Here is a 144,179-nt window from a genome sequence, read left to right as displayed (position 1 = left end):
AAGAGTGACAGAAATATTTTAAGCAGAGAGAGAGAGAGAGACAGACAGACAGACAGACAGACAGACAGAGATAGAGAAAGAGAGAGAGAGAGAAAGAGAGAGACATATAGTAAAATTTTAGAGAGACAGAGGAAGAGTGGGCGCGCCAAAAACTCATCAAATAAATGAAGAGAGCGTTCTGTGTGAGCTAGAGTGATGGGGGGAAAAGAAAACGAATAAAGATAAAAAGGGAAAGCAAATAAAGAAATAGAAGATAATATAAAGACAAGGAGAAAGAGTGAAATTGTGTAGGCAGAGAGAGAGAGAGAGAGAGAGAGAGAGAAATAGAGTGAGAGAAAGAAAGAAAGAAAGAGCATGAAAGAGAGGATACCATAGCGCATACGTTATAGAGACAAACAATTGTGTGTGTGTGTGTGTGTGAGAGAGAGAGGGAGAGAGAGAAAGAGAGAGAGGGGGAGAGAAGCACTGAAAGATAAAGGATAGGAGAAAAAGAGATATATAATGAAGAAGAGAGATCAGAAACCCATTCTATCGGAAAAGAACGAATAGCGATATAATCCGCTTCGTGTTTTGTTTGCAAAATATTTAATTTCATTTAATGAAAACAAAACGATTTCCTTTCATTTATTATCGAACTCATAAAAGGATTCCTGTTCAATTTCGCATGTTCCTACGTTGATGTGATTAAAATTATTCATTTATTTCAAAGAATAAAAAATTGTTTTCATTTCTCCAAAGATTTTCCCATTTTGTTTTACGTCTTAACTTTTATCCTTATCGTTTCGTTTAATTTTTGTATTATTATTATTATTATTATTATTATTATTATTATTATTATTATTATTATTATTACAAAAATAGATTTCTTTCTTTATAGCCAATTATTTATTACATTCATTTTTTTTTCTTTTTCTTTATTTTCACTGAAATGTTAATCAACTTCTCGGAATGTTACTAATTTGCCTCGTTCTCGTGCAAGCTCGTTTAATAAAGGGAGGGAACCGATATTCTCATAATATCTGCCATTAGTTTAATTAATAATTAACTTAAAATATTTCAGCTATGATTTATGCCTATAAAATGATTTTAAATAATTAGACTTACAAAAATCAATTATCATTCACTTACTCAGAAATAAATGTGTACATCATACAGTACGAGATAATGACAGCAGCACACGAGGTTTTGTTGGATCAGCCAGTTAAGCAAGATTAAGCCTTTCCTATATCGCATGGGTTACAATTTACGAAATATTACACACAGTATGTCATCTCTCCAGACCTGGACATACACACGGTTGAGAACAGCATGTGAATTTGTTATTCCTGGAAAATTATAAGATGTTAATAATTGGTTAATCCCGCCTAGTGTTAATATTGCATCAGACATTGTGGAGTATAACAATGCGATGTATATAGTTTAATTTGCTGCAGTAGGTTTACAGCAAATCTATATATCTATAAAAATTAAATTGTCTGTGTTTGTGTGAAGATTTCCCTACCGAACTACTCTGATAAAATAAATAAATAAATGAGTAGAAATCAGTGGAAACCCGCTTCAAACTTCAGGATCTTACTTTGCATTATTACTCGATGGGTTGTCAAATTGTTTAGTCGTGAAAAACAATCTTATTTATCGTCTATCAGTCTATGAGAATTCTGTGACCACAGCTGGCATATATATATATATATATATATATATATATATATATATATATATATATATATATGTGTGTGTGTGTGTGTGTGTGTGTGTAAATATATATATATATATATATATATATATATATATATATAGATAGATAGATAGATAGATAGATAGATAGATAGATAACCACTAGCTTATTGGATACGGTACTTGCTAATGAAGCCAGAGATAGCCTCTGTCGGCGGGTTCAAATCTATCGACTGGTGTCAATCATGACACTCTGCACTGAAGATTCCCGAAAGGATGAAACAATAGTGTCTTTATGGATTTGATAATTATTATAGTATATATATATATATATATATATATATATATATATATATATATATATATATATATATATATATATATATATATATATATATATATATATGCAATTCTCTTGAATCGCCGAATATATTTGCTAGATAGTTTTTATACTTCTTTTTAATGAGTCCAGTTGATAGAATGATAGAGATCTTCCTAAAATTCCAGTTTATTATCATGTCGTTAATAAAACCGAGGTATTTCATTATCTTTTTCCTCTCGGCTCTGTTTACCCATCATCATTGGCGAAACTAATTTCACTGAGATTGCTTTTTATCCGTCTTGTTCCATATAATTTTATGACGGTTTTAATAGCCATGTTTCCAATATCCATAACTGTAGGGGGTGTATAGTATTATTTCAATATTTATTTCTCGTATATGTTCCTAAGATTAGCTTCTGCATTTGATATTCAACTTTTTAAAACAAATCTTCAAGTGGATATATTTGCACACTCCACTGTGTCTCATTGTATAATAGCCGTTCCAAAGTAGAATCTTAGATCCGAAGGTTAAGTGGACCCCACTCTCTACTTCTATGTGACAGAACCTGCACTTGTTGTCATTGCTGAGATCACCTATCTTTTTAAAAGCATTGGTGGTCATGTTTTGATCCTGGGCAGTCATTAGAATCCTCTCCTGATCATAGTGGAGCGATCCTCTTTTACGCCAGCCTATAGACCATTCTTTATCGTTATAGTTCTGAGTGAATTAAACCAGAAAATACTTGACACGTGTTGACTCATTCTTTCTTTGTTTTTTTGTTTTTTCAATCAAAGATATTGGTGTAATTTTGGAGACTTTCTTGGGCTATTCTCGTAGTATACATTTTTCTCACTATATCCTATTTGGCAGAAAGCTTTGTCCAAAATATTTGGTCAGTTTCGTTATGGAGATTATTCCATTGGCTCTTGTTTCGTGATTTTGGGAGCTCTTGAGATATTGCCCACTTTTCTACAACAGTGGCACGGTGCTGATTGTCAATTACTGAGATACCAATATCCCCTGCTTTTATAGGGAGATATTGTTCAGGAAGACACTGATTTCTATATGTTATTCTGTAAAGTGTCAATATTTTCTGTGTTATAGTGTCATGTCTGTTTAAGTCTGTTGCAATATCCATCATCTTATCAGGTGTATTGACCAGACCTAATTGGATCTTTCCCTCCATCAGTATTTATATTCCATCGCCTTAAAAATATCTTCCAGTTGTAAGCCAGTGTCATTTGTCAATAAGTCTATGTAACGTCTTTACATATCTTCATACTTTAACGGTCAGTGTTTAGGATCGTATAGTACCACATGCCAGATTTCAATTAAGCAAAATTCCTTGAATTACGAAACAGTTTGCGTTTAAGATTGAACTTTAGAATCAAAATCACGTAAAAGGTTTTTATAAGCATTTTAGGATCTATATAAATCTTTACTCTCAGTAAAACTAAAAACAAAAAATGCTGTTTCAGGGATTTGATTTTACCTATTCTAGGACATGTATGTTTCTAGTATATAAAATTCTGGCATTCATACCTTAATGCATATCGTGCTTCTTGCATTTGTTCTTTCGATCCGATATCTTCTATTAAATTATAGTCGACTCAGTATTACTTTTATCTTCAGTAGTAATGTCCAGCATATCGTGTTCTTAGTACTGTAGAGGTCCTGCGAAACCGACCATGCAGAAAGCTAACGGCGTGCAATAAGTAATGACCCTGACCCACCTCCAGTTGCCTGATCTAGCTGAACTTTTACATGTGCAATGATTTATATTTCTACGGGTTATGTGGCAAATTACAGCTCTGAACTAATTGTGGTGTTTGTTTTACAGGTGTTTGAACTGAGTCAGGTGTAAAATGGAGCCTGTTGAATGTCGAGCAGTGATCCGGTTTTTGTATTTGAAAGGACACACACCACAGGAGACTTTTGATGAAATGAAAGACACTTATGGTGATAATGCCCAATCATATGACCTTGTAAAACGCTGGCATCGTGAATTCAAACATGGCCGGAAGTCTGTGGAAACAGCTCTCAGATCTGGTCGCCCCCCTTCTGCCATTGATGAGGCTTCTGTCCGTTAAGTTTAGGCTGCCATTTTGGGAGATCGGCGCATTATTATTCGCCAAATAGTCCAAGATGTCAAGATTAGTACAGGGTCTGTGGAAACTATCATTCATGACTATTTGCATATGCATAAGTTGTCTGCCAGATGGATTTTCATGTTGCTCACACGATTCCAGAAGCGAGAACGCGTCGAGTGCTCGAGGATGAATTTGGAGATGTGCCAAAAAGATAAGTCAAAGGGTTTTAAAAGACTGATTACATAGGATGAAACGTGGGTCCATCACTATGATGCAGATATGCAGATACCAAAGCCCAGTCAATGCAGTGGAAGCACTTGGACTCACCACCTCACAAGAAGGCAAGGATGCAGCCCTCCGCTGGCAAGGTCATGCTCACATTCTACTGGGACCAGGATGGAGTAGTGATGACATATCTCCTCTCAAAGTGTACCATAATTACAGGAGCCTATTATGCTTCACTTTTGAAGAAATTAAGGGAAGCTATCAAAATCAAGAGATGGGGCAAGATCAACAAAGCTACCCTCCTCCTGCAGTACAACGCTCCGGTCCACAACTCGCATGTCGTCAGATCAGACGCACGAGTGTATGGTTATGAAATCCTCCCCTATCCTCTCTACTCTCCTGGCCTTGCAACCTTTGACTTTCACCTCTTCCCAGCCATGAAGTAGATTTTGAAAAGAAAGCGTTTCCTAGATATATGCCGCCTTGATTTCTGAAGTCCCTTCGTGGTTGGGGGACCAACCTGAGGTGTTCTAGAGCGGCATCAAACGATGGGAGAATGCATATTTATGTAGAGAAAGACTAATAGCTCTGCCAAGTTTCGTCGCTCTACTACTATGGGGAGTGGGTCAGGGGCATTACTTATTGCACACATCTCGTACTTTCAATTTTTTTTACAGAAAGCCCATATTGGTGAGCAATAACGCAGCACCGTCTCCAATACGGCTCTGAAAAGGTTTTCTTGGTGTGTTTCGAGAGAGCAGATTTCCAGACAGCTTTCAGCCGATGAAGTGCACTCCAAGTCACTGCTATTGTAACATTGACGTCTTGTCCGGTGAATTCGGAATGGCTGTCGAGATATTTGAAGTCCTCTACTTGAGCTATGTCTAGTGTTTCAATTGGGCCGGTTTGGTGGAATAACATATATTATATTTTACCTGCATTTATATGCACTCCAATCATGGCACCTGACTTTTCCAGGATATTAATAATTATTGTATATTAGCATTGCCGTTAGCAAAGAAAATAGGGACATCAACGTAATCGACATCGGTATTGTCTTTGCTGGATGTTGTCGGCTTTGTTTTTCATGAAGGTCACCACTTATCAAGTCCTGGAAGCCACTCAAGTATAAGGGTTATTGCGTGTACAGTCATAGATGAGGTAGTATCGTAGTAATCGTTAGTATTGGAGATTTGAAGACAATGTAAGTTATATTTCCTATATTGATCAACAGATTGTTTCAGAACGTAGTCGAGAGAGATTACAAACCAAAATGGAGCCAGGCTCTTAGCCAGTAGTGCCCCAGTGGTAATCATACATATTCCTAATTAGTTAATCTCAGTGGTCTTTCTTTTTCTTTTCTTTTTTCATTTTTTTTTTTTTGTAAGTTATTTTACAGATTTTCCTTACACGGCATATATATTCAATGTTTTATTTTTCTCGCCTTGCATGTTCTCTTCTATGCCCCGGTCGTTTATTATCCCTGCGGTTCTATACGTCATTGATATTTTACTAAAATCCGCGTGTTTTCCATGATGAACTTCCTCTCAATTTTGATAGAGCACCTGGAACATTTGTCCGAACAGAACTTCATTAAAAATAAAAGAATTAATGTACGATATACACGAGTTGACTTAAGTCAGTATCTGCTATGGCATACAGCTTAAGGTCATACGTGAAAAAGAAGTAGTTGACAATTTTGTACGAATCTTGTTGGCGGCTCATTATGAATCATAACAGGAGTAATATTATGAATCATAATAAGAGTGTTTATTAAATAAATTTATGTCTGTAGATGTTACAATATGAATTGAAAACGACAATAAACGGATAATGGAGAATCTCCCCTTGAAGGTTTATTCGGTATAAACGTATTTATAGGCATATGGTTGATAGTTTTATGTTAGGGCTGTTATGGTGAAAATAGAAAGAAGCTAACTCGTATAAACGTATTTATAGACATATTGGTGACAGATTTGTGTTGTGACTGTTCTGGGGTAAATAGAAAGACGTTCACTCATATAAACATATTTATATGCATATTGTTGACAGTTTTGTGTTGTGACTGTTCTGGGGTTAACAAAAGAGCAGCTCACTCGTATAAACGTATTCAAAGGAATATTGTTGACAGTTTTATGTTGTGACTGTTCTGGGGTAAATAGAAAGAAGATCACTCGCACAAACGTATTTACAATCATATTGTTCAAAGTTTTGTGTTGTGACTGTTCTGGGGTAAATCAAAAGACGCTCATTCGTATAAATGTATTCATAGGCATATTGGTGACAGTTTTGTGTTGTGACTGTTCTGGGGTAAATATAAAGAAGCTCACTCGTATAAATGTATTTATAGGCATTTTGTTGACAGTTTTGTGCTGTGACTGTTCTGGGGTAAATAGAAAGAAGCTCACTCGTATAAACGTATCGATAGGAATATTGTTGACAGCTTGTGTTGTGACTTTTCTAGGCAAAATAGAAAGAAGCTAACTCGTATAAACGTATTTATATGCATATTGTTGACAGTTTTGTGTTGTGATTGTTGTGGTGGTGAAAGAGGCTAACTCGTATAAACGTATTTATAGGCATATTATTGACAGTTTGTGTTGTGGTTGTTGTGGGGTAAATAGAAAGAACCTCACACGTGTAAACGTACTCATAGGCATATTGTTGACAGTTTTGTTGTCACTATTTTGAGGTAAATAGAAAGAAGCTCACTCGTATACATTAATTTATAGGCATATTGTTGACACATCTGTGTTGTGACTGTGCTGGGGTAAATTAAAAGAAGTGTACTCGTATAAACGTATTTATAGTCATATTATAGACAGATTTGTGTTGGGACTCTTCTAGGAGAAATAGAAAGAAGCTCATTCGTATAAATGTATTTATAGAAATCTTGTTGACAATTTTCTGTTGTCACTGTTCGGGGGAGAATAAAAAGAAGCACATTCGTATAAACGTATTTATAGGCATATTGTTGACAGTTTTGTGTTGTGACTATTCTCAGGAAAATAGAAAGAAACCTCACTCGTATGAACGTATCAATAGGCATATTGTAAACAGTTTTGTGTTGTGGCTCTTCTGAGGAAAAAAGAAAGAAACTCACTCGTATAAACGTATAAATAAGCACATCGTTTACAGTTTTGTGTTGTGATTGTTGTGGGGTTAATAAAAAGAATCTCACTAGTATAAACGTATTTATAGGCATATTGTTGACAGTATTGTGTTGTGGCTGTTCCAGGGTAAATAGAAAGAAGCTCAGTCGTATTAAAGTATTTATTAGAATATTGCTGATAGTTTTATACTGTGACTTATCTGAGGAAAGAGAAAGCAGCTCACTTGTATAAACGTATTCATAGGTATATTGTTGACAGTTTTGTGTTGTGAATTTTCTGAAGAAAAAAGAAAGAAGCTCACTCGTGTAAACGTATTCATAGGCGTATTTTTGACAGTTTTGTGTGTAGCTGTTCTGGGGTAAAAAGAAAGAAGCTCACTCGTATGAACGTATTTATAGGCATTGGTTTGTGTGGTGACTGTTTTGAGGAAAATAGAAAGAAGCTCACTCGTATACAATTATTTATAGGCATATTTTTGACAGATTTGTGTTGTGACTGTTCTGGGGTAAATAGAAAGAAGCTCACTCGTATAAATCTATTTATAGAACTATTGTTACAGTCTTGTGTTGTGACTGTCCTGTGGTAAATTGAACGAAGCTAACTCGTATAAAACTATTTATAGGATTATTGTTGACAGATTTGTGCTGTGACTGAACTGGGGTAAATCCACAGAAGCTCACTCGTATAAACGTATGTGTATGCATGTTGTTGACAGTTGTGTGTTGTGACTTTTCTGGGCTAAATAAAATGAAGTTCACTCGTATGAACGTATTTATACGTATATTGTTGACGGTTTTGTGTTGTGACTGTTCTGGGGTAAATAGAATGAAGCTAACTCGTATAAACGTACTTATAGATCTGTTGTTGACAGTTTTGTATTGTGACTGTTCTGTGGTTAATAGAAAGAAGCTAACTCGTATAAACTGATTTATGTGATTATTGCTGACAATTTTGTGTTGTGGCTCTTCTGGGATAAATCAAAAGAATCTCACTCGTATGAACGTATTCATGGGCATATTTTTGATAGTTTTGTGTTGTGACAGTTCTTGGGTAAATAGAAAGGAGTTCACTCGTATACACATATGTATAGGTATATTGTTGACAGTTTGTGTTTTGATTGTTTTGTAGTAAAACAACGGCCACTCGTATAAAGTCCTTATAAGCATATTGTTGACAGTTTTTGTTTTGTGAAAGTTATGGGGTAAATAGAAAGAAGCTCACTCGTATACACGTATTAATAGGTATATTGTTGACAGTTTTATGTTGTGACTGGTCTGGGGTAAAAAGAAAGGCGCTCACTTGTATAAAAATATTTATAGGCATATTGTTACAGTTTTGTGTTGTTACTGTTGTGGGGTAAATAGAAAGAAGCTTACTATTATAAAGGTATGTATAGGCATATTGTTGACAGTTTTGTGTTGTGACTCGTCTGGGGTAAATAGAAAGAAGCTCACTCGTGTAAACGTATTTATAGGCATATTTTTAGCAGTTTTGTGCTGTGACTGTTCTTGGGTAAATAGAAAGAAGTTCACTCGTATAAACGTATCGATAGGAATATTGTTGACAGCTTGTGTTGTGACTTTTCTAGGCAAAATAGAAAGAAGCTAACTCGTATAAACGTATTTATAGGCATATTGTTGACAGTTTTGGGTTGTGACTGTTCTGAAAAAAATAGAAAGAAGCTCACTCGTTTAAACATATTAATAGGCCTATTGTTGACAGTTTTGTTTTATGACTGTTCAGGGGTAAATAGAAAGCAGTTCTCTCGTATGAACGTATTTATAGGTATATTGTTGACAGTTTTGCGTTGTAACTTTTCCGTGGTAAAAAGAAAGAAGCTCATTCGTATAAACGTACTTATATGCATATAGTTGACAGATTTGTATTGTGACTCTTCTGGGGTAAATAGAAAGAAGCTCAGTCGTACAAACGTATTTATAAGCATATTTTAGAAATTTTTCTGTTGTGACTTTTCTGGGGTAAATAGAAAGAAGCTCACTCGTATAAACGTATTTAAAGGAATGTTGTTGACAGTTTTGTGTTTTGACTTTTCGGAGGAAAAAAGCAAGAAGGTCACTCTTATAAATGTATTCATAGGCGTATTTTTGACAGTTTTTTGTGTAACTGCTCTGGGGTAAAAAGAATGAAGCTCACTGGTATGAACGTATTTATAGGCATATTGTTGATAGTTTGTGTTGTGACTGTTCTGTGATAAATAGAATGGAGCTCATTATTATAAACGTATTCATAGGAATATTGTGGACCGTTTTGTTTTGTGACTATTCTGGCGTAAATAGAAAGAATTTCACTCGTATAAACGTATTTATAGGCATATTGTTTTCAGTTTTGTGTTGTGACTGTCCTGTAGTAAAGATAAAGAAGCTCACTTGAAGAAACCTATTCATAGGCATATTTTTTACAGTTTTATGGGGTAAATATAAAGAAGCTCACTCGTATAAAGTATTCATAAGTATATTGTTGAGAGTTTTGTGATGTGATTTTTCTGTGGAAAATAGAAAGAAGCTCACTCGTGTAAACGTTTTCATAGGCATATTGTTGACAGTTTTATGTTGTGCCTGTTCTGGGGTAAATAAAAAGAAGCTCACTCGTATACAATTATTTATAGGCATATTGTTGACATTTTTTGTTGTGACTGTTGACAGTTTAGCGTTTTGACTTTTCTGAGGTAAATAAAAAGAAGATACCTCATATAAACGTATCTATAAGCATATTGTTGGTATATTCGTTTTGTGACTGTTCTGTGGAAAATAGAAGGAAGCCGACTCGTATAGACATATTATTACGCATATTAGTGACTGTTTTATGTTGTTACTATGCTTGGGTAAATAGAACGGAGATCACTCGTATAAACGTATTTGTAGGAATATTGTGGACCGGTTGGTTTGTGACTGGTCTGGCGTAAATAGAAAGAAGTTCACTCGTATAAACGTATTCATAGGCATATTGTTGACAGTTTTTAGCTATGACTGTTCTGGGGTAAATAGAAAGAAGCTCACTCCTATAAACGTATTTATAGGCATATTGATGACATTTTTGCGTTGTGACTTTTATGGGGTAAATAGAATTAAACTAACTCGTATAAAGCTATTATGTACAGTTTTGTGTTGTGACTGTTCGGGGGTAAAAAGAAAGAAGCTCACTTGTATAAACGTATTTATAGTCATATTGTTACAGTTTGGTGTTGTGACTGTTCAGGGGTAAACAGAGAGAAGCTCGATCGTATGAACGTATTCATAGGCGTATTGTTGACAGTTTTGTGTTGTTAATGTTCTGTGGTAAATAGAAAGACGATTGCCCATATAAACGTATTTATAGGCACTCGTGTTTATAGGCATATTTTTTGCAGTTTTGTGTTGTGACTTTTATGTGGTAAATAGAAAGGATCTCACTCGCACAAACGTATTTATAGTCATATTGTTGACAGATTTCTGTTGTTACTGTTCTGGAGTAAAAAGAAAGAAACTTACTTGTATAAATGTATTTATAGGCATATTGTTTACAGTGTTGTGTTGTGACTGTGCTGGGGTTAATAGAAAGTCGCTCACTCGTATAAACATATTTATACGCATATTGTTTACACATTCGTTTTGATACTCATCTGTGGTAAATAGAATGAGGTTTACTTGTATAAACGCATTTATAGGCAAAAGGTTGACAGTTTTGTGCTGTGTCTGTTCTGGGGTAAATAGAAAAAAGATCACTCGCATAAACGTATTTATAGGCGTATTGTTGATAGTTTTTGGTTGTGACCGTTTTGGGGTAAATAGAAAGAAGCTCAATCATATACTAATGCATAGGCATATTATTTACAGTTTTGTGGTGTGACTGTCCTGTGGTAAATAGAAAGGAACCTAGTCGTATACACGTATTTGTAGGCACATTTTTGACAGTTTTGTGTTGTGACTGTTCTGGCGTAAAAAAAGAAGCTCACTTGTACAAACGTAGTTATAGGCATATTGTTACAGTTTTGTGTAGTGACTGTTCTGGGATAAATAGAAGCTCACCCGTATAAACGTATTTATAAGCAAAATGAACTTTATCATTTACAGCCTTTGATGTGTTGCCGTAGATGGTCGTGTCATCAGCAAAGATGTCAACGAATGATTTAAGTATGTGTTTAGGGAGGTCATTGATGTAGATCAGGAAGAGAGTTGGGCCAGGATTGACCCCTGAGGGATTCCAGCATTTATATTGCAGGCCTCCGATTTTTGTCCATCTACCACTACTCTTATGAGCCTATCGGAGAGAAATGATTTAATGATTGAGAAAACATTTCCAGTTATACCGTAGCTGGAAATCTTGTGAAGTAGACCCTTATGCCATACCTTGTCGAAGGCCTTTGATATGTCAAGAGCAATTGCCCTAGAAAAGACAGCCTTTGTCAAGAGATTCACTAATCCTGTGGGATATAACCGTCAGCACATCTGCGGTAGATCTTGCAGAGCGGAAACCATATTGTGTGTCACTAAGAAGGTTATTTCTGCCGAGGTGGTTTACTATTTCTCTATTTAATATGGATTCCAGCAACTTACTCATAACACACAGGAGACTTATTCGTCTGTACTGAGAGGGAGACGACTTATCACCTGAATTCTTAAATACAGAGCAAACTGATGAGGTCTTCCGGGGAGTCGGAAAGCACTTCTCCTTAAGGCAGCGCTTAAACAGTTTCGTAAGTATGGGAGCAAGTTCTGGTTGAAGCTTTTTTAACACTATAATTGGGATGCTTTACTGGAATCTAGGTTTTTTTATTAGCTTGGCGACCTCATGCACGGATATTTGTATGTTACCTAGCTTGTTCTGTGTTATAGGAGGAAATATGGGGAGTTGATGGTTTTCGTCGCATAGGGTAGAATTAGCTGCAAAGTTCTTTGCAAATAGTTTGGCCTTTTCTGACGCTGACGAGATGACCTCTGGTCCATTGATAATGGTTGGGATAGAACGCACACTTCTGTTCAGGATCCTATTTGTTATTTGCCAAAACTGGTGCGATCCAAGCCGCTGATCAGCTACCTTGGATTTAACAGACTGGGCATATAGCTCTCTTGCATTTTTTATTACTCCTTTACAGTGGTTGCTGGCAGTCCTGAAAGCAGCTTTAGTCTCAGTGCATCTATTACGTTGGTAGCTATGGAAAAAGTGATTTCTGTGCGCGATAGCAGCAGCACATTCTGAGGAGAACCATGGCTGGCTGTTAGGTTTTCGTTGGAATTTTTTAGATGGTATGAATTGGTCTATGCCTACAATTAACCATTCGGTCAGATCTGATACTATACAGGACACTTCCTTTTTAAACATGGAGTGTAGAGGTAAATCAGATATGAATCTACGGAAGCTATCCCAGTCAGCCATAGAGTATCGGTATACAGTACGGTGGAGGGGTACGTCTGGGGGCTTCTTACATTTCGTTTTTTATCTTAACTGATACGACGGAGTGGTCGGAGGATCCTAGAGGAGAATGAACGGAATATCAACATAGCTCAGGGGAAGTTGAGAGAAAAATAAATAAAATAAATAAAGCCAAAACAAACAGGGTTTCTACCACTATTATTACAGTCAAGATGTGTTGCGCGGGTCATCTTGTCTGGCTTGATCACTATTGACTCCCACAACAATTATTTTATGATCAGCTCCTTCTTAGCAAATGGCCACAAACCCAAAAAACGTTTTCATATCAAGGAGAGTCTGGTGAGCTTCCATGTTCTTGTTGACAGTTAGGAGTCCTTATCATATGATCGAAAGCAGTGAAGGGCACTGATATACAGACGCGCCGAACATTTTGAAGCAGCCATAATAGACCAGGCGAAGCTCAAGGGAGCATGCAGGAAACGCAAAACCTTGCCGCTCAACCATGGAGATCTTGTTAATCACATAAACGTGCACGATACGTTCCATTACTGTTAGTTTCACCCAAACCAATGATCCTTTTCAGTGTCATCTCTGCTTAAGGGTGTATAAGTCGCTGGGAGGACTGAACAATCACTTTCGGACACAGACTTTACGTGAGCGAGGGAGTAACACTCGTCTGATAAAACGTTGCAATCATATATATATATATATATATATATAATATATATATATATATGTGTGTGTGTATGTATACATAAGCACATACATAAACATGTATATATATATAAGTGAACGTGTGTGTGTCTTTGTGTGTGTGTGTCTGTGTACATTTCCCTACGCAATAACTCTGTCATTTTTTAGTCTACAGACTCGGAATTTGATATAAAAGGTACAGAGATTTGAGAAAATCGATGTGTACGGGGTTCTGCTCGAAATTACGCTGTTAAGGGGAGAACGTTCAACGATTTTACCTTTAAGAACTCTACCAAACTCCTCCGACACTTTGGGGTCTAAACACTTGATATTTTAGATATTGGTTCTTTGGACATGGATCTAACTTAATAACTTGATTTGAGCCCTAAAAAAATAAATATTAAGGGGGTATAATAGGGGTCAAATTCTTTTAAAAATTACCGTTTTTTTTTGTTTTGTTTTTTTGCTCAGCATACACCTCCAAATACCCGAGCAACGCCGGGCACCCATTGCTAGTTTTATATATATATATATATATATATATATATATATATATATATATATATATATATATCGTGTTCACGTGTGTGTGTGTACGTGTTTGTGAAGAGATAGGGGGAGGGATTGGGAAGGGAAATAGAAATACGTTGACTAATAAAAAGACATATGTGAAGTAAAGCTTTACTTCCCGAAACATCTTGTTTAACAATCAAGTGCGATAATAACGTATTTTTATATTCTAAAAGCACATGTAATATTGAAATAAAAAAAAAGCAGAAAAACAATTAATGCCACTCCGCATTCTGTAGTTCTCATCAGTTAGGTCCGGTGAGAGTTATAACAAAAACACACAGACATGAATGCATGCACACACATACACACACACACACACACACACACACATATACATATATATATATATATATATATATATATATATATATACAGAGAGAAAGAGAGAGAGAAAGAGAGAAATCGGCACCAGTAAACTAAAGCAAAACCGTAATTATAATAATGGTTGCTATGTTAATTGTATCTGAAGTAAACTTTCTTCGTTCCACATAGGAACAGTTGTTTTGTTTCATCTTTTTTTTCTTTTTTGCTATTTTAACGCACATCAAACACATTTCGTTATGTTTGTGGAAGCCACTTTCCTGCTGAGCAGACTGATGTATTTTCAATGTTTTCGTAACAGCCATTTCTGAAAGTACAATTAAATATTAACAGTTAATTGCCCGACATTTCTATCCTGCTTACGCACAATAAAACCCTCTCACACACAGATACACACACATGCACACACAAATGCGCGCACACACACACACATTTATGTATGTATATATATATATATATAATTCACAGAGGAATCATTTCGCTTTATCGCAGCTCCTGAATTCTGTGAAAAAGCAGAGGCCTCAACCTGGATCGAAACTGACCGCTTCTAATCCCCACGCTATCGCGAGTGACTTGCTAAATGTAAGCGAAACTTCAATGTAAACAGTATATAAATTGTCAATTGCCAGACAGCTCGAATTGTTTTTACTATAATGAGCAATGCTTTAATATCTAATAACAACTCTACTGAAGATCAAGCGTTACTAGACTCGAGTAATTACTACATTACCAGGCATGCGCATTCAATTTTAAAATGCAGATAAGGCCCGCTTTAAACTTTTTATAGTATTTACTTCAACAGTACTCAATACATAGATAGGTCCAGGTAATAAATTTCATAAATTACTACTATATACATGTATATATATATATATATATATATATATATATATATATATATGTATATATAACTACTTCATTTATTCGCATAAATTTAATATATGAAAGTATAGATTTATGCGTAAACTTTAAGTATTTACTTCAAAAGTGATCAATACGTAGGTAGAGCTAGTTAGTAATTTATAAAATATATATGGCGATTAAGCTACACTGAATATTCTGCGTTTCATCCAACTATAGGATTCGACGAATCCTATAGTTGGATGAAACGCAGAATATTCAGGATACTAGCAAAAGTACCCGTCGTTGACTGGGTTCAAAGACAGCCTGCGGAAAATGGACTCTGATTTATGAAAGTATGATAGGTTATAGAAAGGAAGGGTTGTAAAGAGATAGCTTCGAATTCGGGGGTATCAAAACCAAAGCAAAATATGATGAAAGTAAAAATAAAATAGATAAACCCATAATTTATTATATCATGCCTGTTCACACTGATACACTTATCACAACATTCTGTGGATCTATATTTTAAAAAAAAACCTTGTTAAACTTTGTGACATATTTCCATTCTCTGGAGGTCAGGCACGAACGAACACCACATAATTTTATTATATCCTATTTCTTCAAACTGAAACATAATTGTCAAAGTATACTCACGCAGATAGATATGAAAAGTCTTTATAAAAGTGTATGCCTATTTCCATTCTATTGAGGCCAGGCGCGAACGCAGATCCTACAATTTTATTATACCATACCTATTTAAGTGAAAACATACTTATCAAAGGATGCTTGTGTACATCTATATCAAAACATTGGTAAACGTTTTCTTTTTAGATTTTAATGTTTTTATTTCTATACTTTTTGGACCAGGCGCGAATGCAGACCCCACAATTTTAATGAACCACCGTTCTGCAGGATCAAACATACTCTTTCCTGTGTCTCGATACATCTTCTATCATTATATACAATCAGTTTTTTTTTTAAATAGTGAACCATGTAGGAGCCTAATCGTGAGCTGACACACACACATTCAGCTTTATATTATAGATACTTTTTACACATGCATCACCACATTATTAAAGCCGAGAGGAGACAATAGAAGCAGCAAAACTAAAGCTGGCCTGATAGGATACTATATATATATATATATATATATATATATATATATATATATAAATATATATATATAGTTCCTTTATATATATATACATGTATATACATATATATGTATATATATATACAAATATATATATATATATATATATATATATACATGTAAATGAAGGGAAATTTGGGCGCATATTATTGGTTTGTAAATATAGGTTCTTATTTTAAAAATTCTCATAAAATTTTACAATAGAATAGAATTATAATCTTTAAAAAACTGCAAATTTTCATGTACTTTCTTTCCATAGAAACAAAAATATAAGCATTTTAACATTTAATTTGGCTTAGAGTTTTTTTTTCTTTTTTATATTACATTTTCACCCCAAACAAGGCGCAGTGCCACTTTGATGTAGGGGTTTACTATCAGGGACATAAGCTACAGGCGTACTATGTAGAGAGTTGGGCAGCAAGATGTCGGTTCACGTTACACTTGAACTTATGGTTGATAGTACAGTTTGGAAAGCAGAGACCCGGAAGGGAATTCCAAAGTCTAACGGTTCTGGGGAAGAAACTATGGGAGTAGAAAACTCTCTTACATCTAGGGATCACTACTGCGAAATGGGGGGATTTATCTGCTTGCCGGTTTGTCAGGGTTATCTATGTCGAGCGGGTACAAGTGCTTGCAGTTCGTCGGAGTAGTCACCGTTAAAATACTCGTAGAACAGGCATTTCGTCGATTGGACAGAGGCTGCAGCTTAGATGACGGTTCAGAATCTATCAGGTTGGCGAATTTCTTTTGAACATTGTCTATGAACGAGACTAGTGGCAGATGCCCAAATATGACAACAATACTCCATACATGTGCGAAAGCTGGCATTATAGAGATACAGGATACTTTCGGGCGTTAGTAGAGTGATTCTTCCTTCTTCGCAGCAGTCCTGGCAACGTTCTCAATGTAATTGTTCCAACTCATGTTTCCTGTGAAACTTAAGGCCGAGTTTAAATAAGTACTTTCAGATAAATGGTATTTGGCCATTGGTATTGGTTGTAGTGAAGGTTTCTTGTAATTATTGAAGGAAACATGTTTAGTCGTGGTAGCATTAAATGTGACCATCCATCTTTGTCCCCATTCCACTACAGATTGGAGGGCATCCTCTAGTATTTCTGCCATTTCCTTAGATAGGTGTTCATTTGTTTTCCTGTCGTGTCCGTTATAGAGCGTGGTGCCATTAGCATATGTACCCATCGCAGAGACAATTTTGTCAGGGTGGTGATTTATGAATATTAGGAATAATAATAGTTCCAAGGATAGACCCTGAGGCACTCCTGCATTTATATCACATTGTTGAGATGTTCGACCGTCGAGTACAATCTGGGTTTTTCTCTTATCTAAGAAGGATTTAATTATGTTAAGTATTCGTCCAGTGATACCGCAGGATCTGATTCTCCTGAGAAGACCTTCATGACATACTCTGTCAAAAGCCTTAGATATATCCAGAGCTGCCGCTCTAGCATCTCCTACTTTGTCCAGTGAAGTGTATATACGTTCAGAAATTATAGTTAGGATGTATGCTGTGGAACCGGCTTGCCTAAATCCATATATTGGCTCGATCAGTAAGGTAATAGACTAGAGATTGGTAAATTATGGACTCAAATATTCTGGCGAAAAGTAGGAGGATGCTTATGGGGTGAAAATTTAATGGGTAAGTTCTTTCGCCAGAATTCTTGAAAACTGGTACGGAACACGTTTTTAATAGCACAGCCAGGATGAGATCAGGTCCACATGTTTTGCAGTGTCAAGATAGCATGCACCATAGAAGGAGTGATTTCAGATCGTCTAGTGTGATGTCTCTCCGCAAAGGAAAGTCAGGGAAGGAGTGGTTAGCAGGGTCCAGTGTGGAGTTGGAGGTAAACCAACTGGTAAGCTTGTCAGCCTTCTCGGTTGCTGAGCAAACAACCTAATGATTGTTGGACAGTGGGGAAATTGTTGATTGCCCATTATTTACTACACTATTAGAGTATATATATATATATATATATATATATATATATATAACTACTTCATTAACTCACATAAAATTAATATACGAAAGTATAGATTTATGCGTAAACTTTAAGTATTTACTTCAAAAGTGTTCAATACGTAGGTAGAGCTAGTTAGTAATTTATAAACTATATATGGCGATTAAGCTATACTGAATATTCGGCGTTTCATCCACTCTAGGATTCGTCAGGCTTATGCGCGAATTCTGTGGTTGTTTCTCGTTTTTATATGGTCCTCTTCTGTTAAGGATTTTAGTTAGCCAATCAGCTTTCTAGTATCCATCGCGCCCCTTCCTATCAGCCAATAGGCATGCATTTTATCGAACAAAGGATCTGTTTTAAAACTAGGTTAGTGGTTTAAGGCAGACCTTTTTCTTTTTTTATATATACAAATATACATATGTGTACATACAAATATGCACATATATATATATATATATATATATATACATACATACATACATATATGTGAGATCGTTTATGTATATACATGTTTATTTAATTTATTTATTTGTTTATTTTCTGTTGTTTTTGTTAGTTTTAAAGCTATTTTGTATCGGTATCCTAGAGTAAGTTTTATTTTGTGAACACAGTAATTTGCTATTTCTCTTCTACAGTTTAATAGATTTTGGGGTTCTTTAAAGTACAGGACAGCAAATTTTTCATGAAGGCATAATTTACATGATTCGTCTAAATGCCTAAACGTGATAGCTTGTCTTATTATTTTCAATTTGACTACCGGCGAATGTCCGTTTTCTTTGAGTTCCCATTATTTATTCGCTAGTGTTGTTTTTATACGGTGTTTTTTTATTGTTGAATGTAATTTTATGGTCATAGTATCGGGTTTTGAAATCTAAGGAAGTCATGCCTACGTAATATTTCTTATTATTCGGGTTTTCTTTCGCAAATATTGTTGCCTGATAAACTACGCTTTTTGTTAGACATTTATTTTGAAGTGGGCAAAGTGTGCGGTGTCTACAGTTGCATTTATCTTGTTCGTTATTAGTATTTTTATTTATGGTATGATTGTTCTTGTCCGGGGTTAGTTTGTTGTTATTATTATTATTATTATTATTATTATTATTATTATTATTATTATTATTATTAATATTATTATTATTATTATTATTATTATTATTTCTGCTAGTGTTGGTTTTATTTTTGTCATGGTGTCTACTTTTTTATTGTTTATTTTGTTGTTGTTTACATTGTTTTTATTTAGTATTTTGTTATTATGTGATTTAATTATCAAATTTGATAATTAAAGCACATAATTACAAAATACTAAATAAAAACAATCTACCATCAATAACTATACGGATAAGCGAAACACTGGACCGTTTGCAGTTCAGGTTAAAATACAAAATGTACAGTTGTATGACGGGTGCTTATATTTGCTAAATTTATGTATGCGGTTAAGTTTCTAGTCTTCCGGTTAACAGGAAATTATCAATAAACTATCCTATAACTTACTCTGTCACATAACATTAACAAATATGCACTTGCATACGCAATTTCGCACTGTGGATGGTTACCGCACTACAAAAGCACACACACGCATATATATATATATATATATATATATATATATATATATATATATATATATATATATATATATATATATATAAATATAATCGAGGTAAGAGACTGATTAGAAATCAGATGAAACATCCTGATAGATATTACGTGAAGTAATACTTTCAGGGCGATCCTAGCCAAGAACGAGAACCGCAATATTTAAGAATAGAGCAATATATAAGTTTATATTTAAATTCTGAAAAAAAAAAACAATAACATATGGACACATATATTCGAATTAAGAATTTATTGTTTGACAAAAGGAATACATAGAAGGGGTTATGTTGATTTCCTTAATCCATGGATTTTCAATAATGGCTCATATCATCAGAGGAAATGAAATGCGGTTAGCAAAGTGTTTAGCTGTGCATAGACACTTATTTTGCTTTTCAGCACAAATATTGAAAATATTTTTTTGAATGGTGAATGATAATTATATGGAGATAATTATAGGAAAAGGGAATTTGATACAACCTGGGCAGTCCATTATCGGAAGGATTACGCAGAATATTGGTACAGTATATATATATATATATATATATATATATATATATATGACAAAAACCTATATAACAACTTTTATGATGTTGACCATCTTATAATTTATCCCTTTAAATCAGTTGACATTTACAATTATTGACAGTATCTGTTTCGTAGCGAAAAATTAATCACTTAAGTATTATATCAATCAATAAATCTATTATGCCTTTGACTCATCTGAAGAAATAGCAACAATCAAAGGACATAAAGTGACATGATTAAAATCCAACATTCGACGAGACGATACAAATTCCTTAATAATGTTTCCATTACGCCATTTTAATTTCAATGGTCAACATAATACATTTTGGAATATAGTTTTTTTTTCATTTATTCTCTATATTTCTGTGGAGTTACATTAATCTTCTAAATTTGTGCCCCCTCGACGTAAATACCCCCGACAAACCCGACAAGCAGCAAGATCCCACCCCTTCACAGTAGAGATCCCCAGATCTCAAGAGAGCCTTCTACGCCAGTAGTTTCTTTCCCATAACCGCTAGAGTTTGGGATTCCCTTCCAGGTTCCTGCTTCCCCAACTGTAATGACATGCAGAAGTTCAAGTGTAACGTGAACCGACATCTTTCCGCCCAACTCCCCACATAGTACACCTGTAGCTTATGTCCCTGATAGTAGCCCCCTACATCAAAGTAGCAAGGTGTCGTGTTTGGAGTTAAAATGTAATTAAAAAATAAATAAAAAATAAGGATTGGCATGTATTTTAAGAAAATATGTTTCTACAGAATATATATATATATATATATATATATATATATATATATATATATATATATATATATATATTTGTAAAGAAGTGAACGATGGCGGAAATTCAGTCGACTAAAATAAGATGGAAAACGGGGTGAGGAAAAGGGGGAAAAATGGAGGAAGTTACATGTAACAAATGTACAATTCAGTAAAATAAATAAGTCGATTAAAAACAAGATCGTTAAAATACACCCGAAGCGCTTTTCGTTCAGACTAACTTTTCAAGTGTATTAGTCTTAAAATTATTATTATTTTTTTTAATTTTATTTTTTTTTAGAATATTTGGTAATGGAATGGAGTAAGAGCAATTACTTATAACGTCACCAACTAACCTTCGGAAGAAACCCCCCCCCCATCCGATTTTGTTTTATATCATAAGTTGCTTAAAACGTGATTAGTTAAAGTTCAGAATAAAATCACGCTTTCTCTTAACGGTTAATTTAAAAAAAAAATCTTCTGAACGCTATTAAAAGTTAAATTCTTCACTAGTTTGGAGACGGAATGCGTTGTTGTGATAAGTGATTTTCTCTATTAATTCGCACTTTTTATTTTAAGATTCAAATATTAATAACTACATTTTATTTCAGTATTTAATTTATGTATTTCTGTTGTATTAAATGCTAGCTTTAATTTTTTTTTTTTTTTTTTTTTTCTCGTCCATAAATGTTTATCTACCAAGTTGATCTTAAATATTGTATAATCAATCCATTATATTATCATTTTCAGTCCCCCACCCCTAATTTCTGGCTCCCATCTTATCTCGCAATTACTTATAACGTCACCAACTAACCTTCGGAAGAAACCCCCCCCCCCATCCGATTTTGTTTTATATCATAAGTTGCTTAAAACGTGATTAGTTAAAGTTCAGAATAAAATCACGCTTTCTCTTAACGGTTAATTTAAAAAAAAAATCTTCTGAACGCTATTAAAAGTTAAATTCTTCACTAGTTTGGAGACGGAATGCGTTGTTGTGATAAGTGATTTTCTCTATTAATTCGCACTTTTTATTTTAAGATTCAAATATTAATAACTACATTTTATTTCAGTATTTAATTTATGTATTTCTGTTGTATTAAATGCTAGCTTTAATTTTTTTTTTTTTTTTTTTTTCTCGTCCATAAATGTTTATTTATCTACCGAGTTGATTGCAAAAATAGATTACCTAATTGTACTCATTTTTAGTTCGTGGGAGGGGAATCTATCACCATACTTTCCCTTAAACAGGTCCGTTGGACTTTTATTAAGTACAATACTTAATACTTATTTTTTATTTTTTATTTATTTATTTTTTTTTTTTTAATGGAGAGTAGAAAACGCATTGTGGATGCGTTATCGGCAGCTCCTGTTACTCTCGCTTCTTCTTATTTGTCCCTCAGTCCTCATTTTTAAATGAGTGATTTTTCTGACAAAGGGAGAAGAAAAAGCTGTTTTCTAGGTTGGCAGTATTTTTGCGCGAACAGTTGGCAGAGTTGGTGGAAATTTTCTGTTTCTATGTCTATCCTTGTAGCCATGTCACTAGTAAGGGTGCTGGAGGTAAACGTTTTGTCTGGGCTGACGTTATCCGCCTGATAGTCAGGGACCCGAACCTTGGATTAACCACTAAGGAGGCTGTCCTATCAGCAGGTGCAAAGTACTGGGGCTGCTGTATTGCCATTTGGTGAATGGAATCTGGACCATGCAGTAGCTTCTGGTGGGGCCTCTCGATGCCATACTAGTGGGTAATTGTTACGGCTTTACCTTATCATGTGGTACAAAAAAAAAAAAAAATTCTTCGTTTCTTTTTCTCTCTTAGTTTCCCCTCTCTGTCCTGCTCTAAGTAAATCTGTCGACCTAGTCCACAAATTCCAAAATTTCATCATGACAAGTTTCAAGAAAAAATACACGATTAAACCCGGTTCTCCAACTTCCAACGTAGACCCCTACTACCATGTCTCCTTCTCCAACATCAGGGGTCTACGTTCTAACCTTCCAGAGGTTGAAACCCAATTACAGGAGACTAAACCAGACCTTTTATTTTTAAGTGAAACTGGCATTGGACAGGCTATTTCCCTTGATGAGTTTGCAATTACAGGATACTCTAACTTAACTTCTAAATCTGACCCCCAAGATCGCCATGGGCATGGAATATGTGCCTATATTAAAGATAGCTTTCCATGTGGGAGGGACATCTCCAGGGAAGATCCTAACTTACCTTATATGTGCTTCCGGGTTGCTTTAGCTCACACTACTGCATTTATATTTACTCTCTATCGCCCCCACAACAGCGGAGTTACTATCTTTCAAAGCATATCTGAGAAAATTGACCAAGTCCTTTCTACTTATCCTTCAGCTAACATTCACGTATGTGGAGACTTCAATGTTCACAACGTCGAATGGTTGACCCACTCAAACAAGACCGATGATGAGGGGAGGTTCTGTCATGATTTCTCCATTGCCTATGACCTCACTCAGATTGTTCAGGAACCTACCCGTGTGCCCGATAATGACGGCCAGTATGCGAGCCTACTAGACCTTTTTCTCACAACTTGCCCTGAACTATGTTCAGTTTCTGTTCTGTCGCCTCTTGGATCTTCCGACCACTCTGTTGTATCAATTAAGATAAAAATGAAATGTAATAAGTCCCCAGACGTACCTCTTCATCGTACAGTATATCGATACACTAAGGCTGACTGGGATAGCTTCCGTACATTTATATCTGATCTACCTCTGCATTCCATGTTTAAAAAGGATGTGTCCTCTATAGTATTAGACCTAACTGAATGGTTAATTGTAGGTATTGACCATTTCATACCCTCTAAAAAATTTCAGCAAAAACCTAACAGCCAGCCATGGTTCTCTCCAGAATGTGCTGCTGCCATTGCGCACAGAAATCACTTTTTCCACTGCTTCAAACGTAATAGATGTATGGAAACTAAAGCCGTTTTCAGGACTGCCAGCAACCATTGTAAGAAAGTAATAAGGAACGCAAGAGAGTTGTATGCTCAATCTGTTAAGTCCAAAGTAGCTGAGCAGCGGCTTGGTTCCCACCAGTTTTGGCAAATAGCAAACAGAATCCTTAACAGAAGCGTGTGCTCCATCCCAACTATTATCAATGGATCTGAGGTAATCTCGTCAGCATCAGACAAAGCCAAACTCTTTGTCAAGAACTTTGCAGCTAATTCTACCCTTTGCGACCAAGACCGCCAACCCCCAATATTTCCTCTTGTATCAGAAAACACGCTATGTGATATACGTATATCTGTACGTGATGTTGCCAAGCTAATCAAAAACCTTGATTCCAGTAAAGCAACTGGCCCTGATGGTATTCCAATTATAGTACTCAAAAAACTTCAACCTGAACTAGCGCCCATACTTACAAAACTGTTTAAACGTTGTCTTAAGGAGAATAGTTTCCCATCTCCCTGGAAAATCTCATCAGTATGCCCTGTATTTAAGAATTCAGGTGATCGCTCATCCCCCTCTCAGTACAGGCCAATAAGTCTCCTGTGCGTCATGAGTAAGTTGCTAGAATCTGTATTAAATACAGAAGTAATCAAACATCTCAACAAAAATAACCTTCTTAGTGACACTCAATATGGTTTCCGTTCTGCTAGATCTACAGCAGATGTCCTTACAGTTATATCGCATAGGATTAGCAAATCTCTCGACGGTGGCAATCTTTCTAGGGCAATTGCTCTTGACATATCTAAAGCCTTTGATAGGGTATGGCATAAAGGTTTACTTCATAAGATCGCTAGCTATGGTATAGCTGGAAAAGTCTTCTCAATTATTAAATCATTTCTTTCTGATAGATTCATAAGAGTAGTAGTTGAGGGGCAAAAATCAGAAGCTCACAATATTAATGCCGGTGTCCCTCAGGGATCCATCCTGGGCCCAACTCTTTTCCTGATCTACATTAATGATCTTCCAAATCATATCCTTACATCATTTGTAGACATTTATGCTGACGACACTACCATTTATGGTACCACATCTAAAACAGTAAACGAGCAAGTTCTCTCCAATTCTCTCTCCTCTGATCTTGAGCACGTAGTACAATGGGGAAAGGAGTGGCTGGTTACTTTTAATGCATCTAAAACCAAGCTTCTCTCTTTACATCATCAACATTCTAATCCACATTTGTCATCAATTGAAATGAATGGCTCTCGTCTTCAGGAGGCCTCAAGTTTTGACAAGCTTCTGGGCTTGACCATTACTCCTGATCTTAAATGGAACACGTATATCAAATCTGTTGCCAAGGCCGCTGGAAAAATGGTGGGATCTTTCTATCGATCCAGTAGATATCTCACTGCTGATGCTATTCTCTATCTATATAAGAGCCAGGTACGTCCAAGGATGGAATACTGTTGCCACATCTGGGCAGGAGCTGCTAGAAAGAACTTGTCCTGCCTTGATAGAGTTCAAAATAGACTTCGTAGCCTCGTAGGAGATGTCCTTTTCTCCTCCTTGCAACCTCTATCTCACAGAAGAGATGTTGCGAGTTTGTCTCTGATGTATCGTTATTTTCATGGAAAGTGTTCAACTGAGCTTCAATCTATGGTCCCCCCTCGCCAAACTTTCACAAGAAACACTCGTCTAGCTGTAAACACTATCAATAATTTCCCCCACTCTTTATCTGTGCCTAAACCTAAACGTAGATTCCATGAACAAAGCTTCTTTCTTAGAACTGCACGCCTGTGGAATTGTCTTCCGTTTTCCTGCTTTCCGACTGACTACAATATGGTTTTGTTCAAGTCTAAAGTAAATAAGTTCTTGATGAGCCGTTCCATATAAGTTATTAAATTTACCAAATTTTCATTACTAATGATTACTATATTGACCAACTTCTACTGTACACTCTTTAACCCTTATCCTTGAGTGGCCTCTGGGCCTTGATAATGTGGTGATGCCTTTGTAAAAAAAAAAAAAAAAAAAAAGGTAATCCATTCCACTACCAAATATTGTAAAAAATTTTTTTTTTAATTTTAATTTTCGGACTTATACCCTATTTTATATTTATTTTATTTACATTTACTTCTTACATATTTATTTTACTGAATTGTACATTTGTTACATGTAACTTCCCCCATTTTTTTTTTATTTTTCCTCATCCCGTTTTCCATCTTATTTTAGTTGTCTGAATTTCCGCTATGGTTCACTTCTTTAAAAAAAAAAAAAATATATATATATATATATATATATATATATATATATATTCTGTAGACAATTATTCTAAAATTTTGCCAATCGAATAAAGATATATATATATATATATATATATATATATATATATATATATATATGTATATATACATATATTGTGTATATTTAGGCAACATCTTCTCATTCAAACAAATATTATTGAAGAGCACGGAATTATTCTTTTATATTATCTTCCTTTTCATCTTCTCCAATCTCCGAATAGTTTTGTTTGTGCTTTTTTTTAATTGTATAAATCGGTTCACTATCGACCGCCTTAGACAGAGATCTATCTTACATCCTCAAGCATGTAGAAATTATGTTTTTTTTTTCCTTTTCCATTATTATATATACATATTTTTATAATGGACACGTGGTGGCTTATTATGAATTAGCTGGGAGGATTTGTTTTTAATAATTATATATAGGGTATATTAATTTATTTTATATTTACAAATGCACATATTTAATATTTAAAATCTGCTATTCTATCGCAACGTTTGGGAAAACATGGCTGCCATCATTCGGAATTCTGTAAAATCATGGTAGAAAACACTAAGGTTTTGCAAGGCGGGAAAAATGTTAATAGACTAAAAATACTCGAAGCATTGTATATTAAAACAACAAAAACAAACGCAGATCAATAATATCAATTACGAATATAGTCGAAATATTTTGAAATGCTTAGGATAGCAGATTTTAAATTTTGAATATGCACATTTGTAAATATAGAATAAATAAATATACTCTATAATTAAAAAGATGATCATCCGCCCAGCTAATCCAAAATAAGTTAACACGTAAGCGTGATAAAGATATGTATTTATATTACAAGGAAAAAGGAAAAACATAATTATAAAATTTTGAAAAAAACACAAAGAAAACTATTCGGAGGTTGGCGAAGATGAACACGAAGATAATAAAACAAAATAATTCCGTGCTCCTCAATAACATTTGTTTTAATATAAATATATATATATATATATATATATATACATATATATATATGCGTGTGTGTGTGTGTGTATTAGACTAAGTAGTTAATAAAACATGAGAAAAACACTTTGAAAAAGAGTTAAAAACGTATTTAATTTTAAAAAGGAAGAATAAAATAAGTGAATAGTCCTTAATCCGCGGAGTTTCCTTCTCATTCCCCCTTTCTCTCTCTCCCCCTCCCTCTCTCTCTCTCTCTCTCTGTATATATATATATATATATATATATATATATAAATATATATATATATATATATATATTATGTACTCTGAATAAAACTATGTAAAAATTCCCACTTACAGTGCGTATATATACAAATTTTATTTACTTTTTAAATTATTAAGATATTCTATTATTGCTTTGTAAACTATTAAGTGTTATTGCAGTTTTTATTGCCTACTATTTGGCTTATTTATTATCGTTTACTTTCGTGAGGGGCAGCTGCGAAGATGGATTGTGTCGACTTAACTATCATTAATGACTGAATGCTCTTTCAGATAATATATCTATATTATTCAACATGCAATAGAATAACTACTAACAGTTCTTGCTTTCTATTCCGATTAATTCAAAGCGTGTAAAGCACTAAAAGTCGGGTAAACAGAACTCAGCATTAAATAGGGGAAAACCTACGCACCATAAGTGTTTTTATTAAACTGAAAACAGAAAAATCCGCCACAAAAGAGCCGCTTATGTAAATAACGTACAATCCCATATACAGGAGCCGCTTATGTAAATAATAATTACGCAGAGCAAAGACAAACGAGGCTAAAAAAGAAAACATGGCTAAGCACATATTTAAATCGCATTTAGTAAAGTCAAAACAGACAACTGGCAACGAGCAGGTCATTAGGTGCGAACGAAAGAAATAATTGTTCATTCTTATTTTGTCAAAGATTTGTTAATTTTTTTCCTGTGCGTAACAGACGGTATATCATTCTATGCGATACATCAAACAAGTAAATGTTTAGCTTGTCATGGCACAAATAAGTTACATTCAAGTCTAATTCGTCAGTTGTAAGCGTGGCTTTGAGATTTAAGATGACTTCAATGGCTTCTTTTTCGCCACTCATGGTTTTTGTAAGATGCCGGGAATGGTTTCCCGCCATGACAATTTATCAATTCGACAGACAGTTAACATGTTTACACCTGTGAATTTCGTTATGTTGTTATTCTTTCTTGTTTTTTTTTGTTGTTCTTTCTTGTTTTTTTCTTTTTTGTAAAAAGGAAAATATCTCAATAAAGAGCTACTTCAAATTATTTTTAGGCAAACTACGTTATTGTTTGGATTGAAAACGAGTAAAAGAAAAAAGGAAGAAGGAAAGTACACAAAAATATGAAACTTAATATATAGAATACTATTTATGATAGGTTATCTCCTATATAACAATTTTACTACAGAAATTCCCCTCTTTCTACATTTTTCAGCTACAGTCTGATTACTAGAGCTATGACACCAGCATATTATTTTCATTGTGTTTTCTCTCGAGTGTGTACCCGTTGATATCGTATATGCTATTGTATAGATTGGTGCGGTTCTCGGTTGATTAACTATGTCTAACTGTGTCAGATATATACTCGAGAGTCAATACAATGAAAAGAATGAGCTGTTGGCATAGCCCTCGTGATTACATACTCCGTACATTGCTAAGACAGAGATAGATAACATATTTTTTCCGATTTCCGAATACTAAATAATAATGCCCTTACAATGTTCCACTCTTTCTAATTGGCTGACACTCGCAAAATGTAATCAAGCAATAGTTTGGCAATGTAAACAGGTACAAAGTATCGACACGGCACTAACACCCCTCCCCAACTTGCCCTGAAACAAAAAATGCTTTCCAGGTTTTAAATATGTACGACTAAAAATTATCTATGATCAATGTACGACTCATTGCTACTGACGATGATTAAAGCAAGTTCGACACATATAATCGACTGGTTCCATCAATGTAAAATATCGTAAAACAGAACTCTTAAACGTATTTACTCAGAAGTTTCGAGAGGTTGTTTTTGGCAACTCTAATAATTTAGTCACAGGAATTGGTTGTAATAGTCTTTTTAGACGGAGAGGTGATGAATCAGCTTTGCTTGAGTCTATGAGAACGTCAAACAATGGAATGCTATTGTTGAACTTAATACATGTGAGGCTTATACAGAGTTTGTTTGAAAATGGTCCTTTAGTTTCTCTATTTCGTTATTATTCTCAGCATGAATAAAACATATCGTCTACGTACCTAAGGTAAATAGATAGGCTTTTAATAATATTAAATATTTTATTCTCCAGGTTATTCATATAGAAGTTGCATAAGGTGGGTCCCAATATGAACCCCGTTGCTACCGCATCGATTTGTGTGTAAATGTGGCCTTTATAATCATAAAAGGGGACCTCGGTTTTACGTATTAGTGATATATATATATATATATATATATATATATATATATATATATATATATTTGGGGGGTATTGTAGGATTAATTTTCATTGGAGGGAGAGATGGATTATTGCATATGTTGTCCATGATGATGTCAATAATTCCGTGTACTGAGACGTTGGTAGAGAGGCTTTCTACGTCTAAAGAGCCGGTGACCTTGTTATTAACTTTTGTTGTTTAAGAATTTGTATAAGTCCTTCGGTAGATTTTACGCTGTATTTTCTTTGTGGTAAGAGGTTATGAGATCATTGATTGTTTTGGTTAATTTATAAATAGGAGGTTTTACTTGTGAAATAATGGGGCAGAGTGGAGAGGTGGGTTTATGGATCGTGACCATTAGGCTTTAGTAGGGCGTGCTGAAGTTGTTCCTTTGAATCGGAAATCATAAAGATCGATCAGTCATCTCATATGATATATAAAAATAACATATTGAATTTTCAAGAATCTACGACGGATTTAAATGCATGTACAAAATGTCTGGAATATATTGAAGACATACAGTGTATATATATATATATATATATATATATATATATATATATATATATATATATATAAAGCTGAATTTCTGTGTGTGGGTGGGTGTCTGGTCACGAATAGACTCCTATATGGTTGACTATTTTAAAAAACTAATCGCATGTAATGATAGAAGATGTATTGAGACACAGGAATTGGTATGTTTGATTTGGCCGAACGGTGGTTCATTAAAATTGTGGGGTCTGCATTCTCGCCTGGTCCACAAGGTATGGAAATAAAAAAATTAAAAATTCCAAAAAAAAAAAAAACGTTTACAAGTGTTTTGATATAGATGTACATAATAATACTTTGGTAAGTAGGTTTTAACTTTAATAGGCATGGTATAATAAAATTGTGGGGCCTGCCTTAGCGCCTGGCCTCCACAGAATTGAAATAGGCACACACTTTAATAAAGACTTTTCAGATCTATCTGCGTAAGTATACTTTGATGCTTAAGTATACTTTGGTAATAATGTTTCAGTTTGAAGAAATATGGTATAATAAAATTATGGGGGGTTCGTTTGTGCCTGACCTCCATAGAATGGAAATATATCACAAAGTTTAACAAGGTTTCTTAATATAGATCCACAGAATATTGTGATAAGTGTTTCAGTGTGAACAGGTATGGTAGAATAAATTATGGGTTTTATCTATTTTATTTTTACTTTCATCATATTTTGCTTTGGTTTTGATACACCCAAATTCGAAGCTATCTCTTTACAACCCTTCCTTTTCATAACCTATCATACTTTCATAAATCAGAGTCCATTTTCCGCAGGCTGTCTTTGAACCCAGACAACGACGGGTACTTTTTCTAGTATATATATATATATATATATATATATATATATATATATATATATATATATATATATATATATATAAGGTCGTGCAATAGCAATATCGTTTTCTCACATATTATATATCATTTAGAAGCGCGTTTTTCGCGCTATCAAATCTTGTCATCCGTTACCGTTCTCAATCTCTTCATTCATTTTTACAGGTTTTTTGGCAACATGGACAAAATTCAAATCACAGTAATGTTCATGTTCTAGTTCAAACTAGGCCGAAACGCTGCGTATACAACTCGTGATGTTTTAATCATGCGCTTGAACCAGGAACACCTAACGAACGTGTGGCAAAACTGTGGTTAAGAAATTTCGAAATGGAAGAGGAAGATGGCCGCGGCCGGCAGACTGGGTTGATAATGAACATTTGAAAGTCTTAATTGAAGTTGATCCTCGCAAAACCACACGAACAGTTGATGTGGAACTCGAGGTCGTAATTCAATTGCCATTAGTAATGTAAAGCAAAGTTGGATGAATGGGTGCCTCAGAAATTGGACGATAATAAAAAAAACGTCGTTTTTTATATGTCTTCTACGCTCCTTCTGCGCACCAAAACGACCAATTTCTCGAGTGGATTTGGAGGCGTGATAAAATGTTGATTCTCTACAACTACCGACGACGGTCGGCACAGTGCTTTGATGCTGGAAATTCTCCACAACACTTTACAAGCCGAAATTGCACTAAATTAAGTTCATAGTGGCCGTTTGGTGGTCTGCAGCCATCACAGCTTCTTGAATCCGGGCGAAACGATTACAGCGGAGAAGCACTGCTGACAAATAAACAATATGCGCCAGAATCTCCAACGTATCTGACCAAGATTGGTCAATATGAGGGGACCAATTCTCCTCCGTAACAACGCTTCCCAGCATGTTGCTCAGTTGATCCTGCTGAACCTGAAGGAATCGGGCTACGAAAATCTGCAGCAGCCGCTATATTCACTGAACTTCTCGCCCACCGATTATTAATTTTCAAGTATTTCGACAATTTACTGCGTGCAGAATGCTTCAAAGCCGAGAGGATGTCAATCGGGCTTTAATGACTTCATCGCTTGGAATAAAAAAAACTTATTCCTCGTTGGCAAAAATGTGCCGGTTCTAATTGTTCATATTTCGATGAATAAAGTGTAATATGAAAGGATTTATGATCTTTGAAAGTTAAACGTCGAAAAACATAATTTGTCCACCGACCTTATATATATATATATATATATATATATATATATATATATATATATATATATATATATATATATATATATATATATATACTCGTTTTTTTATATTCAAAAGTAATGGACTAATGAGTTCAACGAGGTTGTTAGATAGTGCTCAATAAAAAGAGCTGATAATACTTGTTTATTGTTATATAAACATGCTCACATTCCGCTGCTACAAATAGCCACTTGTTTCAATCAAACAACAGATATCATCAGGCAGCGACTTGACTATTCAAACGTTCAATGAATAATGGATTTTTATTTCAGGTAGGAACTCTTTAAAAGTTGGAGTTAAAAAACTTAAAACACAGAACTTTAATTATAATATTTAAAGAGGGAGGGGCAATTTAAATAAAGTTAAAAGATTATAATGGAGAGAGAGTGATTAAAAAAGAAATAGAGAAAGAAAATAAATAGAGAAAGAAAATAGAGAGAAAAATATATATATAATATGGAGAGGAAAAAAAAGATATAAATGGTTATTATGAAGAGAATAAGGACTAGAAGAGAAAAGAAAGAATGATGAGATATAGTTAAAGAGAGAAAGAGAGAAAGTAAGAATTTGACAGTATATAGAAAAAGAAAAAGATCTGCGTGTCAACCAATTTATAAACAATTATACAATTCAGTAATGAGACGTTATTACAAATACAAACAGAAAATACAATCTAAGCGTTAGAAATGAACATGTCAAAAAAGACAGCGAATGTATCAAACCAACATATTTATAATCTCACATACGTCCACGAGTAATATCAACGCAGTTCAAACATACGTCTACAATTAATTAAGCCCTTTTTACTAAATGATATAAGTTTAAAGTTTTCGCGTTTTTATTAAATAAATATATAAATAAAAGAAAAAATAATAATGATAAAACAATATTAAAATTATTATTAATAATAATAGTAATAATAGAAATAATAGTAGTAATAATAATAATAATAATAATAAAACAAAAAAAAGAATAAAATTAATATTTATTATCTTTTTAATATAACCTGGTTAGCCATAAACGGGGATTAAATAAATTAAATAGGACTAATTATTATAAATAATAATCTACTTATATTTATGTATATAAAAAGAATACAATACATATATATACACATACATATACACATACATACACATACACACATATATATACATATATATGCACATATACATACATATACATACACACACACATATGCACATGCATATAAGTAAAGGTGTAACTCTAAACTATTAAATTGAAAGTTTAAGCTAGTTAAGTATAAATATAAAGTCATATTAAATCACAAATTAATACATTCAAGACAGTATTACTAAGAACATAGAAACAAGTACACTTACATATAAATATATAAATATATTCAGGCAAAAGAAGTAATTAATTCAACAAAATACTCAAAAGTAGCGACATACAGGTAGATAGTAACAAAATTAAAAATAATGAAATATATATGTATATACCCACAGAGAACCAATAGACATACAAATAAACATATATATATATATATATAAACATACATACAAAAAATACACAAATAAATGCACACAGTCATATACTAATATACAACAACGCACACACACATATATATATATACGCACACATAAATATGTATAATTCACATAAACTATATATATAGAAATACATATGAATACAAATTATTTGGTAAGAGTACAGATCGATGCATACACACATAAAAGCATACAAATGGATTGAATAAATATGGGAGGGTATTCAAAATAATATAGAAACATATAAATCTAAGTACACGCGGTCATAAAATAAACACATAGACACATACATATACACATAGACACGCAAGTATATAAGATAGGGGAAGTAAAGAATGAAATCAGGCGAGGAGAAAGTATATTAATAGTATTTTAATAAATTATAGAAATCAGTGACAATTTTAAATTTATTTAAATTTTATATCTAAACTAAATTACTTAAAAGATGGTTTTTATAATGTTTGCAATTAATTGAATTTTCGTGCTTCTTATTTAATAATTTATCTCTTTCTCTAAAAGTAATATTTTTTTTCATTAGGATTTTCCTTAGTAGAAAAGAATATTACATAGGAATGACAAATAAAAATTTTAAAGAAAGATTTACCGGTCACAAGTGCTCTTTTTAAAATAGTGAGTACAAAAATAGAACTTCCTTGTCTAAATATTACAATGAACTAGTAGAGAAAGGTTACTCCCCAATAGTAAATTGGAAAATTTTAAAGAAAGCTAAAACCTGTTCATCTTTAAACTCACCTTGCTACCTATGTCTTTATGAGAAATTATTTATGCTTACTTTTATACATGTGTGTGTTTGTATGTGTATGTAGGTGTCGGTAGCAATTTTTTTTTTATCAAAGGCCTATTTCATTTAATATTTATATTATGAAATATATGTGTGCATGTGTTAGTATGTGTGTGCGCGCTGGTGTGCACCTATGTGTGTATGTGTGTATGTGAGTATATATTTATGCGTGTGTGTACTTGTGTAGGTGTGTGCGCGCGTGTACCCATATAGGGGATATATCTGTCCGTGGCATTGCCTAAGCCACACTGTGTACGTTATATTTTAATATCTTAATACATTCATATATTAAAATAGAGACAGGCCCCCGTCACACTGAGGGGGTTTACCCAAGATCAGAATATAATTCTGTTCGTACTCAGGAAAACATCCTCCCAGGTATTAGCTCCTCCTTCTACAGTTGGATTGGCAGATACCACCGCATCAAATATATCTTCCTTTTTTAAGGGGAGGTTTTTTTTTTCGATATAATGTGACGTTATCTCTAACTGTGTTACAGCGGGCGGCAAACATGTTAGAAGATTGACGGATAAATATACATTTAATAAAAGAGTGGATAAATTAAGACGGGAAGTGGAGGGGGATATATAAGCGATACAGAAAAGTAGTCGATAGAGGAACAGACCAATGGGAACAACGTAATAAGTAACACTTATCGAATCAGCTAGTCCGTGAGCTCGCACGTATATTATATGTTTGTGTGTACATGAAAACAGGTAGAAATCAATATAAAAACGTGTCTAGGTATAAAGTAAGAGATATTGTAAAAAATACAGGTAGATAGTTACGTAGATAGATAGATAGATGGAGAGACATAAACAAAGAGGGGATAGATACGAGCAAACAGATAGACTTCACCTACCGTGTACACAAAGAAAGGGAGAGGGAGATAGAAAGCGAGATGGAGGAAGAATGGTACAAGCTCTAATTATCGATATCATTTATGCGACTTTATATATATACTAGCAGAGGTGCCCGGCGTTGCTCGGGTGCTTGGAGGTGTATGCTGTGCAAAAAAAGCAAAAAAACAAAAAAAATGGTTAATTTTTTAAAACTTTGACCCCTATTATGACCCCATAAAATTTATACTTTCGGGCTCAAATCACTTTCTTAAGTTAGATCCAGGTTCAAGGAATCTATATCTAAAATTTCAAGTGTCTAGACCCAAAATTGTCGGAGGAGTTTGGTAGAGTTCTTAAAGGTCAAATCGTTGAAATTTGACCCCTTAACAGCCAAATTGCTGACTGACACCCGTCACATCGATTTTCCCAAATCTCAGTACCCGGTATTTCAAATTTCGAGTCTATAGACTAAAAATTGACAGAGTTATTGCGTAGGGAAATGTACACAGACAGACAGACACACAGACAGACAGACATCCACGTTCACTTTTATAATAGAATATATATATATATATATATATATATATATATATATATGTAAAAGATATCCAGAAAGATTTGAAAAAGGTCGTGTTCAATGAGACGTCCTTGAATACACACACACACACACACACACACACACACACACACACACATATATATATATATATATATATATATATATATATATATATATATATATATATATATTACTACTTCATTTAATCGCATAAATTAATATACTCAGAGATAATATTATGCGTACGTTTACGGTATTTACTTCAACAGTTCACAATACATAGGTAGAGCTAGGTAGTAAGTTATGAATATGTATATGGCAATTACGACACACAGACTAACGCTGAATATTCGGTATACCTTAACTGCCATACATATTTTGATAACTTTATTATAGTAAACGGAAATTTATATATATATATATATATATATATATATATATAAGACATGTATATATACACATATATATATATATATATATATATATATATATATATATATATATATATATGACAACGGGAGAGAGAGAGAGAGAGACTAAAGTATATTGGGATTGATAGTTACGTACGTACAAAGAAGGAAAGAAAACGGATGATAATGAAACTGTGCAGGCACGTTACAGAGGAAGAAAGAAAGAGAGAGAGAGAGAGAGAGAGAGTAAGATAGAGAGACATAGACTGCGTCAATTACACCCAATCATTCACCAGAAAGACACATCCCATCCCTCTGTTTTCATACCGAGACGGTCATACATAAAAGATAAATAGGACTGCAAGTCGGTGTCGTTATCAAACGAAACTAGAGAATGCATTATTGATTTCAATGACGATTGTCTCCCTTTGGCCAGCGCGGATATGATCTTACAAATCAAGTTTTTGTCGTGGTTTTGTTTTTCGGCGCGACTAATAGCAGAGTTGCATTACAAAAAGCGTAAAGTAATTGCTATCCCTTTTGTAATAAAACGTGTTATTTATATCAATCATGTTCCACAGATTATATTAATTCCCAAATTGCAGAGATAACTCCTTTGAATTAGATAAGCTATTGAGCTAAAAATACAATTTAATATAACATCAAGTTGTTTCGGTGCTTATCCATACTAATTTCTCGTAAATATATATATATATATATATATATATATATATATATATATATATATATATATATATATATATATATATACATTTAAATAAGGCAGTAGTCACCAACAATGTGTATTTTTTAACATTATTTTATTTTTCCGTGTCTTGGTTTTTCATTGAGAAGTATGTTATGATCATTGTAATAATGTTTTTAAGTCATTGAAATCGTTTTTACGCGCGTTTCAGACGTCTGTGAAGCGTCCTCATCAGAAATTATGTTAAAATGTGTTGGAGATGTAAAAATGGTAATTTTCGTATTTCATTTGCAGTGTTTCCAAGGGGTGGAGGCTTGTAAGTGTTTATTATTCATTGGCATGTTCAATTTGTATTACTCTTTTATTGGGCTTGTCGAGGCCGCTGACCTGGCTGTAGTCACTCTCTCTTTCTGCTAGTATTTTTTCTTTTCCTTTAGGGTGGGGTAGGGTGTGTGTGTGTGTGTATGTGGGTGTGTTTGTGTGTATGTGCGCGTGTGTGTGCGTGTGTGTGTTTGCTTTTATTGGTTTGAGAATGTGTATACTGTTTTATAGTATTATGAGGTTATTTGCTTCCTTGGGAAGGTGACTGTGATCCGAGGTCGTTACTAATGTGTATGTGTGAGGAGGGGGGGCAGCTCTTCTGAAGTAAGGGTAGGGGTGCTTTCATTCTATTTTGATATTTATTTTTTGGATTCTTGGATTTTAGTATTGTGATTTTTCGTTTTAGTCTTTTCGGGTATTCCTTATATTATGTTTGTTTAGAAAGAGGGGTGTATTTAAAATATGTATAGTGGATTTTTTAATGTTTCTATTTATTTGTCTCCCCATGAGTGTGTGTGTAATGAATGAATGAATGACAGAAGTCTATATTCCAAAGTTCATTATATAGGCCATCTTACAACTTATTACTTTAATTTTTTTGACGTTTACAATTCTTGACAGTATCTGTTTCGTAGCACAGAATCAAAGACTAAATTATATCAATTGGTTAATCTATTTTGCCCTTATGTCATCAGAAGAAATAGCAACAACCAATCCATCAAAAGGAGATAAATCATATATATATATATATACCTATATGTATTTATCTACCTCTCCTTCTCTTTCTCTCTCCCTCACTCTTTCTCTCTATATCTCTCTCTCTGTATATATATATATGTGTGTGTATATATATATGTATATATATATATACATGTATATATATATATATCGCGAGAGAGAGAGAGAAAGAGAGAGAAATACAGAAATCTTCTGGTATTATGTTATATATATAATGCCTTTTTTCTTTTGTTTTTTATATCAAATAAAAAATCTCCATAAAGTACGAACACTTTTGATTTTACTTTAAAAAAAAAGGATACTTGATGAGGCTGGATGTCTAGAGGAGGTTCAAGTGAATCATCTGGGCACATATGTCGCCAATCATATGTATTATTTGAATAACAGTAGATTCATCGTGCTCTGCAATTAATAGCGCACTTCGAATAAAAGCAAGGGATTCCCTGGACTTACATCTAGAAACTAAAACGATACAAAGATAATATATATATATATATATATATATATATATGTAGTCATCGACATACGTCCTGTTTCATACATACTCATCGACATACGTCCTGTTTCATGACATACTCATCAGTGCCGCTAGACCAGGACTTCTCTCAAACCGAGGATTGAACCTGGAACCATCGCGTTGACAGTCAGCAGTTCTACCGATAGATCCACAATAATCTCGGTAAATCCACTACTTATACAATGCTCTAACCGCTTTGTTTATAAACAAGGGGCGAGCGTCGCATTTTTTCAACCAATTAAGTAGCGGGTGAGATTACTTACGGCAGTGCTCTAGAGGGGGGCTTAAAATATTGTAGTTGTCGACATACAGTCCTGTTTCGTTGTATTACAACTCATCAGTGCTGCTATATATATATATATATATATATATATATATATATATATATATATATATATATATATATATATATATACTTTGTATTTTACGCTACATATTCATGACAATGTTTCGGTCAGCAAATTAACGGTAACAAGATCTCTTCAGGTCGGACATTTATACGAGAGCTAGGTTTGTAATGGAAGTAGTCTTCAGCGTCATAGTAAATTATAATCAGAAGATTCATCCACATGTTGTTAAAAATAGCAATAAACAAATAACGTCAAAGTGTATGCAAATAAGGCAAATCAGAGGTGTGGCCATGGTCTGTATTGAAACATAGGAATCATAATAGAAAAGATAGGGGGTTAAGAAATCAGAGATGAAGTTAATAAAAGACTCTCACTGAGTATATATGTATGTGTGGTAGCTGTAAACCTTGTAATCGCCTTAAGCATTAATATTCTACTGCGTATTATATCAATTAACCGAGGTTTGTTCAGTTAACAGTTTTTGAATATAAATTTAATCGCAATTAGTCCGTTACAAACATGCATTTTAATTAACTGGAATGTGTTCTTGTCAGAAAGCTAGCAACTTACGTTGCCTTGTACACGTTCCCGTTACTCCAATTTCATTACTGCATACATTTATATAGAGATTAAAAGATATTGAAAGAAAGATAAACGGAAAGAAAAAAGAAAAAATTATCATTAGAAATTATTAGGGCTATGAAAACAGCATATTATTTTCATTGTTCTGACTCTCGAGTATATATCCGACAGAGTTAGGCACAATTAATCAACTGATAACCGCATCACTCTACATAAAAACGTATAAGATATCAAGGGATATATACCTGAGAATCAAAAATAGAAAAAAAAATATGCTCTTGCCATGATCCTAACAATTATATTGATTGTGATTATAAAACATTATTTTTCCTCTCCTTTTCTCTCCCTCACGCCACTCTACTCGACATTGTTCTTTACTCATTTGTATGTAAAACTTTGAAAGTTTAATAATAATAATGATTGTAATAACCTCAAAATGTATTTAATTCATTAAAATAATCAATGCTTAGATCTAATTATTAATTGTAATAGTGATAAAAACAAGGAATAATTAAAGATAAAGAGGAATAAAAAATAAAGTAAAAAGATTAGTATCTGCGACATTAATAATAATTGATAATAATAATTATATAGATTACTAGTGTAGAAATAGCAATAATAACAAAGTTTATAATGGTAATAATAAGGAAGATAAAATGACAAAAATAAGACTGCAAAATGTAAAAATATTAAAAAAATTAAATATAAAAGATAAAATGTTAGAAGTCAATAAATAAAAATAAATTAATATTTTACTAATAATAATTAATTTGAATATATATATACGTCAGAATAGTTTTTATTTAATAATCAGTTGTTATGGAAACGTGAGATTGCAAGGTTTACAAAATATTACTGGCAGTAATATTCTATAAGTTATCCTATCTAAACAAGAATTGCTCGATATGCAAGATAGAGCAAATAAATTAAATTGTGATTCAATGAATTTAAAAAAACTCTCCTTGAAATAAAATGAAGTTGTTGAGGTTCATATCAAAGAATTATTCTAAGCAAGACAAAGAATACTTTAGAAAATTAGTCTTCTTAACCTATAGGGTTTCGATGTTTACCATCTCACCAGAGGAGAGAAAATATTAGCAAAAACTTATAAAGATATGCACCCTATTTGCTAAAAGTCAGTGAGACATGCAGAAAAAGGGCATGAAAGGTTTTTAGATCCGGCTTGCTTGGTAAAATCCATGTTATAGGTTCTTTATATCCGTTTGGTAATAAGGTCCAAGTTATATATTGGGTAATCCGCATAGCTGTGTACATATGCGAATCGGGCAAGTGCTTGTATAAATTTGTTTGCGGGTCCAGCGATATATATATATATATATATATATATATATATATATATATATATATATATAGACCAAACGATAAATATATATATATATATATATATATATATATATATATATATGCCAAACAAGAAATACTTTCAAAGCAAATATTTACACGTCAGTAAAGTTCTCTCATGAATCTAAACTATAATTACAATACATCATAGGCTTCGTATTACAGGGAATTGGCAAGAAAATTTTACACCAATTTTTAATTGGAAAACGTTAAAAATTATCGAGCACTAACTTCCTCTTGTGTTATTTGCATGAATAAAAACTTCTTTACATACTCCAAATAGTTTGTTTCCCTCATTAAAAACACTTTAAATATTAGTACTTTGCATATTCATATATATTATATCTCCTATTGCTCTTGTAGAATTTTTTAAGGATGTTTACTTTTCTAACGATGTTAACTTTTAATATAACTATTCTACAACAGTCAGCTTATATGTATGTGTGATGTTTTTCATTCTTTTAACTAAATAGAAATTTTATCACACTAATTATGACTTAACCCAAACAAAATAATTGAAGTTAAAAGTGATCCTAAACTTTATCTTGTATTTCTAACTTTTCTTTTTAGTGCAATTAATAGATATTTCTTTTATATGAAAGCGCTTTAACCATGGCTTTCAAATTCAAACCTTTAATCTTTGATTAGTTTAAACATCTTAAAATTAAAATGAGAAATTATATGCAACATCATATAAAAAAATTGACTGGGTTCAAAAAGAGCCTATAGAAAATGGACTGTGATTAATGAAAGTATGGCAGGTTATGAAAAGGAGGGGATTGTAAAGAGATAGGTTTTGATACTCAAAAATTTTACCCTAAGCAAAAAAGGATGAAAGTAAAGATAATTTTCGAGAAAAGAAGTTTTTTATAATAACTTGGTTTCCATTCATAGCCACGAGTGACCAACAGAATGGTGTTTCCTTACAAAGAGAAAATGTTATATATATAATAATATAAATCTACAAGAAATAAATATTATCATAGTCAATAAAAGTTACTGTTATGGTAGAAAAGTTCATTGGTTTGTATTTTTAAGCAGTTTGTATCTTTTTTTTAATTCACGAACCGGTTTAAAAAATCAAAATGGCAGCGACTTTGAAATGGAGAGCCCCGTTTTCAATTTGAAGGAGAGGCACCTGAGCATTCTGTGTTAACAATTTTAGAGAGTTCCGTCAATGTAAGGAATATTTATAAACATATTTTAATGTTTTCCGTTATTTTGTGTTTGAGGAATCTCCGATTATGGCATGTGTAGTTTATATAAAACTTTATTTAAGTAGTTATCGCCTCAAATTTCGTTTCACTATCGGTTCGCTGAAATTATTTCAAGTAAAGCGCACTAAAAACTATTTCAAAACAAAAACAAACATGAACAGAACTTTTATTTTCTATGGTAACATTACTTTATTGCATATTATTTTTCGGGTAGTCGTTTGTTGGCTTTTCTGCTAAACACGCTTACTGAAGAATATCGACGTAATATCGAAAAACAAAGAAACAAAAACAGTTTTGAAAAATAACGAAGCTTTACTTACTTTAGTAAAATAACCCGAAACAACAAAACGTGATATTAAAAAAGTAAGCACGTAATTACTTTAGTTTTTAAAGCAAAGAATCGATATAAATATGAATAAAAAGAAAATGGCACCCTTTTCAAGTAGAACAGCTTCGTTTCAGTTTTACTTTATTGAACAGTGTAGTATTGCACCGTCGGATTAAGAGATGTACTGTTGTAATGTATAGAGCACGCAGAAAGGGTTGTAATCAACTGAATTCCTTCTAGTACACTGACAAAAAGCTTAAGCAGATATATAAATAAAAATAAAAAGGTTATGTAAATGTTTTTAAAAAGACACGTAATCATGTGAGCAAAATTGTTTCCACCTTTTGACACGATAACAAGTAACGTTCTTATTTTGTATTATTTATCTATTCATCTATTCTCGAAAGAGTGCCACGTGCATGTGGAGAAAGAAAAAAACTTAATTATGGAAAATTTGTGTCGAGAATTGTCTAATGTTCCGACTATTTTTTGAGCTTTCACTTTAATAAAACGTGAAATTATGAGGTGAATTTATTCGACACAATATGATTCAACTCTAAAAAATAAATAAAAGCTAACGGGAATTAAGATTAAAGTTAAGCTATTATTGTGGACCCTCACTCCTTTAAAAAAACCTTGTTAAACTTTGTGACATATTTACATTCTATGGAGGTCAAGCTCGAACGAACACCCAATACTTTTATTATGCCATATTTCTTCAAACTGAAAAATAATTATCAAAGTATACTACCGCAAATAGATATGAAAAGTCTTTGTTTAAGTTTGTGCCATATTTTCATGGAGTACATGCGCGAACGCAGGCCCCACAATTTTATTATACCATCCCTATTTAAGTTGAAACATACTCATCAAAGTATTATTATGTACATCTATATTAAAACCCCTTGTAAATGTTTTTTATCATTGTTTATTTCCATACTTTGGGGGCCAGGCGCGAACGCAGACCCCACAATTTTTATGAATCGCCGTTCTGCCAGATCAAACATACCCATTCCTGATCCTCGATACATCTTCTATCATTTTATGTATTCTTTTTTTTTAAATAGTCAACCACATAGGAGCCCATTCGTGACCACACACACACACACACACACACACACACACAAACACACACACATACGTTCAGCTTTATATCATATATATATATATATATATATATATATATATATATATATATATTATACACCTTCAAATCAATTATCGTTGGTATCATTTCAATTTATTTTATTTTATTGACATTCAATAATTTATATTTCATTATTTAATGTTTTTTGCTTTTTTACATTTTCAAATGTCATTTTAGTCATTTCTATCTCGCTATCATTAGCATTATAAACGTTTTGGTTTGTATTGCTATTTCTATACAACTAAGCAACAGTATTATTATTGGCTGACATGGAGCTTTCACACAAGTCAAAAAACGATCCGATTGGAAACCTGTGGTATTCTCTGGAAGCTGAGTAACAACAAGTCTCCCCAGACGCCCAGACCTCTCCATCTCCTTCGATAGCATTAGCAAATGAATTTGCATCATCGCAACAGCCGCTTACCATTGATTTCTCGCTGGTAGTGGCCATTGGTTTGTGGTGGAATTTGAGTGGCACTCAGCCTCCCCAAGGTCCCAGTTCTCTTTGCGCTTGTCCAGCCGAGATCTGGTTGGCGCTCGCTCCTCGGTCTTTCAGTCCTTATTGACCCTTCTCGGCCCTTTGGTATCATTTTTTTTTGGGGGGGGTGATGAAACAATGGGGGGAGTGCATGATGGGGGGTATAGAACTTGTAAATATGCAGTTTCGGTGTTCTTCATTCCCTGTAACGCTTATTCGTTATATTGTCTTGTATTATTCTCCGCATTCAAGGGTTTTCCTTAATATTTCAGTCGTTTTCATTATCGTTAGTCGTTGTACTTTTGCAGTTATTCCTCTGATTCCAATTTCTGACATTATTATTATTATTATTATTATTATTATTATTATTATTATTATTATTATTATTATTATTATTATTGTTATTATTATTATTATTTATTATTAGTTATTATTGTTATTATTATTTATTATTATTATTATTATTTATTATTATTTATTATTATTTATTATTATTTTTATAATAGTTGTTATTATTATTATTATTATTATTATTTATTATTATTATTTATTATTATTTATTATTGTTATTTTTATTTATTATTAATATTATTTATTATTATTATTATAATAGTTGTTATTATTATTATTATTTATTATTATTATTTATTATTGTTATTATTATTTATTATTATTATTATTATTTATTATTATTTATTATTATTTTTATAATAGTTGTTATTATTATTATTATTTATTATTATTTATTATTGTTATTATTATTTATTATTATTATTTATTATTATTTATTATTATTTTTATAATAGTTGTTATTATTATTATTTATTATTATTTATTATTGTTATTATTATTTATTATTATTATTATTATTTATTATTATTTATTATTATTTTTATAATAGTTGTTATTATTATGATTATTTATTATTATTTATTATTATATTTATAATAGTTGTTATTATTATTATTATTTATTATTATTTATTATTATTTTTATAATAGTTTTTATTATTATTATTATTTATTATTATTATTTATTGTTATTTATTATTATTTATTATTATTTATTATTGTTATTATTATTTATTATTATTATTATTTATTATTATTTTTATAATAGTTATTATTATTATTATTATTATTATTATTTATTATTATTTATTATTGTTATTATTATTTATTATAATTATTATTTATTATTATTTATTATTATTTTTATAATAGTTGTTATTATTATTATTATTTATTATTATTATTTATTATTGTTATTATTATTTATTATTATTATTTATTATTATTTATTATTATTTTTATAATAGTTGTTATTATTATTATTATTTATTGTTATTATTTATTATTATTATTTATTATTATTTATTATAGTTATTATTATTTATTATTATTATTATTTATTATTATCTATTATTATTTTTATAATAGTTGTTATTATTATTATTATTTATTATTATTTATTATTATTTTATAATAGTTCTTCTTCTTCTTCTTATTATTATTTATTATTATTATTTTTATAATTGTTTTTATTATTATTATTATTATTATTATTATTTATTATCAGTATCGCATTTACTAACATTTTAATTCATTTTCTTATACTCATTACCTTTCTTATTCATTATTTTTATCACTATTAGAATTAATCATTAGAGCTAAGCATTGATGATTTCAATTAATTAAATCTGTTTTGAGGTTATTATTATTATTATTATTATACAACTTTTAAGGTTTCACATATAAATGAGTAACGAAAGAAAGTAGAGAGGGTGGGAGTAGTGAAAGAATTGTTGAGGACAAGTAAGATTGTTTTATCATCATAGATGGTTATATTGAAGGTGTTTACGATGTTAGCGGTTAACACACATCAATACATATATCTTCATTGCCAGACTTTTATTATCTTAATCTCTCGTTTCTCACCCACCAAATCTTTCCCGTTTTTTTTTATTACAATACAGACCCATAATTCATACCCCTATTTTTTTTCTTTACATGCACTTTAATTTGTTCTTATTTTAGGAATAATTAACTACATGTGACTGAACTTCGAGATTATAATTTCCTATAACGCTGAAGGCCTCAGATATTTTCATGACAAACCTAGCTCTCGTATAAGCTGTATCGCCTGAGGAGGTCCTGGGTTACCGGTGACTAGTTGACCGAAAAATGCTCAGTGATGTGTATCGATATATTTATTATTCATGTAAAAACAAATAAAAGATATTTCTTGTCCTACTTCGGTATGAAGCACACTTGTATTACCTCCTTAAACCTTCTTGATAACTTTCCCCCAGGAAAATATTAACCTTGTGTGTGTGTATATATATATATATATATATACATATATACATATATATATATATATATATATATATATATAGCCACACTGATGAGCTGTGAAACAGCGAAACTGTACTGTATGTGGATGACTAGAATTTATCACGGTGCTCACTCTGACAGTGACCAGTCATCGTATGTTGCAAAGTCAACCTACGAAGAAAAACAAGTCTTCCGCATAAAACAAGCTGGAAAACTAAAGATCAAACCAAGACCAAACGTCAAGACAGGGTCAGACAGTTTGAGGCCAATTTCGTAGCTAATTATATCCATTCAGGCGGTTCGTTTACAGAAATGGTTAAAAAAAACTGAAGAAGGTCGAATACTCTGCTCCAGTCGTAGCTTATTGGGGTGAAAGGATGGACAAACCATATACTGGTACGATGCGTCCTCTGAGAAACTAGATTCTCTCATTGTCCTAGGGGAGGGATCTCTAGAATTAAAAGGTTAACAAAGGTAAAGTCTATATTAGCTCTTGGAACATCTCACAACTGTACGTGACTGTGTAAATGAGTACTGGAACAGACTAAATACTGGAAACAGCAAGGCAATGTATGACGGCATTAAGAAAGCAACCGCATCAAGCGCTGTAAAATTGCTCACTTGAATTTCAAAACAGGATAAATTCTTACAAATAAATCAAAACAACATGACAGACGGGTCAAACACAACTCTAAGCTCTATTCAACACAAAACAAATTAAGCCAGACAGCCCTTAATAACATCCGACACTTTGCACAATTACCTGAGATGGATATCCGAGAGACGATTGAGAAATTTTAATGTTTATTTATGGTGAAAACTCCCAAAATAGACATAACAATATCCCAGTCGTTTTTAGTCTCATTTTTTACTCGCGTAAAACGTAATAAACATAAATGAAAACGAAGTATTTCCGTCTTCTTGCATAAAATGTTTGCAATCCCCAAATAACCACCTATCAGGAAAGTACCTGATACCGTATTAGCAATGTTGGACGATACCAGATAACCTGCTAACCTAGGATTAATTAGTTGTTGGAAATTAAATTCTAGTTGAAACAAATATTTATATACATATATAAATTTGTTTCAATATATATATATATATATATATATATATATATATTTGTTTCAATATATATAAATATATATATATATATATTTGTTTCAACTTGTTACCTGTCTAGCCGCATATATGAGGTATGAAACAGCGAAACAGTACTGTATGAGGATGAATATAATGTTCCTTATCTTGAGTTGAGCATATTGAGAAATGATACACGATTTACCATTAGCGTATAAACCGACGCTCTTTGTGTAAACAAAGTGAGCTTAGGTATTTCGGACAATATTATAACATCGTTAATTCACGACTCGCACAGCAGCCGCCGATTAGCCTAATGGTTAGGAGGCTTGATTATCGTACAGGCGGTCATGTTTCTATCCTGGCTTAAGGTAGTTACCTGATGAGCTGAGAAACAGCGAAACAATACTGTATGTGGATGACTCTCTCTCTCTCTATATATATATATATATATATATATGTATATATATATATATATGTAAATTTAAAATGTCCGTGTGTATGTCTGTCTGTGCACAATTCTCTACCAAATAACTCTGTCGATGTTTGGTCTACAAACTCGATATTTGGCATAATACATACTGAGATTTGGAAAAATCTTTTTAATTGGTTTTCGGCAAGAAATTTGGCTGTTAATGAGTCAAAGTTCAACGATTTGACCTTTGAGAACTCTACCAAACCCCTCAGCCAATTTTGGGTCTAAACACTTGAAATTTTAAATGTACATTAATTGCACATGGATCAAACTTTTGCATTGAATTTGCGCCCAAAAAAATAAATGCTGAGGGATCAAAATTCGGGTCACAGTTAAAAAAAGATGACATTTTCGGTCTCTTCCAAATTAGTCAGCCACTTTCAATACATTTACGTAAAATGTATTCAGAGATACAACAAGCTTATTAATCGGGTTGGGTCGAAAATTTGAACTGTCAAAAGGGTCAAAGTTCAAACGATTTGAGCTTTGCTGTTTCTTGCCAACTATTCAGCCAATTTGGGTCTAAACATTTGAAATTTATACAATTTATACATAACATGTATTCAGACATATGGTCCTTTGTAAATACTACCAAATTCTCCCACTTATTTTTGGTCTAAAGACTTGAAATTTTAGATGTAGGTAACTAACACGTGGATAAAACTTTATTTGAGACCAAAATAATAAACGTTAAGGTGTCAAAATTGGGGTCAATTTTATAAAAATTGACTTCTACAGTTTCTATGAAATTACTCGGACAAATTTTGGCCTAAACATTTGAAATCTTACATAAAGTATATTCACACGTAAGTTAAGTTATGGACGGTACATAGTATCCGAGCACAGCTGGGCTAAACATCTAGTATATATATATATATATATATATATATATATATATATATATATATATATATATATATATATAAGCTAGAAATATAATGCTTAGAGACATACTTAAACAAAATGGGTTTTAGAACGATAAATTTATAACCATAATTTAAAAAATAGGTCTGACCTCGAACAGCCTGGCGTAGTCTGACAGAGATGTTACATAAGGTTTTATGGATCGTAACGTTTGTACATGGAGATTGAGTTGGTTAGAGAAATTGGGTTTTTGAAGCTGAATCATTGGAAGTTAGGTTTCTCCAAACGACCGGAAGTTGGGTCGGATCCAACAGACTGGAAATGTGAACTAGAAACGTGCTTGCAAATTCGAGAAGAATATATTATTTTTTTTGATAATTTCTGTGTCGGTCGTTTCCTTAGTAGAAGATGAAGATCTTTATTCGAGGACCGATGGTCTAAATAGGTGAACCAAGCACCGGCTGAATGTATCCTATTGGACGAGAATGTATTGTTCCTTTAAATGGTTTCGTTATGTTTTGTGATTAGTTTCTTAAATGGTATACACACGCTGACATAACCACTAGCCGATTGATATATAAATATATATATATGTATACATACCCAAATCCTAATATACCTCCCGCCTCTATATAATACCGGCTCAACGTTGCTTAACTTGTGTAACCTATCAGGAACAGGTATGTCAACCTGATTATGTTGTACAAATATGTGTCGATTACATAGCGGGTTCTTTTCAAATAAGCTAGCGCTCATTTAACAAATAAGAATCTATTATCGGCGTCTGCTTTAAAAAGTCATTGAACAAAATAAAGATCGGTTAGAAGTTAATTAATGACGTCATCTTTTCGGGAAGGGTAGAGGAGACAAAGGTCAAATCATTGATATTTGAAACGCGGTCAGGTTGATTTTACTTGATTCATCTTGTTTTGAAAATGCCAATGATGATGATCTAGTTGAACTCATGCGAATCGAACCGAATAAATCGGTGATGGATTAGAAGTGACCCACACACCCTTCCTCTTCCGACAGATGGCAACTGATTTCTTGGCGTCCTTATTCTTTTCACTATTTGGAGGGTCACCCAATTAACATCTTGTTTTCTTTTCTTATTTTTACTGTTTGTTATACTATGCACAGCAAATGAGTGAGTTTTTTTATAGTAACTAGGAAGCAACTCGGCTTAGCCCGGTCGTAAAATACGCGTAAATACGATATTTTAATTTATACAAATTTTGTATTTATTATTAAAAAGCAAATTCTCTATGGATTATTATATTGTACCCGATTTAAATAGTAGTGATTTTAAAAACTGAAAAAATGTCTTCGGTATCATCAGCTAGAATTGAAACCAAAATAATCTGCGTGCAGCCATAGTCGTTATTCAGCGCTTAGGCTCGTATCGCTAGATGAATAAACAAACGTTAAAAATTAAACGATTTAAAAGTACAATATATGTGCAGGCATGCGCTTTATTTAGTCGATTTGCTGATGCTAAAGTGAACTTTATTTTTCAATTTTGAGCAGTTTACCAGCAAGTCTTACAGGATAAAAACAAAATCGAAACTGTTCCCGAGGTCCTCACACGCTGTACATCAAGTTTCAGATCTGTTGACCAAAAATTTTTGAAGAAGTTTATAGAGACGCTGTAATCACACACACAGACAATGACAATGTCACACACACACACACACGCACACACACACACACACACACACATATATATATATATATATATATATATATATATATATATATATATATATATATATATATATTGAAAAAAGAAAAAACCGAATGAATTTATGAAATAATTAACGTTTGCCCCTATTTCAGAAAACATCTTCAGGATATTAAAAGGAAAAATGCAAAAAAAAAAAAAAAGAAAAACACCATAGGCCATATGAAAATGAAAAGAAAATAGTGTTAGAATCCTACCAAATCGGGAAACATATGTGTGTGTGTATTTCCTTCCCAATCTGGTTAGGATTCTAACACTAGTTTCTTTTCATTTTCATATGGTCTATGATCCTTTTCTTTTTTTTGCATTTTTCCTTTTAATATCCTGAAGATGTCCTCTGCAATAAAGACGAAACGTTGATTAGTTCATAAATTCATTCGGGTTTTTCTTTTTTCCAAACAACATAACGACAACCATCGCTGGTATGTTATTTTAGTTTTATACACACATACATATATATATATATATATATATATATATATATATATATATATATATATATATATAGAGAGAGAGAGAGAGAGAGAGAGAGAGAGAGAGAGAGAGAGAGAGAGAGACACGTCTGAGTGAACACGACAGAGTTATTCCTTTTCCGATCTTTCTGGATATATTTACTATTTAATGATTTAAAAAAGTTTTTAAAACAAGAGAAAGACTCCTGCACCACCACCTAGAATCGAAACCAAAATATTAAGCTTATGATGGATTTTTTCCTTTGGAGTTAATGCCTGATCTATGAAGACATACTTGCTGCAAGGCTACGAATTAAAACATGAACAAATAGCTATTACGTTAGGCATGCATATTCGTAATGCCGTTATTCGACTTTCAAAATTCAATTTGTTGAATTTTCACACTTTTGCAGGGATATTTCTTACAGAGGAGTTTAGTAGGCAAATATTTAAACATACGCTTACATAAATAGATATAGAAAAAGTTTGTGTTTAATGTGACCACTTTACGCAAATATTACGCAGGTATGAATCATGTAGAAAATCTACATGAATATAATGACACTAAAGATGATCATAACGAAACGGAAAAAAACTAATAGGGAATTAATTAAAATTAATGCTTAAAAGAATATGCAAATTAGCTAGATTTTTGTAGATGAATGCAATTCCACGATCCATATATAACAAAGAGGTGTATATATATATATATATATATATATATATACGTCAGCCCATAATGAGACAAGGGCAAAACGTACGTTTATTGACTTATCAATAATCCACTGGAAACCTATTAATAATGATGTACGTGCTCGAGGGTAAAAACGAAACGTTCTCTAATTTATATGCGGCTTTTTTGGCTTATTTTATCGGAAGCAATTATAAATCCTTCTTTATTACTCTCGTTCGGATCTTATTGTCGGACTTAGACGTTATCGGCATTTTTATTTAAACAAAAAAAATAATAAAGCAAAAAAATTATCAACAATGACTAAATAAGGTAGGTAAATTAAGACTGTTTATATCTACTTTAGAAACTGAACTGTATTTGCTTGCAGATTCTTCCGCAACATGATTAGGTGAATTATGCGAGGATTAATGGGCTTGAATACATGTTGATGTCGATACGCAGGAATCGTTACGAGACTAGTTATTTCGAAAAATCTATATATTTATATCGCTGCACTATGTCATATTCTAACAGTAACTAATCAGCTTATCCAAAAGGGGACTACTTCTCAAGCATACAGCTGTATGTTCTCATTATATTGATGAGGATGCGTCTCCTTGCTGCTGGGTTGCTTGTAGATTGGATAGAAAATACCAGTCAAGAATCCGTTCTTGACAATCAGCGCGAAAGGTGCGGGTCCATGTACAGGCCCAGTACCTCTAGGACTGAACTACACCGCCTATGTATTACATACAGAATTGCACGCCTGTGGAACTCTGTTCCGTCTGCCTGCTTCCCACCGGACTACAACTTGGATGTATTCAAGTCCAACGTTAACAAATTCCTAATGAACCGCCCTCTTAAGTATACACTTCATCAAATCTCCACACTAACGTAATGTACTTGCAATAACCCTTATCCCTGAGTGGCTTCCGAGCCTTGATAAGTGGTGATCACTGTGTAAAAAAAAAAAAAAATAAATAAAGAGGTACACCCTCCCAGGCTTTGTCACCCGGCTTTCGAGCGAGGCAAGATGAATGTTTGTTGCCTGAGGCGTTCCCGCCGTGGAATTTTCAATGGGGATACCCAGACAATTATTAAAAGCATTAGTAAAACAATTTTATAAATTGTACATATTTTTCAGTACGCTGCACTGGTCTTATACAGGTGACCCAAAAAAATCGGCCGCAACTCTAATCAGGCCCCATCTCGTAGTGTTTTGTCCGAATTAAATGAAACTTTGGTCATTACTTGTTTAACATATTCAAAACATCACATTAAAACACTAGGGTCTTTGGCCTTTTTTTTTCTGCTTTGACTGTAAAATGCTCAGAAAAATAATTGAATGCCCTCTGTTTTTTTTTTGTATGTCACTCCGTCCTAAATGGAAAACACGCGACAATGATTCATTCAGCACTCGAGAGAAAAGGATAGACAGCGGCAGTGTCATAGCCTGGTATTTTAGATCGTGGTACGTACAGCGCCTCGCCTTCGAAAATGGTCACCCACTTGGTACTGGCCAGGCTCAACGTTGTTTAACTTCGGTGATTTGGCGAGAATCGGTGTGTTAACGTGATTTTGCCGTACAATGTATAAAAACACAAATATTACCTGAAATACAGCTTAACAGTTTAGCAAATCGATTAGCTACTCGGAAGAGCGAGTCATTCATATAATAGATTATAATGACATCAGTGATGGTAAACATACTTGCGTCACTGTAACGTGGTAGTTACATGTTCAAACGGGCCCACACGTTGTATACGAATGTATCGCAAAAAATAAAAAGAAAGAAAAATTTCCACCTCGGATGGTTTTGGTCGAAATAAATGGCATTTATTCACGGTACTTTCTAAACTACGCATGCATTTTGGTTTTCTCTTTGTTTCACCGCCAGGCGAGTTTTTCAATTCTCTCTCGCTGCCATACGCTTCGACTCGATGTTTCCATCCGCTTGGTTCCCTTTTACTCGTTTTACTTGCCATTCTTTCCTCCGCTGTAAAGTCACAACACGTACAGGCTTGGTGATTTACATACGCGTCATTTTGCAGCTAAGCATACGTGTCAGCGGTTTTGTTCATCACCCGTTAAAGTATGGGCAATAAATGATAAAATATACACATCATCACCTCTAATAATTTAGTTAAAGTCTTACATGCTCTACTCACGGCTGTTTTGTTTTCCTTTCTCCGTTCTTATTTTGTTTTGTTCTAATCAGGTTATATTCATGAAGTTTTGGTCAATGTAATCTCTCACTTACTACAAGTGAATATTTTCAAATGGCTAATAGTAAGATTATTTTTAATAGAATATATATATATATTTTAATAGAATATATATATATGTGTGTGTGTGTGTTCATGTGTGTGTGTGTGCGTGTGTATATGTGTGAATGTGCGTATAATACAATGTTCACGTTATTCATTGCGTTTCAAGTAAACGTTCCAACCATTCCTAATGATAGAGTTAGGCGTTTTCCAGCGAATGAATACCAATACAAACTATTAAAATTTCAAAGATTACGAAGGTTTCTAAATATTCGCGAATAGGTCCCACCCCCTTTTTCCGCCTTTGCAGGTTCTAAGATATGTAATGCTCGGTTAGTTTAGGAGTTAATGCCGTGCCTTGAAATGTATAGGCAGAAACGCATAATTTAATTTATATAAGTGCATTCTCTAAAAGTTGCAATCCAATGTTTTCCCATAACTATATATTACAATGCTGATAATGATATTCTAATTATCTCAGTGGTTCGTTTTCCCCTTTTCTAATTAAAACAATATATATATATATATATATATATATATATATATATATATATATATATATATATATATTGGTATGTATAAGCACGTATCTACGTATATATATATATATATGCATATATTTATACACATATATGCATATATATATGTATATGCATATAGATATATACAATACAATTTATAAATTATGATGTCTGCAAAAAAGTGAATAATAGTCTAATAGTCCCCTATTGCCTGTTGCGTGTACTAGGATATACATTTTCAAATTTTCAATGATTGGTTCATTAGTTTAGGATTTTAATTTGCATGAATATATATATATATATATATATATATATATATATATATATATATACATCCAATGAACCGCGCTTGATTATGTAAGAGTGCTCGTTGCAGGACAGAGTTGTTATACAGACTGTTTATTTTACGAATATTATGGGTTACGTATGCAAATATGCAATCAATTATATATATATATATATATATATATATATATATATATATATATATATATATATATTCAGACATGTTTGATTGAACACGATAGAATTATTCTTTTTGCGATCTTAGTGGATAATTTTCAATTTGACGGGCGGTCTTTTCAATTTCAGTAGGTAACATATACAGAATGACGCCCAAAGGTTGATGTTCGGACAGATACTTTACGGTGCATTCGGTAATCATCAGGAGCGGTTGTTGTTGTTGTTGTTGTTGTTGTTGTTGTTGTTGTTTTGGTTTTCGTTTTCTATGAGGATTGGTTTTATTATATTTTTTCTGTCATTCTGTATAAGTTACCTACTGAAATAATAAAAAAAAAAACGCCTGGAAAATTGCAAAATTATCGATTAAGATCGGAAAAAGAATAACTACAACGTTTTCAATCCAACGTGCCTGGATAATAATCTGCTGCCAAAATATAAAAATAGTCATATATATATATATATATATATATATATATATATATATATATATATATATATATATATATATTATGCATCTATACAGATACAGCTATATATATATACATATATATACAAACATCTATATATGTACATCTATATGTGTATATATATATCTATATCTATATCTATATATACATATATATACACACACGTCTATATATATATATATATATATATATATATATATATATATATATATATAAGATTTAGCCACTCTGATGAGTCGTAGACGACGAAACCCGTGTCAATGGATAATTATATTTTAAAGGCAATATATATATATATATATATATATATATATATATATATATATATATATATATATATATATACGCTACCCATGTAGGTGTACCAATTGGTTAAAGGGGAAATTACTCCCAACTCGCATTTAGGTAAAAATGCACTTTTGTAAATGATTGTGTTCATTCAAACCTATCGCAATATCAAAAACAAATAACATATATGTGTGTGTGTGCGCGCGTGTGTGTGTGTTTGTGTGAGTGTATGTATGCATTAAAACGCTTTTATACGAATGTAGTCTTATAGATTCCATTTTTAGTCAGCACGTCTCCTGGACATTATTTTCTAAAATTTATAATGATCTCTACCGAAAGTTACTCTGTATAGTTAACAAAATTTAATATACTAGAGTAGAGAAATGACGTTAGCGGAATTGAATGAGAATCAACACAGGTTTCAATCCATACTTCTATAGTCATCGAAGCCTGTGAAAAATGCCCATTTTTTCAATCAAGTTGATTGATTACCTACTCTATTTGGAGATCCACTGCTTTGCACCAAGAGAGAGCTTTATATACTGTCCCGCAGTTACTCAGTCCACAGAACATTTTAGTCTATATTGCCCTTAGAGAACTTAGTGTTGTATTTTTTAAAATTTTATGCATTATGATTTGAATTATGGTTTGTAATTCTAAAGTCAAGTATCATGGTTTAAATCTACTCTCAGCAGAAACATTTATTTCAAACCGTCGCCGCTTTTTAACAAATAAACTAATGTTGATTTTATAAAAAAAGGTTTTTATATAATCGCTTGAATTAAAATTTAAAATGCAAAAGTCAAGTATGAATTGTGTTCAAATTCTGGTTCATTACACATGCAACCCTGTCTTTTAAAGGAACCCCATGCTGATTTTATACAAAGGTGTTTCTGCTTGTGCGGTGATAATACTTCTCAAATCCCCTTGTTATGTTTATCTTTATAATGGGTTACTCCTGTTCCAAACAAAACTGTTTTTTCTTTAATAAAGTTTTTCGATTAACGATTTTAGAAAAGTAATTAGAAGGGTTCTGTTACGAAACTTCTCTAAGAACACTCCCAGACCAATCCAGTATATTGTGTAAAATTTCATAGGTGTTTCTGCTTGTGCGGTGATAATACTTCTCAAATCCCCTTGTTATGTTTATCTTTATAATGGGTTACTCCTGTTCCAAACAAAACTGTTTTTTCTTTAATAAAGTTTTTCGATTAACGATTTTAGAAAAGTAATTAGAAGGGTTCTGTTACGAAACTTCTCTAAGAACACTCCCAGACCAATCCAGTATATTGTGTAAAATTTCATAAAATTCGGCTAAGGCTTTTCGGAGTCTATGGAGAACGAACTCGCCCCTGCACACACGCACACACAGATTGCCTTTCATATATAAGTACATGGTGAACCGATTAAGTTGTAGTTCTAAAAACAACGCCGCGGATTTATATTAAAACGTTTTTTGAAAATGTCAATTCAGATAACTTGATTATGAAGTAAAGCTGTCACCTATTCAATGTAGCCGCATTCAGCCTCAATCACCACCTTAATATGTGTCTGGAACTGAGAGTATACCTTTTCCACAAACGCCGACGGGAGCACTGCGAATACTCGGCCGGATGGCGGCGATCATGCTGGCTTTAGTGTTGTGGGAGATCATGTTGATGATGGTCTCAACATATGACCAAAAGAAGTAGTCCAGCGGGTTCAAGGCGGAGGAATAGCTGAGCAGTGAGAAAAGGATACAAAGTCGTAGCACTCCTTCTGAAGCCAAGACTGGGTTTCTTTAGACGTGGCCACCTGATTGCACTAGGGGATCACCACACTCTTCTGCACATCCAGGTACACTTAGGTAGTGACTTTCCAGCCGACTTCGAAGATGTGACTTGACATGATGTGGCCCTCACTTGAAACCAAATCAAAGACCATAGCCGTGGCCAGAAACTTTGTTTTCATCACCCTGGACGCGTCCCTATTATTCCTGGCAATCCATCGATGCATTTTGAGAGTAGTGACAATGGTCATGTTGTCATAAATTGAGTCGTTAGACAGTGGCATATCTCCGATTCCACTCGTTGAACTTTCAGGCATGATAGAAGGCTCTTATCGTTCTTTGGGTGTTTATAAAACAGGCCAACTAGTGGATGGTCTGAGACAAAAAAAGAAAACCCGTTTTCATCAAACGGAAATGAAATCATGTCTTTTCTAAGGAGACAATTTTATTATTTCAAGCTGCATATACATATATATATAAATATATACAAACCCCTATCGAATATAATTTTGTTGTTGTGTAAAACTTTATAATGTATATATATATATATATATATATATATATATATATATATATATATATATATATACTACGATCGCGTGTGTCTAATTTAGTTATTTTATCTCGCTTATATCTGAGTTATTTAATTCTTATAGATTTCCTTCTCTTGTAATAAATAATTAAACAAGAATTCTTCATAAGTTTTGGTTTCGGTTTCGATTATAGCTGAAGGAACTCAAGTTATATATATATATATATATATATATATATATCTTCTCTTCTCTATTTTCTATCTATCTTCTATATATTCTTCTTTCTATTCTATCTTCTATCTTCTTCTCTTCTTCTTCTTCTATATAAATAAAATGAACTCATTTTTCCCGTCTGATTTTGGCATTAATAGGATTAAAAATCAAGATATTTCATGCAAATATAATATGCACAAACGGCAGAACAATATCTGAGGTGTGTTATAGGCTTATTATTTCTCAAATTCCTCGATAATCTTAGATTTCTATACTTTTTCTGCTGAGAAGTCACGGCCAAAATCGGTTAAGATCAATGGAAGTGGTAAAATATTTTCTCTCTAATAAATTCCTCCTCCCCCTGCCACCACTTAACACCGTTTGGGTATCGTTCACAAGGAACAGTTGAGAAGAGAACACCGGTTTGGCTTCGTAGTTCTTTCATGTGAAGTTATTTAAAATCACTAAACTAAGCTACAGTGCTCTGTGGCGTAGTGGTTAGCGTGCTGGACAATTCGCATTATATTTTCACGTTCGCGCCGACCTACCGTAGTCGTTTTTTTTTTGTTTTTTTTTTCCTAAACAACTGGAATGGACTTTTCTTGGTGGCCGAACTGTTAACGTTGCAGATGTTTTTTTTTTTTTCACACTTTATTTTCCTACTTTTACTCATGACTCCGGGTTTGATCCTTCCTACTTACCTACCATAACATTTTTTAAAACTCCCCCCCGTCCCGGAAACAAACACTCGGGCAACGCCGGGTACCCCCGCTAGTATATATATATTTCTGATAAGTTTTGGTTTCGGTGTTGATTCAAGCTGATACACCTATGTAATATAGATATTTTTTTCATGTTTGAAATCCCAACTTTATAATATATAAAAATCGTTAGAACATTAACTCTATAATAATATATACGAAATCTTAAAGAAGTAAAATGTCATATTTAAGCGTATTTAACGGGCGGCCTTTGTAAGTTTAGACAAATACTTTTGCAGTTTTAACAAAAGAGCTACAATAATATCAGAACGTCTCCGTTGACGCTGAAAATCCACAGAATGCCAACATCAATATATTACATATGGAGGAGTCCCCTGTGAAATTTTCACAGGTCCCGAAAGTTTGGTATTAATTACATTCTAATGTTAAACAGGTAAAAATTTCATTGTTTATCGTGCATTACCTTTTTTTTTAAGTAATACGCATATTTGGTTTTATTTGTTCCACTTCTAATGTTATGGCCGTTGCTGTATATTAAAACTGATATTTTTAGTAACAAAACAATGTATGGTATATCTTTTGTTATTAGGCGATTTGTCAGATACGACTATTATAAAATGGTAGTGATATTCGCTTTCGTTCTTCACTTTAATAGATTGAAGGCTCATTCCGCAAATCTCTCTTTATAATCACTGCACCCTAATAGGCACATACGGAGCAGAAGAATCGAGTAACGGTTTTGCAATCAAATCTCCAGCACAGATCAGTGTCGTCTACTAATTGGAGGGAAACGTTTCTCATTCGAAATGGACTGACTGGTTCGCTCTGGTCTTGTCTGATTTTGCTCTGCGGGAAAATTTAATTGGGTGGGTCCAATTAAAATTATTGATAAAACTCAGAGGCTGGCAAAACACACGACCGCCGGGACGAGATAAAACGAATTCGATACATAAATTGAGAGACACTTTGCACACACGATATTATTATGTGTGTGTCTCTGTGCGTCTGTACCGTTCTATATCCCTCCCCCTCTCTCGATCTCTCTCTCTCCCACTCTCTTTATATATATATATATATATATATATATATATATATATATATATATATATATATATATATATGAAGGTGGATGTGTGGGCGGGTGGGGGCTATAGTTGCTTCTGTGCTATTCTATTTTATGTATATATAGATTATATTTATGTCTCTGTGAATGTTTATAAGTGCCTATGATTTATTTAGCCTTTTAGTAACAGCTCGGTGTGATATATATATATATATATATATATATATATATATATATATATATATATATATACACACACATGAATACATATGATTATTGCAACGTCTTGTCAGACGAGTGCCACTCCCTCAGACACTTGAAGTCCATGAGCCCAAAAATTACTTCTTTTTTTTTTAGTCCTACCGGTGAATTCACACACTCAAGCAGGCATGACACTGAAGACGGTCATTGAGATCAATTATTACATGCTTCCAGCATTTCAAGCCTCCCCGCATCACAACTTTTCCATCGCCATATTACAGACAGATGCTTGAGGGAGTATCTATACAAAGATGATGTTACAGAGTATTGGCTTTGTACGACAGCTAAGTCTCTCTCTCGGTTCAAAATGTGTAGATCCAGTAAAAAGCAGGAGCAAGATAGCCAGCAAAAAGTTAAACTGCAGACCAGCTAAATGCGGGTACTAGTCTCCCGCTTTATGTTTTTTTTTTAAATCAGAGATTTGCTTCTTCTAGAAAGGTTGCCTTCCCCACGGCTTACGGGAGCCCTCCCAACCCCAACACACACATACATACATACATACATGCATACATACATACATACATGCATACATACACACATCACACATGGTGCTAGTTGGCCGTTGACCCCGAAGATGTGTATTAACTACAACTCTTATATTTATTAAAGAGTGCTTGGTGAATAAACAGAGCGAGTTTATAATATAATTTATCAGAGATCCCATGTCTTCAGACAAACAGAGGAAATATAATTAAGAATGGTATTTCCTCTGTTAGTCAGAAGACGTCAGATGTCTCATACAGAAACATGTAGGCATATATGTAGGTAATACTGTGTGTACAAATAAACATATTAATGTATATATATATATATATATATATATATATATATATATAGAGAGAGAGAGAGAGAGAGAGAGAGAGGGGGGGGGAAGAGAGGGAGGAAGCCTTGCCGGGTGTTGGCGCGCATTCACTATTTCTGTCGGTAATCTGTATATATTGATTTAGAGAGACAGAGATGTATATAGGCAGCTAGAATGATGTAGATATTTGTGTGTGTCTTTGTGTACCTGTTATTTGTAATGCAGTGATCTGTTACAATTTGATTCGTGATATATATATATATATATATATATATATATATATATATATATACATACATATACACATATATATATATACTAATACAGATACACGTTTAAAGGATGGCTGTCTTCGTGCTTCTCATATATAATCGCACTGCTTTCTTTGACTATGTATGTATATGTGCGCATTCGCATTGCGTGTCTTCTCTATAATAGGGAACATTTAAAATTAATTACTTGAATTAATGATGTGCGCCAGTGGGCGAATAGGTATATATCTTTCATCAACAAAACACTACACGTATGGATGTACATGAGCTGCACACACACACACACACACACACACACACACACACACACACATATGAATATATATACATTAACATTGTATATATTTATACGTATATATAAGACAATAGAATTACAAAGAAATAAAATCTTCCGCGTTTAAATATATACTTATATATTCACATTAGTGCCTACATAAAGTTTTTAATAGTGTGTTTAATATGTGTTTAAGTTTCGGTATATTTTAATTAGACTTATATGCAATTGCGGTCATACATATTTACATTACTTTGATTTGATCAGGCACACGGGCATAGGTGCACATCATTATACATATATATGTCGTTTCTGAATTTTTGAGATGAGGATTGGTTATTCGTATTATTTGGATATATTTGACTACTATTACTATATACGGTGCAATCTTCTCAAGATATATCTTGTGAAACTCGGGAATGTTTCTGTCGAACTCGGGAATTTGGCTGAAATTTCGAGCGGAACCTTTTATTTACTTCACGAGTGTAACATGCGCTTATTCCGTCGGCAATGACAAGATAGCGATCCTAAGTAGTTCGCAATTATATTTTTGGGTCACCCACACTGACGATTGAACCTTCAATCTTTTAATATCACTTTTTACAATTGATTTTTCCAAGTAAACTACTGCGGCATGGGACCTTGCGCACTATCATGGCTGACGGAACAAGAGCATACTATCTGCGTTAAGTAAATAAAGCGGTCCGTCCAAATTCCCGAGTTCGATAGAAACATTCCCGAGTTCGACCATAACCACCTGAAAAAAGTCGGTTACATCGACCGACACGTTATGAAAATCACAGTCAAGATGAGAACAGTAGTCCGATGAATCCAAATAATACACATACACACACAGATATATATATATATATATATATATATATATATATATATATATATATATATATATATATATATATATATATACATTCAAGAAAATATTATTAAATACAACGGAGACATTTTGTCTTATAATTCTTTTTTTTTAATTTTTTTTAATTTTTCAATTTTTCGTAAATATACCAACATATATATACATATATACATATATATATATATATATATATATATATATATATATATATATATATATATAAGTGAACGTGTCTGTCGGTGTGTGTATGTGTGTGTGTGTCTGTGTACATTTCCCTACGCAATAACTTAGTCAATTTTTAATCTATAGACACGAAATTTGATATACAGGGTACTGAGATTTGGGAAAATCGATGTGATCGGTTTTGGGCCAGAAATTTGGCAATTAAGGAGTCAAAGTGAAATGATTTAACGTTTGAGAACTCTACGGAACTCCTCCAACAATTTTGGGTCTACGTACATAAAATTTTAGATAGAGGTTCCTTGGACATGGATCTAACTTAATAACTTGATTTGAGCCCAAAACAATACATTTTAAGGGGTCAAAGTTTTAAAAAATTGACCTCTGCGGTCTCTTCCAAATTACTCAGACAATTTCTGGTGTAAATATTTGAAATTTTACATGAAGCGTAATCAGAGATACGGCAAGCTTTTTCATCAGTTTTGGTCGAAATTTTTTAGTTACCAATATATAAATGTATGTATGTATGTATGTTTGCATGTCTGCTTTAAACTTAAAATAGAGGCGACGGATTTTACCAAGATTAGTATCGTTTTTAAGCTCGACCTTTCATACGACAAATATCAAAAAATTGGCTAAAAACATTAATATCTTCCCCTTCAACTAGGCACTTTTCTACGGGGGGGGCACTTCTTTCGCCGATATTTTTTAAAGTTATCCTCTCCTTTAGATTGTCTAGCCTTAATTTAAAAAAAAATGTCGCTTCCGGTTTGGCGGTGGTCGTAACAGCATAAACGTTAGGTTTTACCCTGTTTTTTCTCCTTTGCGATATGGGTTCGAGTCTGCCTTTCTACTATCACTTTTTTTTTTTTGCTCAAAATACACGCCGGGCTGAAATGCTATTGTATATATATATATATATATATATATATATATATATATATATATATATATATATATATGCAACAAGCTAGGTAACATACAAATATCCGTGCATGAGGTCGCCAAGCTAATAAAGAACCTAGATTCCAGTAAAGCAACTGGCCCTGATGGCATACCAATTATAGTGTTAAAAAAGCTTCAACCAGAACTTTCTCCCATACTTACGACACTATTTAAGCGCTGCCTTTAGGAGAAGTGCTTTCCGACTCCCTGGAAGACTTCATCAGTTTGCTCTGTATTTAAGAATTCAGGTTATAAGTCATCTCCCTCTCAGTACAGACCAATAAGTCTCCTGTGTGTTATGAATAAGTTGCTGGAATCCATATTAAATAGAGAAATAGTCAACCACCTCAGCAGGAATAACCTTCTTAGTGACACACAATATGGTTTCCGCCCTGCAAGATCTACCGCAGATGTGCTGACGGTTATATCCCACAGGATTAGTGAATCTCTTGACAAAGGCTTCCTTTCTAGGGCAATTGCTCTTGACATATCAAAGGCCTTCGACAAGGTATGGCATAAGGGTCTACTTCACAAGATTTCCAGCTACGGTATAACTGGAAATGTTTTCTCAATCATTAAATCATTTCTCTCCGATAGGCTCATAAGAGTTATGGTAGGTGGATAAAAATCGGAGGCCTGCAATATAAATGCTGGAATCCCTCAAGGGTCAATCCTGGGCCCAACTCTCTTCCTGATCTACATCAATGACCTCCCTAAACACATACTTAAATCATTCGTTGACATCTATGCTGATGACACGATCATCTACGGCAACACATCAAAGGCTGTAAATGAAAAGTTCTCTCTGATTCTCTCTCCTCTGATCTCGAGCGCGTGGTTCAGTAGGGGAAGATGTGGCTGATTACCTTTAATGCATCCAAAACCAAACTCCTATCCTTACATCATCAACGCTCTGATCCCCAGCTGGCATCAATTGTGATGGATGGCTCTCGTCTGGGTGAGGCCCCGTGTTTTGACAAGCTTCTGGGTTCGACCTTTACTCCTGATCTGAAATGGAACACGTACATCAAGTCTGTTGCCAAGATCGCTGGAAAAATGGTGGGATCCTTCTAACGCTCCAGAAGATATCTCACTACTGATGCAATTCTCTATCTATATAAAAGCCAAGTACGTCCAAGGAATGAATACTGTTGCCATATCTGGGCAGGAGCTGCTAAAAACAGCCTATCTTGCCTTTACAGAGTACAAAATAGACTTCGTGGCTTAGTGGGGGATACCCTTTTCTCTACCCTGCAACCTCTCTCCCACAGAAGAGACGTTGCGAGCCTATCCTTGTTTTATCGTTGTTTCCATGGCAGGTGATCGTCTGAACTCCAATCTCTGGTCCCCCCTCGCCAATCTTTCACGAAAAACACCCGTCTAGCTGAATCCACTGTGAAAAATGCCCCCCACTCTATATCTGTGCCTAAATCAAAACGCGGATTCCATGAACAAAGCTTCTTTTTTAGAACTGCACACCTGTGGAACTCTGTTCCGTCTGCCTGCTTCCCTCCGGACTACAACTTGGATGTCTTCAAGTCCAATGTTAACAAATTCCTAATGAACCGCCCCCTTAATTAAACACTTCATCAAATCTCCACACATACGTAATGTACTTGCAATAACCCTTATCCCTGAGTGGCTTCCGGGCCTTGATAAGTGGTGATCACTGTGTAAAAAAAAATATCCTGAGAACGTTAAGCCGAGGAATTTGCACGAAGTACTTTCAGATAATGTATCATAAGCCATAGCTATTAGTGTTTGAAAAGTCTCTTGTAATTATTATTAAAGGAAACGAGCTCAGTCCAGGCAGCAGTGAACATTCCCATTCATTTTTTTCATCATTCAAGTACAGACTGGAGGTTTTTCTCTAGGATTTCCGCCATTCCGCTTTGATATGTGTGTGTGTTTTTTTTTGTTTTTTTTTATTACATTTTCACCCCAAACAAGGCAAATTGCCACTTTGGTGTAGGGGCCTACTATCAGGGGCAACACTACTGGGGTACTATGTAGGGATTTGGGCAGCAAGGTGTCGGTTCACGTTACACTTGAACTTCTGCACGTCAGTATTGTTGGGGAAGCAGGGACCTGGAATGGAATTCCAGAGTCTAGCGGTTCTGGGGAAGAAACTATTGGAGTAAAAAGATCTTTTACATCTAGGGATCTCTACAGTGTGGGGGTGGGATTTAGCAGCCTGTCGGGTTTGTCGAGGGTGCTCACGTCGTGGGGGCACAAGTGATTGCAGTTCGTCAGAGCATTCACCACTAAAATACTTGTAGAAAAGGCAGAGGGATGCAACATTTCGTCGATGGGACAGAGGCTGAAGCTTAGATGCCAGTTCAGGGCCTATCAGGTTTGCGACTCTCTTTTGAACCTTGTCAAGGAGCGAGAGACTAGTAGCAGATGCACCAGCCAAGATGTGGCAGCAATACTCCATACATGGCCTTGTAGAGGTACAGGATACTTTCGGGTGTTAGTAGTTTTCTAGCACAGTAGAGAGAGCCCACCTTTCTTGCAGCGGCCCTGTCAATGCCTTCAATGTAATTGTTCCAACTCATGGTTCCTGTGAACGTTAGGCCAGGGAGTTTGAAAGATGGACTCCCAGATAAAGAGTTGTTGGTCATTGCTATGGGTGGTAGAGAGGGTTTCTTGTAATTATTGAATGAAACTAGTTTAGTCTTGGCAGCATTGAACGCGACCAACCACTTTTGTCCCCATTCCACTTCAGATTGGTGGTATTCCTCTAGTGTTTCTGCCATTTCTTTAGAAATGTGTTCATTCGTCTTCCTGTCGTGCCTGCCATAGAGTGTAGTGTCATCAGCATATATACCCATCTCAGAGGCAATGTTGTCGGGGAGGTCATTTATGAATATCAGGAACAATAGAGGTCCAAGGATAGAACCCTGGGCCACCCCCGCATTTATATCATATTGTTTAGATGTACGACCGTCGAGGACAACCTTGATTTTTCTCTTATCTAAGAAGGATTTAATTATGTTAAGTATTCTACCAGTGATACCGTATGATCTGATTTTACTGAGGATACCCTCATGCCATACCCTGTCAAAAGCCTTAGATATATCCAGAGCTACCGCTCTGCCCTCCCCCGCTTTGTCCAGTGAATGGTATATACGTTCAGAGATCACAGTGTTCATTTGTTTTCCCTTCGTACCTGTTATAGAGCGTTGTGTTGTTAGCAAACATGCCAATCTCAGAGACAATTTTATCAATCAGGTCATTTATGAATATCAGGATCGATCCCTGAAGGCCACCCGCACTTATATCATATTGTTTTGCGTACAACCATCGAGGACAACCTGGGTTATTCTCTCATTTAAAGAGGATTTAATTATGTATAGTATTTGACAAAAAATATCAGATGATCTGATTTTCATGGAATGAACATCATGGCATAGCCTGTCAAAAGCTTAAGGTATCTCTAGGGTTACTGCTTTCCTCTCCCCTACTTTATTCAGTGCTTGGTTTATACATTAAGAAATTACAGTTAGAATATATGCAGTAGAACAGGCTTGATTAAATCTATATTGTAATTCAGAGATAAGTTTAGTAAATGTAAGTTGGTGGTCTAGAGCTTGATTAATTATGGACTAAAATATTTTGGCGAAAAGAGGGAGGACACTAATGGGCCGATAATTTAATGCGTCAGTTCTTTCGCCAGAATTCTTAGTAAACTGGTACCACAGAAACTTTGTATTTAGGAGTCATGAAAAGTAAGATTCGTTAAGGCATTTGCTGTAAAGTTTGGAGAGAGCCAAAGAAACCTCAGTGGAACATTTTTATTAATAGTACAGCAGGGATGAGATTATTTTCACATAGTTTTGAGGTGTCTAGATTTTTTATGATATTATGTACTTGAGAAGGGATAATTTGCGGATCATTTAGTTTAGTTTCTGTCCACAAAGGAAAATCGGGGGGGGGAGTGGTTTGCTGGGTTCAAAGTAGAATGTGAGGCAAACCGACGCGCAATTATGTTAGCTTTTTGGGTTGCGGTGCAATTAATCTCATGATTGTTTAATAGTGGAAGAAATGTTGATTGCCCATAATTTACTACACTGTTGTAGTTTTCTCAGAAATCATGAGTTCCTAATTCCCGCGCTTCTATTCGTTTACTGATGGTTTCCGTATATTCTCTCTTAGCTGTCGCTATTTCTTTCTTACAATTACTTCTAGCTCCTATAAACTTTTGTCTGTTTATTATTTAATGGACGTATGTCAGATAACCCTCCCGTATATATGTTGACTTTGTTTAATAGCAATTTCGCAAGTAGAAGTAAAACAGTGGGAAGAGTGAGGTTTGCTATAGAACTAACGTGTGGGGACACGTGTTCAATTGCCGCTTTGAACCATTCAGTGGTCTCATTTGCGCACTTCCACAGGAAGAGAAAGGATATTTCCCCATGGGTCATCTCTGGCGTGATCTCTAATGACGTTTGAGTCAGCCTTATTGTAGTACCTTGTCGTTTTGAGCAATTGCTCTTCAACGTGGGCTCAGGAGTTTAGAATGGTGTCTATCATTATGACAGCATTATCAGCATTCCCGAGTCGGCAATGGGAATTTGTTACAAATTCCTCATGAACTGTTGTCAGAAATAGGTACAGAAGTGAAGCTTGCTAGTTCTGACGGTCTGGAATATGAGTCGGGAACGTTATTGTCTGTTATGGGATGCAGAAAAGTAAAGGATAATGCTACCAACTGTGTATGTGTAGTTAGAGAAGCCAGCCTAATTACTGTACTTGATATTAAAGTCACAAAATACATGTATTTGGTCGTTAATATCAAAGGAGATTGCTACATCTATGCTATAAGAGGCATGAATTATTAGAGTACAGTCCTGCGTCGAGGGAGAGTCATAAAGAAATTATAATTAGCTAACGCTTTGCTGTAAAGTTGGTCGTCTTATTCTAGATTAGATTCCCTAGTCATGGAGAGGATGTTATGAATATAGCCTCCAAGTTGGTGCACGTGTCTGTCAGAGTTCTTAAATAATCGGGAAGATAACCAGACATGTTACTAATTTGCATACGTGCTTTAACGTCTGGTGTTACTAATATATTCACTAGTTAGCCAGCCCTTGGCTGTCTATAATACTCTTACACGAGCGAATACGCGATTTGTTCCAGTTACATTGTTTTAATGCGTATAGAAAATATTTTTTCACTTGATGTTCTGTTGGATAACAATACAATTAGAGAATTTAGAATTTATAAATAGAAAAGGTCGTATAGGTTATTGAAAAGAGGCTCGCTAAGTACTTTATGACACTGTACTTAAAAATAACAATGTGCCAATCAGCTGGGAAGCAGTTCCCTCGTACTATGTTCTAACTGATGGTCGGTTATTGAAAGGAAACTTTATTTATCGAAGATATATTTGGCGTTTTTTTTGTTATATATATATTTATATATATATATATATATATATATATATATATATATATATATATATATATATATAGTGGTAGAAAGGAAGTTCTTTGTAGCGGTGGTGGCTTTACGAGTTCTAGTTGAATGTTTTATGGAAAAACTAAAAATTAAAATTTAATTTAGCACTTACAATAGCGCTTATAACAAAATAGTAGAGGACAATTAGTAACCGCTTCTATGTGCATGGGTCTGTAAAAAAGAAGAAGGATTAATCTTCAGTAACCGTTTTTTTCGTCCCTCGAAAAAAGGAGGGTAAACCTACAAATTCACTCTCGTCCGTTCGACCGTTCGTCTATGCGCATTTTTCTCAATAACTATGCCTTGGAATTTTATAAAAATTGCACAAATATTATTCATGATATGAGTAAAAAGGTAACAGAACCGATTTTCCGGGAAAACTCCGATTACCTCCCTGGAAGGGGGTCCCTTTCGTGTTAAAATGGCTAAAATTGACACTTTTGTGTTTATAAAAAAAAATGATGCCTTGGATTTTCATAAAACTGACTGAAAAGTTGTAACTAACTGATTTCTATATAATTCTGTTTGTCTGTACTTCACGATAATTCTTGGGTGTGCCCCAGGGGCTCTTTTAGGGTAATATAAACACTCCATTTTTGGAACTATTTTGCTATATTTGTCCAAAATTTTCTCTGTAAGTCTATTTAGCAGTTTTGCAAATTTAAATATGTTAAGACCTTGGGGACTTTTGAGGTTAAATGGGGGGGAGGGGCAGATGATGGACGAGGCTAAATGGGGGGAGGGGCAGATGATGGACTTAAGCATTTCTTTTTTGCATGGTGCAGAACTCAGATTTACACATGTTAAGGCCTAAAACTGCACCGTTTGTTCATTTTAACCAGGATTTGAAGTTCTCTGTGACTTTTGGGGCTAAATAGAGAGGAGGAAAATGCTGAACTTAGTCATTTTTATTCCTCGTTCAGTGTGCACTCACGGGGGATCATGCATGCTTCACTTGTATTTTTTCATTCGCTAAGAAAAAGTGGGCAAGGTGGTGCAATCGAAAATGTAGCAAGGACTCTAGATATTAGGTCGTATCCGACTCTTATACATGTAAAGAATCGCGTCAATAATTGGATACTTTCTGTAGTGTAAAAATGCTTAAACCATTTGTCTAGTGACCTTGGAAAACAATTTCTCATAAAAGTTCTATAAAAGATTCAGTATGAAAGTTAATACTCGCAGGTAATCAAAGCATGAAGTTACATAAATCAGAAAATTCATCTATTTTTTAAAAAATGGTAAAAAAGAATCTTGATGCTGACTGAGAGAGGAGAGAAGATTGTTTATACGTGCTGATAGAAACCATTTCGCCATTATACCCGGACGGAGATTATGTTTTAATGATACTGATATTCGAAAGTACTCATTATTTATGCCGAAAAGTAAAATTTGTTACCAATGTATATATGTAGGATATGGCTGGAACACTTTTAATGTTAGATATATAATCAACGAGCAAGGAAACCTGACGCTGCATCGTATTGAAAGGGGGTCAACGAAGTTAAACATTTTCAATACTTTTCCTTTTAGATCGGTGAAATCGCCGGTGTTTCAATCAAATTGATTAATGGCCTGCTCTAGCGTGGAACCAACCGCGGTGCGCATGGAAAAAAGCTTCACATATCTTCCTGCAGTGGCTTTGTTCACAATACATTGCAGTTCACATTGCAGTTCACATTGCAGTTCACATGGCACTGTAAAAATGTAATATTGATTTTATAAAATAATTTTATAGTTCAAAATAGACATCGTAGCTTAGTGGGGGAAGATTTTTCTCTTCCCTGCAACCTCTTTCCAACAAAAGAGACGTTGCAAGCTTTTCTCTGCGTCATCGTTATTTTCATTGCAATTGCTCAGCTGAGCTTCAATCTATGGTCCCCCTTCGCCAAACTTTCACAAAAAACACTACTCTAACCTAAACCACTATGAATAATTTCCTACACTCTTTGTCTGTGTCTAACCCTAAATGTGGAGTTCATAAACAATGCTTCTTTGTTAGAACAGCACGCATGAGGAACTCTCTTCTGATGGCCTTCTTTCCAGCTGACTACAATCTGATTTTTTCAAGTCCAATGTAAACAAGTTCTTGATAAAGCGTTCCCCTTAAGTGAGCCAATTTACACAATTTCCACTACTTATGTTTACTATGCTATAATCACATTGACTAATGTATATCAATTAAACCTTATCCTTGAGTGGCCTCCGGGCCTTCATAAGTGGTGATCCTGTGTAAGAAAAAAATATAAAGTTTTGAATTCAAATTTAAAATGAAAAAAGGCTTCAGTTCTGTTCTATACAGAAGCATTGATTTCGAACGTGCCTCTATTTTATCAAAGAACCTACTGTTTATTTCATACACTGGACGCTTTAGGATTGTGCCTTGAAAAAAAAATCTAAAATGTACTTATTATGTTAAGGTATGAAAGGGTGTTAAATTTGGTCAAATCAGACTGTTTTTATAATCATATTTGTTCGATTATCGATTTTCGATACTTATCAGAGGCATTCTCATACAACACTAATCTAAGAATAGTTATAAACACATGGAGTACATTTGTATGAATATTCACAAAAATTGCCCCAGCCGTTTTGAAGTCCATAGGCAACGAACTCATAAACACACGGAACACACGTACACATGCGCACTCAGATACAGGCAAAACGCACTTTTATTTAAAAAAAAAAAATAGAGACAATCCATAGAGTTTACCCCTGGTTTCTTTCTATTTTATAAGTCGAAAACATTAGCTGTGTATTCTGTGTGTGTGTGTGTGTGTGTGTTTTAAACATAAGGTCCATATCAAATTTTTCTCTGATTTTAATCAGAGCGTGAGAGTCATTATCTAAGCGACACGTGCTGCAACTGGCAATTCCATTACTATTGATGCGGGTATGGAGTGCAGCAAATACTGCGCTACCACAAAGCCCCGTCAGCCTCTTTAAGGGTTAATCTGAATTGAAGTCGTGTCACAAATTGTTTTCAAATAATTGGCTCCAACGTCCACGGTCAGTTTTGAAGCAGCCAATTAAAAGACATGCTGACACAGTTTGAAACCTCTCCACATCATGCTGTCTATTTGAAATACACTCGATCGGCGCAGGCTTTCATAACGCACTGAAACAACGCCAGCAATTAAAACATAATTTTACATTTCTGAGTGAAATATTGTCCCTTTGTCCTTATTATATAATGGAGTTAAGTACGATACAAAAGGAGACAGATTTTATTGAAATATTGTGCTGAGACACGCAAGATTATATCGGCATTTTAGGTTCTATCTATACACACAGGAGGAACCAGTTTATCTCTACCTTTATAATTGTATACGTCATAATCACGTTGACACCTGTTCCCGCTGGATCACCGAAGTTAAGCAACATTGAACCTGGTTAGTATTAAGTGGGTGATAATTTGGGACTTTCGGATGCTATATGTGCTCTCAGATTATCTCGGCATTGTTTCCAGTCATCTTAAACTACTTGCCACTGGACTCAAATAGTGCCGATTCAGGAGAGGCGTGACTGTAGATTACGCCACCCTTGAAACACAATCACATGTGCAGCTGCCCCTAAAGGGAGTATTGTTTATAAAATAATACTCCCTGTAGGATACATAAATGAATACATATAAAAGGATACTTTCGGGACGGAACGGAGGCAACCTAGTATTATAAAGTAGTATCTGTGTGTGTGTTTGTGTGTGTGTGTGTGGATACGTGTGTGAGTTTCTTCTCTATCGTCTTAACAACGGATGGGCCGACTGTTTTGAAATTTCCCACGACAGTACGTGATGAGTCTGACCTGGTTCTGAAATAGGTTTTGTATCGGAATGCGTCCGTTAAGTATCGAAAACTTGAATCGAAAGAAATCAATTAAAAAAAGAAGGCCGACTTTATGTCACAGTAAACAGTTTTATACAATCTAACATAAAAGCTGCATTTTAAACGTTTCATTGCCGCAAAAACATCATGACCCAGCTTTTAAAATCATAGATTTTTATTATAAGACAGGGATGCGTTTAAAATTAATGTTTCTATTTAGAGCACAATTGAACCATGATACTTCACTTTTGTACGTTTAACTTTGATTCAAGGCATTACGTATTTAATAAAACCAACAGTGGATGTCTTCATGAGACAGGTGCGTGATGGACATAAATGTTTCTGTTTAGAAAACAACTGACTCGACTCTTGCAGTTTAAATGTCAAGTGAAGCCATTATTTACAGAGAATTTCATAAAATCGATAGTAGATTCTCTACAGTTCAATGTGAATTACAATGTATTGTGGACTAAGTCACTGCAGGGAGGCATGTGGAGTTTCCTACGGTACACTTCGGGGGGGGGCATAACTAAGGTAGGCAATCAATCGATTTGACATGAAAATGAGTAATTTCATCCAATTTGATGACAATAAAGTATGAAAGGTTAAACAGTAGTTGGTCTTAATTTAATCCTGGACAACAGCGGATCTTCCTGCGAGGTTTAAGTAAAACTGAAGCATACATCGAAATATCTATCATGAAGGATATAAATACATTAGCAATACTTTTTTTTCATATAAAATAGATTTCTCAGATTTTTCCACAACGGTATGAATGTTATACGTAATGAGAGAGCAGAGGAGAGAGAGAGAGCGAGAGAGAGAGACAGAGAGAGGAAGAATACGTATAGAGCTTGAATTTATTATCCCTTCAGTCGTATAGATTATTTGTGCAGTTGGTTAGCTACCTGACCATTGGTTGTATATCGATTATATTGTTCTTTTGCGTTTTTATTTTAGTTTAACAGTTTAACAGAAATAAATATTAAGATAAAAGCGTAATAGCAGGGATACTTGACGTTGTCCGCGATTTAATGAAGGTAAACGAATGTTTCACACTCTCATATTTTATTGTGATCGAAATCGGTGAGATTGACTATTTTTCAATCAAATCGATTGAGTGCCTATTCTAGTCGGGTATCCATCGAAGCACACTAGCATGAAGCTTTACATGCAGTGAGTTGTCACAATACAGTGTAGTCTATATTGCACTGTAGAGAATCTACTGTTTATTTTATAATATTATTTTTATATAGCATGGCTTGAATGGCTTAAAGTTTAAAACGTAATTGTCAAGAATCATGCTCAATTGTGCTCTAAACAGAAACATTAATTTCGAACGCGCCCCTGTTTTATCCAAAATCCGGGTGCTGATTTTGTATGCATGACCTTACTGTTTTTTGCGGTGATAATGGCTTGAATTTAAGTTTAAAATGAAAAAGTCAAACATGATATTCCAACTGTGCTTTAAAAAGAAAGATTCATTTCAAACACACCCCTGTCATAGCAAAGGGCCTACTGTTGATTTTATACTATAAGTCGGGGTGCTCGGCTTGTGTTATAATAACATTTCTCAAATATTAAGCTGTATAAGGTGTTAAGTTTGTTCAAAATCGTCTTGTTTTTTTCTTTCATCTGATTATTTCGATGATCGTTTATCGATACTTATCGAAGGCATTCCGATAAAAAAAAAACATCTAAGTGCTTTACATGTCACATGAAGTACATTCGTGTAAAATTTCATCAAAAGCGGTCCAGTTGTTTTCGAGTCCATGAGAAACACACTCACACACAGATATAGTGTTTTAATATATATATAATATTACATACTATTTTATACCAGATGTTGCTGCATCCTTACCGTTCTGATCTTCGAACCTTATGTTTTCGTAAAGGAGTCAATTATATCGAATTCTGTACTTCGTTTTACGGCTCTGTTTTTATATACTTGTTGAGGCTTGCAATATGACAGGAACATTTGTTTTAAGCCAACTTTTCTCACCAGTTAGAATACAAACCGAATTGTTAAAGAGATACTTTGAAACTGTTCTTGAACCGGTTTTTGTTTACGTACAGTTCCTTTTGCTGTTGGTCAAATCGGTGTATAGGAGCTATTTTGGGAGGCTTACATCAAGTCTTCCCGGTAGACATGAACAGCTCAAGCAATAGAATACTGGTACAGAATAACATTGTAAAACTAAAAAACTATTATACAAAACCGAAGAAACCGAAATTAACAAGGCTGTATAGAAAAGTAAGATAATAGTTCTCCCTTCAGTAAATAGAAAAACCAACAATGTCATATATATGGTGACACAAAAATAGTCGTGAATCATTTAGGAGGACGGGCAGACTGATAAAAGAGAAAGATGGAAAGAGGGGAGAGAGAGAGAGAGAGAGAGAGAGAGAGAGAGGGGCGGCACATTTACATTTCAACTGGAAGAGTAATGAGTTACGGAGAGGAGGGCTTCTTGTCGTTCAAATTTTAAGAAAACGAATGATCGCCTCTATTTAATTGTTTTTCCATAAAAGCAGATTTCGTCACAATGTCAGTATTTGATGTGTGGAAAATACAGCCCCCCCCAATGTGGTACTCTAAACTGGAACGCAACTTAAAATTACCTCAGTTAGAAGTCTCTCTCCCTCACTAATCGACTACAAAGATAAAGTTTAAGTCTAGTATTATATAAACAGATACTACAATTTGCTCCTGGACAAAGAGCTGATAAAAACGAAAGAAACAGCTGACACCAATGGTAAAACTACTGTTACGAGACGGCAAATTAATCAGTCTTGTTTTCTGAAAGAATAGTAGAGTCCTGGAATGCTGGGAGATTGCCGATAATCAGACTCGCGGGAATCTCATCGGTTGTTGGCAGTAAGCAATCAACAATAATGACTTTTTCAAGCACTCCGACTGCGTCTATAAAACGCGTTTTAAGTGTGTGGTAAAGACGTAATGTTCTTATTCGTTTGTGTATCGTTATAGAATTCACTTCGCAGATTTTCTGATTTTTCGTCATTGAAGTTTCTGAAATACATATTGTCCGGGGTTCGTCGAGATATTGAATAATATATTATTCTTGTTGCCTGATTTATTATTGTGTAGAATTAAGAAACTAATCTTTTCTACCTAGTTGTAATCTTGAGCCTAGTTTCCGAGAAGTAATCTTGCCGTCTTTGGTTATTTGAGCGAAGGAACATTAATATTTAATTACACCTCTGCCGATTGCTAAAACTCAATATGATTGAATTCACTTGTTTTTGCGATAGGGAATGTTTACTCCGACCGACTAAAGACAAGGAACAGGCACCAGGAACAAGTCAAAATGCAGTTAACACCGGCTGATAAATGAAAGGCGGTCGGTACTAGCATTAGTAAATCAAATAATATAGGACGTTTGTATTTTAATGGAAATCACACCAGACTAGTCATAAAACCACTTGATATAATGTGTTACAAAATATTAATTCAAGGTCATTACCTAGCGAATCAGAAAAGTAAGATATCTAGATTTCGAACTCAGAAATTTGCAATTGCTCACACTTTTGTAATAAATATTGGTCAAAGGTATTTCTCATTGAGTATAAACGCTAAAATACAAAATTAGAGGGGGTTATGAATATGTCTACAGTAATGCCAAGGTCAACGTTTATTTTTTTATGTTTAAATAATTTGAACTACTATTCTCATGTCCAGTTTTATTTTCAATAATCTCTTACCTATGCTGGTGCATATACTTAAACTCGGTAATCACCATGTCGAACTTTACTGGGTATACGATAAAGATACACGAGCTAAAAAACAGTCACTAAAACAAGGCGGACGGTATATATGCATATGTGTGTGTGTGTGTGTGTGTGTGTGTGTGTGTGTGTGTGTGTGTGTGTGTGTGTGTGTGATGTTATCAAAGTGTCTAGAAAAAGAGACATTCTGAATCTACACTTCTATTAACACCTTTTGATACTCCGATAAAAGTTTCATCACCTTCCTAGAAGTATGCATGGAGTACCATAAAACCTCTAAACCTCAAACAAATGTAGAATCATTTAATAATATTAAACCTATACGCATAGAATCCCAGCATATTGCAAGCTATTAACAAATTATTTATAATTAGTATTAATGTCAAATCAGAGATGATCAAAATATCCCTCCACAAGAATGATTATTTTGTCTAAATATAAATAACAAACCGATTATCAACAGATTTAGACAACTTCGGACTATCACCAACAAAGCTATGGCGTAGCGTAGATTATGGATTACGTAGGTCTTATCAATCTAAAAATCTCATTACCAATAAATTATTTATATCTTAATTTTTGCAAATCTCTATACATTAAAATCGATTATTATAAACACGACCACAATACCATTATGCATTAGGTCCACTTAAGAACACAAACTATTCCAACACTCCCCAAATAAAATATGAAACATACAAAAAATGTGTTTTTTTTTTTGTTTTATAAATATTTTCTAAATATGCAAAATACACATTTTCGTTAATATTATAATAAGCTTTTCTTGTACACTCACTCACTTTATATTTTAATCGGGAGTGTCGATTCAGGTATTGGTGATATAATTCTTGTCATTAAACTGTCAATACTCTAACGTGTGTGTTATTTTTCGTGTCAAGATTACATTTGTTTACTTCCGAGTGGCTGTCGTTCAATTGTTATGCCCCTCCATTTCTTGTAATTAATACTATTACCAAGAATTCTTTAGAGGTTTTTGTTTCGGTTACGATTACAGCTGATGACACTCAAGTTATCAATTTTTTTAATAAATAATTTTACTAAGAATTCTTCATAAGTGTTGGTTTCGGTTTCGATTATAGCTGATGGAACCTTAGTACTACAAATATACATGCATTGTTTTCTTCATAAGTTTTTGTTTTAGCCGAAGGAACTTAAGTCATAAATATATATATATATATATATATATATATATATATATATATATATATATATATATATATATAAGAAATTTATTACTGTGAGTCCAGAATGAGTTTACATATTGTTTCAACTAGAGGAAGATCCTCAAAGAGAGGAAATATCCAACTAGCATCGTCAGAATTCATAGATGGACATCTATGAATTCTGACGATGCTAGTTGGATATTTCCTCTCTTTGAGGATCTTATCTATGAATTCTGACGATGCTAGTTGGATATTTCCTCTCTTTGAGGATCTTCCTCTAGTTGAAACAATATGTAAACTCATTCTGGACTCACATGATATAATTTTTTTATATACTGCTCTGGCTACACATTGAGTACTCTAGTCCGGTTTTTTCACCACTTGTAAATAAATATATAAATATATATATATATATATATATATATATATATATACACATATATACACACACACACACACACATATATATATATATATATATATATATATATATATATATATATTGTTTTCATTTATTTATTTATTGCGAACTATTATCCTCATCTTTTTTTAGTTGTTGCTTCACGACGATTGTGCAAACAATTCCTCTGGCCTTCAATTACGGCCTTCGATTGTTGTTGTCGTCTCAGATGAAGATAGTAGTTTACAATAAATAAATGAATAAATAATACTAATCTCACAAACATTCCAAGTAATAAAACAATATATATATATATATATATATATATATATATATATATATATATATATATATATAAATATATATATTGTTTTCTTCGTAAGTTTTTGTTTCGGTTTCGTTTCAAACTGATGCACTCAAGTCGTATATGAATATTTATTTTATTTTTTAAATCACAACTGTTTAATATATAAGAACCGATACACAATTGACTCTATAATAATATATACGAAATCTGCATGAATTAAACCATCATATATAAGCCTATTTTAGGACCAGGTTACGCTGGGCGTCCCCAATAGCTACGCCAAATACTTTTGCAACCGCAGTAATATCAGGGCGTCTACATTTACGATGAAAATCTCACAAAATCCCAATATCAATATACAACATAGTAGCCTGGGCGTCAGGTGTTTCTCTGGTTTTTATAGGTGTCAGTTGAGAAAAAAAATTGTATAGGCATGCAGGCTCGAACCCGTGACGGGAAGGCGGAAAACAAAATGAAGGTGTTTATAAGAGTGTTGGTTGAGCAAAACATAAATAAATAAATAAAGGAAAAGGAAAATTCCGAGCGTAAAACAAAAAGGTGGAAGTAAGCAGGCAGTCTCGACCCCGGACCGCGAAAGAGAAAACGAAAATGAAAAATTAAAAAAAAAAAATTGTGACGCGTTAGCTGTTGCACCCCTCGCCACACCGGAAAGGATATAGGTTTAAATTAAGTCTAGACAATCGAAAAGAAGCGATTACTTTCGATATTATGGGCGGAAAAACCGACCCGTCCCTGTAGTAAAGTAGCCAGTTCATGGTGAAGGAATTAATGTTTTGGGCCAATTTTTCGTTATTTTTTGTTCGAAGGGTCGAGCTTCAAAATGATGCCGATTTCGGGAAAAATCGTCGCCTGTCGAAAGTTTTTGCGAGACATACATACATACATACATACATACATACATGCATTTAAACAGACGGATGAGATTTCTATTATAGGCGAAAGAGTCCGCTGCGATATTTCCACAAGTCCCGCTAGTTATTGAAAACATTTTGCTGATCAAAGCTAGCGAGTAAGTCTTAATGGAGTACCTTTATTTTCTTATCTTAGTTATGCCGGTGTTCCTCATGGTTCTATTTTACGTCCAACATGTTTTTTTCTTTATATAAATGACTTTCCAGAAAATATTATTCAGAAAATTAACATATATGCTGTCGACTTTACCTACTATTCTGATAATGCGTCTTACCTATCTGTCTCGGATCAACTGGAATATGCAGTTGGTCTAGCAGTTGATGTTGTTCTACTATGGATTGGGGTATAAACTGACTTGTTTCCTTTAATCATGTTATAGCTCAGTTATTGCCCGTCAATCGCAGCCATGTCTCTTTTCTTCCTGAGATTTATATCATAGTTTTGCCCTGGATGAGAAATCGACTCTTAAACTTGTTGGTGATTCTTTATCATCCAATATTTATTGGAGTCCATATATTATATCCATTGCTCTTTCTGGTTCCTGTAAAAGAAAAAAAATAGCGATCTAAACACTTTTTCACACCCGAGACCTCTCTATCGCTACAAATCTAATAGCAGATCATATATGAAGTACTCCTGTCATATTAAGGCTGGTGAATTTGTGCCCCATCGTAAAGTTTTTGATAGATTGTAGAAACGCGTTATTTAATTGTTCCCACGTTTACTTCATCACCGAGACCGCTCTCCCACAGACGTAATGCACCTAGTCTCTTTGAAGTTTTTGAGTCTATTTCTCATCGTAAGCAGTCTTTTCTACAAATGCTATTATGCCATGTGTTCGTCAGAATTGTCTGATCTATTCTCTGCTTCTTTTGTCTCAGCTCGTTTGACTTGTTGGTCTAGTGGTTTTTATCAGTTCGTTGTTTTAATACCTTATTGTAATGCAGTTTCTATTAAACTAATGTTTCTCCATGGACTGCAACGTTGTGGGACCCTCTTCCTGCTCACTATTTACTTCCTACCTACAGCCTTGATCTTTTTAACATCTTTCCAGGTATGGCAATATACAGAAGGTGAATAACTCCCTAAATTTACTCCCGCTTCTAACAAAATAATTATAACCATGTTAACAAAGCTAAACTTCCATTAATGGTGATTGCTTATCAAGATCCGGAGGTTTATTCAAGGATAAAGGAGAATCCATCACTGAAATTCCTCAACAAAATATAAACAGTAGCATGGAGCAAGTGAAGCATGCACAGTGAACAAGGCATAAAAAAATACTAAGTTCAGCATTCCCCCCCTCCTATTTAGCTCCAACGGTAACCACAGGACGTAAAATCCTGATGAAAATTTTGGACAAATATGATAAATAGTCCACAAAATGGGGATTTTTTTATTAGTCCTAAAAGAGGCCCTGGGTCACACCTAAGAGTTATCGTGGAGTCTAGACAAACAAAATTATATAGAAAAGAGTTAGTTACAAGACTCAGAAAGTTTTATAAAATCCAAGGTATCATTTTTTTTTTAATAAGCAGAAAAGTGTACATTTTAGCCATTTTAACCCGAAAGGCACCCACTAGGATGGAGGGACCGGAGTGTTGCCGGAAATCCCGTTCTGTTACCTTTTTACTCATATCATGTTTAATGTTTGTGCAAAATTTCCAAAAATCGTAAGGTGTAGTTATTGAGAAAAGTGCGGACAGGCGAATGGACGAACGGACAAGGGTGAATTTACAGGTCCACCTTCCTTTCGTCGGAGGACCAATAAATATATAGAAAACACTACCAAGACTGCTGAAAAGAAGGTAAATTCCCGCTACCGGGCTAGAAAAATACTCACACCAAACAATATCGTATATCTTTACAGACACAATTCCTCTTTACATAAAATATTGTTGTCATATTTGGGTTAATGTATCAACCGCTTGATTAAACTGAATTAAAAAAACAGTCTGCAGGTTCTAACCCCTGTCACATCGCCACAATGTTGCATCCCTATGCTTATTTTACAAGTATTTTTATACAGTGGTCCCCTGCAAATTAGTAACACTGAATCCCCATCAGCGTAAATACTTTCGACTAACTCAACATATAGCATATTGCCATATCTGGACTGATGCATCAACCACCTGTTTCTCTTTTTTTTTTTTTTTTTTTTTCATTTTTCTTAAACTTTTTCTTCTAGGGGATGGGACATCCAACCAGATGTCTGACATTTACCCCTATTTTAGTGAGTCCAACCAAGAGATCTTTTCAGGATTCTAGCCGTCCCTTTCAGTGCAATCGTTTGTATTTCACTTGCACTTGGTTCACCGGGTATGCTTGCTATGTACTTTTTAAAGTTCTTTTTCATAATCCCAGTTGCTCCTATGATGACTAGTATAATGGAAACGTCTTTTAGTTTCCAATTTCGTTTCATATCATACATAAGTCCTTGATACTTTGTTATCTTTTCCCTCTCAGCTCTGTTAAGCCCTATATCATTGGGTACACTGACCTCTATTACGGTCGCTTTTTTGTTTGCTCTGTCCCAAATCACTATATCTGGTTTAACAGCTGCGTTTTCTAGATATGTAGCAGTAGGGATTATGTAGTCATAGTGAATGGTGTAGTTGTCATTCCCAACTGTTCGTTCGGGTATATGTTCCCAGGATTTTTTACTACACTGAATGTTGAGTTTCTTACATATCTTCCAGTGAAGGTATTTGCAAACTCCGTTAAACAGTTTAACTCCAAAAATGAGTAACCAAGCTTATACCCCCTGCACTGTCAACCAAGCCCCAACACTTCTGATATCGCTGCAATGTTGTATGCTTGTGCTCGTTATACAAATCCTTCAATTAATTATGCTCCGGCAAACCAGTAACACTGAAACCCCATAGACGTAAATACCCCTGACTACCGTGACATACAGCACATCCTCACACTTTCACTTTAGAAGTTATCCGATGCAGAAAAACATTTCACTCCAAATCCTTATTTCATCGAACTGCTATGCTTCACAATTTCCTTTTTTGTGACTTGCTTCCTGACTTCATGCACATGCAGAAATTGAAATGTAACGTGCACAAACGTCTCGCCGCTCAGCTCTTTTAATGAGAGGGCCCCTGTAGTATAGTCCTTAATTTCCGTAAGCACTATGCCGTTGTTTGCGGGTTGATATGAAGTTTTTAAAAGATAGTTTTTATTGAGCTAAGGCAGGAAAGCGAACTATTAAAAGCACACTCCCAGATATATCAAAGCCACTCCACCTTAGGACGTATTTAACTTCTATACAGCTAAAGTATTACGCTTGCAAAGAGGTAATTTCTGGAGCGGTCGAATCCTCGAACATTATCGAGTTATATAAATCACACTATCACAAGACGATCACCTACATCCCATTCAGATACATTTTAATACCATTCAGTTCTAACCACTTCTCAGTTTTCAGAAACAAATTCTTCGATTTTCTCATCGTTTGTTGCGTTTTTCTTTTGTTCAGGTCAGCGAAGATTAGTTGTAAAGAAGATAATTAAGTCGATTCATGAGAACAATTGAGCTAATATTTCCTTTATGGAAAATCGAGTACAAACGCTGTAAAAATAAAAAAATATATATAAAGAAAGATGGAAATAGAAATAAAATTAAATTAATATAGAGAACAATTTTTATTTTGTTTTAACTCTTTCAAAATGTCGGATAGAACTGAAATAAAGAGATCAGTTACTCATGAATATTACGAAAAATGAAGCAAAAGTATACTTATCGGGTTATATATCTTAATATTCATGTTAATATATATATATATATATATATATATATATATATATATTCAAAGAAACAGGTTTCTATCGTGGCTTGAGGTAGTTGCTTGTCTAGCCGAACTGATGAGCTGTGAAACAGCGAAACAGTACGGTATGAGGATGACTATAATGCTCCTTCTGTTAGGTTAAGCATTTGGGGTGTGATATACAAACTACAATTAGCGTATGAAGCGATGCTTTTTGTGTAGACAAATTAAGCTTAGGTATTTGGACAGTGTCAAAACATTGTTCATTCAAAGCTAACATAGCACACGCCTTATAGCGCAACGGTTAGTAGCTCTGACCGTCGTTTGGGCGATCGGGTTTCTATCCTGGCTTGAGGTTGTTGCTTGTCTAACCGTACTGATGACCTCTGAAACAGCGAAACTGGGCTGTAGGTGGATGACTATATATATATATATATATATATATATATATATATATATATATATATATATATATATATACATAATTCAAACACGGTAGTATTTGAATATATGTTTAAGGGTAGTTTTAGTCATTTAGAACTGCTTTCAAGCTTCATCGCTCACTCAATTTTCGACCAAATTTCAAACAATTATTACAGTTTATAGATCACTTTCTCAGCTATATTGTGAAAAAAAATTTTTTTTTCTACATAAAAAACAAAAGTTATGATGTATTTAGTGGTGCTCAAAATCGTAAAAATTCGTAAGGAGGTGAGCGACTTATTATGACTGGTTTCCACGGTGCTTTTGCGATTCGGGTTGCTACTAATTCACCGCTCTTGCTAAAAGAAAAGTAACGACTGAAACAGAGAGAATGGAAGAATAAAATGAAGATAATTATCGAAATTTTATTGAAGCAGTCGAGTGTCCTACATTGTTTTATATACGTGTATGTTATGTTGTGGGGCCAAAAAAAAAAGACTGAAATTAAACAAAGAACAATAATTTACTGGAAGATTAGTAAAATAATGGTTATAATGGAAAAATGTGAGCATAAAAAGTAATATGGTAAAGCTTAAACATGGAAATGAAAAGGACAAGATATTCTAGTAAAAATATGATACGTTTATAACTTAAAATATTGGAGCTATAAGATTTTTTTTAAAAATTCAATTTATAACATTATATAATCAATTCTTAATGCTGCAATATTTTAAGTTATAAATGTATTATATAATTTACTAGAATATTTTGTCCTTTTCTTTTTCATGTTTAAGCTTCACCATATTACGTTTTATGCTCGTATTTTTCTATTGTAATATATATATACATATATATATATACATATATATATATATACTTTTTATTTGTTTTCCATGAGCATTATATGTCGCTACACATCCATAAGCATGTTTCGGTCGGGCAGTTACAAGAAAGTAGAGACATCTTCAGGAGGTATTACTTACACAAAAGTAAATCCGTACTCTATTCATGTATAAGTAACATCGCCTGAAGAGGTCTCTAGTTACTAGTTGCTAGCTGAGCGAAACATGCTCATGACTATGTAGTAACTTATTATAGCTTATATAAAAACAAATAAATAATACACGGTATTAAGCACTCCTGTATTAACCTCGTTATATTCCATTGTTACACAATCTCTGGAAAACAATCCCCTGAAGATTGCACACACACACACACACACACACACACACACACACACACACACATATATATATATATATATATATATATATATATATGTATATTGAGTAAAACGATTCATAATTGTGAATTAAAAATCGGTGTCAAAATAAAAAAACAAACAAAATCCTTTTTGAAACTGATTGTTAATTCACAACTATGAATCGTTTTTATTCAATATTAATATAGCTCTAAGATACCTATACCTATTGCGCTTTTTATATATCTAATGTACAATGGCCACTTTTAAAATAAACTTTGCTCTATAGACTCCAGGTCTAATTCCCTCTAAAAAATATATAAAACACACGCGCGTGCGCGTGTATGTGTGTGTGTGTGTTTTTTTTTTAATACTTTTAGAGGGAATTAGACCTGCGGTCTATAGAGATAAGTGTGTGTGTGTGTGTGTGTGTGAAATTTAGTGAATAATAGAGCACTGTGCTAGTTTTTTCCCCATTACTGCTACAAATATATGTATATGTTAAAGCTTGAAAATATATCAATAGAACGGCAGTTACATGACAGACACACAGGCTAAATGTGCAGAATTGTGTGTTGTATCTCTGGGTAGTGTTCTATCTATTACCAGAAATTAGTAGTAATATAAATATATATATATATCATATGCACAAGTAAAGCGATATAATACATTTGTTTAGTCTTTCTTGCATTCTAGTAAGTAGTCAGCTTTCTATTTAGATTGACTAATGAAATGTTTTGTTTTGTCCTGAAGGCTTTCGTTTCAGTCGCAGAGCTATTTTATTTAGTGTTTCTCCACATTCTTTCCGCTTGTCTGTTTACCTGTTACTCTAGGGCTATGTCTTTCTTTTTGCTTTCACGCTTGCTCCTTCTCTTTCTTCCTTGTCCTTTTCTTTTCTCTTTCATTAAAAGATGTGTGTGCTTCTCTCCGACTCTTTCTTTCCCGATTTCTCTCTCTTTATAATTATATATATATATATATATATATATATATATATATATATATGTGTGTGTGTGTGTGTGTTTGTGTGTGTATATGTGTGAGTGTGTGTGCAATTATTTCCATATTTATACAACATCGTAGCTCACATAAGCGATGAGAGCCAACAAGGCTCGAGTTTCGCCTCCTTTTTCCGCATCAGCTGACTCGGGTTTCAAGACCCGAATATATATATATATATATATATATATATATATATATATATATATATATATATATATAATTATTTACTATAATATAAATTATTAAATACCTAAACACACTAGTGTTCATCCTTTAGGGAATTATCAGTGCAGGGTGTCAGGATTAACACCGGTCGATATATTCGAACCCGGTAACAGGAGCCTGGTTTCATTAGCAAGGACCTAATCCATTCTGCTTACCATTAACAATGAAAAATACTGTTGAATGTTTAACATTTTTACATTCTTTTTGACGTCTGTCAGAGTGATCTAATCATTATATGACGAGATGCGCATAAGAACTTAATTGACCGACTTTTGTTTAACTGCAAGTGTTCAACGATAAGAAACGAGTTACTTAAAGAGGCAGACAAAATTGCTTACTATAATAAGTATTAAATACCTATAGAAACTAGCGTTTCATCTTTTCAGGAACCAACAGTGCATGCATATATATATATATATATATATATATATATATATATATATATATATATATATATATATATGTATGTAGGTATGTATATATATATATACGGACGATGTCAAAAGATCATTAAAACTCATGACTCACGCAGCAGCCGCCAATAGCGTAGCGTTTAGGAGCCTTGACTGTCGTACAAACGGTCGGGTTTCAATCCTGGCTTGGGGTAGCCGCACTGATGAGCTGCGAAACAGTACTGTATGTGGATGACTATAATGCTCCTTATCTTGAGTTGAGCATATTGAAAAGTGATACATTAGTATATATATATATATATATATATATATATATATATATATATATTCGGTTCTCAATTTCCTCTCTTTAATTTACTATATTTTATTTTTTTTTACACTTTTGGTGGTTTATCCTCCTTAAATAGGGCACCTTTTTTTTTTTTTTTTTTTTCATTTCTGTCGTTTTGTGCAATTGTTTTCTTCTGTTTTCTTTTCAACTATATTCTTCCAAACTATTTTTCGATGTTTAAAACCATCAAAACTCCACTTTTTATTTCGTATTTCATGGTCGTTTCCTTTTTTTTCTTTTTCTTACAGATAGTTTGTATATTGCAAAGAGACGTTTAATAAATCAGCTTTAAGATCGATTTAGTCACAGCAAAATAGACCCGTCCTTTCATTACTATCAGAAAGCTTCCTTCCGTCGGACGGTTTTATATCCTCCACCTATTCTCTTTCAGACTTTAGTCTACAGCTTCCCAGTCGGAACGGAAGAAAAAGATGAGATGTGTCAAAATGTCCAATGGGAAAAACATCTCAGTAAACTTTTATTCTTTCCCATCATGAGAAACGAATCCGTCTGATTGCAATTGTGATATTTGCGTCAAACCGAATGAGAGAAACGTTACAAACGGCATTATTCGACCAACAGCAGAAAGACGAAGGACCGAAACTGTGAATTATAATGAAGTCTGTAGCCGGGAATGTGTGATATAATTGGAACAGTCGAAAAGAAAATTAAATGGCCGTGATATGCATGCGCATATATTCTAAGAAATAAGATTTTCTCATCAAGGGATCGCGACTAAATATTACCCCTGAAAATTTAAACGCAAGAAAGAAAGAAAAAGAAGGAAGAATATAAATGTCCATCTTTTTGAACGCGGTACACAGCACAACACTATAAAAGAAGATATTTTTTCGCTGTAACTCTGTTATGTTTTTGTGTGTGATAACTTGGGCTGTGATAACAGAATATTTTTTTTATTGTTTTGACTATCCGTTAATATCTTATATGTTTTTATATAGACTGGTGTGGTTCTCGGTTGATTAATTGTATAACTGTGTCGGATATATACTCGAGAGTCAAAACAATAAAAATAATATGCTGCTCTAGGGATAACGTAATCGAGGCTAACAACACCAACGATAATCGTTATCTCCTGGTGTCGGTCCTAGTGACATTTTTTTTTTTGTCCGATGACGAGCTGTTAACTCTTGGACACTGCCAGCCTCTCTGGGCAAACTAAACACGGAATAAGCATTGCCTCTTCCGACTATCGAATATATTTACTTTTCAACAAAATATCTTAATGTAGAGAATCTTTTTTAATCACTTTCAGCTGGTCAACGAGACTGACTCTAACTTGCCCCATTTTGATCCTATGGTTAAACTACTAATCAGAGTGTATTACCAACGGTCAGGGTGGCATACCCCCTAGATAATTCAATTGATTCGCCAACCTCTATCCCATGTTGACGTATCCCATTACCTTATTATGTCTGAGCACGCCTGGTTGCGTTTAGCTGGTAATCTATATTGTCATGAATATTTCAAGCCACAACTGAATATCTTTAGTTTAGCAATCTGTTATATATATATATATATATATATATATATATATATATATATATATATATATATATATATATATATATATATATATCTGTTTGGTGATCGTCTAGCGATTAAAATTAACAGTTAATTCATTTGTCAATGAATACGAGACATTTTGTTTATAAAAACAGACTTTATTCATTTTACGGTATATTTAATATACAATTCCGGCGGCGGGGGGTTAATGGTAGGGGTGGTCGCCAACAGTCGTGGATCCAGGTCGTCACAATAAAAATGCGAGTACGAAAAATAAAGGACTAGGTTTTAAAACTGAAAAAGAAAAGGACAATATATTCTATTAAAAAAGAAAAGCACAAGATATTCTATTAAAAAAGAAAAGGACAAGATATTCTAGTAAAAAAGAAAAGAACAAGATATTCTAGTAAAAATATAATAAATGTATAACTTAAAATATTGCAGCATTGAGAATTTTTTTAAAAATCAGTTTAAAACATTATATAATCAACTAGTATTTTAGTTTTAGCTTAACTACATTACTTTTCATGCTCGCATTTTTCTATAGTAATATATATATATATATATATATATATATATATATATATATATATAGTCATCCACATACAGTACTGATTCGTTCATCAAAGATAATAAGTGCCGCTAGACAGGTAACTATAACAAGGCATGATCGAAACCCGGCCGCCCGTATGACAGTCAAGATTTGCGCCAATCAGCATAAATATATAAATAAATAAATAAATATATATATATATATATATATATGTATATATATGTATATATATATGTATATATATATGTATATATGTATATATATGTATATATATGTATATATATGTATATATATATATATATATATATATATATATATATATATATATATATATATATATATATATATATGCGTATGTGTGTGCGTCTGTCGCAGCGAGGAAAACATTAAGACACAGTGTCTGTTTTTTTTTTCTTTTTTTTTGAATATCCTTCCAGTGTCACAGGATGATAGGGAGAACACTTAAAAGTTTGGTGGTTTAATTGCTTTTATTGTTCTCCAACGAAGGGTAGAGGCAAATACTACCCTCTGTCCTAGTAAAAGTACAGAGGTATATTGTAAGTTGCTCATTAAATATTAGCTCCCAACGAAATATTGATCTTATTCTAACTAAAAAAAAAGTGGTTTAGATTACGTTAACAAAATGAAAAGCATGATGCATTTAATTGAAAACACGCTCACACACATACACACTCACACACGTATACAATATATATATATATATATACATATATATATATATATATATATATATATATATATACTGTCGATTATAAAATACATATATACTAGTTGCCCGGTGAATGTATGACATCCAAAACAGAATCGTTAAAGAACCCCCACCTCGAAAACAAATTAAACTACTGTTGTTGTAGGTGCCTACTGCCCTGGAAATTAGCGGATATTGGGGGCTGTGGCCCAAATGGAATAAGCTGTCCTCAACTGACGGCCACTGTCTGTAATTGTCAATACTGTTGGTTACTGGCGATTAATGGTTTGTGGTGATAACGTGCAGGGACTGGCTGATTATAAAGAAAATATATGATAACTATATAGATTGAGCAAAACAAAGGTAGATAACGTCCTTCCACTGGTGACAGAATCTTTCAAGTCGACCTGTGTTTTTCTTCCCGGAATAATGCAAGCATTTTTTTCTTAAGGTAGCACTAGGATATTTTATAATTAATAAAATAGCCCACAAAACGTAACAGTGGTAAGAAAACAAATAAATAACAAATAAGTGTTTCCGTAGCCAATAAAATGAATGTTGCATCTTCAATAATATTTTTGTTCTGACTTATTTTCAAATGTTTATTCACTTGTAAAAAGAAAGTGTCAACATGATAAGTCACAGCTTTGTTACCTAGGTAATGGTTTCAGAATATACAATTAAATGAAATCGACAAGAGGTTTAAAAAACTGCAAAAGAATCTGTAATATAGCATCAATAAAGTATTGATAATCGCTCCATCTAAAATTAAATATTGTTACCCGTAAAAAAGAAGGCTGTTTTGGTGTGGAGTGGTGGGGAATCGATATTTTGTGCGTATTTTCTATTCTGAAACCAATGCTGAGTTAACATTTTTATTGTGTTCCGTCCGAGCAGGTGATGAGCAGCATGTGTTCGATAATGCCGATAATTCCTAAACCTTTTCTTATAGCAAAATTGTTAGGTTTGCAGTATTCAATGTTTAAATTTAGAGTGATTATCAAGAGTTCAAAGTCGTTAAGTATAATTCGTTTTTACTCATGCATGTATGTTAATTGTTCAAAGTATGCAGATATAGTAAAATAATTGAAAAAATCCACGTAATGGAATTTGTTGAAATACCGATAAAAATTAGTAGTATTACTGGGAAAATATTTAAATAGCCTACTTCAAAGGTCATTAGGTAATCAAGTTAAAGTTTAAATGGACGTATTTTACTAGAACTTTAAGACACACGTTTTGAATAGTTTCAAAATTCATTAGCAATTGAAGATATATTCGTTAACTTTTGCAAAGGTTTGTAATTACAGGTTCTTACACGGAATTTTCAGCGGGAGAAAATTCTACCCGATATCATTTGTATGGCCAAAGTAATACAGGCGCACACACGCACACATGCACACGCATGCACACACGCACACGCATGCACGTATATATATATATATATATATATATATATATATATATATATATATATATATATATATGTGTGTGTGTGTGTGTGTGTGTGTGTGTGTGTGTGTATGTGTGTGTGGGTGGGTGTGGAGAGATGAAAACGTAAACAAACTCAATTATATTTTCATCAATGTCCCATCATTATTTCAAGACTTCCCCGGACTGATTCATTTGAGAATAATACAATATTGGCACAGTATTTGAAAATATACTCTTTGTGTGTGTGTGTGTGACTAGAAAGGATGCCTCTGTTTGATAGCAGAACGAAAAACCCATTAACATTAAAAGTGTATACATAGTTGTAGAATCAAAGGTGAGGTTTTTTTTTAATGCCATTAGCCGTTAGATGTTGAAAAAGTTATCCGATTTCTATATAACACGTAGTGACTAAAATAATTTACTCTGACTTTTCTGTGAGATACCGTAGCTTGATTATGTGTACGTTCGCAATGATATTTCCCTCCCATTAATTACTAATATCTTTCACTTTTTCGTGATACCATCTCCCTAGAGATTACCTCCTATTAGTTGAGGAATAATATAGTATCGGTTCTATTGTCATTATACAATCCTCCCGGGTATTATTTTGTAGGGACATAGTGTAATCCCTTATTATGATATATATATATACATATATATATATATATATATATATATATATATATATATATATATATATATATATATATATATGCAACAAGAACATGTACTTAAATATAATCGTCAAAGTTAGGGCACAGTGTAGTACATGATACCAGCCTTCTTCGCTGGCAAACAAGCCGAATATGTATCATTTTATTTACACAGTGGTCACCACTTATCAAGGCCCGGAAGCCACTCAGGGATAAGGGTTATTGCAAGCACATTACGTTAGTGTGGAGATTTGATGAAGTGTTTATTTAAGGGGGCGGTTCATTAGGAATTTGTTAACGCTGGACTTGAAGACATCCAAGTTGTAGTCAGGTGGGAAGCAGACAAACGGAACAGAGTTCCACGGGCGTGCAGTTCTAAGAAAGAAGCTTTGTTCATGGAATCCACGTTTTGATTTAGGCACAAATAAAGAGTGGGGGAAATTTTTCACAGTGGATTCAGCTAGACGGGTGTTTTTCCTGAAATATTGGCGAGGGGGACCAGAGATTGGAGTTCAGTTAGGAACTTATGTTTTTATAGTGTTAAGAAAGCATACACTGACACCTGCTAATGCACTGCACTTAAAATAATTAGAGAAATAATGTGTATTTTTTAATAAATTGTAGAACATGTTTACAATAATAGATTGAATTATCAGATATCGAGGGTAATTAAATTCCGACTTAATCAGCTAAACGATCGCTAAATGATAACTATTTTTGCTGACTTTCACTTCCATATTATTCTTTTATTTTGACAGCAGAGTATTGTAAATGGTTTCTAGGGAATATAATATGAGCATATCCTCCTATTCAAAAAAGTCAAATATTTAAGGTTTGCATTAAATTTTATTTATAATTATTAAACATCGATTATACAGAATTCTCTGCATGCCGAATTTTTCTTCAGGCTTTATTTATTTATTTTTTTAATGACATTTTCCCTCCAAACAAGGCAGAGTGCACCTTTGAAGTAGGGGGCTACTATCGGGGACATAAGTTGCAGGGATATTATGAAGGGAGATGAGCGGCAAGATGTCTGTTCACATTGCACTTGAACTTCTGCATGTCAGTACACTTGGGAAATCAGAATCTTGGAAGGGATTTCCAATAACTAGCAGTTCTGGAGTAGAATGTTTTCTTACATATAAAGATCTCCACTGTGTAGTGATGAAACTTAACTGCTTGTCGGGTTTGTCGGAGATATTTACGTCGAGGGGCTAAAGGGCGTGTAGTTCATCAGAGCATTTACCATTAAAATACTTGTAGAACAAGAAGTGGGATGCAACATTTCGTCGATGGGGCAGAGGCTGAAGCTTAAATGGCAGTTCAGGACCTATCAGATTCGCAACTCTTTTTTGAACTCTGCCCAGAAGGAAGAGAAAGTAGCAGATGCACCAGCCCAAATGTGACAACACTATTTCATACATGGACTAATGGTAGCCGTATAGACGTACATAATACTTTCAGACATAAGTAACTTTCTAGCCCGGTAGAGAGAACCCACATAAGACTTAAAATGTATATGCTTTCATGAATTAAAACAATCTAATGGATTTTGCTCCAAATTGGAATTAGGATTCTGGGATACAAAAAAATATACATACCATTAATTCGCATTAGCGACTAATAAAGCATAACTACGATAACTCCCATTCCTTTTTTATATCTTGTGTGCATAATAACTATGAACGGCCGATTATTATGTATTTTTGAATGTATATTACCAGCAAAACAGTCTCCACCAAATCACATTATACATTTTAATTAAATTATTACATTTAAAATATATGTATAAGTGCATACATTAAGAAGAGCTTTATTTATCGTTGACTAATAAACTAATCATTATTAATTTTAAAATACAGTTCCATTATGCAATGGTGAGTAAGTAGTTTTAGATATACAGTTTGGTCATTAGAAAAGCGGGAAATTTGATGGTCATCTAAGATCATGAATAAAATTGCGTGATTGCTATTTTTTGAGCAGTGCCGTGTGAGTGTCGTAAAAATAAATCGTTGTTTGTCGCTCCAGTGAATTGCACAGACGACATTTTGAGTATCTTTGAGTATAATATAACATGTGTGTTTGAAAAATTTTGTAAAAATTAATCTTTGAAGAAATAAATCGTTGTTCGACAAATTTCCCGTTTTTCTAGCGACCATCTTGTATTTTGCTTAATATGATGTACTAAGAGATAAAAACGGGATGATCTCCGTGAAAACTATTGTTTGTTTGTTTTTTTTTATTAAGGATACTGTTTAATTTTATTTTAGACCTTTTCAAGAATCAAGGCGATTAAATAGATTATGAACATAATTTAAATAAAAATTCTGAACAGATTAGTAAACCATCGTAATAGCATAAACAAATATTTTGTACGGCGTATTTATTTTACCCGTCATGGAATAGATATTTTCAACGTTTACAGATAAATAAAAGAAAATAATATGTTCATGAATTATTGAATTGCGAGTGCTTGACTTGTAGCAGAGCGCGGACACGCGTATACAAATTCATGCGAAATGACGTCACCGTTAAAGAGAGAAAAAAAAACTATAAAAAGGAAGAAAAACACGCTACAGGAAACGATCACGCTAGAGGCGTGAATGACGTTCGAGATAACGTGAGGCGTGAATGATGTTCGAGGGTACAGGCGTTAGAGAAGACGAACACGTTCAAAATCACGCTTTATTCGATAAAGTACCCGGAAATAAACGTCGTTGTTAAAGAAAAAAAAGGAGTACTGTTATTATTGTCTCCCGTTCCCTGCGACGTACTCTGCTACAACGTGTTGTGACTATGTGAGTAAACTTGGGTAACATTACAGACTGAGTTAGGCTTAGGGTTATGGTTAAGGTCAGACTGAGTATTGAACATGAACGAAAAGAGCTAAAATATTATCGAAAAACAAAGAAATCAGTGTAAACTTATTTTCTTCTGCTACGTACTCCCCGCCGTTTTCTTAATCCACACAATAAAAGTAAATCTAATGCGGTGGTCACTTTGGAAATAAATAAGATAAAGCAGGTGTTCATTGGTTTTCTGACCAGAGGCAGACAAAAGTTATAATTATCTTACTTGCAATTTATATGCTAGTTTGATATGAGTTAGTATCAAGAAGAACACGGGAGGTAATAATGGTTCTCTGGGCTAAGGTTGACGTCTGGATGTATTTTGTTGTTTTTTTTTGGTTTTTTTTGTTTTTTTTTTGCTTTATGTTTCATGGTTATAGTATTTAGATTGCGAATATGTTCTTATCTGTGAAACAAACTTAAAGTATATATGTTTATATCTTTTTTTATTTTACATAGACGTCACAACCTATCAAGGTCAGGAGGCCACTCGAGTATAAGATTAATGAGTGTACAGTAGTCAATGAGATAATATCGTAGTAAATGTTATTAGTGGAAATTTGGTAAATCGGATTACTTAAGAGGATGGTTCATCAAGAATTTGGTTATGTTGCACTTGAACACAGCTTAATTGTAGTGAAAAGTTGGTGAACGGAAGAGAATACCATAGGCGTGCAGTTCTAGCAAGTAAGCTTTGTTCATGGAATCTGCGTTTAAGTGTAGGCACATATAAAGAGATAGGAAAATTCGTGATAGCGATTTCAGCTAGACAAATATTTTTCGTGTAAGTGTGGCGAGGGACGATCATAGATTTGAGCTCAGACGAGCGCTTGACATGTTAATAACGATATTTTGTATGAAATGAATTATATTGTTGAATTGTGAGCTGAAAGAAATTTGGAAATAAAGTTTTGATTACGAAATTTTAAGAGGACAATCATGCAGATTTAAGACATTGTTATTGTGTGAAAAGTGTTATTGTGTAAAAATTGTTATTGTCTGAAAATTGTTATTGCGTGGAAATTGTTATTGTCTGAAAATTGTTATTGTGTGAATATTGTTATTGTCTGAAAATTTTTATTGTGTGGAAATTGTTATTGTCTGAAAATTGTTATTGTGTGAATATTGTTATTGTGTGAAAATGGTTATTGTGTGAAAATTGTTATTGTCTGAAAATTGTTATTGTCTGAAAATTGTTATTGTGTGAAAATGCTGATTGTGTGAAAATTGTTATTGTGTGAAAATTGTTATTGTGTGAAAATTGTTATTGTCTGAAAATTGTTATTGTCTATTGTGGTGAAAGAAGAGAAACAGGGATCCAATGTAAACCAAATATGTTAAAATTCCGTGTCAGAGTAAACTAGCATCAACGCTCAGCTTACCTAGAGTTGAGATCGATGGCTATAATTGACAAATATGTTCGCGCTTCGTGACAGATCTTTCTAGTGGAGTTCATTCCAAGATCAGCCAAGCAGAGGCGGAGTTATTGTCTTCTTCATTTTTTAGAATCTACAACTTGCCAGCTTTGCAGTCTTTCTCTTGGCAAAGGTGTTAATTTAATGTTAATCATTTCTTGTGCCCCTTCTAGAGAATTAATCTATGGCGCTGGTGTCGAATCCCACAATACCATGTCTTACATTCTCCCGCTTAGAGAGACAGGGATAGAGATAAATCTCTTCGGTCATTGCATTGCACGTTATTAGACTTACACTACACCAGCCACCAGTTTAATAAGGAGAAAAAAACCTACATTGTAACGTTTAGCGAACAGTAGATTAATCAGAAAATACACTTATCGAACGATACATATGTAACAGAGTCGCTTACGGAATTACACGCATGCAAACGGCCCAGCCGTGGCGTGTAGTGACGTCAAAGCGCGGGAAGAGGAACGAAAGAAATGCGGAGAGAAAATAGGGATCCTGTTTCTGGCGAGAACGACTTGGAAGCACGTATAAGTATGAGAATAATTTTTAACACAAAATGTTAATCAAATTGTAAACAAAAATATGGATGGACGGCTGTGTGCTGTGGCATGAGCCGTAGGCAAAGCAACGGAAGGAAAAGCAGAGATTAAAAAAAAAAACGCGTAACGTTGAAGACATGTTGACGTGGGGTGGGGTGGGGGACAAAAACATGTGTTCAACACGGCAGAGTTGTGTTAACTAGATAGCGAACGGGAAGACTTGTAAAACCAAGATGCATGCATAGTTTGGAAAGTACCGTGAATAAATGCCTTTTATTTCAGCTTAAAAAAACTGAGTCTAAATACCGTATTTTGTTCCTTTGCGACTGTCTCTGCTTACTCGTTGTTGGATTCGTTAAAATGTAATGACCACGTTACACATATCCTTGATACAGTTTATTAATAGATTTTTCTGGGTTGTTTTGACTATGATGATAATTAGTCTTATTTAAGTAGGACATTAACTGTAAAATTATACGGACTTTGAAAGACTTACTTTTCTTTGGTTTCTTTGATCTGTTCTGGACGAAAATAGTGGTGGAACTTTCATAAGACAGTTTTCACCCAACGCGATAGCTGTTACACTTAATTTACACGAAGATGTTTGTCTACTAAATACACCTTCTTTATTTATCAGAGAGAGCGAGAAGGAAAGAGAAAGAGAAAGAGAGAAAGAGAGAGAGAGAAAATCATATGCGGCAATTTAAGTGCCACGTGCACACATCTTCGATTGACTTCTACACGAATTCGCTAAATCGGAATAAAATAAATTCAATTGAAACATTCAGTTTTACGAAAAGGTATTTATTTCAGGCGGTTTATTTTACTTCAAACACTATTTTTGAGATAGAAAAATAGAGAGATCAAAAATTTACATTCTATTTGGAATCGCGTTGAATATTGTGGCTTCCTTTTGTCTTGAAATACTATGGATACCCGTTGTAAGGGTCTTCGCGTAGATTTTTGTGGCAAGAGTTGCACAATCTCAACCATATCTCTTTAGTCGACATTTTTTAATACCAGCAGCAATTTGGGGTTCAGTACGACTGGAAAGAATGCTGAGATAAGCGGAGAATGGTACTACATCTAAGAGGGTAACGACAAGTTCTTTCCGATTCTCTCTCCTCTGATCTTGAGCTTGTTTTACAATGGATAAAAACGTGGCTTGTTACTTTTAATGTATCTTAAACCAAGCTTCTATCTTTACATCATCAACGCCCTGATCACCATCTGGCATCAACTGAAATGAATGGGTCTGGTCTTGGGGAGGCCTCATGTTTTGACAAGCTTCTGGGCTTGACCTTTACTCCTGATCTGAAATGGAATACATACATTAAATCCGTTACCAAGGCTGCTGGAAAAATGATGGGATCCTTCTATCGATCTAGTAGATATATCACTGCTGATGCAATTCCCTATCCATATAAGAGCCAGGTACGTTCAAGGATGGAGTACTTTTGCCATATCTGGGCAGGAGCTGCTATAAAGGACTTATCCTGCCTTGATAGAGTTCAAAATATACTTTATAGCCTCGTAGGGATGTCCTTTTCTCTTCCCTGCAACATATTTCTTACAGAAGAGATGTTGCGAGTTTGTCTCTGCTTTATCGTTATTTTAAAGCCAAGTGCGCGACTGAGTTTCAATCTATGGATCCCCCTCGCCAAACTTTTACAAGAAACATTCGTCTAGCAGAAAACACTATCAATAATTCCCCCATCTGTTCCAAAACCTAAACGTAGATTCCATGAACACTTTTTTCTTAGAACTGCACGTGTATGGAATAGTCTTCCGTTTTCCTGCTTTCCAGCTGACTCCAATAGGTGTGTCTTTGAGTCTAACGTAAACAAGTTTTTGATGAGCCGTTCCACTTAAGTTTACAAATTTACCGAATCTCCATTACTAACGGTTACTATATTGTCCAATTTCTACTGTATACTCTTTAACCCCTATCTTCGAGTGGCATCTTGGTCTTGATAAGTGGTGATGCCTATGTAAAAAAAACACCCCCCCCAAAAAAAAACATACAACCCCAAGATATCCCAAATGGTCACCCATCTGGTTGATAACCAGGCTCATTATGGCTTAACTTCGGTGATCTGACGAGAATCGGTGTGTCAACGTGATAGTCCGTGTTATATTCATATTACACTGCACTCGGATATAGTTTAGATTCTTCTTAGCTGCCATATCGATGAAATTAAAATATGAAAATGAAAGACGTTTAACAACATAATCTTGGTTTTTACATTAGAGAGTGCATCCTTTTAGTGAAGTCTGTCTGGCTGGATTATCGTTAATATGAATTAATCAAAATGAAATGTTTGTATTTAAATTACATACGCGTTAGTTTCCTACATTTATGTGTCGTTTTCATTTCATTTCGTATCCCTTAAATCAGGCGAATAAAGCGAGATAAAGGTAGAGAGAGAAAGAGAAAATTAGAGGGGAAGAGAGAGGTTGAGGAAATTTGGTGTAAGTATAAAATATTACATATTTAAAGCAGTTAAATTTTATACGTGAGTTCGGCTTTTCTACTAAAGATGTTTTGTTTCCTCGCATTAGTGTTTCGCAGATGATTTTCAGTTTTAATCGTCTGGCGTACATGCCCGCTAACTGAGAATGCCAAGATAAGCAGAGAGCATATACAGCGACAAGAATTGACAAATAGTCACCAATCTCGTACTAGACAGGCTTATTGTTGCTTAACTTCGGTGATCTGACGAGAACCGGTGTATTAACGTGATTATGCCGCGTTGAATATACTATACTGTTGTCGGAATATAGTTTAGAGTCTTCTTAGCTGTTTTGTTCATATTTTTTTTAATTTCGGGTCCCTTAAATTGGATTGATAAAGAAGGAGATGGAAGTTAAGAGAAATATGTATATATAGAGAGAGAGAGAAAGAGAGAGGGCGAGGAAAGGAGAGAGGAAGAAAGAAACTGGCGAAATAGGGTGTAAGCGTTTTATATTACATATTTTTAGTAGTTACATTTTACACGTGGGTACGCTTTCTTTAGTAAATATGTTTTGACTCCTAGCATTGGTGTTTCGCCCATGGTTTTCAGTTTTAATCGTCTTGCGTACATCCCCGTCATTTTCAAAGTAAATACAAATGTAAGCGTACTGCATTTCCAAATTAAACTACCGCCGAAACTATATTCAACGACATTAAAAAAGTTATAATTTCTAGTTCTCTGATGACGTTCAAAGAAGAACTAGTTTGTAATACTGTGTTAAAAAAAAGAGTATTACTTGTCGATATTAAACTAAACTGAGCGATTTATGTGGGGGTCTTTATCTCCTTCTCACTACAGAAAAATCTGAAATAAGCATCGTAAAATGGGATTAAAAAGCCAGGAAGAAAACTTTGGCTTGCAAAAATTTCCTGGGCTGTCTCCACAGCATTAACTATTAGAAGCACATTACGTTATTTACTACAAGCTAACTTCTAGAAAACGAACGCAAAATATGAGTGGATTAATCTCCTAAAACTCAATAGAATTAGGAACATACCGCAGTGAACTCTACGAAATCATCATAATAATGACCATGACTCCATTTTAATAGGTGCCCAGGTAAACATCACGGCTTGGTGGTTGACATGAGAAATCAGTAGTATCCAAAATTGTTGGCCAATAGTATAACCATGTATCTTCATATGTGAGAAGATTTTTTTTTCACATATTTTGTAGCTTAGAGATAAAATACAACAACGGATATATTTTTGGTGACCTTTTAAAATTTCTGGTCATAATACTTCACCTTGGAGCTGAGATTCACGTGAAAAAAAAATGCGGTCGTCAAAAGAAATGTAAGTTGAAGGTCACCGACCGTAACAACAAAATATATAAAAACGAAGAAGAAAAAAAAAGGAATGAAAACCTTGCATCAAAAACGTTAAAAGTATACAATGAAAAAGAGTATCCATATTTTTTTCATGTTCCATGGAAAGATATTTCATAGACCTATTCAAAAATCGAACGTTCTTATGATACGTCTATTCAATCTCTTATTCGGATACGTCCATTAAATCTGCGGATTATTTTGCTCAAAGGATATTTGAAACTTTAGATAACAAACACGACTAATATTTATAAATAAAACGTGATGAACACAATAGTATCTGTCTTCGGTTGATTATTCAGACTACTGGCCTCATTTTGAGTGGTATTTTCAAAAGGTTTCGGTTCATATAACCTCCAACCTTCTCCGAGTGCATATTGTCGAATTCGGGAATGTTTTAATCTAACTCGGAAATCTGGACGGAATTTACAAACGCAGCCGTTTATTTACAGTAAGTGGGTAACATGCGCTCGTTCTGTCAGGCATGACTGGATAGAGGTCCTAGGTAATTCCCCAGGGACCTGTGCCGCAATGATTAAGGATACTTGAAAAAAAAATCAATTGTAAAGTGAAGGTAGAATGTTTAATCATCAGTGTGAGCGACCGTGAAATACAATTGCGAATTATTTAGAACATCTATCATGTCATGGCTGACGAAAAAAGAGCATACTAACCCCGTGAAGTAAATAAAGGGTTTCATTCAAATTTCCCTCTAGATTCTCGACTTCGACAGAAACATTCCTAAGTTCGACAAAATACAGCTAAAGGAGTTTGGAGGTTACATCGACGAAAACGTAGTGAAAATGACACTTAAGTTGAAAACAGGTGTCGGAAGATTCCAAATTACACAGATAATCAATCCTCATTTCAAAACGTCAGAAACACAATAGTAATTATCTGAAATTTTGAGAGAAAGATGATTAATTTATTATTTCAATTAGACGGACGACAATTCTGATCGCAATTACGTCAGCTCTTACATGCACGTAGTAACATTAACTGACACTCTTCTGGGGGTAAAAATTCGAATCCTTAATCCCGGCAATACTGAGAATACAATTAAGAATTACTTAATAACTAGCAGGACCTGTAGAAATTCTACAGGGGGCTTATTCATGAGTAATATATTCATGTTGGCATTCTGTAGATGTTCATTTTAAATTGAGACGCTCTGATATTATTGTAGTTGTTTTGTAAAACTGCAAAAGTATTTATCTAAACTAGCACGAACACCCGGCAAAGACCGGTCGTAAAGTACGCTTAAATATGGTATTATAATTCTTGCAGATTTCGTATATATTATTATAGAGTTAATGTCATATCGATTTTTATATAAAGTTGCAATTTCTAAAATAAAAATTATTTCCATATGACTTGGGTGCATCAGTTTAAATCGTATATATATATATATATATATATATATATATATATATATATATATATATATATATATATATATATATACGATTTAAAGTTTAAATACGATATGATAAATATATATATACGATTTATCAGTTTAAATCGTATATATATATATATATATATATATATATATATATATATATATAAGTTGACTTTCTCCAGACATAATCGAAACCAAAACCAAAACTTATGAAGACTCCTGTAGAAAATTATGTATAAAAAAGTAGATTACTGGAGTGCCATCAGTTATAATCGAAACCGAAACCAAAATGTATAAAGAATTCTTGATACATTTATTCCTACACCTTGCAAAGATTGTGTTCATCCAAAGCCTTCGAAACGCAGAGGCAATCTTCTTCCGTGTTAACTCGTCGCTAGCAAGGGCCCAACTGATCTTGAACCTCAACTCTCCTTCTGGCCTAGGCGATTACGTAATTATACCAACGTTGGACAAGGAACAGTCATGATACCAATTCGTTTGTTATTGTTAACTAAATCTAATTTTAAAATATGGTAAAAAATCCTGTATACATATTTGGTTAACATTGTATTTCTCTTGAATTCTAAGCACTTATTGAAATATTTCGTTTCAATAACATTTTTCTGTAATGAATATTTCACATTCAAAACGTTTACCCCTCTATAAACATAATAATCTCCTCATTAGTTAACTCAATTCAATTGTTATCTATGACCTCTTTATAATTTTCGCAACAAAATTCGTTGAGCTAAAACAACTCTCAACAATTTCTTTTCTTTCTATATTTCTATCGTTGCTTAAAAGTACATGGACATTCCATGTGTAAAGGTTTTTTTTCTATAACTGCCAGTGTTTAAAGGATAATCTGGCTCGGCTGCTTCCCAGTGACTATAATATTTCCATTTTCAAATTAAGTCCTATTCTTAAATAAGTACACCCTACGTATGTTCCGCCATTACAAATGAGTTATATTTTCTCACAGCTCACCTGATATTAATTAACACTTATCTTCAACTGATTTTTAGACCTTGAAGAAGCAGTGATTCACGGCTAGTAAATAAAACAAAATGTCATTTGTACTCATCCTTAATTTTCAAATAGCATTTTCATCGCAAACCGCGTAGATTAAACAAATGCAGCTTAAAAATAGATCAAATGATTGCATCTTATGAATATCTGTTTTTGAACAGTTCTATATTATGTACGAGCTATTTCTCTTGCTTATGTTAGAAATAGAACTTTTATTGGATTTATAATAGTAACTTTCATGCCCCTCACGATTTTAATTGACATATTGGTTTCGTTTGCCACGCCTATGTTTGAAGAACAGTTAAGTCTGTCATGATAAAATTTAAAAATAACTGTTTTGGTGTGTAACTCTTTTGTTTGAAACAATATAATTTTTTTAATATAATTTTTACTTCGATAATTACTCCTCCCCTCAATTCACTTAGTTCTGTCCTGGTTACACCATTGATTGTATTTATTCCCTTATCGCAATAATCTTCGAATACCCCGTTGTTCGCCCCAAGCAAGGTATATTGTCACTTTGAATCCAAGGAGCTATTATTTCGGACCGTGTCTAACAGGGGACTGAGCGACGTTGACCAACGAAAACTATCTTCACATTATATTTAAACTTCTGCAGGGAGGGAGCTCCAAAGTCTATCAGACATCCTGCTGCTCCAACCCTCCAAATCAACATTAAAATACAACCATAAAGATTGCCTCGTTTCCCGCTATGTAACAACACTCTTTGGTTGCAGGTAAAAAGAGTTTAAAAGACAATATGATCTATAGATCTATTATGTTATACGTTCGCTTAGTTTGAAGGTCAGTAGGTTGTTAAATTCATATTAACAATTTATTAGTTGTGTCATGTATGCACCAGTCTCGAGATTTGTTGCATAATGTGTCCTATTCTGTATCTTTCGTTCAACTGTATATAATGTCCGCGTTATGTTTAGTAGTATAATGAAATATACATATGGAAAGTAAGTAACGTAAAAACGCTTGTGGGCGAACAAATTTATCAATCGCAATGCAATTAACAATGAATGAAAGGCGCATACTCCTTTGTAGGTCATTTGTCTATAAATATATTTCTAATTTTCTTTATTTGACTCTCTTACACACGCACAGAGATATACACACTGATACACACAAACATATATACATATATATATATACATATATATATATATATATATATATATTTACTCTTAAAACATGTTAAAAACATTTAATTTGAAAAGCAAACACTAAATAAATGGATAATCCTTAATCCGCGGAGTTTCGAAGAAGTACTATCCTTCTCATCAGAGGGTAGGAATAAGCAAAATGCGGGATCAGATTTTGCTTGCAAAAGTATTTGGTGAAACTACAAGTAAGTCAAAGATCTTACGTGATAACAAAAGGTGAAGCAAAGGGAATAGGGTGAAGAAAAAAGTGATTTCAAGTGAATGGATTGTCTGGTATCCAATGAAGGTAAAATCCACACACACACACACAAACACACCCACACACCCACACACATATATATATATATATATATGTATATATATATATATATATATATATATATATATTACAGGGGGGTCACCACTTATCAAGGCCCGAAGGCCACTCAGGGTAAGGGTTATTGCGTGTACAGTAACCAATGAGATAGTATTGTAGTAATCATTAGTATTGGGGTTTTTGAAAGAGTGTCTTAGTTAAGGGGGCGGTTTGTCAGGAGTTTGTTTATGTTGGACTTGAAGACGTCCAAGTTGTAGTCAGGTGGGAAATAGGCAAGCGACAGAGAGTTCCACTGGCGTGCAGTTCTAAGAAAGAAGCTTTGCTCATGGAATCTACGTTTGAATTTAGGCACAGATAAAGAGTGGGGAAAATTATTGGCAGTAGTTTCAGCCGAACGGGTGTTTCTCGTGAAAGATTGGCGAGGGGGGATGAGGGATTGGAGCTCAGACGAGCACCTGCCATGGAAATAACGATAAAACAGAGACAGGCTCGCAACGTCTCTTCTGTGGGAGAGAGGTTGCAGGGAAGAGAAAAAGGCATCCCCCACTAAACCACGAAGTATATTTTGTACTCTGCCAATGCAGGATAGGCTGCTTTTAGCAGCTCTAGCCCAGATGTGGCAGCAGTACTCCATCCTTTGACGTACTTGGCTTTTATACAGATAGAGAATTGCATCAGTAGTGAGATATCTTCTGGAGCGGTAGAAGGATCTCACCATTTTCCCAGCGTCCCTGGCAACAGGTTTGATGTACGTGTTCCATTTAAGATCAGGAGTAAAGGTCTAACCCAGAAGCTTGTCAAAACATGGAGCCTCCCCAAGACGAGAGCCATCCATTTCAATTGATGCCAAATGGGGATCAGTGCGTTGATGATGTAAAGATAGAAGCTTGGTTTGGGATGAATTAATATATATATATATATATGTGTGTGTGTGTGTGTGTGTGTGTTTGTGTGTGTATTGGAGAAAACTTGAATGCCTGCTAGACACTATCCTCGAGTGTCGAAATTCTCTCTGTACAGGGGTTTGTCAGAACAACTTAGCATAAGGATATTTTTCTCTAAAAGTAAACCCTGACCAAAACATTCAAACTCACTTAGTATTCGCAGCCCAAATAAGATCTTCTCATTATGGCGAACCCATATTAGCGTTTATGAGGTATGATGATGTTACTGCAAGCAATAGCACGAAACTGGATACTCCACCAGACAAGATAAAATCTTGTCTTGTATTCCAATAATACCAAAAGACCAAAACGAAATATATTCTACAACATATGAAAATAGTTAATTGGGAGCAGAAAATTTTGTTATCAATTTCTTTATTAACTCAGTGTTTTAGAGAGATAAAGAGCTTTAATGGAACATTCGAATATCTATGTATCTCATATAGAGTTCAAGTGCAAACACTAGGTAGCGCGGCTCTTGCATTCTGAGAAATGAAGTAAAATAAAACAAATGTATATATATATATATATATATATATATATATATATATATATATATATATATATATATATATATACTAACTGCATATCCCAGTCGTTACTAAGCCTAAACAATATGCGTCATATACAATGTTATCTGGCATGACGTAAACTGTACAAAAAAAAACACACAGACAGGAATATGGCTTTATTATAATATGTATATATATATATATATATATATATATATATATATATATACACATACACACATATATATATTTCTGTAGAAATATATTTTCTTATAATATATACCAAACCATTATTTAAGAAACTCAATGTAATTACAGAGCAATATGGTGAATAAACGAACGACAAAACTATATTTCAAAGTTCATGATGTTGACTATCTTATAATTTATTCTTTTAATTCAGTTGACATTTACCATTCCTGACTATATATGTTTACATATACATACATATATATATATATATATAGAGAGAGAGAGAGAGAAAGAGAGAGAGAGCGAGAGAGAGAGAAAAAGAGGGACAAAATATAAAAACCTTGCTGATGAAAAGTATAATGGAATAAATAAAAAAAAATAAAAATAGATAAATACTTAAATTATAAATTTATCTTTAAAAATCCACATTTTTAAGATGTTTTGTTTATAATTTCTTGTTCGAATTTTGCATGAATTAATAAATATTGTATTTAATAAATTGTATTATTCTCCACCAGATGTCTTACTTCTTTCATCGCTCTATCTTCTATATGGAGCTTTTTTATCTTGATAGCTTACAGTTCTAAAATATTTCTGTAAAAATATTTTCATAAACAGATATGTGTGTGTGCGTCTATGTGTATGTGTGTGCGCACCGTTTTGTTTCCGCTCTCTAGTCTGATATACATCCGTCTCCTCTTATTTGCCTTTACACTCAACAACCCCACGTTCCGCACTCGTCGCCAGACAGAACTAAGCGAGCAAAAGGCACTTTGCTATCGCGTGTATAGATAATGGGTGCCCTTAATGGGTTTGATGATGCTGGGCCTCGCATTTGGTTCAGCTTGGCGGGCTAGGTTTATTGCACTTCGGATGTGAGCGGCGGAAACACTTAGACCAACAGCCAGATATGCACAGAGTCATAATCAATGCCTGTGCCACTGTCCATTAGCGCCTGGTACCGAACACTTGCCAGTAGAGTTGTTAATAGCCGCGAACAGTCGGCCGTAACCTCAGTCTCACACACACACACACACACACACACACACACACACACACATATACATACACACAGACACATACACACGCACACATGCGCGAGAGCGCGCTAACATACACGTAACATCCATCGCATTAATTCATATCAGCGAATCTAGCGCACCTGTCGCATTTTCAATACTCTCCTTTTCTTCAATTATATTTTTCTACGTTGCTAATACGTCTAGTCGTTCTTTTTTTCTGATTTTTAATGTTAATATTACTTGTACTAGCTGTCGTTGTTATGAGGTTCTATACAGTGACAGACTGTTTATATTTTAAATGGAAAAGGAGAGATCAAACGTTTCAACTCCTGCGTTCGTGACGTAAGACTACACAATTAATTCTCTTCCCTTAATTAATTGACGAAATCAATGATAATATCAGCTCCGTCAACATAGTTTTCCAATTATATGTTTCAGCTTCATCCATATCATGTGATACTCCTCCTGATCATCACCGAGGGTCACATACTGGCAATCAACTGTGGTGTTCCCTGGAATATAAGTTACAACAAATCTCCCCATATTTCCAGTGTTCTCCACTTCTTTTTAATGTAATCATAAAAGCCGCTTACCTTTATGGTTGTATTGACGAAAAGCCTCCTAAAGACTCTAGTGTTCTCAGCGCTTTTTCACTGAAGGTCGTCTTAGTACTGTCCCTGATACCCGTCACGAATCTTTGGTGGGGCGATGTAGATGATACTGTCATTATTATTATTATTATTATTATTATTATTATTATTATTATTATTATTATTATCATTGTTATTGATGTTGTTGTTGTTGTTGTTGGCTGACAAGGAGCTTTCACACAGGTTGTCAAAAATCTCTCCTTGAAAACAGCCTGTGCTGTTCTCTGGAAGCTGAGTGACCACAAGTCTCCGCAGATTTCCAGTACTCTCCACCTCTTTCGATGGTATTTGCAGATAAATTTGCATTATCGCAACAGCTGTTTGCCATTGATTTCTCTTTTGGCAGCGACTATTGGTCTTCATTGAAATTTGAGTGGCAATAAGCCTCTCCATGGTCGCAGCTCTCTTCACACATGTCAGCGGACATCTAGTCAGTGCTCTCTTCCCAGTCTTTCCTTTCTCCTTGACTCTACTTTGCTATTTAGTCTCACTTATTATTATTATTATTATTATTATTATTATTATTATTATTATTATTATTATTATTATTCACTAGTAGTTCTCACACAGATTCTGGTTAGGCATTATTCACTGAAAATAACCGGCTGAATCTGGGGAGACGACAAGTCTCCTCAGATTTCCAGGACTTTCCACTTCTATAGATAACGTTTGCAAGTGATTGTTTTTTGTTATCACGACATCCGCTTACCATCGTTTTATGGTTTGCAACGATCACTTATCTCCACTAAGATTTGAGTAAATACGTTTCTTAAAAGTTTCGAATTCAGTGGAGTTTTCCTCTCGTCAATTTATTCGATCCTCCTTGACACTTAACGACTATGCTCTTTTTTTCTTACGAGTCGGCACACTCCGTTTTCACTCTGTCTCTCTGTATCTCTGTTTATCTTTCTGTCTCTCTCTGTCTCACTGTCTCTCTCCATCTCTCTCTTTCTCTCTCTCTCTCTCTCTCTCTCTCTCTCTCTCTATATATATATATATATATATATATATATATATATATATATATATATATATGTTTGTATGTAGGTATATTTATTCTAGGTTAAAAAATATTCAAAAGATTAGAATCATTGAATTCCAACAAAGGTGGTTGAAAGTGCTTAATCGAAGAGAGCATATTATGCATGATTAATGTTCACAGGTCAAACATGTCATATATATTTTTCTCCTCTAAAATTAAAAGTGCTCTAAAACCCATTTTAATTTAATTTTCTTTCCTAGTGAGATCAATAATGATCGAAAAAATCTGCACATTGTAGCAAGATATGACTCTATTTACATAAAGTAAAGAATATATATATATATATATATATATATATACTGTGTATATATATACTGTATATATATATATATATATATATATATATATATATATATATATATATATATATACTGTGTATATTTAGGCAGCACTTTCTCATTTAGACAAATATTATTGAATAGCACGGAATTATTCTTTTTTACACTTTTCTTTTTTATCTTCTCTAATCTCCGAATAGTCCTTTTTGTGTTCTTCTCCAAATTGTATATGTTGGATCCATAAACGCGAGCGCTTTCGACAGAATTACTTCTATCATCCTCAGGAATATTGTAGAAATAAATGTAGAAATTGTTTTTTTAATTTACTTATATATACATTTTTTCCTAGTCACGTGGTAGCTTGTTACAAGTTAGGTGGGCGGACATTTTCTTTTTTTTACATGCATATATACATAAATGTGTTTAATATAAGTGCATAAATACATTTTAAAACATTTATCCCAAACATTTCCAAACGTTCCGGCTGCACTCATAATTAACATTATTTATTTGAGGCTTCTTTGTTTTAATGTCAATGCTTCGAGTATTCTCAGCAAATTTACATTTCTCTCACTCTGCAATGCTCTTGTTACATTTGTTTCTACAATATGCCTGAGGATGATAGAAGTACTTCTGTCGAAAGCGCTCGTGATTATGGATCCAACATATACAAGTTCGAGAGGAACATAAAAAGGACTATTCGGAGATTGCAGAAGATAAAAATGAAAATTGTAAAACAGAATAATTTCGTGCTATACCGACATATATATATACCGATATATATATATATATATATATATATATATATATATATATATATATATATATATATATACCGACATATATATATATATATATATATATATACCGACATATATATATATATATATATACCGACATATATATATATATATATATATATATATATATATATATATATATATATATATATACCGACACGCCGACAATTACCTGTTATTATTTCATGTCTCTCTTGTGTACCTAAGGTTAGCCTCTATCATTCGTCGGGTAGAGTGAATTAGACATTGTCATTATATGTTTTTTCAACTGGCTCAGCTGTTTAAGTCTAAGAAGGATTCATCATATATTACTAGCGTAATATTTAATATTTTATATTACGTTTATACTATATAGTGTGTTTTCAGAGTGTTTTTTGGTCTCAGGTTTTATTTCGAATATTCTCTATCTAATTTTTGGATATGCTGGCGCAGAGGAAGAAAGATGGACAGCTAGAAGTTAGAAAGAAGAGGATATTAAAGATAACAACGGTGATAAACGAGGAAGAGCGAGAAAAATAATAAAGAACCGTGTAAGGAAGAATAAGGGAACGAAGGATGTAAAACGAGTATTAAGAAAATTAATTATACGAGGAAGAGTGGACGGATGGGGGGGGGAAATAAAGAGAAGAGGAAGAAGCAGGAGAAGAAGTGACAGATGTAGAAAAAGTAGAAGAGAAGGAGTAGAAGAAGAAGTAAAAAAAATGAAGAAAAAGCAGAAGAATAAAAAGGAAATGAAGAAGAAGAAGAACTGGGAAGAAAAATGGGGAGAAGAAGAAGAAGAAGAAGAGGATGAGGAGGAGGAGGAAAGAAGAAGAAGAAGAAGAAGAAGAAGAAGAAGAAGAAGAAGAAGAATACACAGTAACATAAGAATAAAAAGCAACAGAAAAATAAGAAGAGCAAGAAGAAAAAGAGGAGAAGAAGGAAGAAGAAGAGAAGGAAGAAGAAGACACAGTAAGATAAGGAGAAAAAACGCAACAGAAAAATAAGAAGAGCAAGTAGTAAAAAGAGAAGAAGAAGAAGAAGAAGAAGAAGAAGAAAAGGAAGTAATAGAAAAAAAGAGAAAAGAAAGGGGGGGGGGCAAAATAAGTAAATGCAAGCGACAAAGGAAAAGGAAAAGAAGAAAAGAAAAGTAAGAAAAAGAAGCAAGCAATGATAAATAGATCAGAAGCGACAAGAAGGGAGAAACGTAGAGGAAGAATCCTAGAATAAATTTGTTATTAATGGTGATTATAACGAACAGAACTGTGTGCGTGTGGCCGTCTGTGTGTCCGTTTGTAGTCTGATGAGTTAATAACGTTCCTACACGTTCCCCTACACCCGCTAAATCAATCAATGAGCAATGGAGTTGGCGTTGTGGGATGGGGAACACTACTCTTTATGATGTCATTACTAATGGTCTAACGTGATTGTGATGGCGTCACATGTCGTAGAAGCGCGAGCGAATATTAATGGAAGTAAAAGGGGGAGGAGCTTCTGTCGCACATTACACGAAATTCAAATGGGTCGTCGTAGGTTAAAATGGCTGAGAACCCTCTAAAAACGACATAGCGCACTTAATACTTCACCAATAGCCATCAAATTCGTTATCTATGGACATCGCCATTGTAGAAGTATCGCACTTTGGTGTTCTCAAGCAATAACTTACAACCACTTCTGCATCTCGGAATGGATTGTCGGTTTCGCTGGTGTGAGATTAGAGTAGTAACAGTTTCGATGTAGACGGTTTAATCGATTAATACGGGTTCAGTCCTTGTTATATCGGGTAGTTTCCAAGAAACTATTTAAAATAAAATGCTAGATCAGTTATATTTTTCTTTTTAATTTTCTTATTATTTAGTTCAAGTTGTGTATTGGACATCCTACCGGATGCCAGACATTTACCCGTTATTTCATAAAATTGAACCGTGAGAACTTTTAAAAGAATTATATATCTCATTGTAATCGCAATTGCTTGAATCACGCTTGTACTTGGTTCACAGGGTATTTTGTACTAGATCTTAGTTTTGGATTTTTATTTTACATAAGTCCAGCTATTCCTATTATTACTGAACTAATAGAGATTTTTCTAAGATTTCTTTCTTTTTTTCAAGTTATACATGAGACTTTTTTTTTTCTTATCTTCACTCAGAGTTTTTCATTCCAGGTCGTAAACCCCTTAGCCACGATCAGATTATAAATCATAAATAGGACGAGGACAACAGCATATTCTTTTCATTGTTTTTACTCTCGTGTATATCCGTTGATATCTGATATGCTTTTATATAGAGTGATGTGGTTCTCGGTGGATTTACTGTGTCCAATTGTGTCAAATATATACTCGAGAGTCAAAACAATGAAAAGAATATTCGATTGCCATAGCCCTACGCAAAAACTATGTTATATATGTGCAATCTGGCCGATACATCTCGTAACATGCTTAGAATATTTACTTATTGGTCGACGGATCTAGGTTTTTAATATAAGGCAAGTTGCATAATAAATGTTAAAATTGCCATAGGCGCCTCTTTGTGTAATGTGGCCGTTACGTTTGAACCGTGATCGTTAGAGTTCAAACCTCTCGCGGACCCTCGCGCCGTCTGGTACCGTCGAAAAAGAACAATCATACAAAAATATATAAATCCGACTCGTTTTTTTTTCTGTTTTAGAACAAGGCATTTATTGCCATGATTTCCGAACAAGTCTGCTTCTTGTTTTTCTAACTGTTTATTTCGTCAGTGATGAGATAAACACTACCCTGTCGCCTCAACACCAGCTTAAAAGTCTCTCGTCACCATGATGGGGATAGGGAGTTGAAGGGCACAGATCCATCTCATCCGGTTCGAGTCTTTTTTTTTTTTTTCTCCTACTACCGTACACTGGAATTAGCCAGCCATTTCTTTCCTTCTAAATTACGCGTCTGTCTTCTCTCGTACGGACTTTTCTTGTTCCTTATAACGTAGAGTCCTTTTTTTTCTTGTGATGCAAGCCCGCACACACTTCCTAATTTGCATATGTGCTTTTTCGGCTGCTGCTGCTAATATATTTGCAAACCAGCTATCCTACAGCCCCCGCTGATATTTTCTCATGCTCCCATACGCGCTCTGTTACACTGTTGAAAAGTCAACATTATATGTTGAGGAAAATTGATAATGCAGCAATAAAAAAAACTGAAGAAGTAACGCTTTTTTTTTCTTTCAGCTCTTCTTTATAAACTATGAGAAGAAGGCCTTATTCTTGCCTTTGACAACTGTCGATCGTTTCATATCACCTCTTTTTTTATTATTCAGCTATCGTAATATAAGGATAACATAAATCCAACGGTTTGAATTAAACATAAAGATGTGGAAGACGTAAAATCCCAACGTTTCGCCCACCGTCGACGAGGCTTTATCAAGAGAGAAGATTGCTAAACTTACTGAATTACGATGTATTATCTGCTACTTTTAGCCTTTCTGTACCTCATGGAAAAGTCGACGCAACAGTGGACAAAACTTTGCGGTTTCATTAAATTAAGTTTATTGGGATTAATATTTCATACTGAACTTGCTACGAGAACAGCTTTTGAAACGGACAAAATTCAACTGTTCTATATTTACCAAAGTCCTACCCTAACTGTAAATTGTTTTTAAACAAACCTTATTCTAAATCTAAACTAATCCTCACATAAGTTTAAACAAATTATTATATATCCCTAAGATGCGTGTAATCTAGTAAGGTTTGACAAAATACAAAAGCTGTATTATTAACCTAAAATTATTAACTCATAATTCGTATTTTTTATGTGTCCCCCCAAAAATGAATCCCCAGTTTGCTATATTATGACGTTAACATTCTCTCCAATGTATAAAATAACTTATTTATATTAGGAATACACACTAGAAATTAGTATATTTTAGCATAAATTACTAAGGAACAAAGGACAATAAAGGTGTAAAGACCATTCGAGGATGAATTTGTGTCAGGTGCATAGTCAAATAAACACCTCCAGGGTCGCAGACAGCGGTAAATTTGGGCAGAATGTAGTAATCTGAGGGAACGATTCAACAAAAATCTGCCAGCATTCAAATTAAAAACGGCCCTGTTGTAGTCCGCTGGAAAGCAGTCTTGTCATATTAAATAAAACAGACGAAGAGATCTTGGAATGAACTCTGATCAGAAAAGTAACATTTAACTCTATGTAAACAGGTAGAGAAACGAATATTTTGCAGCTGTTTCAACTAGACGGTGTTTGGTCTTGAAGGTTTCATAGAGGACAAGAAAAGAACAAAGCTGAGTCGAGCATCTACCATGACAAATGAGCAAGGAGAGTAAAATTGAGCACTGAAAGAGAAAGCAAAAGAATGAGAGAAACAACGTCGCTTCTGTAAGGGTAAGCCTATTGAGAATGGAAGATGCCATAGGATAAATAGAAGTTTGGTGGCAACTAGGTCTGACGTCAAACGTTCAAAGCGAGAAATGACGTGATCGGTAGTAGACAAAATAGAATGCTTGTAAATATATTCTTTCCGTTTCTTATTATTTCTTTTTTTTCACTTTGCGACAATAATGCTAGACGATCTGGCAATATTTCTCGGGGGGATGATTTTTACTCAGATTATTAATAAAGAGAAGATGTAATGAAATAAAGAAAATCAATTATGGTTCGGGAAACTTAAACGGTTCGCTTTCATGTTAAAAAGAACACATCTTTAATATCTTTGGTGCAAAACGTCTAGTGTAGATACCGTACCGGACCGGGGGAAGCTAGTTAAGCCTGCCCTGGGTAAGTATCGCCGGTGGCTATAACAGCTGCTTCACTGGACTTGAATTCTTCTTTTTGTAATTATCATTTTTGATGAGAATATCAAATTCATAATCGTAATATCTGGTTTGGAAATCTAGAAATGTCACTGCCACGTATAATATCTTGTCATTGAGGCTTGATTTGACTAACATCGTGTCCTGGTCAGAAATGTTTTTTTGTTCATGAGATTTGTGTTGTAGTCGACTGGGTGCACATGTTCTACAGCTGCAAATCTCATCTTCACTGTAAAATTTATTTTATAAGCAATAATGCTACTACAGTGAGATTATCACTCTATAGGCAATATTTTTCAATCTCTATTTGTATTTTTATTGCTGCTATCTTAGTAAATTTCTTATGAATTTTGTTATTTTATATTTGCCCCCATTGTTCCCAATTTTTATATTTTGCTATTATGAACCTTACTTATCATTTTGAAGTTTTTGCGAAAAGTGTAAGTGTTATATTGCAGGGGCTCATATTTCGGACTTATAACGGGTTCATGTAATACGGGGGATACGTATAACGTATGGTGATGACGATTCTGATCGGAAGCCATTTATATATATATTACATCATGATAATGACTGTGACAATTCTTGGAGATTTCATATTATTAATACAGACTGCATGATATGATGCAACAACACTTCTCATACACGTATAAAGAGGAGATGCTTCACCTAGGATGATGGTGAGGAGGGCACAATACATTGAAGCGTTACACAAAGTTCGTTATAGATGATGATAAAACACATTTACCTTTTTGTTATAAGGAATAACGAGACGAACAATTACAAATATAAATGGCGATTTCTTTATTTATCTGATCGGTCGGTCGATGACGCCAGGAATAAAAACTTGGATCTACATAGTCTAATGCTCTACCCTTCGCTACTTAGGGGTTCTCCTCTCCAATTGACTATTTCTCAACTCTGCCTGATCAACTTTTTAACTACGAACCAACAGAGTCCTATGTTGAGAAATCTCCTTTGTTTATGGCGGCAGAAGTGTGTTTTTCAGACGTGACTAACTTTCACGTGGCTTTACATATGTTTTTCCAAACACACTTTTGGCAAACAAAAGAATCCTCAATTCTTTCTAACCTATTTTTAAACAATAATTAAACTCGTATTGTGCATTCTTTTAACTGACATATTTAATATCTAAATTTCTGAAAGAATAGACAATCGACTCTTTTTCCGACATAAACAATATTTAACTATTTCTAATAGAATTAACAGACTTAATTTCTAACATTCCATTTTCTCTTATCTTTAACACTTGCCTACAGGGTTCGATTCTAGCCTTATCCTAATAGCATTTTCACTTATCTAGTATGTCGCCCTTTTATATACTCGAGTTCCAGCAAACGCCACTGATCACTAGGTTTTTGTATCACCGACACTGACTAACCCATATCCTCGAGTAGATTCAATCCTTGATAGGTAGTAACGCCCTCGTAAAAATGACTCACTCTCTTTATATATATAGAGCTATTTTCTTTTTATTACTCCCAATATATATATATATTTATATACCTATATATATATATATATATATATATATATATATATATATATATATACATACATATGGGGTGTGCGTGTGTGTGTGGGTGTGCATGTGTGTGTGGGCGTGCGTGTGTGTGGGGGTGGAGTCGGACATAACAGGCAGAGAAAAGAACATACAAGTTTGCATGGATTTATCGTTCAGTGGGATTGCAATAACGTATACTGTTATATCTATATTGACAAGGTTTCAAACCTAGTGTAATTCTAGATACGTGGAACGTTTTCTAATCGAAGATACGCTTAATATTTCCCTCCGTGAAATGGGTTTAATATAAAGTGACACATCCTCTGAGTGAAGTGGGTCCATTCTGCCGCGCTGTGAAAGCATTAGAAACTCGGGCTGGGGTGTCGGTGAAGTCGTCGGGTTGTAAATAACGAGTAGGAGGCAAAACTGAGAGAAATAAAATGGAAAGTGCATGCAAACGAAAAAGATAGAAAGAGAAAGAAAACTGTTTAAAGGCGATATATATATATATATATATATATATATATATATATATATATATATACAGTTAAAGAGAGCGCGTGAGCAGCGAGGAGGAAATGAAACGAATATTTAGCACATCGAACTGTGCTAATGGCTTAACTAAATGGACAATGCTTGCTTGTACACAGGACCTTAATGGCTCATGATAGAATTCCGCTCTTAAGTATGTAGATGAATATATGTATATATGCATATATGTATATATATATATATATATATATATATATATATATATATATATATATATATTCATACACATATATATAAATGTATACATATATACATATATATATATATACATATATATATATACATATAAACGTCTGTATATTTAGATATAGACATGTGTGCTTAAGTGCATGTATATATATATATATATATATATATATGTATATATATATACCTGTGAGTAATTACACACACATATATATATAAGTATTACTTATCACTCATCGATGACTTCCCCTTCCCCCATATGCATATATATATATATATATATATATATATATATATATATATATATATATAAGTGAACGTGTCTGTGTGTCTGTGTACATTTCCGTACGCAATAACTCTATCAATTTTTACTCTACATACTCGAAATTTGATACACAGGGTATTGAGATTGGAGAAAATCGATGTGATTCGCTTTAAGCCAGAAATTTTGCGATTTAAGGGTCAAAGTTCAACGATTTGACCTTTGAGAACTCTACCAAACTCTACCGACAATTTTTGGTCTACGCACTTGAAATTTTGGATATAGGTTCCTTGGACATGGTTATACCTTAATAACTTGATTTGATCCCAAAACAATAAATTTTAAGGTGTCATAATAGGGGTCAAAGTTTAAAAAAGAAGTAACCTCTCCGGTCTCTTGCAAATTACTCTGGTCTAAATATTTTTAATCTTACATGAAGGGTATTCAGAGATAGGGCAAGCTTTTTCATCAGTTTGGGTCGAAAACGTTTAGTTACCAATATATAAATGTATGTATGTATGTCTGCTTGCATGTCCGCCTTAAACTTTCAATAGAGGCGACGGATTTTACCAAGATCAGTATCGTTTTAAAGTTCGACCTTTCATACGAAAAATATCGAAAAATTGGCTAAAAACATTAATAACTTCCCCTTCAACAAGGCACTTTTCTACAGGGGGGGTCACTTATTTCGCCGATATTTTTGAAAGTTATCCTCTCCTTTAGATTGTCTAGCCGTAATTTGAAAAAATGCCACTTCCGGTTTAGCGGGGGTTACGCATAACAGCATATACGTTAGGTTTATCCCCGTTCTTTTCCTCCTTTGCGGTACGGGTTCGATCCTGCTTCCTACTACAACTTTTTTTTTTTTGCTCAACATGCACATCCAAACACCCGGGCAACGCCCGGATGAAATGCTAGTATATAGATTTGTTATTGTTGTTTTTTCCACATTCAACACCCAAACACGTCGCAGCCCACAAAAGATATATTTTTGAGTGTGTATATATATATATATATATATATATATATATATATATATATATATTGTTATTGTTGATTTTTCAAGCGATACATACGGTTAATATTGTCTCCGCCTCGAAGCTCATTTTTTTATTTACTTAGAAAGTCGCCCTTTTTAATTTGTTTGGATGTATATAACATTTTTATTTATTTATTATTTTTAAAACAGTAATCTACGTACACGCGTGTTTCGAGGTCGTTACCTCTCGTCAGCGTAGTTCAACTGTTTCTAGGGATCGAACCTCAGACCATGTTTACCACAGTCCGGTACCTTAACCGTTAGACCACAAACCCTAGATTAATTTTGCTGTTTATTTTTATCGCTTAGAAATTTAGATTTGTTATTGTCGTTTTTTCAAGCGATACATACGGTTAATATTGGCTCCGCCTCGAAGCTCATTTTTTTATTTACTTAGAAAGTCGCCCTTTTTAATTTGTTTCGACGTATATAACATTTTTATTTATTTATTATTTTTAAAACAGTAATCTACGTACAAATATATATATATAGTAATATATATATATATATATATATATATATAGTATTAATTTATGTTTCGATGTATACGTATTAGTTTTGTGTAATACAAAACGACCGCTCAATTGCACACACACATAAAATCACGCTCACTAATGAGTTGTTAAATAAGTCGAAAAGGTGTGATATATGTTCTAGCAACTAGATACTATGTTGCCCGAAAGTGAATGATGATCCGTCTCATATTTTTATTGTCATCGATATCGGTGAAATCGCCCTTTTTTATTCAAATCAACTGACTGCTTGTTCTAGCTGCGGACCCATCATAGTTAACCAGAAGGAAGCTTCACATGCCTACAAAGCAGTGACTTTGTCTGCAATACACTGAACTCTACATTGCACTGTAGAGAACCTGCTGTTGATTTTATATTATTTTTATATACAATGCTTGACTTTATAATTTACAAGTACAGTCTCACGCTTCAATCGTGCTGTAAACCAAAACATTAATTTGAACCCCGTCTCTGTCATATGAAAAAACACAGTGTTGATTTTATATTTCTGTTTGTACGATGATAATTGATTTTATTTTAGTTTAAAATGAAAATGTCCAGTATCCTGATGCTGTGGAACTACATCTTAGTGCCTCGGATTTGGTGGTTGTTAGCACCCTTCTCTTGATGGACGTAATTTGGCGGTAGGCGGAGGGATACTTAGAAATGCATCATATAATACCCTTCCTCTCTCTTTCTGTCCTGACCGCCATGAGGTGAGCACCTGTTTTCTGTCCCCCTGTAAGTGAGAGAAGGGGGAGCACCCCCTCCCTCACCACTATCTATGTTATTTAGTTAATTTTAAGGAAGCAATGGTGAACATCATTACTAGTATCCTTAAATTGTATGTTAATATATATATTTATATATATGTATATATATGTATATATTGCATACATTTTATGAAATAAATAGTTAAGTATATTGCTCATATAAATTTCGATCTGTGTTGTGTGTTTTTGTGTCTGCCATAAATGTCTGCATTAAAGAATGAAGCGGCCCTTACGACAAGGAAGGTTCCAACCCGAATGCCACCAGTGAAGATGTCTTAGGGGAACGAAGGTGCCACGCAGCCACATCCAACATCTCAGGTATGCTTTTCCTATTGATACTCAGAACGTAACGACTGGCCCTCCTCCACATCATTATGGGGCCATTTCTAAGATATTTACTGTAACACATGGGTCGGTCACACACCAGTGACCGGCTGATCGTGTAATAATGCAATTGTTCATTTTGGACGCGCCCCTATCATATTACAGAACTTACTGCTGATTTTATATGTCGGGCCTTTCGGCCTGTGTTGACATAAAAATGCTCATATGCATTTGTGATATTAGGCTGTGTAAAGTGTAAACTTTGGTCCAAATCGTCTGTTCCTTCTTTCAATGGATTATTTTGATGATGAATTATCGATTATCGATACTTATCCAAGACATCTTGATATAAATTCAATCCGAGAACACTAAGAGTCACATTAAAGAACCTTCGTGTGAAATTTTATACAGATCGCTTGAGCCGTTTTCGAGTCCATAGGAAGCAAACTCTCACACAGGCACATAAATAGACACGCAAATACACACCCAAAAACTTCCTTTACTGTACATATATATATATATATATATATATATATATATATATATATATATATATATATATATATATATATATACATACATATACATCACACACACACACACATATATATATATATATATATATTTTTTTTTTTTCTATTCAATTTTCACCCCAGACAAGGCACAGTGCCACTTTGAAGCAGGGGGCTACTATTAGGGACTTAATTAGCGGGGTCATTATGAAGGGAGAAGAGTAGAAAGATGTTTGTTAACATTGCACTTGAACTTCTGCATATCATTGCAGTTGGGAAAGCAGAATCCCGGAAAGGAGTTCCTAAGACCCGCAGTTCTGGGGAAGAAACTATTGGAGTAAAAGGCTTTCTTGAACCTAGGGATCTCTACTGTAAAGGGATGAGACTTAGTAGCTTGTCGGGTTTGTCGGGGGTAGTTACGTCGGGGAGGTACAAGTGTTTGCAGTTCGTCAGAGCATTCACCATTAAAGTATTTGTAGAACAGGCAGAGGGATGCAACATCTCGTCGATGGGACAGAGATTAAAGCCTAGATGACAGTTCAGGACCTATCAGGTTGGCGACTCTCTTTTGAACCCTGTCCAGGAGCGAGAGACAAGCAGCAGATGCACCAGCCCAGATGTGACAACAGTACTCCATACATGGGCGAATGGTTGCCTTATAGAGGTATAGGATACTGTCAGGCGTAAGTAGTTTTCTAGCACGGTAGAGGGAGCCAACCTTCCTTGCAGCAGCCTTGGCAATGCTCTCAATGTATCTATTCCAGTTCATATTCCCTGTAAACGTTAGGCCGAGGAGTTTAAAAGAAGTACTTTATTCCCTGTAAACGTTAGGCCGAGGAGTTTAAAAGAAGTACTTTCAGGCAATGTGTTCGTGGCCATTGCTATTAGTGGTAGAGAAGGTTTCTTGTAGTTATTGAAGGAAACAAGCTTAGATTAGTTTTTTTTGAAAAAAGAATTCCAGCAGAGTGCTCAATTAAAAGGAAAATCCAAATTTTAAGAGCGTATTTATATTTTGTGACGAATATTGGCTGAAGAGAGCTTGATAAGGATACCTTAAACGGGCCTTATTATCGGGCTTGAAACCGACGGTACCAATGATCTGTCTCAACTAACAACTTTCTGTACACAAAATATATATATAATTATATATATATATATATATATATATATATACATATATATATATATATATATATATATATACATATATATATATATATATATATATATATATATATATATATACGCCTACGTGTGTGTATATATATATATATTTATATATATTTAGATATATACATATATATTATTATTATTATTATTATTATTATTATTATTATTATTATTATTATTATTAAAAAAATTGTCATTTATTAATTTACCTACGATTCAAAATCAAGAAATATAACAAAAAACGTTCCTTATTCAATGGAATTTCAAAAACAAAGTTTTAATTCTCTATAGGAAATAATTTACTACACAATGTACAGAAATTCTGTATGATTTGCTAGCTGGCATAAAATTAAAGGTGTTTATATTGCAATTTCCGAAAAAATCAACCGAAATGTTGAATTGTATGTAAACTGATTGTCTATGAATTCAAATGTAGTTACTTTACCAAATCCGATCATTATATGAAGGAATTAGTTAATAAATATATTAAAATGATGTATTACAAGCAGGACTAGCAGAAATTGTACACGAGACTCATTCATATGCAATATATTGATGTAGGCATTCTGTAGATGGTCAGCGTAAATGCAGACGCTCTGATATTATTGTTAAAATTGCAAATGTTTTTATTTGAGCTAGCTGGGACACCCGGTGTAGACCGGTCGTAAATTTCGTCTAAATATGACATTGTAATTCTTGCAGATTTCATATATATTATTATAGAATTAATGATCTATCTATTTGTATAAAGTATACAGTTGTGATTTTAAAAATAGTATATATGCACACACAGACACACACACATACACACACAAACACATAAATACACAGGCACACAAACACACATACACACACGCACGCACATACACACACATCTAGCAAAAGTCAACTAATCGTCAGATTTTCGTAACATTTTCGATACTTATTCATTTTAGAATGATCTTATATAGAAAATGCAGTTTCCGTAAAATATATGAGGGGAAATATTTTTTTAGTGCGCACGAACCCCCATATTTACTTTTTTCGAAATTTTAACAAATTTCTATTTATTATGAAACATAAGAGTTCAAATAGGTAAAAATTACTAAAACATATTTTTTTTTTTATTCAATCTTCACCCCAAACAAGGCAAGTGCCACTTTGAAGTAGGGGGCTACTATCGGGGACAATTTCCGGGGGCATTATGAAGGGAGATGAGTAGAAAAATGTTTGTTCATATTACACTTGAACTTCTGGATATCAGTACAGTTGAAAAAGCAGTATCCCGGAAGTAAGTTCCAAAGACTTGCAGTTCTTGGGAAGAAACTATTGAAGTGACAGGCTTTCTTCCACCGAGGGATCTCTACTGTAAAGGAGCGGGACTTAGCCTCTTGTCGGGTCCGTCGGGAGTAGTCACGTCGAGGAGGTACAAGTGCTTGCAGTTCGTCAGACCAGCCACCACTAAAGTATTTGTAGAAAAGGCAGAGGGATGCAACATATCGTGTGGACAGAGGCTGGAGCTTAATTGACAGTTCAGGACCGATCAGGTTGGCGATTCTCTTTTGAACCCTGACCAGGAGTGAGATACAAGCTGTAGATGCACCAGCCCAAATATGACAGCAATATTCCATACATTGGCGAATGGTGGTCTTATAAAAGTACAGGATACTTTCAGGCGTAAGTAATTTTCTAGCACGGTAGAGAGAGCCCACCTTCTTTGCAGCAGCCCTGGCAATGCTCTCAATGTGTATATTCCAGTCCATGTTCCCTGTAAACGTTAAGCCGAAAAGTTTAAAGGAAGTACTTTCAGCCAGTGTATTCTTATCCATTGCTTTTGGTGGTAGAAAAGGTTTCTTATAGTTATTGAACGGAACAAGCTTAGTCTTGACAGCATTGAATGTGACCATCCGTTTTTGTCCCCATTTCACTACTGATTGGACGTCATCCTCCAGTGATTCTGCCATTTCCTTAGATATATGTTCATTTATTTTCCCCTCATGCCTTTTATAGAGGGTGGTGTCCTCGGCAAATATACCCATCTCCGAAACAATTTTATCAGCGAGGTCATTTATGAATATCAAGAATAATAAAGGTCCAAGGATTGACCCCTGGAGTACTCCCGCATTTATATCGTATTGTTTAGATGTACGACCGTCGAGGACAACTTGGATTTTTCTCTTACTTAAGAAGGATTTAATTATCCAGTGATACCATATGATCGAATTTTCCTTAGAATGCCCTGTCAAAAGCCTTAGATATATCAAGGGCTACCGCTCTACCCTCACCTGTTTTGTCCAGTGGACGGTATATACGTTCAGAGACTACAGTTAAGATATCTGCTGTTGAACGGGCTTGCCTGAGTCCATATTGTTTGTCGCTCAGGAGTTTAGCAGTTGTTAGGTGTTGGACTAGGGCTTGATTAACTAAGGACTAAAATATTTTGGCGAAAAGTTGGAGGAGGCCAATGGGGCGATAATTTAGTGGGTCAGTTTTTTCACCTGACTTCTTGAAGACTGGTACCACAGAAGTGGTTTTCCAGAAGTCGGGAAAGCAAGATTCGTTAAGGCATTTATTGCAGTTTGGAGAGAACTGGGGCAACCTCAGCAGAGAATGTTTTTGTAGCACAGCCGGGATGAGATCTGGTCAACATGCTTTTGAAGTGTCTAGGTTTTTTATGATACCATGCACCTGAGAAGGGGTGATTTTCAAATCGTCTAGTGTGTCGTCTGTCCGCAAAGGAAAGTCGGAGAGGGAGTGGTGTACCGGGTTCAGTGTGGAGTTTGAGGCGAACCGACTGACAAGCAGATTTGCTTTGTCCGTTGCCGTGCAACAACCTCATGATCGTATGATAGTGGGGGAATCGTTGACTGCCCATTATTTACTACACTGTTGTAGATTTTCCAAAAATCACGGGTTCCTAATTTCTGTGTTATAATGCGTTTCCTGGTGGTTTCAGTGTAATCTGTCTTAGCTGTCGCTATTACTCTCTTACTATTATTTCTGGCTTCTATATACTTCTGTCTGTTTGCACTGAAATTATGTCGGTTGAATCTGCGGAACGCATGTTGCCTTTGAGAAATAGACGCTGAACAAGCAGAGATAAACCATTGAAGAGAGTGGAGTTTGCTGTAGAATTTCCGAGTGGGAACATGTGTCTCAATTTCAGTTTTTAACTATTCAGTGGTCTCATTTGCATTGCTCAGCTGGGAGAGAAAAGATATTTTGCCATAGGGCATCTCTGATGAATTCCCTGATGTCTTTCCAGTCGGCCTTTTTGTAATACCTCGTTGTTTTGAGTAGTGGGTATTCAGTTTTAGGGCGAGAATTTAGGGTGATTTCTACCATTATCACAGCGTGATTAGCATTCCCGAGTAGGCTGCGGGCATTTGCTGTACAATCATCGGGAACTGTTGTCACAAATAGATATAGAAGTGAGGTATGTTGGTCTCGCTGGTCTGGGAAACGTCTCGGGAATGTAACCGTCTGGGATAGGGAATGGGATATAGCGAAGCTATGTGTTGTGCTACTAGCTACGGTTGTGTAATTAGAGAATCCAAGCAAGTTACTGTGGTGGACATTGAAGTCACCAAATACATGTATTTCAGCGCTAGTATTTGTTTATTAGGGTACATTCCTGGGTTGAGGGAGAACGGTAGAGAAAATACAAGTAGCTAATATTATGTTGCCTATTTAGTCTGAAGCACATAAAGGCATGATTGTCTGTTTCTAGTTTTATTGCTCTAGTCAGGGGAGGGTGCTATGAATATAGACTTTAAGCCCATGCATATGTCTGTCAGAGTCCTTACGGCAGAGTGGGAGATAACCAGGCATGTTAAAGTAGTTAGAGGGGATGGAGGAGTGAAGGTTAGTTTCCCTTAATGCTAAGATACCCGAGGTGTTTACAAGGAGATATGATTCAACATCATCTAAGTTAGTTCTAAGCCCGCGGATATTCGTAAATGCAAGCCTCAAGGGAGGAGGCAGGTTGGTTTTCTTTGAATTTAGTCCTGATTTGAACGTATCTTTTGCTTGCGGTGTTATTTCATTTTGTTTAATTTAAAAGTTCCGGTTAGGGTGAGGAAGTGAGGTGTGCCGGACAAGTGGTTGTGCAGAATATCAGACATCAGACACAAGTAGACCATCAGCTGTCCTCACCTACAGAATTGTGGCCTCAAGAGAGAAAACTGTTAATCCGGTACCCTCAACCCATTAGGCAAAGTCAGCCCAGTCCACTGTATCGACATATATGGTATTGAAGCACCCCTACAGTGTCCGGTTTAGGGGGATAGGGTGCGGTGGGAGCGGGGAAAACGGCGTTTATTGCCCTAGTCATGAAACAAGGTCACCCACTGGGTGATTCTGACGAGTCCCTGTGATAGCACCTCTACGCTTGGCTAATAGTCAAAGAAGGAGAATGAGATCCGGGCGATTGACAGAGCCTATCTCCTCCTTAAGCAGTTTAGGTTTGCTAATCGATGCTTTGTTTGAGTCACCAGCTCTAGGAAGGTTGTCGTCCAGGACTGAAGAGGCCTCCTTCCCCTAGGTTTGGTTTCAGAGTTTTCCTTCTCCTCGACAAATGACCTGGGAAGATCTACGGGTCCATCAGCACCGAGAGGGTTCGCCCCGTGCCTGGGTTCTAATCCAGGTATTTCTGCGACCCCGCATGGGTAGTTAATATTAATCGGTTTATTAGGTTAATATCTACTGAGGAGGAAAAAACGGCCATTTAGGTTAGCATCTACTGTAAGATTTTGCTCCTCGAAGTTATTAAAAGGACATTACTATGCTTTCCTTTGTTAATTGGAGAGGGGATAGGTATGAATTCATGCAGTGGAAGCACTACATTTGCAACAGCATTGGTTTGAGAGACGAGTTTATGCAAGGTTGGATATGGTTTTGTAAGTTCAGGAATAGGATAATGTGTTAAAGTATGAGCTTTTTAATATCAGAAATTCAAATTTGGTGCCCAGACTGAGTATTTAATATGACTGAAAGATAAGATATATGCTCAATATAGACTCAAGAGAACATTGGATTTGGAGTACAGGTTGTCTGGAAGATACAAGTTATGGCATATTCTGTTAGTATATGTCAATATAGATGGATGGATAAGTGGCATATTTTCAGTGTATGGTAATGTATGGAATTTTACACATTAAGATTTATATACATGTATTAAACAAGCACTTACCTTGAAGTTGCAATAAAAAAATTGATATGAATTTAATCTCTCTCTCTCTCTCTCTCTCTCTATATATATATATATATATATATATATATATATATAAGCGAAAATGTATGTATGTTTGTTTGTGTGTATGTATGACTCGGTATCATATCGAAGCCCCCTCCTTCGCTTGAAAAATATCGAAACATTGGCCAAAAGCGTTAACTTTTTACCTCCGAAATCGACAATTTTCCACAGGGGGGGGTCAACAAAAAAAGGGTTTCTCGTGACGATACCCGATTCTACGCATGCGTCAGATGACGTCATGATCTGATTTACTTTAAATAGTTGAAAAACCGAGTAAATTTCATCTTCGTTGCTTCAGCGCAGTTGGGTAATGCGTTTGTCCATTACCTAAACGTTTTGGGTTCGAATCGTGGTGTGAGATTTTTTTTTCGATTTTTTTAAATTTAAATATTGAACCCTGTATTATTTAAGCCATTTTTCACGTAACGGTCGTTTTTCTGTTTTTTTTTTTTTTTACTTCGCTTATTCTTAGCGAGTATCCACCGATTTTTTTAAATTGTAATATCGAAACAGGCTCATTTAAGCCATTTTTCACGTGTTCGTTTTTCTGTTTTCAACGTTCGTTTGCCTTACTTTAGATCTTTTTTGTTTTTTTTAATTTCTTGATTACTCCCCCTTCTTAATTAAAACGTTGTTTTCTTTTCTTACTTCGCTTATAACAATGCTTACATCTCATCGTCGTCGTCGTCGTAACGCTCGACGGCTTTCAAACATCTTTCACTAACTCATTCTGGCTGGCCGATTTTATTTTCAAACTTCGCCTCAGGGCTTCGGGTTCGATCCCCCCCCCCGGTTTCTTTTTTATTCAACACCACATACACCTACAAATACCCGGGCAACGCCGGGTACCCCTCGCTAGTATTATTATAAAATATAATAATAATGGGTCTTTTTCTAATTAATATATACTATTATCAGTTGAATTGGCAAGAAAAAGAAACTTCGTAAAAATTAATTAATTTTTAAAAGCGTAAAACGATTACAATTCCATTATTTCAAAATGTTCCTTTACAACATAGATTTTTATTAATTGTGTGTGTTTTTAATATTAAATTTTAATATAAAAATTGCTCTTGCCAGATATTTTATCGCTAAATTAAAACTGATCAAAAATATTATTGCACAAAAAATAAATATATTGTAGACACACTGCGCTATCTTGTTTTTCTCTTTTTAACAAACAAAAGTATGGAAGCTGGTAATTAACCAAATGAAGAGCTTTCTATCGGTGCATCCAATTATCATCAGGAGCGATTGTTGTTGTTATCGTTTTCTTTTCCATTTCCGTTGATGCTTGGTGGTATTTATAGATTTATTATTGTTATTATTTATAAAGATGGGTGTAGGAAGGTAAAGGCGAATTAATTTTATTTTTGATTTTGATTTTATTACTTTATAGTGTATTTATTTAGTGTTTTGTTAGTTATTAAACACTGTCAAAATGTATAGATGTATATATATATATATATATATATATATATATATATATATTCACATGCAGTACTGTTTCGCTGTATAACATCTCATCAGCATGGTTGTACTAGCACCTTTCCCCAGCCGTATATCGAACCCATAACTAAAAGCGTTACAACCGGTTGCGCTAACCACTGGACTAAGAATTGGTATTCGTAAATGATTCATCAAATATCTATTAGATAAACATCTACCCAAAACTTAAAAGTGCTCGAGCTGATATTTTGTTTTTAAACAAACAGACAGCGGGCTTTGCTTAATCGCTTAAATAAGCAACGGGTGAAATACATTTACGACAGTGCTCAAACCAAGGAAGGGGGGGCAATGTGTGTGTGAGAGAGAGAGAGAGAGAGAGAGAACCAGAGAGAAAGAGAGAGAGAGAGAAATCAATAAAATGGTCTATGTCAAATGTAAGAGCTAAAATACAAAGTTTTTCAAATATTAGAGACTAACATTGGTTCCCGGCGTTGCCCAGGTGTTTTCCGGTGTGTGTGTGTGTAGGGGACAAAGTATTGGTAAGAAGGTAAGTAGGCTCGAATCCGAAGCCTTGAGCCGAAGGCGGAAAAGTGATAGAAAACTTGATAACTTGCCGCGACGCTACGAGGCCAGTGGAAGCTAGAATGGTTGAAATTAAACGATTAAAATGTTAAGTAAATGAGTTCCCACAGGTGCGTAAATTAAATGAGGTCAGACATCACGCCATAAAGGCGTGAAATTCCACACTTTAGTTTGACTGCGAGACAGTTTTTTTGTTGTTTTGTTTCCCCATGATGTTGGAGGAAAACCAGCTCCCCATAAAAAAGGGGAATGTCCAAATGAATAGCAGTTGTCTGATATGACGAGTTTTCCCCGCATTGATGGAAGCTAATTGCTTTGTGGGCGTCCCTGGCGTGAAACCCAAGAAAACAACGGTATTTATTTGCTTCCCCATGAAGCAAATTAGGCACAAGGCCATTCTTTAATGGGGAAACTGGAGCCAGCTTCCCCAAGGAAGAGTGGATAGTGACAATTAGTATGAAAAGTTTCCCCTACATTGACCAAAACTGATTGCTACAAGAGCAATGGTCTGATATGTGGGGTCGCCCCCACATATGGTCTTTGATTGCAGTATCTGCCAGAACAGATACTAACCGGACCATGAAGGCCAAGGGACTGAATTTCTTTCAATTAATCTCACTTTATTTATACTAAAACCCAAACAAACACGCGAGACCATGGGATTAGCGTGAATTTGCCAAAATAAAAGTCGCTCAAATAAAAGATACACACAACCTTGTTTCGTAAATCGGAGATATTATAATCTACGGAGTATATAAACAGTTCTACGAATTTGTGACACCCTCCACAAGCCCCCCCCCCCCGAAAAAAAAAACCTCTGCCGGATATACGAAAAATATATATGTACACACACAGCGGCACATTTTCGCTTTTATATAATAGATGTCCCCTGGTTTCATTGTTATGGCTCTGCTCTCTTAAATGTTTTACAAACCCAAACAAATCATCAGCGACTCACTAAATAAAAAAATCGAAGTTCTTTTTCATTCTGTAATACGCTGGTGATATTTTTGTATATTCAAAGCCTTTTAAAAAGCAGATTCTCTGCATTAAAAACGTAGTACGTCCCAGACATATGTACCATATAGTTTTTATATAAATAATTTGTGTGCATATATATATATATATATATATATATATATATATGTGTGTGTGTGTGTGTGTGTGTGTGTGTGTGTTAGTGTATGGGGGTATGTATGCGTGTGTGCGTGTGTGTGTGTGATTAGAATAGTATTCCGACAAAATAGAGAAATAAAACGAAACAAACATCGTGTTATGTGTTTACCAACATTTCGTCTTTATTTCATTCAGAGGAAGTCTAGGAATAAAGACGAAACTTTGCTGAACACATAACACGCTTTGTTCCTTTTTTTTCTCTCTCTATCTCTCTCTATCTATCTATCTCTTTATATATATATATATATGTATATATATATATATATATATATATATATATATATATATATATATATATATATACATATCTTCTCTATATAAATAAAATTAACACCGTTTGGGGATCGTTCACAAGGAACAGTTGAGAAGAGAACACCGGTTTGGCTTCGTAGTTCTTTCATGTGAAGTTATTTAAAATCACTAAATTAAGCTGCAGTGCTCTGTGGCGTAGTGGTTAGCGTGATGGGCAATTCACATTATATTTTCACGTTCGCGCCGACCTATCGTAGTCGTTTTTTTTTTGTTTTGTTTTTTCCTAAACAACTGGAATGGACTTTTCTTGGTGGCCGAACTGTTAACGTTGCAGATGTTTTTTTTTGTTTTTTTTTTCACACTTTATTTTCCTACTTTTACTCATGACTCCGGGTTTGATCCTTCCTACTTACCTACCATAACATTTTTTAAAACTCCCCCCCGTCCCGGAAACAAACACTCGGGCAACGCCGGGTACCCCCGCTAGTATATATATATATATAGTCGTTGAAAAAAGATATAATAGAAAGAAAGACAACAGAGCAAAAACAATTAAACATAAAAGGAAATCATAAACACATGCTACTTTACGCGTTTTTCGGATCACGTTTTGTCTGAAGACATTAATTACTCCAAATGTAAACCGGCAAACCTCTTGTCGTGATAATTTTGACCTTGTGTAATTGATTTTTTCTTGTCTTTTCACATGCACACATGCATAGACACAAACCCGCATTCACACACAGATACACACGCGCACATACACACACGTACACATTATATATATATATATATATATATATATATATATATATATATATATGTGTGTGTATGTATGTATATATGTATGAATGTATATATATATATCACTGTATGTATATCAGTATTTATATATATCATATAGAGATGAAGAGCAAGCGAGATATGTTAATAGATAAACAGTATAATATAAATCGATTTGTATTATTTTTATTTAAAAAAGGATATCTGCATCCCTCTCCATTAATAAAAACATTACTTTTCGATATCGATTTCATACACTATATACATTAATGTTAAATGCTACCTTATTGCAAACTACTCTGGACCATAATGGTTGTACTCTCTTAGTCTCGAACCAAATGATGACCAACGCCCTTCCGCAAAGCTTTTAGTCATTTCGCTATAACTGAATATGTCTAAAGCGTCTTGTACCGAAGAACATTTGTATTATCCAAACATTTCTGCATTAGCTTACATTTACGACGATGACGTGTCGTAATTTACTCCATTGTGTACTTGTTTTATAAAGACGGTGCATCCTACTGAGAGCGTCTAGACAACGATTCGTACGTTAATTGAAGGCTATGTTGCAAAAAAGCAATTACATTCAGAAGCATTTTTTAATCTGAACATAGGAGAGGTCCGTCAATGTATCTGCACAACAGCATCTCTGTCCATTCTCGTATGGAAAATGTTAAGACTAGATGAAACGGTCAAGATTTTAGAATATAGAATTAAAATTGAATTGTTTAATTCAAAAATTGATTAGATTAGTCATCATCATCACGCAATCCTTCATAGCTGAAGATTATTAGTCAGAATGTCGGTGCTTTATCCTACGGTGTTGTAGCATTGCACGCTCAGTGTGGAAAATTTCCCTGCAAGTAGTTTATGGATAGTTAACAGGATTGTACTTTTTGTAGTTTTTTTTTTTTTTTTTTTTTTCAGATCTGGCCTTAATATTTGCCTCTATTTCTTTCCTTCTTTTTGTAAAAACTACTGCGCCAACATCTTCGGTCTGCTGCCAGCTCTTCCCAATGTGTCACATTCTACTGGAGCCTGTAGTGTCTGTATGAAAGAAAGGCCCACAGAAGAGACGTTGTGAGCTTGTCTTTGTTTTTTTTCGTTATTTCCATGGCAAGTACTCGTCTGAGCTCCAATCTCTCGTCCCCCTCGCCAATCTTTCACGAAAACGCCGTCTAGTTGAAACCATTGTTAATAATTTTCCCCACACTTTATCTGTGTCTAAATCAAAACGTAGATTCCATGAACAAAGCTTCTTTCTTAGAAGTGCACGCCTGTGGAACTTTCTTCCGTTTACCTGTTTCCCACCTGACTACAACCTTGATGTCTTCAAGTCAAACATAAAAAAGTTCCTGATAAACCGCCCTCTTAAATAATCCAATTTATAAAATCTCTATTACTAACGATTACTAGGATATTATCCCATTGATTTCTGTACACGCAATAACCCTTATCGTTGAATGGTCCATGGGCCTTGATAAGTGGTGACTTCCATGTAAAAAAAAGGCTATGGGGCAAACAGCAAAGACATAGTTGTGGACGCGTTATGGATTAGATTAGTACTGGATAAATAAACAGGATGCCGTCCATTATAATTTAAAGAGAAAAAACAGAAAATTAAATGTTAGATTAATACAGCTGGTCAACATTATAAGACTATAACACAAATTCATAAATAACTTTAAAAAAAAAACGTCTGCGTGACAACAATTTAATATGTAATATATTATCCATGTTTATAATTACTTGTAAAATTCAGTTCGAATAATGCACCAAGCATTAAACGCAGTCTCACGAAAATCTTTTTTGGTCCCACCATGGGTCTCATTTTTGCATACCACTTTAGCCATAAATGCCAACGAATTTTCTATATGGTTTATATCAGGAAAACTATGATAAGTCAAGCGTTGATTAATATTGTTCTTACAGCACTCTTTTTAATAGCACACGTTTTGGACTGCTCCATTATCTTGTGGGAAAGTTCAGTTTTGCCCACACAACCTTTGGGACCTCAGTAAGAATAGAACTATGTTCAAGCTGGAGACGTTTGGCGACTTTCCAGCAGCCCTAACGCGAGAGGTCCTTTTAAAAATTTAACACCTCACATGCTTAATAAATCTCCTCCCCCATGTAACGTCCAATACGTTTCACTTGCTAAAAAATACCAGGGCCATCCAGTTTAATTTTTTTCTAGTCAGAAAACACTACTTGCTTTCAATTATCAATATTCCAAGTTTTATGATATTCAGCAAATTAAGGTGGGAGGCTTTATAGCGAGAAATAAGAAGTGGCTTCTCCATCCTGTCCTGTTTTCTCTAAACTCCTTTATATTGAAACGAGCTTGGGTGCCCGGCGTTACACCAGAGGTGTGTGTTGAGCTAAAAATTTAAAAAAAGTGGTAGTAGACAGGCAGGCTCGAACTCGTACCGTGAAGGAGGGAAAGAACGTGAAAAAAACGTGACGTCTTTGCTGTTGCACCCATCGCCAAATCGGAAGTGGATAGATTTAAATTAAGGCTAGAAAATCGGAAAAAAGGGGATGACATTCGAAAATATCGGCGAAACAAGCGACCCCTCCCTGTAGAAAAATGTCCAGTTGAGGATGAAGCAGTTAATGTTTTTAGCCAATTGTTCGATATTTGTCGTCTGGAGGGTCGAGCTTCAAGACAATATGATTTCCTGAAAATCCGTTGTGTTATTTTTAACATCTGGAATTACTCTTCTATTAAGAGGAGAAGTAATTTTCTCGTACAACCAGTGGAAATCTTGTTGCGTATTCACTATGCTTTCTTTGTGACATATATATATATATATATATATATATATATATATATATATATATATATATATATATATATATATATATATATTAAGCCCTCCTCTTTAGGTAGAGCACCGTCGTAAATAATCTCACCCGCTACTTAATTGGCTGAAAATGCGAAGCTCGTTGTTTGTTTGTTTATGAACACGCGATTTGAGCACTATAAAAGTGGTGGCGGGTGTCTATTAAAATAGACATTCTTACGAGTTATTTACGGGCGTCGATTCCATGGTCGAGTGGGAGAACTGCCGACTGTCAACACGACGGTTCTAGGTCCAATCCTTGGGTTGGGAGAGATGCTAGTCTAGCGGCACTGATGAGTTGTGATACAACGAAACAGGATTGTATGTCGATGACGACAAATATATATTAACATGTTTTACTCATATTCAGATATGATATTACATAAAAGCTTTCAAGTGTTTAGACCCAAAATTGTACTTCTTGGTTGCTAAATTTTCGCCCGAAGCTGATTAAAAGGCTTACTGCATGCTGGTCGGATCATCAATATATATATATATATATATATATATATATATATATATATATATATATATATATATATATATATATTGATTATCGCAGCGACCTTCTGTCTCCGCATGTTCAAAGAGTAATACACACATTGTTTTCAGTTATCTCATAGGAGTGTTTCGCCGTACAACTCACGAGCTCATTAACCCGTGTTCTTTAGTTACCTTTAGCCTTGATAAGTGTCTTCTGAATACAATAAGAATAAGGCGTGTTATGCTATATCTCCCGTGGAGAATCTCCAAACAGCACCCCCATCTAAGGTCGGCAATTGTGTAGTCAAAAGGAAAGCCTCTCTTTAAACCAAATCTCAAAAGCCGCATCGCCTGACAACTGAAACAAGAGTAAATAACAGGATGATTTAAACATTTAACGAACGTGTTTACAAATTGCAGCGTATATTTTCAGGTTTAAAATGCAGATACATAAGCTGCCTGTGCTATAGGAGAAATCTAAAATCGATTCACAATTAATCCGAAAATCGACCGAGTAAATAAATGTTCGTTCCACAATAGTGATTTTAAACGATTTAGGTCATGGTTGAAAATAGAGAAAAATATTTAATTCATGAAAGAGATATTTTTATATAGGTTCTCTATTAAAGTGCATATCCAAGGATGAATTTACATTAAACAAAAGATTGTTTGCGAAAAAATCATGCCATAATTAAGCACATGTATATATAAGACTGCCAATTTTAAACACACACACACCCACATATAAATATATATATATATATATATATATATATATATATATATATATATATATATATATATATATATATTATATTACATTCCTGTCTCCTAATACATTCCTCCAGAAATTAAAATTGTGTCAATTGTTTCACAGTTTTCTTTCTTAATGCAGAAACAATCGTATTATTATTTTGTTATCAATGAAGATTTTTATGCGCATGCTCATTTTCTTATAAAATATTAAGCATGAAAATGTAATGTTGAAAAAGATGGATTTCTCCAGAAGATTCAGCACAGCGGGTTTTCTTCGGCCACCATTTTGGAATTAAATATCTATATATATAATGTTTAATTAAGTATGCATATATATCATTTTGAATAAGTATATATATATACATATATAAATATAATTTTGAATAAGGTATATATATATATATATATATATATATATATATATATATATATATATATATATATATGCGTGTGTGCAAACGTGTGTGTTATAATGATGGGACGATTCCAATATATTTCCCGATTAAGATACAATAACCGAGTCCGTATTAAATTCCTCAGTCTCATACAATTACTGATTCTGATTCCGAATTTGTAGATTTTAGTTATACCATTAGCTTAAAATCAATAAATATTGATGATTTTATAATTACTACCAGCATGGAAGTATTTGTTAAAAAAAAAAAACAAGAAAAAAAGCTAAATAATGAAATAGTTTTGGGAATGAGTGTATATACACAATTCTTCTAATATTCTCATTGATATGAGATTATGCATAATTATAAAACTAACCTCGTATTGCTTGCTTGAGCATTTAAATCGTCCATCTGGTTTGTGTCTTCCGGTTTCCAAAATTCGCTTTTTTACCTATTCAATGGTCACTATGTCTTAAGTCTAATCTTAAAAGTCACTGCTGATAATAAAAGGAAAACAAAATAATAATAATTGCGAGGGAGGCTGAAATAGCTAACGTCAAATGGGGGGGTTGTAAATGGGTTCTGAAAATGAGGGATCGATTTAGTAGAACGTTGCATGTGAAACTTAACCCTTTGCATATCTTTTGATATTGATTTTTTTTTCAATATTTCTTATAGTTTGGTAGCTTTGTGTCCAATAATCCACAGAAATAATGGGGAAAAGACGAAAAGGAAACAAATTGTAAGAGGGGTTCTGATTGTTCAGGTTCATCTACATATATTTTTTAAAAAATCATTTTCTTTGCGCAGACTGTGCATCATTTTAAAACATGTTCAAAATTACTTATTTATGATTATTTTATCTGTAGTTTTCCTTGGAAGTGGGAATTGTTTTCAAATAAAAAATAAAGCAGAAATGTGTTTTTCTAATGTAAATAATAACCTACTTGATCAGTTTAGATATCAATAAAGATATTTGGGATTTTTACAAACCAACCAGGTGTGGTTTACCTTCTTAAAATGAATCGAAATTTTATTTTATTATTTTTTTAATTTATTTTTTAATTTTGAATAAACAGACAAAATGTTAATGGTATATAAGGTAAATTATACTGCCTTAAATTATTTTATGATTTGACTCTTTTCTAATTTTCTTTGGATTGTAAAAATATCTATGACCAGAAAAGCAAACGGTGTTTTTTTTTGTTGCTAAATGCAATGTCATTGGCTAGTGTTATTATATTGACGCTCTTTCCAGATTATATATTACGCTGCAGTGTTGACAAATGCCTTTATTTTGAACGTTTGTCTTGAGAGACGTGATCAAGCTAGAGTTATGTAAGGTATGGTAAACTTAAAAATTTTGAATAGACAGAAAATGTCTTTGAAACCACGACACCCGCATGCACACACACCTGTGCGAACACACACACACACACACACACGCACATATGTGTGTGTGTGCGTGTGTGTTCGTGCAGGTGTGTATTCGCGCAGGTGTGTGTGCATGCGGGTGTCGTGGTTTCAAAGACATTTGCTGTCTATTCAAAATTTTAAAGTTTACCATACCTTACATAACACTAGCTTGATTACGTCTCTCAAGAAAACACACACACACATACACACACACACATATATATATATATATGTGTGTGTGTGTGTGTGTGTGTGTGTGTGTGTGTGTGTGTGTGTGTGTGTGTGTATGTGTGAACACTTGATTTTTTTACGATTTGGATTAATATCGCAGGGCTCTTTTAAAGGTAGACGTTGTTCCCTTATTGTTGCCAGCTATAGCTTGGTGTTCAAGAGAGTGTTTACAAGTATTTCTCAAGATTTTTTTTTATTTAGTCAGTTGTTCCTATCAAAACAGGTAAAATATTTCTTTCTTTCAGAGACCATATCATTATTTTATCATTTTTGAGGTCCTGATATTTTGTTATTTTTTCCTGTTCAGCTCTATTAAGATTATTATCATTTGGAACGTTGAGAAAAATAGTGAGTACAATTCTTTCAGGCTTTTTTCCAAATTACTATGTCTGGCTAAAACTAGTTAGATCTTAATCTGGAAACTCAGTGACTGTTTCTACGCTCTACTTCAGAACTACATTTAATGACATTATAAATTATGTCATTTAATTATAAATTTATCTTCTTTGAGAGAAGTTTATGTTTTATATGGAAGCGTGCATTTTCTTCAGCTAAGTGATAACATAATGGGGTGTCTCTCACACACACACACACACACACACACACACACACACACACACACACACACACACACACACACATATATATATATATATATATATATATATATATATATATATATCCTGTAAAATTGTCAATTAGAAATTAGGTATTTTTGTTTATATTCATACCTGAGGTTTAAGCTAAAGAAAGGAATTCTAACATAATCATACAGAGACAATTTCACGACGGCTCATATATATATATATATATATATATATATATATATATATATATATATATATATATATCAAAAGGGAGCACATCCCTCGCATTCCCTCAAATATTTAAGTATATCTCTTCATAAGACAATGCTGAAGTATGGTTGTTGACACCTCTTATGAAAGTTGTTAATATTAACGTACAACGTGTCAGTTGTTAATATTTTGTGTGGGCATCATCATTATCCTTAAACTGTCTTTACTCTCCTGGGCATGGAGTTTACCAGAGCTTCATATGTAGCCACTGGAATATATATTAAGTAATGTGATTGATAATTTAAAATTTAAAATCAAATTATAATTAAATTCATAATATGAAACGGATTTTTAATTTAATTATAATTTGATTTTTACATTTTAAATTATCAATCACATTACTTAATATTGAATTAGCTCTAGGGCATTTAACTATCGAGCTTATTATATATCTAAATTACAACGAGCACTTTTTATTTCCTGTATTTTAATTAAACTAGTAATTTCACTGTTACATTAAAATACACCCAGCTCTTTAGACTATTGTTCTAATCTCCTTTAAATATATATATATATATATATATATATATATATATATATATATATATATATATATATATATATATATATATATTATTCTACTTCGGCCGAAATATTCAGAAATCAAGGGGCCTATTACCTGGGGCTAACACTTGAACTCTCTATAAGACATACATAGATATCCGAATGCTCCATTAAAGTTTTTATCTCTCAAACACTGATATTGTAAAGAAATTGAGAACATAAATTTCCCTCCCAATTAACCATTTCTATATGTTCTAGTATATCTTTCGTTTTGGTCTCTTGATCTTACTGGATTCTGAGACAATAAATCGTTTAGTCTAGTGGAGTATTCAGCATCGAGCTGCTAGTTGAGGTAACATCACTTGGAGAAGGTGCACCATACCTCGTAAAAGTTTTTAAGTTAGCCATAGTGAGGAGATCTTTTTTTGGACAGCGAATAATATGTGATTTTGAATATTTTGTTCAGGGTTTACCTGTAGGGAACAATATCTTCTTTCCAGGGTGATTTGGCACGCCCATGTACAGAGAGACCTTAGACAGTCGGGGATAGTGTATAGTAGGCATTCAAGATTTCTCAGGTACATATATATATATATATATATATATATATATATATATATATATATATATATACAAAACACGTGTCAGTGGATAATTATATGTTATAAAATACATATATGTGTCGCTCCCCATTTAAGGGGGTAGCAAATTGGTCAAAGGGAAAATTATTCCCTTCCCAACTCGCAGTTAGGTAAAAATGCAATCTCGTATAAATAATTGAATTCATTCAAAAAGTATCGCTAACAAAAACAAATTAATATATATATATATATATATATATATATATATGTGCGTGTGTGTGTGTGTGTGTTTGTGTCTGTGTGTGTATGTGTGTGTACGTGTATGTGTTTATTATCATGATACCGACGGACAGCACTTATTGTAAAAAGCACTACTTGCGCAGAAGGCCACTTTAATCTATTAAAACTGACGCGTTCTCGACGACATTGTAACGATTCTGTGTTAGAACGAGCTAAACCCTTACTTGTTTGAAATTTAGCGCAGAATGATGTACCGCCTGTTGCAGGGGAGAATCCACACATCTTTAACAAACGAGGAAGGCTAAATTCTTCCTTCGCTCACACTAAATGACCTGTACGTCGACTGTTTTTTAATTTTCTTTTTTCTCTAAATGCGATTGAAATATGTTTAGCCGTAAGTTTATTTTTTAGATTCGTTTGACTTTGCTCCGGGTTGCGCTTGTTATTTACATCAGTGGCTCTTGTATGACGGTTTGCTCATTATTTACAGACGTGGCCTGTGGGTGGCGGATTGTACATTATTTACATAAGCGGGCTATGTTTGACGGCTTTTCCATGTTTAATTTGTTAAATGTACGGTTAACATTCAAATCATACGGTGTAGAACATTTAATTCTAACAGAATATGTTTTGTGAGAAACTGCGTTTCATGAATATGACAGGAAAGAAAGGAAAAGAAAAGCTATTTTATAAATGACTTTGACCAGGCATTGTAACTACTTCCAATTAGTTAGTTTAGTAAGGTATCCTTCTCTACAAGCTCATAATTATTTGCATTTCATCTACATGAATAAAAATTGCTTAAAGTTTATTTGACATTTAAGTAAACTAAATGTAAGAAACAAAATTTGCATTTAACTTAATACCAGTAAATAATAACGAGATAAAACTTCCATATATATATATATATATATATATATATATATATATATATATATATATATATATATATATATATATATATATATGGAAGTTGTATCTCATTATTATTTACTGGTATTAACGAAAATTCATATATATATATATATATATATATATATATATATATATATATATATATATACTCGGTTTTTTTATATTCAAAGTAATGGGCTAATGAATTCAACGAGGTTGTTAGATAGTGCTCAATAAAAAGTGCTGATAATACTTGTTTATTGTTATATAAACATGCTCACATCCCGCTGCTACAAATAGCCACTTGTTTCAATCAAACAACAGATATCATCAGGCAGCGACTTGACTATTCAAAAGTTCAATGAATAATGGATTTTTATTTTAGGTAGGAACTCTTTAAAAGTTGGAGTTAAAAAACTTAAAACACAGAACTTTAATTATAAGATGTAAAGAGGGAGGGGCAATTTAAATAAAGCTAAAGGATTATAATGGAGAGAGAGTGATTAAAAAAGAAATAGAGAAAGAAAATAAATAGAGAAATAAAATAGAGAGAAAAATATATATATATATAATGTGGAGAGGAAAAGAAAAAAGATATAAAGGGTTATTATAAAGAGAATAAGGACTAGAACGGAAAAGAAAGAATGATGAGATATAGTTAAAGAGAGAAAGAGAGAAAGTAAGAATTTGACAGTATATAGAAAAAGAAAAAGAAAACGATCTGCGTGCCAACCAATTTATGAACAATTATACAATTCAGTTATGAGACGTTATTACAAATATAAACAAAATACAATCTAAGCGTTAGAAATGAATATGTCAAAAAAGACAGCGAATGTATCCAACCAACATATTTATCATCTCACATACGTCCACGAGTAATATCAACGCAGTTCAAACATACGTCTACAATTTATTAAGCCCTTTATACTAAATGATATAAGTTTAAAGTTTTCGCGTTTTTATTAAATAAATATATAAATAAAAGAAAAACATAAAATAAAATAAAAGAAAGAAAAGTCGCTGCGGGATGTGAGCATGTTTATATAACAATAAACAAGTGAATATATATATATATATATATATATATATATATATATATATATATATATATATATATCGATAATATAAAAGCGATAATGTGTGTGTGTGTGCATTTTTTTGTATGTCCGCCAAAGGCTTTTTTCCGGGGGACCCTCGGGGAGGTTACCACGTCTTACAACTTTTTATATTCTCCATAGAGTATAATATCTCCGATTTACGAAACGAGGTCGTCTATATCTTTTATTTCCACTACTTTTATGTTACAAAATACGCTCTATGATTTCATTTCTCTATGGCGTGATGTTTGACATAGAAAACTATACGTTGACGTTCGTGTAACTATCTGCTTTTTAAAAGGATTAATTTAAGCTATTCTCACTTCTCTCCCCCTCCTCTAGCGTCGTGGTAATTTAGCAGGCTATTCTCCTACATCCAAACCAAATCTCTTTTATTTTATTTTACGCCGACAAACACCCGGACAACGCCGCGTCCCCCCGCTATTATCTATATAAGTCTCACCTGTCTGTTATTGTGTGTGTATGCATGTATGTCTGCCAAAAACTCCCGACGCATGCTACGGAGTCTGAAAAACCGATATCGTCTTAAGCCTCAGGCATTTTGGACGACAAATACCGAAAAATCGGCCAAAAACATTCATTCATTCACCCTCAACTGGTCAGTTTTCCCCAAGGAGAGGTCGTTTTTTTTTGTGGACATTTTCGTAAGTCATCGTCTGCGTTGGATCGACTAGCCTTATTTCCAAGGCTCCCGACTTCCGGTTTTGTTTTAGACGCATCGGCTTAGACGTTACGTTTTTTTGGTCTTCTTTTTCTCCTTCGCGTTAAATGTCTGGGCCTGCCTACCTAATATCACTTTTTAGCACCTCTCTCCACCCGGCCTTGTTGTTTGGATCATCCTCAACGCTGCTACTACCACATTTTTCCTTTTTAAACATTTCTCGGCTGCCTACCAGACTTTCTACACCACCACTCTACACCTGGGCAACGCCGGGAGCCCTCGCTAGTCTTATATATACAAGACAAAATGTGTGTATGTGTGTGTGTTTGTATGTCTCGAAAAAAATATCGACACCTGCGACGGATCCGTACGAAATTGATATCGTTTTCAAGCTTGATTCGTCGGACGACAAATACCGAAGAATTGCCCAGAAAGAGTCATTCTTTCACAGTCAACTGGGCAGTTTTGTACAAGAAGGGGTCCTTTTTTCGTCGACATTTCGCAAGTCGTCGTCTCTGTCGGATTGACCATGCTTAATTTGAATGCTTTCGACTTCCGCTTGTGCCATGTAAGCATCGGCCAAGACGTTACGTTTTAATCCCTCCTTCGTGTTACGGGTTCGAGCCTGCCTGACCACCTACTACTTCTGGCGTTGATTAGTAAATGGTTTTATGCACAATATAAAAGTTTTGGTGAAATATTCGCAGTATTCGTAAGAAATTAAAAAGGCAAACTGAATGAGGTGTTTTCCTGATATAAGCAAAGTTAAATTTCAATCTAATATAAATAGCAGCATTTATATATCAATATTTGAATCCCAATCAAATAAACAAGCTCGATACATACACAATATAGAATAGAGCTTATTATAAAAAAAAAGAAATTGGACTGTAAATTAATATTAACAATTAAATTTATTTTCGACAGAGTATTCCTGAAAACAATGTTAAATTTCTTTATTCTGCAGAATTCACTAATGATAGAGCTGGGAACAGACAATTACTATTTGGAGGGGGTTATGCAAAGTTCATTTAAGATGATGATAGATAAAACACATTTACCTTTTTTTTCTTTTTGGGTGGAATTGCGACACGGAGACAAACAGTTACAAAATATAGATGGTGATTTTATGCCGGCCGATTGATGACTCAGGAATTTAAACTTGTATGGCTACAGGGGCTACTCTTCTATCCCTTCACCTGTAAGGACATAAGCTCCACTAAGTCGCTGTTTGCCTCTCGTCTCTAACTGACCCTATCTCTTTCTGTGATAGTCTGTAATGAACTTCGAGCCCTGTTTCAATATATTGAAAATCTCCTTTTTTATGACGTCAGAAGTGTGGTCAAGCAACGTGACTTTATTCCGTTTCAATTATCCCGTGCCTTTTGCACATGTATATACACACCTCTGATGAATAAAAGAAATCCATAAATTAAATTGTATCATTAAACCTATTTGTTACATAACATTTTCAACTTCGTTATTGTCCATTCTTTTAACTGTCATATTTAATATCCAGTTATTTCTAAAAGAATGGACAATCGCTCTATATCTGGCATAAATAATATTTAGTTATTTGCGAGAACAATGGCAATTGTTCTGCATTCCTAGCATTTCAATATTTATTATCTTTTAACACTTGACTACTGGGTCCGATTCTAGCCTTTTCCTAATATCATTTTCAAACTTATCTAGTTTCCTAATATAATTTTAAAACTTATCTAGTTTTTATTTCATATTACTGGGGTTTGTCCTTTTTCATAACAGTTTAATATTAACAATGTATGAATTGTATTTTGCAAATACTTTGCATATATGTCTGTAGTTTACATATCTAGAAAGTATCCTCATATCTAAATGTCCTGACAAATCCAGGAACAGAGAGACCGAAACCACGTGAGAATAATGTATTTCAGGCATTCAAACTCTGATGGAAAGAACTTGAATGCTTACTGGAGACGCTATATATGTGTATGTTTGTGTGTATTAAATATATTGCGTGATAACTTCGAAAAATATCTCACAGTATCTGTTCGAAACAGACGCCATGTATAGATTATAATAAGGCTATAGATTCAGAGTAACTGGTGTTTCCTCTCCCTGTTCAAATAGATATTT

Source organism: Euprymna scolopes, chromosome 20 (assembly GCF_053919585.1).
Source record: "Euprymna scolopes isolate OS-2025 chromosome 20, ASM5391958v1, whole genome shotgun sequence".
Lineage (NCBI taxonomy): Eukaryota > Metazoa > Mollusca > Cephalopoda > Sepiida > Sepiolidae > Euprymna > Euprymna scolopes.
This window is presented reverse-complemented; position numbering follows the sequence as displayed.